The sequence below is a fragment of the Ranitomeya imitator genome, chromosome 8, assembly GCF_032444005.1.
Source record: "Ranitomeya imitator isolate aRanImi1 chromosome 8, aRanImi1.pri, whole genome shotgun sequence".
Taxonomy (NCBI): domain Eukaryota; kingdom Metazoa; phylum Chordata; class Amphibia; order Anura; family Dendrobatidae; genus Ranitomeya; species Ranitomeya imitator.
This window is the reverse complement of record NC_091289.1, coordinates 146,347,364-146,491,542: the sequence shown is the minus strand read 5'-3', so window position 1 is coordinate 146,491,542 and position 144,179 is coordinate 146,347,364.

Here is a 144,179-nt window from a genome sequence, read left to right as displayed (position 1 = left end):
CTAAGTCATAAAATGGCTAGATAGTATAATTTCTTATATTATAGACACAGGGCATTTTACGCTGGAAAATTACTTGAAAAGTACAGTTACAATATATCGCTAAACTTTACTAAATACAACAGTAAATATAGTTGCACTTACAGACCATCCCAGTGATTTTTTTTCTCCTCTTAGGGTATCATATGTGTGTTATGAAGGTAGTAACAAACTCCCTTATCGCCATCTTCTTCTGGTTCCCTGGCGCTCTGGTTCATTGTGGCACCACAAAACTGTCTTTGTGACCGGTTGCATCACACCGTGGTTGCTGTGTAGAGCAGAGCTTACACAGACTGTGTATAGTGCTGTGCAAATCTCAAGATGGGCTGACAAGTTCAGTTGGATTTGTGTGACGTACAGTAATAAAGATATAAGGTTACACCTTCCGTGAATGCCGGTGACCACTCTGATTTTGCACCATTTACCCTTCTTGGGCAATACCACTGGTGGAACGCTCATAGTTTTGGAATCCTAGAAGCACAAAAAGGAACCCATATACTATTCTTGCACAGTGGCCCACTTCCGTCTGTGTCTGCCACTGCAACAGACCAGGCATGATGAGGCGTTGGTGATTTAATTAATCTCACTAAATTAATTAAAATCTCTTGCAAATGGCAGCACGGTCAAAGATATATAAACATAGGGCGCTATATGATCATCAGCATGACAATTAGAATTTTGACAGTTTTTTCTTCCTCATTATTACACTCCCTTTTAGGGCTCTCTCACACGAGTGATAACATGGCTGAATGCTATGTTTTATTGGATTGCATTCGGCCCAATGTTATACTATGGGGAGTGCAGATATGCTATTACTTTTTCATGCCAATTCAGTATGAGAAAACAATCGTAACATGCTGCAAGTGCAACCAATAACCGGATCGCACTCACAAAGCAATGGAATAAAACTGAAAGGGAGAAAATATAGATTAGATATTACAAAAAACGTTTTGACAGTGAGGGAAATCAATGAGTGGAACAGGCTGCCACGAGAGGTTTTGAGTAGGGCGAAACGGGTCGGCAATTTTCAGAAGTCGCCGACTTTTGGCAAAGTCGGGTTTCATGAAACCCGACCCGACCCCTGTGTGGGGTCGGCCATGAAGTCGGCGATCTTCTGAATCTGGAATCGGATATGTTTATATCGGGAATTGGTATCGGAATTCAGATTTAAGTGTAAAATAAAGAATTAAAATAAAAAATATCGCTATACTTACCCTCTGACGTGCCCTGGTACTAACCGGGAACCTTCCTTCCTTCGAATCAGCCCTTCCAGGACCTTGCGGTGACGTCGCGGTGACGTCGCGGCTTGTGATTGGTCGCGCGGCCGCCCATGTGACCGCTCGCGCGACCAATCACAAGCCGCGACGTCACCGCGACGTCACCGAAGGTCCTGGAAGGGCTGATTCTTAGGAAGGAAGGCTGCCGGAAAGAAGCAGGGCGCGTCCGAGGGTGAGTATATTCCTATTAGGAATAGTGACGTCGCGGCTTGTGATTGGTCGCGCGAGCTGTATAGCAATATTTTTTATTTTAATTCTCTATTTTACACTTAAATATGGATCCCAGGGCCTGAAGGAGAGTTTCCGCTCCTTCAGACCCTGGGAACCATTGGAAACCAAATGCACTGCATTGGGTTTCGAGTTTCGGCCGACCCCGACTTTTTTATAGGATCGGCCGATTTCACTCGACCCGACTTTTGAAAAAGTCGGGTTTCGTGAAACCCGACCCGATCCTATAAAAGTAAAGGTCGCTCAATCCTAGTTTTGAGTTATCCTTCAATGGAGGTCTTCAAATAGAGGCTGGACAGATATCTGTCTGAGATAGTTTAGTGAATCCTGCATTGAGCAGGGGATTGGACACGATGACCCCAGAGGTCCCTTCCAACTAATATTCTATAATTCTGTGGGTGCGTGTGAAACATCGGACTGCACTCGGATGTTATCCGCCGTCAAAGCCAATGGAGAAGATAGAGAAATTAAGTTATCTGACAGAGTTTGAGCCGAATGTCATTTTCGACCCGATTCTTTCGCATGAGAGATTTAACAGCCATGTGCCCAGGCCTTAATTATGAAAAATGTCTTGAGTAGAGTTGAGCAACATTTACTTTTTTCGGATCGAGTTGGGCTTCGCGAAACCCAACTTTGTCAAAAGTCGGGTCTGGTGAAATCAGCCGATTATTGCGAAAAGTCGGGGCCCGACTGAAACACGAAACCCAATGCAAGTCAATGGGGAATCAAAGTCGGCAGTGAGTGGATAACGGGAAAACAGCTACAGTGCCCATTTTAATGCCAAAAACATCAATTCTTATTACTTAGGCTTGTCAATCTTAATTTACTTTATAATAATAGTTAGGCATTAAAAACTGGGGGTCATTTGGCTCAAGTTGTGGGGGGGTAGGGCTGGCTCAAGATTTTTGTGGGCCCAGGAAGCGCGGAATACGTCATGGCGGTGAAGCAGGGACAGGTAAGTATTTCAACTTTGCAAGTGCTGTGATCCTGAGCAAGCAGGGGGGCCCACTCGTTGGCAGTGGCACAGGGTCCCTCATAGTACGGCGGTGTGTTTGATGGCGGGTGGCGCCTCCCACTGGCAGAGACACTTTTGCGTACTATGTGACGTCGCCAACGAGTATGCCCCCCCAACCTGATGAAGGAACCTGCACTTTCATCTGCACCTTCCTCTTTGTCCCCGTGTAAGGTGGTATAGTATGCGGGAAGGGGAACCTGACTTTCAGCAGGGTCAGATTCTGACTGTGTAGAGTGCAAGGGGAATGTAGAGGTCTGGGTCAATGTACTAGCAGACTCATCTAGCAGTGGTTGGGCAATGGGCAGGATGAGGAGGAAACACAGATATAGGCCCAAATAATAAAGTAGGCTAAATGCAGTTCAAAATTGGTAACAGGACTAAACAGGCAGCATTGCTTTGTTCAGTGGAGGAAAACTGTAATGAGTGGCAGACACAGTTAGTAGGCCCAAACAATAAAGTGGGCTAAATGTCTGCCAAAAAATTGTTCACAAATAAACAGGAGACATTGCTTTGCTCAGTGTCGGAAAATTGTAATGAGTAGCAGACTAAGTTAGTAGGCCCAAATAATAAAGTGGGCTAAATGTCTGCCAAAAAATTGTTCATAAATAAATAGGTGGCATACAGGGGTGGGCTCCTCTGCTGAGTAGCAGACAGTGGTAGTAGGCGCTAACTATTAACTGGTCTAAATGGAGGCCAGGGCCCCTGTATAATTTAACTATCATCTATCATTTCAACAAATTTGAATTGGCAGTGCCATTGAAGGACTTAACAGCACAGACTACACAGTGGAGCAGGGAGAGGTAAGTATTGCAAGTGGTAGAGCACTGTTTGAGCTTGGGAGGAACACTCTCTCGTGGGCGGCGGTACTGGCACAGGGCCCCTCATATTACGATGGTGTGTCTGACGTTGGTTGAGCACCACCACCGTCAGAGACACTTCATTGTACTATGAGGGACCCTGTGCCAGTGCTGTCGCCCAAGAGTAGGCGCACCCACCTGTCCAGGCAAACAGCACTCGCACGGGTGCTTGCGCCAGGTGGTGACCACAGCCCTGTGGGGGGAGTCAGCCCATTTAGGGAGGTGTAATAATGGCCTATGGTGGACATTCAGCAGCTGCAAATGGAGGAATTGGAGAAGTCAGTAAGAGGAGGCCAAAAGCAAGACATTTTTCAGGCAAGCTACATGTCAGCAGGGGAAGGTGGGGCAAAATAATTTGACCTCCAGCCTTAGGTGCTATTGTGCTTTTGCCACTACCACCAGATACACCACCCCCACCACCATTAGTACCAGCTGGCAACCACCACCCACAGGCTCTTCCACCAGACTTCCTCATTTTTTGGAAAATCTAACCAAAATAACAACCATTATATGGTACTGTAAAACAAGGTAGAAGGTGTATATAAACTTGTTGAGAATTTAAATCTCCCTTTTTTGGGGGAGACTGAACCAAAACTCAGGCCCAGTGCATAAAACAACACAATGTAAGCGCAGAAAGTGGCTGGCTGACATACGACAAACTAACAGGACTGAAGTATATCCACTTTGTGAGAATTTGGATCTCACTTTTTTGCGCTCAGTCAGTGCTGGAAGCTGAAGGCGAGGGACATGACCAGACACCGGGAATTGCAGCATGTAGTGGTTCTTTTTTACATTTACAACGGTAACCAGGGTAAACATCGGGTTACTAAGCGCGGCCCTGCGCTTAGTAGCCCGATGTTTACCCTGGTTACCCAGGGACTTCAGGATCGTTGGTCGCTGGAGAGCTGTCTGTGTGACAGCTCTCCAGCGACCAAACAGCGACACTGCAGCGATCGACATCGTTGTCGGTATCGCTGCAGCGTCGCTTAGTGTGACGGTACCTTTACCCTTGACATTGTGCCACAGGCACTAAGTATATATACATTTGTGTTAATAAAATAGTTTGAACTGTTGCATCTGCGTACCTCTTAACAAAAGCACCATGATTTCAAAGATAAAACTTCTAGCACCTTAGATTCTGAGCGTTTCAGTCAGTAGAATCATTCCTACTAAAGCCTCATTCACATGTCTGATTTTTTTGCATACAAGAAAATAGGAAAAAATGTTCTGATCAGATTATCGGAGTTTGATCAGAGTGTGGTTCGATTGTGATCCGATTTTCTTGTAAAAGATTTTTTTTTAAATTCTACTCTCAAGTCTGACAGTCCATTTCATCCAAGTGCAGTCCAATTTTTTCACGGACCTGTTGACTTGCATTGCCGATTTTTATCTGACCCTTGGATCAAAATCAGACATGTCTCCGATATTTGCAGCTGACCACTCTGTCACGGGGTTTCCACAATAGAGAGGAGCCAGAAGACTTTGACATCTGGTTGCTCCTACTCCTGCACTGAGAAGAAGCACTTCTTCATTTTAATGCTGTTTATTCCTTTTGAAAGAACAGGAGTTAAGTGGCCATCTTGGAAAACCCTGAGCACTCAGCTGAGCTCAGTTAGCCACTCATGTTCCCTTTATAATCTGGCTCCTGATTCAAATCCATGTCAGAGCTAGCATTTTCTGCATGGCTTAGGAGGATAGGAATTCATATGAGAAGGAGTTCTGAAGGAGTTATCTGTGACTGTTGCATGGTTTGTAAGTGTGGTAATTCCCTTCCCTCCTCTACTTTGGTTAATTCCCCTACCTCCACTCCCCGGTGCATACCTCTGTTATATGTGAGTGGATATTTTGTATGCCTGGTGTTTTCAGTTTACCCTTGTTTGTGTGGCCTTGTTTGTTGGGTTGGTGTACTACGGTGCACAGTAGCGCCCCTCTACCCTGAGTGATGGAAGAGAAAAGATGGAGGGCTAACTCAGGAGATAAGGCAAGGGTGGCAACCCTAGCATCTTAACCTTCAGAAGTATCCTTGGGAATAGGGCGAAGTAGGGCCCCCCTAGTGTCAGGGACAGGAAAGGAGCCCCTGGTCTGAGGACTCCCAACAGCTGTGTCGTGACACACTCAGTCCAAGGAAAAAATCAGGCATGTGTATGGTCCCATAGAATATGATAGGTATGAGTGCTATCCATTAAAAACACGGATTGCACACGTATGCAAAAATCCGACATCTGAATGACGCCTTACTCTGTGATGGCTGTCAAGGAGGCACCTGATTTTGGATCATATTTTTGTAATTATTTCCCATTCCCACAGTAAACCTTGCAGAAGCTCATCTTTTCGGGATCTTTTATGGAACTCTGGAAATTTGCCAACCCTTATGGGGTTTTGATAGGTCTCCCTGTTTTCTTGGAGCCATCTGGAAGGTTCCGTAGAGATAAGTATCGTAGAATTGTCATGTGTTTGTCTTTTGGAACTGGAATATGGATTCTGAAATCTGTCTATAATTCACTTATCTGAATAACAGTTTAGATGTATCAGGCAAAGTTTTATTGCAAAAGATAATTTTTGATTGTAAGACACTAATTGTCTAACTTTATTTTGATCTGCGAAGTCTGTAGATGAATGAGGGTTATTAATTTTTCATTATTCTGTCTCATTAACAGTATTTTAATAATCCCTTAAATGAATGTAATTTCTTTCTATTCATATTACTTTTCTACAGGAGTTTGCTTTGGTACTGCTGCGACCAATACAGCAAAGCCAGGATCTCCTCTTATTCCATCAAGCCCAGATCTGTGGAGGAACGTGGGAGGGTCAGGCACCAGAGTCCAGTTGCTCCCAATTCATCTATGCCTGTGGTGAACAGAACCGAGTTGGAAAGGCAGACGGCAGCCATACCAAAAGACGCACTAAGCCTTAAGCTCTCGTTATGACTGGAGGAAAGTCAGGACAGAACCCAAAGAAAACCCAGAGGCAGAGGGGAAAACAGATTGATTTTCAGTGAGTCATTTAGCTTCTGGACTGGATGCAGCTCTCCCCTGCTGGCAGTTTGGCTTCGTATTAATAGGACACACACACTAGGCTGAGTAGCTTAAAATAATTATATGTAGAAATCCCCAAAACTGCTCACCATCCAAATATTTCCTTTTGTGTCAATATAGACTGAACAAATTACATTTACATTATTAAAAATGAAATCATTGGATTTACCTCAATTTCATGTTAAGCAGTAAACTGGACCACATTCAAATCTACCGTGGCTAATGGGTTTGTGCTCGCCATGTACGTTGTGAGTGGGTGTTAGCACAATATCCATTTGTCTACACTGAAATGCAATGTGATTGTGTTTTTGAACTCCTGTAGATTGCTATTTGGTGGTTTTAGTATACAAACATGTATTTACCCTCCATATGCTATAGTACAGGCGGACGGGAAAATGTATGAAGGGAACAATACAAATACGGGCTAATCCGAGGGACCCTGCACTCATGTATTATTGTAATTACATTCACGTGATATGCTATTTCTGTGCAGGTATAGGCAGTTTTGCATTAATATTTTATAAACAGTATTTACACGATTCAATGTTTGTGTCGAATTGCAAAACTTTGTAATGTAAGCCATTACCAGACGTAATAACACCCCAACAGTCATGGCCACCATTGGGCATCATGCACACAGCAGTATCACAGTTCCCATAAAACCTCCAAATTTTACCAAGCCATCATACAACACTCTATTACATAATTATTTGTCATATCAAGCACCATTCACATTCCTTTTAAGGTGGATTTCCTCTGGAAATAGCTTAAAGGGGTTGTCCAGCCTTAGGCTACAAGTCTGTAGTCACTGTGACTGCAGACTTGTGAATCCTCGCTTAATGTGCTTTCAGGATTATTCGGTACCAGAATCGGGAGCAGCAGGCACGTGAGCGAAAATATGTGATTTCCGTACATACGGTCACCTGCCGACTAGTTGGTCATTGCCTCACTCAATACAAGTGTACTAAGCACGGCTAGACACAGTCTAGTCGGAATGTGGCTGGAAGTATGCAAATCACACACTTGTGGTCACATGACGTACCACTCTTGGCGCCAGCACCGGAGAATACTCACATTGTGCAATGTGAGGATTCACAAGTCTGCAGTCACATAAAGTGACTGTAGACTTGTAGCCTAAGGCCAGACAATCCCTTTAATATTAATTTAAAGATAATCAATTGCATTGAAAATTATACATATAGATACATAGATATTTATTTAAGATCTTCTGCTTTTGTCTGGGTTTAGGAGTTCAGTGGGCTGTCTTACACAGTCACACTTACATAATGAAGGCGGTCAATCACCATGTAGGACCACCCCCTGGACTCCTAGGTCCAGAATAAGCAGCGCATTACGTGTACAAATTACTAGTTTTCCTGACTCTTTTCCCTTTAAAAAAAAATATCTGCTCTATAACAAGCTACCTTCAGGTTGGCCCTAAAAACAAGTCAATCGGGCGGCACTGCCTTCAATCCGGGGAGTCAAGCCGTATGATTTAAACACTCAATGATTTCAGGAGTTAACCTCAGCTGCAACTGCAACTGACTTCGGGTGCTCCTCATGGAATGAAAAACAAATCCAAATGTGTAGTCCTCATACAAGAAGTGAAAAACGAGGGCACTCACCAGTCTTCTTAAGTGCAAACCACCTTTATTAACAAGACATCTTTAAAAAGTCCATGGTCAGGCAACGGCGGAGCCGAAGCTCAAGTGAGCAGGGGGAAGTGGAGACGACAGCCGTTTCGCGCTGTGCTTGCGCTTCTACGGGTCAGTCTACGGGTCAGTCTGACCCGTACAAGCGCAAGCACAGCGCGAAACGGCCGTCGTCTCCACTCCCCCCTGCTCACTTGAGCTTCGGCTCCGTCGTTGCCTGACCATGGACTTTTTAAAGATGTCTTGTTAATAAAGGTGGTTTGCACTTAAGAAGACTGGTGAGTGCCCTCGTTTTTCACTTCTTGTATGAGGACTACCTACAGGTTGGACTGCATTTTTTGTATTTGATTTATTTAACAAAAGAGTTCTTCTTTACGCACAAATGCAAATCTGTTTTCTAGTTTGTTCTCAGATCTGACATTGGATCGCCTTGTAGGCAAGGTTGCCGAACTGAAAATCTATATAAAAAATCCAGACTTTGTGTTCTCTATTCCAGCAGTATTTGCCTCACGTGCTACACGTGACCTGCAAGCTATGGCATGATATCAAAAGCCAAAACTATGCACATACTAATCATCTCTACAAAATGTGAAAACATTATTCATTAGTAATGCAACTGAACCTAACACAAAAGGAATATCTTTGGGCAAATTTAGCTTTTAGAGTTTTAGCTAATTGATCCACCTACCAGTTTTTCCCTATCCCTCCAACCAATTAGTAAACTGCCTAGTCACAGTGACCCATCTAGTCTTACCGCTCGGTAAATGGATAACGTTTCCTTACAACGTGTTGAATTCTCGTCTTTTTGTGGTATGTAGTTAGACATGATTTCCATTGCAAGTCATTAATTTTAACAAGGAATATTAAATACAGCACACAGTAACATTTTAAGCAACACAGTTACTGGTTTGAAACTATAATTATCGGAGATGGCATATTTTTGCATATATTTATGCATATGTAAATGTAATACATCTCAAATAAGCATTTAATAAAAGGTTTGTTTTTTAGGGAACTACTTTTTAATTAGTATTTTTTTGACATTTTGCTGAAAGTTTGCACATACAGATAAAAGGTGTGTATTTGTGAACCTTTCTTAATGGTAATTAAAATATGACTTGTAAATGTATTTATTTTTTGGGGTGGGGATGCATTGCTGGGAAATGGATTATACTGTACATTTTTAACTGATATCCTTTGCAATATATGTCTATGTTTAAGGCATTTAAACATTAAAGTTATGTATTTCTGGAAAGATATCTGCCTTATATTAATAATAATCTTCATTTTTATATAGCGCTAACATATTCCGCAGCGCTTTACAGTTTTGCACACATTATCACCACTGTCCCCAATGGGGCTCACAATCTAAATTCCCTATCCGTATGTCTTTGGAATATTAATTGGTTCAAACTGATCATCATTTTTCTTTAAAGGGAATCTGTCAGCAGATTTTTGTATGTAATCTGAGAAACGCATTAGGTAGAGACAGAGACTCTGATTCCAGTGATGTGTCACTTACTTTACTGGGTGCAGCAGTTATTATGCAATCACAGTTTTCTCTGCTGCAGATCCAGCAGAGCTCAGTTGTTTAGCCCTGTACACCCCCGCCCACACCCCTGATTGGGAGCTTTAGGTGCACATTGTATAGTGACAGAGCAGCTAATCAGTGCAGGGGGCGTCGTTGGACTAGGATGCATGAGGAAAGTTGTCCTGTAGTGATAATCTCCTGCTGATAAAACACTGATTGTATTAAAACAGCAAAACCCAGCCCAGTAAGTGACACATCCCTGTAATCAGGGTCTCTGCCCCTACATTATGGTTCTCTCAGATTACATAGCAAAATCCTTGTACAGATTTCCCTTTAAATATGTTTCTAATTTGTACTTCTTGCTGCCTTCATTATTCATCTGATGGGCAACATATCATGGTGTTTGTATGTTCACCCCGTACTATATATGATGTTCTTTGGGGCTCATAATTTTTTTCTATAATTCCCCAGAAATATACTGGTCAGTTGCATGACTTCCTATGAAATGGACTATGGTGTACACGGTAGAGATGCTGTGCCTCTAATGGGTCTCCATCCAGTGTTTCTCAACTCCAGTCTTCAAGGCTCCACGACAGGATATATGGCATCTGGATATCCTCTAGAGAAAACTTGTGGCTATTTTTGATGCTTTGCTAATAATTCCATCCCCTGTGCAATACTAAGGAAATCCTGAGAACATGACTTGTTTTGGGGGCTTCATGATTGTGGTCCAGACTATAGAAATAGATGAAGTACTGTGTAAGAAGTGGGAGAGCTAGCAATATTTGCTGTCTCTTGTGTTGGCCGTTTCTCTGAAATTTTTGAGACAAATATAGTAAAATGATCAGATACATTAATTTACTTATAGATTGTGTTTAGGGGTAAAATGTTCTACTCCATAAAGAGTACCAAGAGATTTTGTACTGGAGACCTTTATGTGGAATATTGTGCTTTTTCATGCTCCCTATCTTTTGACCTACATGCTGTTTCTGCAGTTTTACTTAAGGTACCGTCACACTAGACGATATCGCTAGCGATCCGTGACGTTGCAGCGTCCTCGCTAGCGATATCGTCCAGTGTGACAGGCAGCAGCGATCAGGCCCCTGCTGGGAGATCGCTGGTCGGGGAAGAAAGTCCAGAACTTTATTTCGTCGCTGGACTCCCCGTAGACATCGCTGAATCGGCGTGTGTGACACCGATTCAGCGATGTCTTTGCTGGTAACCAGGGTAAACATCGGGTAACTAAGCGCAGGGCCGCGCTTAGTAACCCGATGTTTACCCTGGTTACCATCCTAAAAGTAAAAAAACAAACACTACATACTTACCTACAGCCGTCTGTCCTCCAGCGCTGTGCTCTGCTCTCCTCCTGCTCTGGCTGTGAGCGTCGGTCAGCCGGAAAGCAGAGCGGTGACGTCACCGCTCTGCTTTCTGGCTGCCCGGCGCTCACAGCCAGACCAGAGAAGCAGAGCGCCGAGGACAGACAGCAGAAGGTAAGTATGTAGCGTTTTTTTTTTACTTTTTAGGATGGTAACCAGGGTAAACATCGGGTTACTAAGCGCGGCCCTGCGCTTAGTTACCCGATGTTTACCCTGGTTACCGGGGACCTCGGGATCGTTGGTCGCTGGAGAGCTGTCTGTGTGACAGCTCTCCAGCGACCAAACAGCGACGCTGCAGCGATCCGGATCGTTGTCGGTATCGCTGCAGCGTCGCTATGTGTGACGGTACCTTTAAGCAAAAGTAATAGCCCCCATGGTTTTATTTATTACATAGGATAAGGGCAGGTGCGGTCGGCCTTAGACTCTCTCACTCAAGAGAATTGGGATGATTAGGAAAATGAAACTCAGATCAAACTTTGATCAGTTTGGTCAGCATAGTACAATCCGATTCTCTTGGGTGAGAAGAAGATGCAGAAAAAAATGTCATCCGAGTGAGGTCGCATGTTTCCCGCGCACTCATTCATTTGCATGGCCTATTGCGATCAGAATATCGGATCAAACTCGGAAAGACTTGATCTGAGGAAAAAATCGGACATGTGCACAGGATAGAATGGCACTGTTCCAAATGCGTTCTGATGTTTTGTCGGATCGCACTCGGATCGAAAATACGGTTGTCTGCCTGCATCGGCTGTAAGTTAGGTTCAATGGAATAGAATCTAAGATGACGTTCTTGGCAACATCCACTAAACAGTTTGTAGAGTTGTACTGTTCGGGGGCAGGCAGTCTGCCGTATTTCTTGTGCGAGGATTACAACACATTGCATGGCCTGACCCAGCACCTCTCCTGACCCGAGCTTGACAGCGTGATGTATTTCTATAAAACATATAAAACCTACAAGAGAAAAAATGAGCAAAAACCCTGCTGTAACTAAATAAAAAGAAAAAAGTGCATCAAAATAACACAGAGTTTTTAGTAATACTGTTTTTGATCAAAAATAGCATAAAAGCCATCCCATCACGACAAGGTGACTCTGATCGGGACAGTCCTACGCTGTCAAATATTAAAAACCTTACCATGTGTCAATGTTGACCTCAGTGTGAATAAGGGCAGACAAAAGGACTGGGACCAACCAGTGGAACACCAGTCTGGGGGAGCCTTATATACTATCTCCAGCTCAGAAAAGGGAGGCCACACACCGGCTTGCACCTCTCCTGACCTGAACTTGACCGCGTGATGTATTTCTATGCAGCTGTCAGGTCAATAGAGCCGATGGTCAGTCCGAGGATTGGTCAGTCCGAGTGCAATGGGATCTTGCCCCCTTCCACTCAAAGTCCAAGTCTGAGTTGATCAGTGGTATAGCAGTGTTGCTCAGCTATATAAGCACAGCTGGGTTTGTCACAGAAGCAAAGGAAGAGCTGGCAAGCAGTACAGCAGAGATGATCAGCAATATAGTAGGGCTGGCTTTGTCAGTAGGTTAGAGTAAGAATCTACATATATAATTGTCTAATGGGTACTTCCGTCTTTCTGTCCTCAACTTCTGTAACGGAAATCCCGCGTAGCTGATTGGTCGCACTAGCTGCCTGTCATGGCTGCCGCGACCAATCAGTGACGGGCACAGTCCGATTAGTCCCTCCCTACTCCCCGCAGTCAGTGCCCGGTGTCCGCATGCTCCCCTCCAGTCACCGCAGTCAGTGCCCGGCGCCTGCATGCTCCCTCCAGTCACTTCAGTTAGTGCCCGACGCCCGCATGCTCCCCTCCAGTCACCGCAGTCAGTGCCCGGCGCCCGCATACTTCCCTCCAGTCACCATTCACACAGGGTTAATGCCAGCGTTAACAGACCGGTTATGCCGCGGTAACGCACTCCTTTATCGCTGCTATTAACCCTGTGTGTCCCTAACTTTTTACTATTGATGCTGCCTATGCAGCATCAATAGTAAAATAATGTAATGTTAAAAATAATAAAAAACCAAAAAACCTGCTATTCTCACCCTCTGTAGTTCGCCGAGCCGCACACGGCTGCCGCCATCTTCCGTTCCCAGAGATGCATTGCAAAATTACCCTGAAGACTTAGCGGTCTCGCGAGACCACTAAGTCATGTGGGTAATTTCGCAATGCATCCTGGGAACGGAAGATGGCGGCAGCCGCGCGCTCATCGCTTGAGCCAGAGCCTCTCTGGATTGGATCCCGGCAGGTGAGTATATAAATATTTTTTATTTTAATTTTTTTTTTTAACAGGGATATGGTGCCCACACTGCTATATACTACGTGGGCTGTGTAATATACCGTGTGGCTGCTATATACTACCTGGACAGTGTCAGATGCTATGTGGGCTGTGTTATATACTGCGTGGGCTGTGCTATATATTACGTGGCCAGTGTTATATACTGCGTGGGCTGTGCTATATATTACGTGGCCAGTGTTATATACTGCGTGGGCTGTGTTATATATTATGTGGCCAGTGTTATATACTGCGTGGGCTGTGTAATATACCGCGTGGCTGCTATATACTACCTGGCCAGTGTTGTATACTGCGTGTGCTATGCTATATATTATGTGGCTGTGCTATATACTGCGTGGGCTGTGATATATATTACGTGGCCAGTGTTATATACTGCGTGGGCTGTGTTATATATTACGTGGCCAGTGTTATATACTGCGTGGGCTGTGTAATATGCCGCGTCGCTGCTATATATTACGTGGCCAGTGTTATATACTGCGTGTGCTTTACTATATATTACATGGCCAGTGTTATATACTGTGTGGCCTGTTATATACTACGTCACCTGTGTTATATACTGCGTGGCTGCTATATACTGCGTGGGCTGTGTTATATAGTACGTGGGCTGTGTTATATACTGTTTGGGCTATGTTATATACTGCGTGGCCACTGTTATATGTTGCGTGGCCTGTATTAATGCATCGGGTATTCTACAATATGTATATGTTTGTATATAGAAGCCACATAGTATATAGCACAGGCCACGTCATATTTGTCTGCTATATACTACATGGCTCCTACATACTACGTGGCCTGTGCTATATACTATGTGGCTGATATATACATACCTACATACATATTCGCTAGAATACCAGATGCATTAGAATCGGGCCACCATCTAGTTAATCAATAATAGCAAAGTGGATACCAAGTACCTGAATACTAAAGGTACCTTCACACTCAGCAACTTTACAACGAGAACGACAACGATCCGTGACGTTGCAGCATCCTGGATAGCGATCTCGTTGTGTTTGACACGCAGCTGCGATCTGGATCCCGCTGTGCCATCGCTGGTCGGAGCTAGAAGTCCAGAACTTTATTTCGTCGTCAGGTCGGCGTGTATCGTCATGTTTGACAGCAAAAGCAACGATGCCAGCAATGTTTTACATGGAGCTAACAACCAGCAAGAACGATAAGTGAGTCGCCGTTACGTCACTGGATCGCTCCTGCATCGTTCTGGAGTTGCTGTGTTTGACGTCTCTACAGCGACCTAAACAGCGACGATCCAGTGATCGGCTCGTTGTCCATATCGCTGCAGCATCGCTGAGTGTGACGGTACCTTAAAGGTACCGTCACACTCAGCGACACTGCAGCGATACCGACAACAATCCGGATCGCTGCAGCGTCGCTGTTTGGTCGCTGGAGAGCTGTCACACAGACAGCTCTCCAGCGACCAACGATCCCGAGGTCCCCGGTAACCAGGGTAAACATCGGGTTACTAAGCGCAGGGCCGCGCTTAGTAACCCGATGTTTACCCTGGTTACCATCCTAAAAGTAAAAAAACAAACGCTACATACTTACCTACCGCTGTCTGTCCACGGCGCTCTGCTTCTCTGGTCTGGCTGTGAGTGCCGGACAGCCGGAAAGCAGAGCGGTGATGTCACCGCTCTGCTTTCCGGCCGCTGTGCTCACAGCCAGACCAGAGAAGCAGAGCGCCGAGGACAGACAGCGGTAGGTAAGTATGTAGCGGTTGTTTTTTTTACTTTAACAATGGTAACCAGGGTAAACATTGGGTTACTAAGCGCGGCCCTGCGCTTAGTAACCCGATGTTTACCCTGGTTACCAGTGAAGACATCGCTGAATCGGTGTCACACACGCCGATTCAGCGATGTCTGCGGGGAGTCCAGCGACGAAACAAAGTTCTGGACTTTCTTCCCCGACCAGCGACAGCACAGCAGGGGCCTGATCGCTGCTGCCTGTCACACTGGACGATATCGCTAGCGAGGATGCTGCAACGTCACGGATCGCTAGCGATATCGTCTAGTGTGACGGTACCTTAAGCCTATAATGCCTGGGAGAGTTGCATCAAAGGAGCGCAGATACCTTGTGCAGACAGTAGCCAGGACAAATGAGTAACACAAAATCCTACTGTATGTAACTCTTAGGCCGGCGTCACACTGGCTTTTAAACGGCCGAGTGCAATGCGATAAAAAAATCGCATTGCACTCGGACCAATGTTAAACTATGGGGCAGCTCCCAGCAGTCGACTTTTTGTTGGCCGTTTTCCTCAGTCCGAGACAATCGCAGCATGCTGTGATTGTCTCGGACCAGGAAAACTCTTGGTTCACTCTCACCCATATAAGCCTACGGGTGCGAGTGAGACAGCGCACACCACTCGGATATTATCAGAGTGATGTGCGCTATAAGCGGACCCCAGCAATGGAGGAGATGGAGAAATTAATTTCTCCGCCTCCTCCGCAGCTGTGCTCCGATCCTCCCTGTGCGAGAGAATTGGAGCACAGACGCATGACACTCGGCTCCTGCTCTGCTGCGATCAGGAGCCGAGGGTCATTAGCATATCGCATCCGATGTTCTCGCATCGGATGCAATACGCCAGTGTGACGCCGGCCTTACTGTTAAAGTATGTAAATTGATAGATGGATGTTTATGTATTTTCCAAACCTGGCAAATAATGACCTTTTACCTGATGGCAAACATCAGGGAAGAGAATGATCAGGCTGTTGAATTTAAATGCCCAATTTTTTCGTTCTCAGAGGAGAAAAACCTTCAACCGTAGCTGTCTGGCCATGGTTTGGAACATGTATGTATGTATAAGGGTACTTGGTAGGAAAAGCTCTCAGCCAAACTAGATTGCTCATTTCTTATCCTAGAGGTGTTTGTTTCTCTTTTCACTTTTTTTCTTTAATATTACTATGAGACGGTTTTCAATGCAAATTATAACATGTCGTCTCTTACTAATAGTCGAATTATTGGACATTCCACTTTTCCTAAAAGGTAAAGAAGCAGGGTAACGATTGCAGTGGAATTAATCCAGTAATCCTTATATATTCAAACTAGACACCTAATATCCACTCTGGAGACTCTTGGTGGTCCTGCTTTGGCCTTTTAGGGTGTTCTCTCAAAAGAGGCTATTACTACTGTAACAGCATGTTCACAAGTAAATTTCAAAATCCAATAATTGCCATTCTTCAAACATGAGCTATTTCAATGCCTCTCTGTCCTATTGAGCTATACCAAAAATGGATGATAACCCAAGTTTAATTTTCTCAATCACTAGCCCAGCTCCTTTTCCCCCCTTGAAGCTTGATTTTTATGCACCCTAGAAGCATTTCTAATTTACAAAGTATGAGACCATCGCTATATAATAAATCTAAAGCTTGTCATCTGAATCCCTATATCTATTACTTTACATGTCTGACCACTTACTGCTGCTTTTAATGCAGTCAGAAAAAGGCAAATCCTTTTTTATTGTAATCTCTGTTCTAGATTAATGCTGTTTGAAACCTTGAAATTGCTTCAATAATGTTCATGGTTTCTTGAATTAAACTTGTATTAGGCTTTTGGCTGATGAGTCCATCCCCTGCCACCCACGGAATCCTCCGACTGACTCAGGTGACCTAGGCTTGGCCCTTCCACACCCACTGAACAGATTTTTCAATAATGGCTGTTAAAATAGTCACCCAGAGCAATGTTCTGCCCTGGCTAGTAAAATGTTGTAAGGAAATAGTAATGCTTTTTAATAAAGTTGCTCTTTATTGCCTGTTCACCAGTATAAAAGAAATGCTCAGTTTATTTTCCTCTTTTTTTTTTCCCCTCATTTATTGCACAACCTCCAGGGTGAATTACTAGGAAATCTCGTTGGTTTCACCCTGCATGACAACATTAAAATCAAGGCAAGGAGAAAAAGTGGTATTAAATGCTTACAACCAATTTCAGTTGGTTAAACAAACGCATGGTGTGAGAAAATGACTTCCCGGAGTTCGCCAGACAAATAATTCTCAAAGTTTTAACTAGAGAGAACATGCCCTATATTTTGTCTTTATCTTGACGTTTTAACACCTATTAAAGGGATTCTGTCATCCCATTTTAGGCCTATAAGCTGCGGCCACCACCATCAGGGGCTTATATACAGCATTCTGTAATGCTATAGATAAGCCCCCGATGTAATCTGAAAGATAAGAAAAACGAGTTAGAGTATACTCACCCAGGTTTGGTCCCAGTGCGGTCCGGTCCGATGGGTGCCGCAGTGCGGGTCCAGCGCCTCCCATCTTCATACGATGACATCCTTTTCTTTGCTTCCTGTCGCGGCTCCTGCACAGGCGTACTGTGTCTGTCCTGTTGAGGGCAGAGCAAAGTACTGCAGTGCGCAGGCGCTGGGAAAGGTTAGAGAGGCCCGGTACCAGCGCACTGCAGTACTTTGCTCTGCCCTCAACAGGGTAGACAAAGTATGCCTGTGCAGGAGCCGCGACAGGAAGCAAAGAAAAGGATGTCATCGTATGAAGATGGGAGGCGCTGGGCCAGCAACGTGACGCCCATCGGACCAGACCGCACCGGGACCGCCCCTGGGTGAGTACAAACTAACTTATTTTTCTTATCTTTCAGGTTACATCGGGGGATGTAATTATTATTGGATGAATTGGCCAAATTTTTTTACTGGTTAGATTGGCCAATTGATTTGCTGATCACAAGAGTGATGTTGGATCTGCAGAGGTCCAGTTACAAAAGAGGTCTACTTATGAAACACATAGGGAGATACAAAAATTATGTACACGTGACGTCTTTTTCAGGTGGATTCTGCCTGGAACCCACCTGAAAAAGCAACAAAAAAACACCGCATAAAAAGAACATAATGCACATGACTGTCAAAATGGCGTGGAGCAGCTGAATCGCCATCAGGAGCAGTCAGTGACCGCTCTGAGCTGGCACTGGGTAGAACAGGCAGGTAGCTATCCCGGTTAGCATCCACCTGCCTGTTAGTTTTTAGGCCCATAGTAAAAAAAAAAATAGTCCTGGACATCCCCTTTAAAGAGCCTATTAATTAGTGCAACTCAGCTGCTCCATGCGAGCCCCGCATTAATCTGAGCTTCAGGAAGTAGTGGGGAGGATTTTTCAAAACTTGTGCAAGAGTAAAGTAGAGAAGGGGCCTTTAGCAACAAATCAAGAAGACTTGCCATAAATATTTTTTTATTTGGAGTAAAAGCCACTGTTCTACTGAAATTGGCAGTTTTTCTTTTTGCTTTTGCACCTCTCCATTCTTGAGATATGGTCCCCTTTTTTCTGTTTTCAAATCTAGTCTTTTCAGCCAATTGCACATGGTCATCAAGAACACACCCATTAAGAATAGTTGAAGTTCACACCGAGTTTGTTTAAAATATTAAAGGTACATGCAAAAAAAGTGGGGGACAATATCTTTAGAATGGAGAGATTACGGTAACAAAATAAACCACTCCAGATTCAAAAACTCAGCCATATTTACACCATGTAAAAAACTAGACGTATTTATGGAAAGTGATAGGTCCTTTTTAATCCCCACTAGTTATTACTGCTATAATAGTCCTAAAATATAAAACATTGTGGCCCATATAACAGTGAAAAACACTTGGACTAGGGGCAATTTTTATTTCTGCAGTGGTATAATCTTTTTCGACTTTTGCTGTTTTGCACCAGTTTATAGCAGCTCCGACCTAAGTGGGTTGTGTTAGGGATGAGCTGGGGCCGCATGGGGAGTTGACTACTGCCTCCTGTCAATTTCAGCAAATTTGTTGTCATTTTTTACACCAGAAATGTTAATCAAGTCCCTAACTGGAGTAACATTTCTGGCAAGGTGCACAAAGGGGCCTGCCTCTGAAAAGATCTACTTAATCAATTCATGGGTGTGCGCCTCTTAATGACTTTGGCCCATCTAATTCCTGCAAGCCATTCACTAAAACTGGTGTTTAAAAAAAAAAAACAATCTTACAGAATCATGGCCATGGATTGGAATGACTTGATCTAAAATTTGAACAAAGCCCATAGCAAATGGTTTTGCAATTTCACAGTTGAATTTGAGGAAACGCCTTGGAAGTGCGTTGCTTTATGTTTGTTGAAACCTCCGTTTCTAATACTGTTAACTCATGTTAACTCATATCTTCGAAAGGTAGTTTGGATTTGCTAGTAACAGTGGTTGCAGCCAAAAATATGTTCACATCCAATTCTAGGAGCCCGAGAGCCTTACCACTGTGTACAGATGCCCATAGATTTTCTCACTTTCATACATTACTGCTGGCAGAATGCAGGACTGAAATCTGATGAACCATCATAATAGATGGTGCCATGTTGAAAGAATGGACCCATATTTTTCTCCATTGATTTATTGTTCTTTTTATGTATTTATGAATTCTTTATGCAGTTCAATAAATTCTGCAGAGTTGTACACAAAAAAATTATTCACTGAGATCAGTTACCGGTCCCAATGGGACTTATTTGTCTCTGGCAGATACACCTACACTGTGGCCAGTAGTATGTAGGACATCCATTAACCTAAGACAGTTAGTTTGCATGTGGGCAGAAATAGGAACATTTATAAAAAATGCAACTAATCACAGGGGAATATGCAGATTCCATCCAGATGTCGTTCTGATTGAAATTGAATCATTGATGCAATTGAGTGGGACTGCACCAATCATGGCACTTTCATCTTGCTCATAGTCAATAGTGTTGTGTTTCTTAACATGGCTTGTCGGAGATATTTAGGTTCTGTCGAAAATGCCAAATTCATGTCTGGTGACCACATCAGTGCTTAACATTGCTGCCTCATAGTACTGGGATTATTGGTTACTATCTGACCAAGTTATTTGTCCACCCCCCAATCACATGGCCACAGCAAAAAAGGAGTTGAAGTAGAGCGGATAAGTGATCGTTATTTAAAGCCAATAAATCCCATTAATTTGTGTTGCAGTTTTGCTCCTGCAGGAATCCCTATCTAGTTGTTCTATGTCTCAACCATATCCTTTCCTACTGTATCTGGGATATGTTGGATAGAGGCAAAGTCCATGCTGTGGACGGGTAAATCACAAGAATTTTGGTGCAGTGCCGGCTTTTAAGAGTTATTATCCAGATGTATTGAGGTTTCCTTCTGATGCCTTGCATAACGGCCATAAAAGCTAAATATGCTCACAAATATAATGCTTAATTGCCTCTAAATATTGTGTAGCCTCTAGTGCCAGAATCGCTTTGCGGAGTACAATTGAAGCTACCTGATGTTTTATCTTGCTTAGATGAATATGTAGGGGTCATTGTGAACCTTTTTTATAAGCCTTAATTGAAGCAGTTTATTAAAAGAACAGTGTTGCATAAAAAAAAAGTCGTATTTATATCCTGTGTGTAATAAGGCGAAAGAATACAACCCAGATGGGCAGAATTATGGGGAATATTGCAGCTAAACAGGGGACTAATTACTAACGGCAGGATCCCATAACAAGCCACTGTCCAGGCCTGCTTCATTACGAAACTCTCATCCATCCTCTGAGATTAACCCTGCACAAAAATAGTTCCCAGCACTCGTCTAACAATCCATCATGCCCAGTGACTTGTAAACTAGGTTAAAAATAAATTAACACCACTCACTTTCGTTCTTTCTGCAGTTTAAAAGGGGTTGCACAGAATTAAAAAAAAAATGGTGTGTCTTGACTTCCTATCAGAAAAAGTTCAACTTTCAACAGAGATATCGCCGGCTCACGCCTGTGCACTATGCTCTGCTCTATTGAGGGCAGTACCAGAAAACATAAGTGCTTATGCGCTGTTATGATTTATATACATTATAGTTGGGGATATTCAACTTCTCATTTGAATGACAGGCATTGATTATTAACTTTTTTTTTTTCAATGGCTGACAGGCAGTAGCTTAACTAGAGTCCAATAGGCCCCGATGCAAAATTTGGACCTGTCCCCTCCCTGCATGTTGGACAATTGTGTGGGCCATTGTAGCATTCCAAATCCTATAGGGAATACGTGTAGCCCCATCCCCCATTTATGTAGTAATGTCCCCCAATCTGTACTGATGCATCCCGTCCTGGGCAGCTTCCAGGTATATATGCCCCCCATACTGTTACGCGTCTCCCACCCTGGGCACACCCTGATAGATATTTCCATTATCATGAGACCATTTTTGGTATATATGTCCCCCATGCTACTAGGCCCATTCTGGTATATGGAAACAGGAACACATGGGCTACTTGCACAGTGAACAAGTCTGTATGATCATGTTCACACACCACCAAGAAACCTGAAGACACAAAAGAGAATAGTAAAACCAAAAACACTCAGTTTGAAAAAATGTTGCAGTAATCCGCAAGTGCTAGTAAAAGATGTAAAAAACAGGGTATTTGGTTGATACGTTTTTTGCAAAAAATGTATACTAAGCTGCTCTACCAAACTTCACGGTATACCCTTATCAGAGCAGTCCTAACTAATGTATGCAATCCCTATCTGATGTATTTAAAAACCTGATCATCTGTATATTACCTGTGTGAACAGGGTTCAGAGAGGAAAAACCCATGTGTGCATACAGGGTAGAACAGCTTTTGTGCAGTTTTGCAAAAAACGTATCAACCAAATACCCTGTTTTTTACATCTTTTACTAGCACTTGCGGATTACTGCAACATTTTTTCAAACTGTGTGTTTTTGGTTTTACCATTCTGGTATATATATAAAGTAAACTTTGGCACTCAACTTTCAATGATTAATGTATTTTATTAATAAAATACATTAATCATTGAAAGTTGAGTGCCAAAGTTTACTTTATATAATCTCTGGTTTGGGAACCCTCTTTGTGCACCTTCACAGCTGTGCCACGCTACACCTTACCATTCTGGTATATATAGCTGCCATCCTGGTATATATGTTTCTTATGCTGTGCCTCTTCCTGGTATACATGTCCCCCATCCTGAGCCCATCCTGGTATATATGTCCCTTATTCTGTGCCTCTTCCTGGTATACATGTCCCCCATCCTGGTATATATGACTGCCATCCTGGTATACATGTATAACATCCTGGGCCCATCCTGATAAATTTCGCTCTCATCCTAGGCCCAAACTGGTACATATGTCCCCCATCCTGGTGTAGACTGTATGTCTTCCTTCTGGCCCATCTTGGTATATATATATATGTCCCATCTGGGCCCATCCTGGTTTATATGTCCCCTGTCCTTGTATACATGTCCCAAATCTGAGCCCATCCTGGTATAAATGATCCCCATTGTAACGCTCACGCCGAGACTGGTTGGCGCTGGCGTCTGGGGGTGTGGCCCCACTGGACCACAGACCAAACTTCCCTGGAAGGGGTGTAACTAAGTAGCTTCCTAGATGTTCGCTGGAGCCTCTGATGGTGAGGTCAGACTTGTGCATTAGGAAGCTACCAGGTACCACTCCAGGGTGGAGTCTGACTGTGGATGCTGATCCCACCGGGGACGAGACACAGGCAGGCAGGCACAGCTGTGACACTGGCTGATGGATGGGTATGGCAGAGGCCCTGACGGGCAGACTGGCTTGACGGAGATACAGGCAGGCAGACGGCACGGCTGGCACTCAGGCAGATGGGCGGGCACGGCTGGCACTCAGGCAGATTGGGTTGATACTCTGGTAGGAACTGGTATACAGGTGGGTTTATGGAAACCGGTAAGAACCTGTTCAGACTGGAGAGTATATGGAAACAGGTAGGAACCTGTACGGCAAGTTGCTGAACAGAGGTAGAGCAAGAGCGGATGCAAAGCAGAACCACGGGAGGCGGAGTAAGAGCAGGAAGGAGAAAGCGGATCTAAGAGCTGAGAAGGAGAAGGTAGACCTAAGAGCAGAGAAGGAGAAGGCAGAGCTAAGAGCAGAGAAGAAGGCAGAGCTAAAAGCAGAGAAGGAGAAGGCAGAGCTAAGAGCTGGAGACGGAGCCACATGCAGAAACGCAGGAGCCAAGAGCAAGAGATGTAGAACCGCAAGGAGCGGAGCCAGGTAGAACCGTAAGGAGCGGAGCCGCTGAGCGAGAGCTGAGTAGAACCACAGAGCAAAGCCACAGAGTGCAGAGCAAGGTCAGAGTGCAGAGCAAAGTTACAGAGAGCAGAGCTGAGAGCAAAGCCACTGAGTCTAGAGCAAGGTCAGAGTTCAGAGCAAAGTTACAGAGAGCAGAGCTGAGAGCAAAGCCACAGAGTGCAGAGCTGAGGGAAAAGCTGAGACACAGAACCACAGGTTGTGGAAGAACTGAGCAGAGAGAAGCAGAGCCACAGACAGTGGCGAACAGAGCAGAAAGATAAGGCGGAGGTACACACAGCAGAGTGGGAAATGATTAATGACAAAGGAGGAGCAGGGACGGACATAGACCAGAGTACAGACAGGAACAGACATAGACCAGAGTTCAGACAAGAACGGACACACAAACAGAACACAGATTAAGGCCTGCTAATTGCAGCCCTCTGAGACAGGAAACAGACACGACCTGGCAGCTCAGAAGCAAGTGCTAACTGAGGGAAATAGTTTGCTCAGGCATCTTCCAATGGGTGAGGATGCCTTAAGTATCAGAGGCCTCAAGGCTATTGGCCAGGGGCACCTTATGGAGGTGCACACAGTCTCAATAAGAATCCGGAGTTGCTGGTGCCGCCCCCCTATGCACACAGCCAGGAAGTGTACACAGAGCAAGCGGCCATGGAGCAAATGGCATGGAGCCGGCAGCAGACAGATCTCACAGCATCCAATCCAGGTGAAAGTGTTCAAAAATGGATTCCTTTATTTGCCAAAGTGCAACGTTTCAACCCACATGGGTCTTTGTTAAGCATGCTTGACAAAGACCCAAGTGGGTTGAAACGTTGCACTTTGGCAAATAAAGGAATCCATTTTTGAACACTTTCACCTGGATTGGATGCTGTCCATCATTGTTTACTTGGTATGTACACTCTCCATGGGGGTCCAGTGGAACTAGGACGTGCATCCACTTATCCCATGTGCTGTCGGCCATTTTGCTATTCTGTTAGATCTCACAGCATGGCACAGGGTGAGTGAGTAGATGTAATAGGCAGGTGGGGAATGGAAGGCCATGCAGTGATGCCGGCAGGGTTGTTACACCCATACTGGTAACATGACTCCCAGCCTGGGCCCATCCTTATAAATATGTCCCACACCTGAGCCCATCCTGGTAGACATGTCCAACACGAACAACAAAGGAGCAAAAAACCCTAAAAAACTTATCTTTAATCATATAATTGTAAAAAATGTACCATTTTGACCACATATGAGGTATCTTCGCATTCAGGAGAAATTGCGTAACAAATTATGGTCAATGTTTTCACCTATTATCTATTAAGAAAATTATAAATTTGGGGCTAAAACATTTTTGTGAATTTTTTTTTTTAATTTGATGACCTAATGTTATCAAATTTTGTGTAGTACCTGTGGATTCAAAATGCTCATTACTCCCCTGGATAAAAACCTTGGGGGGTGTAGTTTCCAAAATGGGTTTCCACTGTTTAAGCACATCAGCGGCTCTACGAACACGACATAACACCCGCAGACCATCCTGCCAAAGTCTGTGTTGCAAAACGTCACATCGAGCCCTGCCATGCACCCAAACAGTAGTTTTCCCCCACATATGGGTATCTGTATTCACAGGAGAAATTGCACAACAAATTATATGGTGCATTTTTTGCTGTTATCCTTGTGAATATAAAAAATTTGAGGCCTTTCAAGCCCTGCTATGTACCCAAAAAGTAGTTTTCCCCCACATATTGGGCATCTGTGTACTTAGTAAAACATGGGCCACAACATTTGTAGTGCAATTCCTTCTGTTACCCTTGTGAAAATAAAAAAAATTCGGGATATAGTGACATTTTTGTAAAAAAAATGTGTGTTCTTTTTTCCTTCCACATTACTTTAGCTGCTGTGAAGCACCTGACAGGTTAATAAACTTTTTGAATGTGGTTTTGAGGACTTTTAGGGTATATGCACAGGTTGCAGATTTGCCTGCGTATTTTTCCTCACTGAATCCGCATCTCTTGGCAGAAAACGCAGGTGCGTTTTTTATGTGTTTTTTTGCGCATTTTTGATGCGTTTTTATGCGGATTTGTATGCGTTTTTGAAAGTTAATTAAAGATCTAATGTTGAACAAAAAAATAAAATTTGTGATGTCATTTCTTGTCCAACCTCCTCTTTTACATTTTTCCAACCCACACTCCATTACAGATAGATAGATAGATAGATAGATAGATAGATAGATAGATAGATAGATAGATAGAAATATAGATTGATAATAGATAGATAGCTAGATAGAAGGAATTAGATAGATAGATAGATAGATAGATAGATAGATAGATAGATTGATAATAGATAGATAGCTAGATAGATAGATAGATAGATAGATAGATAGATAGATCTATAGATAGATAGAAGGAATGAGATGGATAGATACATCTATAGATAGATAGATCTATACATAGATCAATAGATATTATCTATCTATAAATCTATCTATCATATCTATTCTAATCTATCTATCTCATTCCTTCTATCTATCTATCTATCTACCTCATTCTATATGTATCTATCTATCTATTCTATCTATCATCTATCTATCTTTTTATCTATCTCATTCCTTCTGTCTAATCTATCTATCTATCTATCTCATTCCTTTTATCTATCATCTATCTATCTATCTATCTATCTATTTATCTATCTCATTCCTTCTATCTATTCTATCTATCTATATATCTATCTATCTATCTATATCATTCCTTCTATCTATCTATCTAGCTATCTATCTATCTCATTCCTTTTATCGATTGTATCTATCTCTCACTCCTTCTATCTATCTATTCTATATATCTATCTATCTCATTCCTTATATCTATGTATCCATCTATCTATCATCTATCTATCTCTCAATCTATATATAGATAGATATGGGATAGATGGGATAGCCCCTCTCTTCCCACTCCTGTGTAGCGGTGGGATAAGGGGTAATAAGGGGTTAATGTCACCTTTGTATTGTAAGGTGACATGTGAATAAAATTATTATTATTATTATTATTATTATGCCAGGTTAGTAATGGAGAGGCGTCAATATGACAGCTATCCATTACTAATTCTATAGTAGTGAAAGAGTTAAAAAAAAGACACAGCCAGAAAAAAAGTATTTTAATATTCTTGTATGTACTGTATGTTGTATGTACTGAATGTTGTATGTACTGTATGTACTGTATGTTGTATGTACTGTATGTTGTATGTTGCATGTACTGTATGTCTATATGTATGTACTGTATATGTGCGGGTTTTTTTTACATTCAACACATTAGCCGGATGATGGGACTACTACTGTCCCATCATTGGCTAATGTGTCAAATACTGTCATTGTAGCAGGCAAAGCTCCTATCTTGATTGAAAATATATATTTATTATTACTCTTTGTGGTTATTGACTATTCTAACCCTTTCAGGCACCTGATATATTTAAGCCCCTTTGATGCCATACCGACCTTTTCCTTTCCTGTACTTGTTTTCTTTTCCCATTTAATAATATTTTTATGTATTTTTTATGTGTATTTATTGATATGTTGAAATAAAAATCATATGTTTAACCAATTTAAAAGGCATCAGTTTTGGTGAGACTTATACGTAAAAAATTACAATGCAAATTTCATCCCTACACAAAGGGCATGCGTCTCTGATGTTGGACAGTGAGCACATTGATAGTATGAATCAGCTCAAATAGAGCCATTATGGCTTGAATAAATAAGTACTTAGATTGAGAAACAGCTGATAAGTGTATATAAATCACACTTAGATGTGGCGAGACACAAACTTGTTCCATGTATGGTCTGGGGAGTGGTAAAACCACTGTAGCACTGCTCCCTATCTTCTTCTCCCCCAAGGTAGGATTCTCCTGATGAACCCTTGGATTACCAGTAGAGGTGGGGAATCATGTCAAGAACATGGGGACTCTGCTAGAATGTGTCCATCACCTAGAAGCTCCTCAAGCTAAGTACTTCTTTAATTGGGCCATACTGGCTCTATTTGAGCTTATTCATACTATCTATTGTGACTTTAGGGTGCCAACCTCCGAAGCCAGGAAGGGAAAGGGATCTGTATAGGGCTAATTAGTCCCCAAATTCCCGATCCCGCCATATGACCTTTTGTGTGTTTATACACAGTATATATAGATATTATTAAAAGTTTAGTTACATCCAGGTACTATTGTACCTTTTTAGACATATATGATCAGATATATGGTTTTTAGGCCGTCCAGATGGGAAAGAGGAAATATAGTCCTATCTGCTAGTTTGCAGGATATGTTTGACAGTAGCAGACCCTGTTACCTTGGAATTTGTACCCAGAACATCTTGGCATGCAAGCATGCACACTGGGACAATACAATATATATACATAGGACTGGTTTGGGTATGGAGACAAAAAGTGTATACCTAAATACAATGCTATTTTGTAACATAAGTGTGTCTCTCCAACTTGGAGAGCCATGCTTGTGGCGTTCTCATATTAAAATGGCTAAGAAATTGGTAGAGCATATGTACAGTATCTGCGAAGACCGTCTTAGTGAATGAGATGTACAGCGCTATGAAGGTTTATAAGAATCCAACCCAAAAATCACTACGTCTGAAAAGACAAGAGTATGTCCACCAAAAGAACTCCATTAAAGAGCTGAGCAAGAAGCTGTAGGCTGACCCAAAAGTGATACTAAGCATGTTCTATAATGTTCATTTTACATCATTACAAACTGAATTATTCATATCAAGCATCCGTGGAGAAGGCGTGAGTCTATAAATATAATTGTTACTATTTCATACCCCTATTTCTTCTGATTCCTTATAAGGCTATATCTACACATAGCGTTAGCGATACAACACCAAGACATCACTCCTTCACTGCTGCACCAAAAATACATAAACACGTTGCTTTTAGGTCCACAATTTATTATAAACTTTGCAAGATGATTCTAATAATGTTTTTACTCCGTCATGCTGTACATGTTCTCCAAGGACAATAATTGCCAACTAAGAAATAACTGTAAACACTAAACTGTAGTCAAAATATTCTCATGTCTTAAAAGTCATTTTTATAAGAGTTCTTAAGTTTCACCATAAATGCCATTTATAAATAAGCTTTACAGCTTGATATAATTGATTTTCTGTAACACTTTTCATTGTGAGTAGGGCATAAATCTGCAAACAAGTCCTTTAGGAGTTACACTGTCATACAAACACATAATCACGTCCAATGTCTTCACATCACCAGGTTGTTAAACGTTAGATGTTGGTGATCTATTTAGCTTTGTGATCAATGTACTATGTTGTTGTTGCTTTTTTTATTACTTTATGTTCTCTCAGAAGGTGAAGATGTCTAGAAGTGCCGAGAAGTATTCTAAGTGTTGGTGTTGCTCGAAGACTAGATACAACACAAGGAGCTCTTTGTTTGTTTTGCTCCTGGGAAAAGAATTAAATAAAAGTTGTCAACCCCTTGCCTGCCAAATTACTCAGTATGGGTGGTATTTCTAGCCATCAAGGGATTAATAGAATTAACGTCTAGATGGGTATCTCTCCTTTCCATTTCCTATATAGGCTATTTCTCTCATGGACGCAGAGACGGAAGTTGAAGACTGTTCCTATCTAAATGTGCCGAGACTGTAACTCAACCACAACTAATTAACCTTGGGTGATGACCCTGAAATGCACTTAACGTAGCCATAGTGAACTAATAACAAGCATATTAAAAACATGCAGAAGAGACAAATATCTTTAGTTGGGTAAAATGGATAGGATGGAAAGACAGAGTGATCTAATTACTTTTAACCTAATCCAGCCCTATCTGTTGTTCCAAGCATTGTATGATTCCATTCACAGTCACTCAATGTCTTTAAGGTCTTGACATACCGACTGCTAAAATGTCTGTTTATGAAACTCCATGACAAATGTGAGGTTCTATTTGTGTTCTTTTAATGCCTGCTGTTTCTAAATGCCAGATGGGTATTTTCATGAGTGTATGAGCTCGGATTAGTTAATTTCCTACATCTGGGACTCCAAATGGCTATATTGTATGGGAGATGAACAGATTTCAGCTGCGGAGTCCTCTCTACACCTTTGCCTAACAGAGGGGATGGAGCCTAATCTGAGCACTGTGCCACTAAGCAACATATGGGATGTTACGTTATTATGTTCTCTTACTAATGCAACTTACAGTCTGTTTTTAAATCGTAATGTAGCGTTATTATTTCATTTGGGAAAATTCATTTGTCCCCAAAGCTTTGGGATTTATAATTTCTTTCTGTAAATGCTTAGGCATCAATCATCCATGCCTGAGCGCCACACAATGTTCATCTCACTGACCCAGGCAGCAATTAGGCTAGAGATGATCATACTCTCAATTGATGATCTTTGTGCATGGTTCCTTCTTCACCAACCATCACATGTTCATAAAAAGCAAATGAATAGTCCAACTGCAACTTAAACTTGCGCCCTTGAAGTGTATCATTGCACACCTTTTTGCAATCATGTCAAAGTGGCCAATGCGATCCAAGATTATACAAGTTGTTAACAATCTATTTCTAGCTAAAAGTATATATTGGTCCTTGCCATACACATACACATCACAAGCGATGCATAGGAGAAGTAAAAAGTATGAACTTCAGAGTTGGAATAATCATCGTGTATAAGTTTCAATGATGAAGTTCAAAAAATGACCACAGTGCCATGTTTCTTTCATGTCTCATTGTTCTGTTGGCTGCAGCATTTATAGGCTAAATGTAAGAAGCAGACTCACCCAATGGTGGTTTAGGACAATCCATGGCCAAAAAATAATTAAAAACTGGACTCATGAGTGAAGGGACATTTAGTGCTTGTTTTTTGATTTGTCTATGACAGAAGAATTGGTTTTGATAATGGTCATCATGAACAAACGATTAAAGTTTGTAATTTATTAAATATGGAAGAAAGGTAATCCAAACTGGATATCAATGAGATTAGAGTACTGTTCTACGAGCATCCATTGCTAATAACAATTAAAAACTAGACTAATGACTGATGGGACATTTTGTGGCCGTTTTCACTTTGACTATGATGTGGAAGAATTGGTTTTGATAATGTCATCATGAATGAAAGATTCAAGTTCGAAATTTATTGAATATGTAAGATTAATCATCCAAACTGGATAACAATGAGATTAGCCAATTGTTCACTAACAGAAACATTTCAGGGAAAAAGGAGATTTGAAAATGTTGGGCCTCTGTCATCTCCAACAATTTGGGAATTATCCATTATTGTATTGTTGCTGGTAATTGGCTATGCAATAAGGTTAACCTTTTAGAAGTTTGTCCTCTGTCTGCCTCCTTAGCTCTGATGTCAGTAAGTCCTACCTTCTTCTTCCTCATACTCTGAATGTTTGGCATCTTAAGAATCTTATGTCTTCAACTCTGGTTCCTAATAGTTTTTTTACCTAATACAATTGTGAATACTACAATAATTCAGCTTGAAAATAATCCTTTTTCCGGAATCTTTATATGGGTCTTTACAGTCGAGTCAAGCGATCGGAAGAAATCTCTTCATGTGAGTAATGGCACATAGATACAGCATAGAAATTGTAACTCAAGAGTCTGTATACTCATTGCCTAGTTTTGGAGTCAGAATACCTTCACTATGTCCAATCCATTGCTTCCATTGAAAATTGACTGGGGGTGTGTGATTTTTAATGGGGAGAAGTAAACGGTTTAATGAGCCAAGCGTGCATGTTGGACTTGAGTCACATCGAGATGAAAACGCTGATCCAGTGACGCAGCATGTAGCACTAAAATATTCTAATTAATGTCACCCATCACTGAAGATTCCACAGGTCATTGTATGTTTTCATATCCTGGCTAAATAATTCCTGATGTTCAGAGGTCTTGGCCAGTTTGGACAACTGGAAATCCACATCATACAAGTTTATTGCAGTAAGTATTTCCGTTTGATCTCCTACTGTTCCAACAGTTTCCAATGGTAAACAGTAACATTTATGTTGATTTATTCACCCTTTGTTTCCATTGCATATCCCTACAGTCCTCCAGATACTTTAGACTAGTCTCTTGACTTTGGCTAAGGAGAGTCACCACTTTGTAACCTAGACATCCCCTAAAAGGTCAAATCCAAATGGTTTGAAAGGAGAAACCCTTTTCAGTCAATGCTAATGTTTATTCATTTGTTTGACATACCTGTAATGTAACGCAAATACAAAAGGTGCTATTTTCCTAAAACCCGCTTGGACACGATGCATTTGCCTGCAAGATAATGTTAAGTTGTTTTCTCCCCATACAACTCGTTTGCTGCCACCAGCTATTTAAAAGCCATCATGTTTTCTCACTTACTGTTCAGTCTACAGCAGTAATTCCTTGCAAACATCACCCCTCCCATCCCCACACATACTTTGTACTGCTGATATTAATTACATATTTTCATTACCATCAGGTTTTGTTGTTGATGTGTTTTTTTTCATACAGGCTGGGGTATTATTACCACAAAATGCAATGAAACAGAAAAGAGGAAAAGAATGGGCTTCTGGGAAATTTTCCAATTTCTAAAATGCAATGTTAATTACAAGGTATTTTTAATATTGTGGACAAACAACCTTTTTAATCATTTAAAGGTTTTTGAAGCAAACTGATAATTCAGCAGCAGATGTGTATGTATATTATGGAAGGCTTCCCAACTATAGTGAGTGCTCGAGACTCCATTCCTGTTGCTGATCTAACAAAACAGATCATGAATATATGATGAAATGAAGTTTAATGCACAAATAATAGTTTTATGCTCATTTAACCTATTATCTTTTGCATTAATTACTGTCATATGTACTACTGGAAGCAGAACATTATCTGAATATTGCTAGGAAGGTGAAGAATATCATTTATAGCCACGGTATAGCCCGAATTCAAACAAATCTACAGTACAATGTATTACCACATGGTCTGAGTAATGTTTTATACTATATCAGCCACCAATGCATGTGGAAAGCTAATAAAGTACCATATAGATAATTAAACAGTTATATAGGCCATGTCCCCAGGTGCAAAAAAAAGTCATGTTTCCTCCTGAGAACAAGTATAGTGAGGTTTAGGCCGGGGTCACACTTGCGAGTGTGTTGCGAGAAACTCGCATCAATAACAGGCACTGCCGCCAGCATTCGGACCGGAGCATGCAGCTGCATAGAAATACGGCCTTAGAAAGACTCTATATGCTTTAGACTAGTGAGCAATTTTTTTTATTTTGGGGGGGCCCTGCTCAAGTTCCAAGCACAAAAATAAGATTATGGTACTCACCTAATATCAAAATTTCTCACTTAAATATATCCAGCAAAACAGGAATGAAAATAGCAGTTTTGCTCAGGTGAGCCATGATAATGTGCCCGTAGACGCAAAACTGCCATAGGTTGTATGCTGTCTGTGCTCCCTGTTTTTATTCCTGTTTTTCATTGCTGGATATAATAAAGCAAGAATTTTTCATAATTGTTGAGTGCCGAAACCTTATCTATATGCGTGGAATTCTGTGGACATTGTTTTAGGCTACAGTGCCACACTGTGTGATACAATGGCTTCACTTCAAACTTTTAATTCATGGCTGACACCAGTGAGTAGTGTATGTAGGGAGGAGAGCCAGGCTAATGGTCCCTCTTGCGTGTCTGGGCTGGAACTGTCGGGGCTGTCACCATTATTCTGGGGGGAAGAGATTTCTGACCGAAGCAGTTCAGGACACCTGACCGAGGGGGGTGGATCCGTCTTAAATAGCAGTGTGCGCGGGAAGATGGGACACTTGGCGGGGAACGAACTTGTGAGCAGAGAGACAGTTGACTCCCTCTCGATGGACCCACACCAGCTAGCTGTGCCTTCACGCCCGGCTAGCAAAACTGCTAAGACGTGCTACCCACAGCCCAGAGAGACATTTGCACCGTGTAGTGACCAGTACAGAGTGCATACCTTTACTCCACTCACCACTGCAGAGGCACCACTTAGTCATATCCCTGTGGTGTCCATTGAGAACCTGACCAAGCCTGGAGCTGTGGTCGCTGGACTGTGCGCTTCTACTGCGGCCTTGTCTACTGACCACTTTCTCTACTCCACCAAGTGCCTGGACGAGGAGACCATGTGCCGAAGGACCCGGAGGATTCATCACCACAAGGAGCATCGCCTTTATGTGGGACCGGATCGGAGACATCTCGCACTGCCTACGGTGCCACAGAGGGATCTTCCAGCCACCTTCCTCCAGTGCACATAGACTGATAAGTTAACCTTTTATTACCAGCTTTATTTGACTTTCCCCATCTGCAAATTCATATCCTTTACCCCCCTGGTTATTCCATCGCTGTTTTTTATAAAGAACCTGTTAACCCTTGCCCTGTCTCCTGTGTGTCACTGCATCCTATGCACCTTCTAGCATCCTACATGTATGCCACACTCCTAACTCTGGTTTCACCCTACTCAAGTTCCTTACCTGATTTGTAGTGCTTACATCAATGCTTTTGTTCAGAGTAAAGGTGCCGTCACATTAAGCGACGCTGCAGCGATCTAGACAACGATCCCGATCGCTGCAGCGTCGCTGTGTGGTCGCTGGAGAGCTGTCACACAGACAGCTCTCCAGCGACCAACGATGCCGGCCCCCGGGTAACCAGGGTAAACATCGGGTTACTAAGCGCAGGGCCGCGCTTAGTAACCCGATGTTTACCTTAGTTACCAGCGTAAACGTAAAAAAAAAAAAAACACTACATACTTACATTCCGGTGTCTGTCCCCCGGCGTTCTGCTTCTCTGCACTGACTGTGAGCGCCAGCTGGAAAGCACAGCGGTGACGTCACCGCTCTGCTCTGCTTTCCGGCTGGCCGGCGCTCACAGTGCAGAGAAGCACAGCGCTGGAGGACAGACACCGGAATGTAAGTATGTAGTGTTTGGTTTTTTTTACGTTTACTCTGGTAACCAGGGTAAACATCGGGTTACTAAGCACGGCCCTGCGCTTAGTAACCCGATGTTTACCCTGGTTACCAGTGAAGACATCGCTGAATTGGCGTCACACACGCCGATTCAGCGATGTCTGCGAGAGATCCAGCGACGAAATAAAGTTCTGGACTTTCTGCTCCGACCAACGATGTCACAGCAGGATCCTGATCGCTGCTGCGTGTCAAACTGAACGATATCGCTAGCCAGGACGCTGCAACGTCACGGATCGCTAGCGATATTGTTCAGTGTGACGGTACCTTTACTTTCTACTGTAGAGCTTCCAGTCTAATCAGAGTGGTCTGAGATTTGAGTTCTGAAGTTCACAGTACTTTCTTTGAGATATATATGAGTGGGTACGGAAAGTATTCAGACCCCTTTAAATTTTTCACTTTTTGCTTCATTGCAGCAATTTGGTACATTAAAAAAGTTCATTTTTTTCTCATTAATGCACACTCTGCACCCCATCTTGACTTAAAAAAACAGAAATGTAGACATTTTTGCAAATTTATTAGAAAAGAAAAACTGAAATATCACATTTTCATAAGTAAGTGTTGAGGGCAGCATGGTGGCTTAGTGGTTAGCACTGCAGCGTTGCAGCGCTGGAATCCTGGGTTCAAATCCCACTCAGGACAACTTCTGCAAGGAGTTTATATCTTCTCCCAGTGTTTGCGTAGGTTTCCTCCGGGTACTCCGGTCTGCCTGGACATCAGGGCACCTGCATCTATGACCTCGGGTGTATTATCATTCTGGCCCCCTGAGGAACCGTACAACGGGGAAACGCGTCGGGGCGTTCTGATGGACAGCTAAGTGACAAATGTTGGGTCAATACCCCCTTCACGTATTGCTGCAGACATTATCTATTCTTTGTGTCGTTTTTGACTATGCATTTATATGGATACCCACTATCGGTTGCGTAAGCACACTATATGGTATATGTTGCATCCAATGTGTAGCCTATCATATTCTTTTTTGATCTCCTTCACCGATATAGTATTATGCTATAGGGTCTACTGAGTTGAAGTGTATTGCTTTATACTCTGAGAATACACCGATAGTTCTATCAAGGGGTTACCATTGTGCATTATGTCAATTTAGACTGAACCGGGTCTTTTTTGATAGGTGTATATCTGTCCTCCCACTATTGACCCACTGTACATGCATAGAACCGTGTCCTGTGTGTATATACGGATGGACTGTGGTACTGAGACGCTGTGAGCATATCACCGGCTTTATATGTTTTTTGTCTCAGTTCTTCGCTGTACAATATGGGACATCATTGAGGGATGACGTTATACATATATCTATCTGTAGTGCACCTTTGTTTTTTCTTTGCCTTATACCTTCCTTCATCCCTTTTGATTGCTCATTGTTTTCCCTCCTTTAGCTGACCAGTTTTATTAATAGGGATAGCAGGTGTCAGCCGTCGCGGAGTGGGGGCGCCAAAACATCTATCAGGGTGCCAACCTCCACTGTTTAGGAAGGGATAGCAGGTCAGTGTAGGGTATTTGTGAGGTGAGGTGCACTATTGGATTCGATATTGTATTCCTTTTTTTTGTACTCACTGGGAAGTGGTTTTTTAGACTATTTCTAAAATAAATCGTTTTTTTTAAGGGAGTATATATGTTTCACAACTCCGGTTTCCCCCCACATTCCAAAGACATTCTGATAGGGAATTTAGATTGTGAGCCCCATTGGGGACAGCGATGATAATGTGTGTAAACTGTAAAGCACTGCAGAATATGTTAGCGCTGTATAAAAATGTAGATTACTATTCAGCATTCAGACCAGTTGCTCAGACATTCATATTTAAGTCACATGCTGTCCATTTCCTTGTGATCTTCCTTGAGATGGTTCTACTCCTTCATTGGAGTCCAGCTGTGTTAAATTAAACTGATAGGACTTGATTTGGAAAGGCACACACCTGTCTATATAAGACCTCACAGCTTACAGTACAAGTCAGACCAAATGAGAATCATGAGGTCAAAGGAAATAGCCAAGATGCTCAGAAACAGAATTGTGGCAAGCCACAGATCTGGCCAAGGTTACAAAAGAATTTCTGCACCACTCAAGGTTCATAAGAGCACAGTGGCCTCCATAATCCTTAAAAAGAAGAAGTTTAGGACCACCAGAAGTCTACGTAGACCTGACCATCCAGCCAAACTGAGCAATCGTGGGAGAAGAGCCTTGGTGAGAGAGGTAAAGAAGAACTCCAAAATCACTGTGGCTGAGCTCCAGAGATGCAGTAGGGAGATGGGAGAAAGTTCCACAAAGACAACTATCACTGCAGCCCTCCACCAGTCGGGCCTTTATGGCAGAGTGGTCCGACAGAAGCCTCTCCTCAGTGCAAGACATTTGAAAACCTGCATAGAATTTACTGAAAAACACATGAAGGACTGAGAAATAAGATTCTCTCGTCTGATGAGACAAAGACAGAATGTCTTGGTGATAATTCTAAGAGGTATGTGTGGAGAAAACCAGGCACTGCTCTTCACCCGCCCAATACAATCCCAACACTAAAACATGGTGGTGGCAGCATCATGCTATGGGGGTATTTTTCAGCTGTAGAGACAGGACGACTGGTTGCAATTGAAGAAAAAATGAATGTGGCCAAGTACAGAGATATCCTGAATGAAAACCTCTTCCAAAGTGCTCTGGACCTCAGATCTGGCCAAAGGTTCACCTTCCAACAAGACAATGACCCTAAACACACAGCTAAAATAACAAATGAATGGCTTCAGAACAACTCTGTGACCGTTCTTAACTGGCCCAGCCAGAGCCCTGACCTAAACCCAATTGAGCATCTCTGGAGAGACCTGAAAATGGCGTCCACCAATGTTCACCATGCAACCTGACGGAATTGGAGAGGATCTGCAAGGAAGAATGGCAGAGGATCCTCAAATCCAGGTGTGAAAAACTTGTTGCATCATTCCCGAGAAGACTCATGGTTGTACTAGCTCAAAAGGGTGCTTCTACTCAATACTGAGCAAAGGGTCTGAATACTTATGACCATGTGATATTTCAGTTTTTCTTTTTTAATAATTTTGTAAAAATTTCTACATATCTAATTTTTTTCAGTCAAGATGGGGTGCAGAGTGTACATTAATGAGAAAAAATGAACTTTTTTGAATTTACCAAATGGCTAAATGAAAAACAGTGCAATGGAACAGAGTGAAAAATTAATTGGGTCTGAATACTTTCTGCACCCACTATATATATGCATATATATATATATATATATATATATATATATATATATATATATACTGTATATATATATATATATATATATATATATATATATACAGTTAGGTCCATATATATTTGGACAGAGACAACATTTTTCTAATTTTGGTTATAGACATCACCACAATGAATTTTAAACAAAACAATTCAGATGCAGTTGAAGTTCAGACTTTCAGCTTTCATTTGAGGGTATCCACATTAAAATTGAATGAAGGGTTTAGGAGTTTCAGCTCCTTAACATGTGCCACCCTGTTTTTAACGGGACCAAAAGTAATTGGACAGATTCAATAATTTTAAATAAAATGTTCATTTCTAGTACTTGGTTGAAAACCCTTTGTTGGCAATGACTGCCTGAAATCTTGAACACAAGGACATCACCAGACGCTGTGTTTCCTCATTTTTGACGCTCTGCCAGGCCTTCACTGCGGTGGTTTTCAGTTGCTGTTTGTTTGTGGGCCTTTCTGTCTGAAGTTTAGTCTTTAACAAGTGAGATGCATGCTCAATTCTGTGGAGATCAGGTGACTGACTTGGCCAATCAAGAATATTGCACTTCTTTGCTTTAATAAACTCCTGGGTTGCTTTGGCTTTATGTTTTGGGTCATTGTCCATCTGTAGTATGAAACGACGACCAATCAGTTTGGCTGCATTTGGCTGGATCTGAGCACACAGTATGTCTCTGAATACCTCAGAATTCATTTGGCTGCTTCTGTCCTGTGTCATGCCATCAATAAACACTAGTGACCCAGTGCCACCGGCAGCCATGCATGCCCAAGCCATCACACTGCCTCCACCGTGTTTTACAGATGATGTGGTTTCCTTTGGATCATGAGCTGTACCACGCCTTCACCATACTTTTCTCTTTCCATCATTCTGGTAGAGGTTGATCTTGGTTTCATCTGTCCAAAGAATGTTCTTCCAGAACTGTGCTGGCTTTTTTAGATGTTTTTTAGCAAAGTCCAGTCTAGCCTTTTTATTGTTGATGCTTATGAGTGGCTCGCACCGTGCAGTGAACCCTCTGTATTTACTTTCATGCAGTCTTCTCTTTATGATAGATTTGGATATTGATACGCCGACCCCCTGGAGAGTGTTGTTCACTTGGTTGGCTGTTGTGAAGGGGTTTCTCTTCACCATGGAGATTATTCTGCGATCATCCACCACTGTTGCCTTCCGTGGGCGCCCAGGTCTTTTTGCATTGATGAGTTCCCCAGTGCTTTCTTTCTTTCTCAGTATGTATCAAACTGTAGATTTTGCCATTCCTAATATTGTAGCAAATTCTCGGATGGGTTTTTTCTGTTTTCGCAGCTTAAGGATGGCTTGTTTCACCTGCATGGAGAGCTCCTTTGACCTCATGTTTACTTCACAGCAAAACCTTCCAAATGCAAGCACCACACCTCAAATCAACTCCAAACCTTTTATCTGCTTAATTGAGAATGAAATAACGAAGGGATTGCCCACACGTGTCCATGAAATAGCCTTGGAGTCAATTGTCCAATTACTTTTGGTCCCTTTAAAAACAGGATGGCACGTGTTAAGGAGCTGATACTCCTAAACCCTTCATCCAATTTTAATGTGGATACCCTCAAATGAAAGCTGAAAGTCTGAACTTCAACTGCATCTGAATTGTTTTGATTAAAATTCATTGTGGTAATGTCTATAACCAAAATTAGAAAAATGTTGTCTCTGTCCAAATATATATGGACCTAACTGTATATGTATATATATATATGTATATATATATATATACATATACATATATATATATATTTACTGTAAATATAGATAATATTCAGACCCCATTCAACTTTTCACTCTGGTTCATTGCAGCCATTTAGTAAATTCAAAAAAGTTCATTTTTTTCGCACCCCATCTTGACTGAAAAAAAACAGAATTGTTGAAATTTTTGCAAATTTATTAAAAAAGAAAAACTGAAATTTTTGTATCCCACATAGTTTGGTGTATTAATGACCTTGAGGATGGGACTGAGAGTAAAGAGATTAAAGGGAATCTGTCACTCCATTTTTGGCCTATAAGCTGCGGCCACCACCATCAGTGGCTTATCTACAGCATTCTGCAATGCTGTAGTTAAGCCCCCAATGTAACCTGAAAGATAAGAAAAAAAATAGATTATACACACCCAGGGGCAGTCTCGGTGCGGTCCGATCCGATGGGTGTCGCAGGTCCGGCCCCTCCCATCTTCATATGATGACGTCCTCTTCTTTGCTTCCTGTCGTGGCTCCTGCACAGGTGTACTTTATCAGCTGTTGAGGGCAGTGTGCAGGCGCTGGGCCTCTCAGAGAAATCACATCAGTCACTTTACCAATATCCAGATTTGCACTTACCTCCTCATAGAAACCCAAGATGTTAGTTAGACAGGATCCATCTTTCATGAATCCATACTGGTTATCAGTTATTATATTGTTCTCTGCAATATATTTCTGTAGGTCATCTCTTATAATGCCCTCAAAAATTTTGCACACCACTGATGTCAGGCTTACCGGATGGTTGTTGCCTGGCTCCACCTTCTTACCTTTCTTAAATATCGGTACCACATCAGCCATCCTCCAATCCGGTGGCACCAGTCCTGTTACAAGAGAGTCTAACAATATGAGATACAGCGATTTGTCAATTACTGAGCTCAGTTCCCTCAGTATACGTGGGTGAATAAGATCTGGGGCAGGGGAATTGTCAATGTTAAATTTGAGAAATTCTGGATAGGATATTAAAGATGCCGACAATTCTGCGCTCCTCCGAAATCACGTAAGGGAATCACAGAGTTCAGAAGAGTTGCATACTTTAATCAGAGCTATAAAACTATGCGTTTCGTGGACGTCCTGTCCATTTCCTCAGGTACTTAGATTGGTTATAACCCTTACTATACCTATACCTACTATATGTGTTGTGTATATACGCAACGTGTAAAAGTGAGAATTTTACCTTACAGTAAACTATTATTTTGGTAACTGCGCTATTGCGCCCCTCTCTTTACCATTTCTAATGTTAAATTTACTCAGATGCAAGCGTGCTTCTCTTGTGTTAAACTAATTATATCAGGTGATGAACTTTGATTTTTTTCCTTGTTGAATGATCTCATTGGTGAACACAGATGAAAAGTGCCTGTTTCATATCTCAGCCTTTTCTTTGCCTCCCTTATCTTGTTATTATCGTCTTTTAAGGGGCCTATACTAGCTTTTTTTCCTGTAGTTATAAAAAAAATATTGGGATTTATTTTAATGTAACTGGCCATTTGTTTATCTGTGGATAACTTTGCCAGCTTGATTTCTTTTTTTACACATTCTGTGTTCTCGGCCATCAGGATTTTGAATTCCCTTTGTTTTAGTCCCATTAAACTTTTTAGTGTCTTATTTATCCATAATGGGTTTTTTTTATTCCTGGACATTTTATTACCGGAGGGTATACGTTTTCTACAAGATTCTAGTATTATATCTTTAAACATGCCCCATTTATGGTCAGTATCCCCAGTTACCATGAGATGGTCGTGGTCTACATGATTTAGCTCTTCCCTTAATTTGTTGAAATCAGCTTTCTTAAAGATTCAGGTTTTTGCATTTCCCCATTTGAATGTTTGATTGAAAATTACTTTGAAACTTACCATATTATGGCCACTGCATCCCAAATGCTCCCTGACCTGTAGAACTGAATTGTATCTGGTTTATTTGACAGAACCAGGTCCAGCAGATTACTTTCCCTGGTCGCTTCATCTACCAGTTGACAGAGGTAATTGTCCTGAATTGTGGATAAAAACTTGCAGCTTTTAGCACAACTAGAAGATTCTATATACCATTGAATGTCTGGATAGTTAAAATCCCCCATAATAAGGACCCTATTATTATTTGCGTTTTTTTATTTCGCTCCACCATCATTCCTCATATGGGGCACAGGCTCACAGTACCTGTATTTACCTTAGCTACACAGCAGGTAACATATATAAGCAATTTCCTTTACTTTATCAAATCTGACTATGCCCTCTCCATCCCCTTTGTTTTAACGGCTGTATCTAATAGTGTCTTGATCACTCCTCAGCATAGGTAGCAATATAATTTGCAATTGCTCATAAAATATTTTACTGACCTTATTTTTAGGGGCCTTAGGAAATTGTGGCATTAAGATAAGATTTGTGTCTATTGGCTTATCTGGAGAACGCCGCACTGTGCACTTTATTCATTCATTTAGTTACATATATATATTTATTTATTATTGCTGGTCACCCTCCCCCATTACTTGGAGGTCCCTCTTTTTCTGTCTTTTTTATTATTATTATTATTATTATTATTATTATTATTATTTATTTTTAATTGTTTAAACAATTAAAATATCTTTTTAACTATATTTCTACTTCACTTTCTGTCTTTTATGGCACTGCACCATAACAGACTATGTTGTTAATATATCGGAGGGATCATGCAGCATGGTCTCTGCAATTGCACCAATGTGATGTTCTGCATCCCCTGGGAACTCACAAGGTCAGCTTGACATAGTTTTTACACAGACACCCCCTGTTCACACGAGTCCAGTGGGCACGGGAAGTGGGAGAAGATGGCCCAAGCAGCCGCTGGCATGGCACCACACTCACTCACAACCCTGAAAGGCCCTTTTCCCTAGCACAAGTGAAACCGAGTGCTGTTCAGCCGGTAGAACTGTCATCCGTTCCTCGTGAGATATAAGCCTGGTCCGCTAACGGGATTATATCAGGCCAGAAACCAAACCCAGTAGCATTGAAAGTTAAAACCGAAAACACGGACTTGTGGATTCGTAGATCAAGATAAAAGAGCAGCGCAAGGTTAAATTATATATATATATAAAGTATATATTTATTCACTTTAAGGGCACACTAGACAATACACTATATACACAATGGAAATGCATATACAATGGTCAGATATGCAAATACATGTGAAATACAAAAGATATAAGCAGATGAATCATGTCTATTACCATTTTGATGTTCAACCATGTGTGCTAGGCCGCATGGGGGCATAGGGAGCCCAGTTATTCCTGTTTCTCCAAGCACGTTACATGACATGGCCCCCCTTTAAAAGTGAGCAGCAATCATGACAAAGACAGAGCACATGACCAGATAGTGCACATCACCTTACATAAGCCTTTATTCCCTTGATTGGGCACTCCTTTCTGCCCCTGGGAGGGGCCTTATCTTTCTCCCTTGGGTGTTTGTAGCTAAAACTCCCAAAACCTATGAAGGATTATAACCTCCCAACGGATGGTCATAGGGCAGTGGTTCTGGTGTCATCAGATCTGGACTGGCCCCGTTATGCTTGGAGACCAAACACAGCTTTGCTACCTGGCTTCTACTAGCTGTGCTACATATCACCCTACCCTGGGGTGCTAGAATAGATTGAGACCATGGAAGATGTTCAGCCTGTTCCAGAGATCTCGAAAATGTAACCAGTGTGTGGCTAGCACGTATGATAACTCCATATTCCCCTTAAATCTCCTTATGAAATCCTATCTGATATTGACAAAGCAGTTACACAGCGTGGGCTCCACAGGAGGTCATCCTGTATGAGTTTGGATACTAGCGTGTGTGACTGCACCACCTGCTGAGCCAGGTGGTCTGTTACAGCTAAACATGCTGAAGGAGGATTGTGAGCTGCCATTAAATCTCCCCATATTCTTCAAACATGGCCTGTATACAGAGAGAGAATGGCCAGCAGAATATTACACTGCCTGCTTTCATACTATCCCCCAAAAATGAATAAAATAAAAAAACACAACTGTGTTGGCTACCTCCTCCTCCTATGCCTCTTCAACCTACATCGCCACCTATACCTGCTTTTCAACCTTCTCCTCCGTTTGGACCTCGGCCTCCTGGTTTAAGATAATCTTCTTTTATTATTTTGTTATTTTAAGTCATTTCCCTATCCAAATTTGTTTACAACGCTATTATCCTCCTTTTACCCCCATTTAGATTCCTTTTGGAGCCTCCTATCCCTTACTATGACCATTTTACAGCCATTTAAAAGCACTGGAGTTTGGATTCCCATAGACTTCTATTGGGTATCGGATTCAAGGTCAAGTACGTTTACCGAACCAAACTTTTAACTCTAGTTTGGCTGAATCCATCGAACCAGAACATCCACGGTGTTAGGGACTGGCAGAACGCACCAAGAATCAGATGTTATGGTATTAGGTGCGTTCGCAGTCCGAGGTCCACCGTGCAGGTAAAAGACCCTGCTGCTAGTAAGACGGACTATATGGCGGTACTAAGTATACACACATGGGTTAACTTCACCCTGCGTGAAGGAAGCGATCCTGTTGCGTCACAGGACCGCAGTACCGCACATAAAGCGCGAGCAAGAAGTCAGCGGACTCAACCCCTACACAGGATTGAAGTCCGATTAGACACTTGCTGGCACAACACCGCAACTGGGTGTGTCAGAGGAACATAAATAATAATATTAAGGCACAAGAGTGCGTGCGGTGACGGACGCCACTAACCACCCAGGCTTGGGTCAGGAAAGCGCAGAGCAAGCGCACAGCGCTGTACTGGCGGACACAGCAACTGGTAGCTGTAATGTGTGTCTCGTGCTGTTGGATAAGTCGGGCGCTAGATAGCAAACATACACCTTCCGCGAACAGACATTCAATAGGGAGGGTTATTTAAAGAGCGACTTTCACTCACAACACACACACATATTTACAAGACAATACTAGCGCATGGCCGTGCGGTCATGCGCAGTTTATATAGCTGCAGCACAGGAAACAGCTACAGAAGTTTTGCCCTTTCAGGACCTGCCAAAAGGACCAATGGGATGTGCTGCAGTACCTGAGCATGTGACCCTCGATCTCCAACGGGAGATCCTGCCCTGGGCATGCTCAGACAGAGAAAAGCAGGACTTAGATCCAGAAACGTCCACTCGCCGCTGCCCAGCACTGGCTTCAATGGCAGAAGCAGGAAAAGCAGCAGTAACTCTTCGCACAGAGTCAGACTGAGCGAGACGCTGGGATCGACGTCCCTGCTGAGCAGACTCCACTGCGGCTGGAGAAGAATGGGAGACCGCAGCGGAGATGGATCGAGATTCCCCCTGTGCAGCAGAGGAAACTCAACTCCTAACACACGGGTCCACTCATCCCTACTGGAGACATAAGGATATAACAAAAAATATGTGAACTTTGAAAATTTTTCTTATTCCTCTTGGGAGAATAAACCCACTATGGAAAACTATTGTTAAGTACTTTTCAATTAGATGTATTGTAATATTTAATTCGATGATATACACTATGCAAATGTTCTTTATTCATTACCATTTTGTAACTGTACACAGAGTAGGACTGATAAGAAATCATTAGACCTATCTCAGATGCATTTTCCATGGTGCAGTCCGTAGAAATGCCTATACTGAATGTGCCTTTTGTAATGTTATTATGATAAATTTCATTACAAATGATAAAAATGGCTACAAAAACATGAATTTATTTTACATGTTAATAAATGCAAGCTGAGCAACTGATTGTGGACGAGTAATTAGCGCCTTATACAATGGAATTATATTTTTATTTGACTGATGTTGGTGTCATATTTTTTCAAGTGTCTCATCTCAGGAGGGATATCCTTATAGACTAGGCATGAGCTCTGACCTTTTATGCCTGTGCACTCATTTTGCAATGCAAATTTTTATCTCAATTTGGAAAAGAGTATAAAATGTGTCTAAAAAATCCGCTATAATATGTAATAGTAATCACTTAAACATGAATCATAAATTGGTCAAGTAAACAGTGATCTAATGCAGTTTATAAAATTATTGTAGAACTACTTCTAGCACTACCTGACAGTTGGAGATTTTTATAAGATTGTAAGCCTTTCGATGATGCCCTAACAACCACAATGGTTCAAATGTCTTTGAATGATCATATAGTTTAAAAGGCCATCATAGCGATCTACAGTCAACCACAAAATAATCAATCTTGTGCTAAACTGTCTTGTCCAAATTCAGCACAAGACATTGATAAATATGTTTCACAGCTCGGATCCATGGGTCATGTCCCAGTGGAGAACCTTTTGAAAGACAACACTCAAAAGGGGTTTTAGGATAAATTTAGGACATAAGAAAATGGGAGAAAAAATATGGAAGACTTCTATCTTGTCTTTTGTTTTCTTGACTTTATGTTCTGCCTAAGTATGAGAAACTGTGTTGTGAGAACAAGATGTTAGTTACACTTTAATTCCTTTTTTGAAAAGCCGCATTATTTGGCCAAAACTGGGAAAAGATCCCTAAAAATAGAAGGATAAGGAAGTCACATATTACAGTACATATATACATATTAGATAAAACTCAAATGGCTGGCCAACAAACCAACATGAACGATGACTGCAAATTTGGAGAAACAACCAACTGTTCATTTCAACTGATGGCCAATCAATGACTATTGATAATTGTCACCATTTGGCCTGTTGGATTTTTTTTTAGATGATGATAAATAAGGGTCAAAATGGTTGACAAAATCCAATATTGGCCAATGTTGTCTGTGATATGTTTGGGGCCATTGATGATTTGTCAGTCCATGCTCAACTATTATGTCTTAAATGTTTCCATTAATATTTTACCTTAACTTTTTTGTCATGTCTTGATCAAGCTAGTCCATGCGTTTATTATCACTATCAAATCAATAAAAGTTGTGGACAACTACAAATCAGAAATTTTCAAATAGAAATGAAGGTTTGACCATGTCTACCGAAAAACCAAATTTGGACATGCCCATTCAAGACAATAACAGGTATTAATTTCAAGACTGCTATAAATTTGTCCTTCTAACATGTCCGATTGACATCTCTGTAAAGTATATTGAAGGAATACTTCTTTAAGGCTAGTTTTTGTTTTATGCATTTTCAAATGCAGACAAAAACTCATTATCCATCAATGTTTTAGTTTGGTTGTAACCAAATAACCTTTAGAAAGATGAGAGAACACAGAAAACTATCACCTATAGATTCCCATCTGAAAATATAATATCTATTTTGTCAAGATGATTGGAGCAACAGGGAGAAACTACTTCATTCTCTCAGGGCAATCAGAATTTTCATTGGCGTACTTGCAAGATTTTTGCAGGATGACACTGATGATATTACAATTCTATTTCAAGGATCTGGAGGCTTGTTGCTGCGAAAGCTGAAGAATACAAACCTGTTTTTCATCAGCTAGGCTGGCCTGACAAATTAAGTCTGCAGAGTCATTAGATTAAGATAAGAGCTTATCTCCTAGCTTGACATTTATTCATAGTTTTTACACTGCTCAGCTGGTAATTAGAGCTGTTGAGATTTTAACACTGCTTTGTCCGGTCATTCAACAAGTTCAACTCTGTCTATCTTATTAGTTTTTCTTTAATGAAAACAAATGAAGGGGGATAGAAAATAATTAGCCTGAAGGGATTCTTGGTAATTCCTGGCAAAGCTTTCATTGATTATGAATTGTCCGTAAACTTCATGTTTTAAATCACGTTCCTCCAAATGACACCCAAATTCTACAGATAACGCTCAATTACAAGTCTGTAGTATATACTGTATCCTTTACAGGCGGTTATCTGGATTTCTAAAATTTATTTTCAAAAGCACTATTAAGAAATTCTGAGTAATAAGAACCTATTCTACTACTCATAACTCTCATCCATCAACCAATGTGGTGAGAGGCTACAAACAAAATGGATCTAACACATCCATGAACATGAAAAGTTCATTCAATACAATGAGAAGTTAGCAATGTCCAAAGGCCCATTTACATGGGTCAATGTCCAGCCAAAAGAGTATTTGTATGAATATTCATTCCTGTATCATAGCCTGATGTAAACATGCTTGCTGATAAGAGATGAGCGAACCTTTTAAGTTTTCGTTCAACTCGGCCCACATTGCTATATACTATATGGGCTGTGCAATATATTACGTGGGCTGTGCAATATACTACGTGGGCTGTGCAATATACTACGCGGGCTGGGCAATATACTACGCGGGCTGGGCAATATGCTGCGCGGGCTGTGCAATATACTGCGCGGGCTGTGCAATATACTGCGTGGGCTGTGCAATGTACTGCGCGGGCTTTGCAATGTACTGCGTGGGCTGTGCAATGTACTGCGTGGACTGTGCAATGTACCACGCGGGCTGTGCAAGGTACTACGCGGGCAGTGCAATATACTACGTGGCTTTGCTATATACTACGTGGGCTGTGCTATATACTACATGGCCTGTCTTATACACAATGTGGCCTGTGTTATACACTACGTGGCCTGTGTTATACACTACGTGGCCAGTGTTATACACTATGTGGCCTGTGTTATACACTGCGTGCGTGGTACTGCACGGGCTGTGCAATATACTATGTGGGCTGTGCAATATACTACGTGGGCTGTGCTATATACTACGTGGGCTGTGCTATATACTCCGTGGGCTGTGCTATATACTCTGTGGGCTGTGCTATATACTCCATGGCTGTGCTATATACTACGTGGCCAGCCGCAAACAATCAGCGACAGGCACAGTCCTGTGTATTCAATGTATTATTCTAAAATCTTCATAAATAAACTACATACATATTCTAGAATACCTGGTGCGTTTGAATCAGGCTACCATCTAGTATATATACATTTTATATATGTTTTCTGGGTGCCTCTTATTCCTACTTAGGTTTCAATATATTAGTGATTTTATGCATATTTGCTTTTATTATTCCTTGTCCTAAAACATGTGCACACAATGTATATTGTATTTTAACTGTTGCACATAAAGCTTATTTAATTCTGTATCCTTGCTAGTGTTTCTTTAGGTTTTGCTCCATAGTTCTGGTGACTGGTTTTACACTAAGGCCGGCGTCACACTTAGCGTAAAACAATACGGTCCGTATATTACGGCCGTAATACGCTGAAAAGTCCCGAAAAAAGTGGTCCGTAGCTCCTCCGTAGGCAGGGTGTGTCAGCGTTTTTTGCGCATGGCATCCTCCGTATGTAATCCGTATGGCATCCGTACTGCGTGGTTTTCTCGCAGGCTAGCAAAACCAACATACCGCTATAGAAGTGATCCATGTGTCCCAAAAAGAAAAGAAAATATATATATACTGTCTATATATATATATATATATGTCAGTAGACACATATCAATGATCTATATTTAGCTTTATTTGCGGTGAGGCGCCCTCTGCTGGCTGTTCATAGATCGTGGGAAATTACCTAGAAAGCTCCCTGGCTTTCTAGGTAATTTCCCACGATCTATGAACAGCCAGCAGAGGGCGCCTCACCGCAAATAAAGCTAAATATAGATCATTGATCTATTTTTAGACTCATTCCCCGGGGTTTTGCAGCGAGGAGCAGCCTGCATTAGCACAGCTCCTTGCTGCAAAATGTTTTAACCCCTTCAGAAGGATTTACATCGTTGGACGTTACAGATCTGCGGAGGGTAAGTATATTGTTGGTTTATTATGTTTTTTTACTCACAGAACGAGGGTCTTCAGTGACTGGATTGGGCGTTGAATAAAATACTGCAACAACCATTGTTTTTATTTCATTAAAATAATTTTAAATAATGTGTTTGTGTTTTATTTAACCCTTCACTACAATTGGATTAATAATGGATAGGTGTCATAATTGACGCCTCTCCATTATTAATTAGGCTTAATGTCACCTTACAATAGCAAGGTGGCATTAACCCTTCATTACCCCATATCCCACCGCTACACGGGAATGGGAAGAGAGTGGCCAAGTGCCAGAATAGGCGCATCTTCCAGATGTGCCTTTTCTGGGGTGGCTGGGGGCAGATATTTTTAGCCAGGGGGGGGCCAATAACCGTGGACCCTCTCCAGGCTATTAATATCTGCCCTCAGTCACTGGCTTTACTACTCTGGCGGAGAAAATTGCGCGGGAGCCCACGCCAATTTTTTCCGCCATTTAACCCTTTATTTTAAGAGCTAGAACGGCCAAATTTTGCAGATACACACTACTGACATTAGTAGTGTGGAATCTGCAAAAAAAATGGAGAGAAGACATGGTTTACTGTATGTAAACCATGTCTCAAATCATGTCGGGTTTTAGGAAGGAGAAAGAAAAAGCCGGTATTGGAATTACCGGCTTTCAAGCTGTATAGCGCTGGAATAAATATTAATATATATACATATATGTGTCTCACTGACATATATATATATATATATACCTATTCTATGTGTACACATTTATTCTACCTATTGGACTGTAAGCTGTCAGTGTGATTTTACTGTACACCGCACTGAATTGCCGGCTTTTCTCTCTAACAGCGCTGCGTATTTCTCGCAAGTCACACTGCTTGTCCGTGTGTAATCCGTATTTTTCACGCTTCCATAGACTTTCATTGGCGTATTTCTTGCGCAGTACGGTGACAAACGCAGCATGCTGCGATTTTGTACGGCCGTAGAAAGCCGTATAATACTGATCAGTAAAATACGGCAAATAGGAGCAGAGGCATAGAGAATTATTGTGCCGTATTTTTTGCGAGTTTTACGGACGTAGATTCTGCGCTCTTACGTCCGTAAAACTCGCAAGTGTGACGCCGGCCTAATAGTTGAGTGATTTCCGCTTCCTTTTCTGTTGCACTGGGGAGGAACATATAATTTCACTTTTATATCCTCATGTATGGATTGCATTGACTATTTCTGAAAGTTTTTAGTCCTCTGAGGTGTATACATTATTGCTTCCCCTAACACTAAACTGACCCAGGGCACTTACTTTCCCTAACCAACAGAGGTGCAGTAACAATGGCATTACATTCAAACATATACAGTGCCTTGCGAAAGTATTCGGCCCCCTGGAACTTTTCAACCTTTTCCCTCATATCATGCTTCAAACATAAAAATACCAAATGTAAATTTTTGATGAAGAATCAACAACAAGTGGAACACAATTGTGAAGATGAATGAAATTTATTAGTTATTTTAAATTTTTGTGGAAATTCAAAAACTGAAAAGTGGGGCGTGCAATATTATTCGGCCCCTTTACTTTCAGTGCAGAAAACTTACTCCAGCAGTTCATTGCGGATCTCTGAATGATCCAATGTTGTCCTAAATGCCTAATGATGATAAATATAATCCACCTGTGTGTAATCAAGTCTCCTTATAAATGCACCTGCTCTGTGATAGTCTCAGGGTTCTGTTTGAAGCACAGAGGTCATGAAGACCAAGGAACACAACAGGCAGGTCCGTGATACTGTTGTGGAGAAGTTTAAAGTCGGATTTGGATACAAAATGATTTCCAAAACTTTAAACATCCCAAGGAGCACTGTGCAAGTGATCATATTGAAATGGAAGGAGCATCATACCACTACAAATCTACCAAGACCCGTCCGTCCCTCTAAACTTTCATCTCAAACAAGGAGAAGACTGATCAGAGATGCAGCCAAAAGGCCCATGATCACTTTGAATGAACTGCAGAGATCTACAGCTGAGGTGGGACAGTCTGTCCATAGGTAAACTGTAACAAATGGAAACGGAGGCACATAAGCTGAAGTTCACATTCATTTTTATTAAGATTTAACGTGGAACCTTGGGACCACGGTCCGGGGGGCTCTGTAGGGGGCGTGACTACGTCAGTCCCAGACACCCATGGCAAGTCCCCTCGAACAGGGTCAGAATGGAATGCCTGGGGAACATGGGTGCTACCTCCAGTTAGACCCCAAACTCATGGCAGCTGTCCCAGCAGGACAAACAGGGTTAGCGGGAGATGTGGAGCTAACCAGGTGATACCGGGTGTACGGGTAGAAGCTGGTTCCAGCGGTACTGGCGTTGTCCGGAGATGAGGATGACAGACTGGCAGGATGAGAAGGATCTGGTGTAGACAGAGCGAACGTCATCCAAGATAGCCGGGTAACCGGTAACAGATGATCTGTGGAGACAGAGACTATAAGCAGAGCACTGGCAGAGAACTTCAGAAACAGAAGCACCTGCTGACAGGAACCGGAAGAAGCAACAGTGGATACTTGTTGCTCTGGCGCCCTCCCTATGGTGGAGGAGCTAGAAATAGCAATGAACAACACACTATCGGTCAGAAGCTTTTAAAAAATGCCCGCTGTCTCTTTAAGAGACCGGGAGCGAGCACGCGCGTGACCTAAGCACTCTGCCTGAGAATCTGCTGTCTATTATACTCTGCAGGCCTCCTTCTTCAGAAGTCGCCTCACACAACCCATAAGACACCAAGTTCATTTTGACAAGCAGAATTTTACTGGACAGTTCAAGTTCATCAGGTTGCAGCACCTAGAATAGAGCACAACACATCTTCATCCCTACCATCCGTACCTCCTGGGCTATCCCACTGACCACATCAGTCTCAGGGATTTCATGTCCAGTGCACCCAGGATCTCCTACCTTCCATTTACACGGTTCTGCATCCATCTTCCTCTGTGTGCCAAAGGACATGATGCGCCCTTGAGCCCCTATGCTGAAGCCTTGAGCTCTTGATGTTGCTGGAATGTCTGTGTGGGATTTTGGTATGGCCTCCCACTGCTTTGAATAATAGGGCCCACATGTACCTATTAGCCCACTGCACTTGAACTTAACCTTGTTACTCTATTTCCCTATTAGAGTTACTACCAGGAAGTGCTTGCTTTTCACTAGTTCCTTTTCCCTGTTGGGTGCAACGAGCACTGTTGAGCTTACCAGACAAACTCCCCTTCTCCCATTTCTGGTTCAAGCATTCACATTTTCTCCTCCTCCCCTTCAGGAGGCCCTGGGGATGTCCTTCATCTGCTTCCTGGAGCCCAGTTCTGAGGTGCCTGGGCTGCAAGTGAACCATCTTTGGTTAGTATTGAAGCTCCTGACAAATAGAAGTGGGCTGCAGCCCCTGCATCACCTGCACCATTGCCTGCTCTTGTGTGGGAGGTGGGGACCCCCAGGCACCATCTGATGTCCCAGAGCTGGTAGGCCCAACTTGAGCCACTTCTATGACTCTCTCCCAGATCTTTTTGATCAACAAGAAGGGCTTATCTGTCTCTTTGCCATCCCGCATCATGCCTACAACATACCACCACTAACCATCTTCAAGAAGGTGACCCTGATACTGTCCGTCAATTCTTTTGGCCTTCGGGGTAAATGCTGCATCTCAACTGCTCTTTCCTTGAAAAGAAAATGGTGGCAGGTCCCATTTTACGTCATGGGTCATAGGTAAAGACTTTTCCACTAGAGGCCATCTCCCAATACCTTATAGCTAGCGGACCTATTAGCATGTCCACGACTCTGGTTCGGACCCATCTCCTCTCCTCTGCTCAGCCCAAAACCCCGTAAGTCCCTCACCAGCTGTCCAATCCTGGCTCTCCTATTAACAGTCCTTAGGAAACCCCAGTGAAGGCCACATCCTTGCTTTTGGACCTTACCTGCCCAGCAACATCGCTCAGTTCCGGACCTCAAAGTTCCTGCTCCCTCTTCTGCTGCATCAGACTGCTCCAGTTCCTGCGTTCATCCTTGGAAGCATCGCTCGACACCACCATTGTCTCACCCTGCTGTGCCTTCGCTGACTCATTACCCACAATTGGATCATCTCTTCCATGTTCTGAGGCCAGTCTTGATTACACATCCTCTTGGGCATAGCTACTTCCAGCTCACTGTTAAGGACTGGCGGAACGCACCAAGTACAACATGAAATGGAACCAGGTGCGCTCGCAGTCCGAGGTCCACCGTGCAGGAAAAACCCTGCTGCTAGTAAGACGGACTATATGGCGGTACTACAAGTATACACGCACGGGTTAACTACACCCTGCGTGAAGGAAGCAATCCTGTTGCGTCACAGGACCGCGGTACCGCACATAGAGCGCGAGCAAGGAGTCAGCGAACTCAAGCCCAACTAGGATTGAAGTCCGATTAGACACTTGCTGGCACAACACCGCAACGGGGTGTGTAAGGGAACTAAATAATAATATTAAGGCACAAGAGTGCGTGCGGTGCCGCACAGACGAACGCCACTAACCACCCAGGCTTGGGACAGGAAAGCACAGAGCAAGCGCACGGCGCCATACAGGCGGACACAGCAACTGGTAGCTGTAATGTGTGTTACGTGCTGTTGGATAAGTCGGGCGCTAGATAGCAAACATACACCTTCCGCGAACAGACATTCAATAGGGAGGGTTATTTAAAGAGCGACTTTCACTCACAACACACACACATATTTACAAGACAATACTAGCGCATGGCCGTGCGGTCATGCGCAGTTTATATAGCTGCAGCACAGGAAACAGCTACAGAAGTTTTGCCCTTTCAGGACCTGCCAAAAGGACCAATGGGATGTGCTGCAGTATCTGAGCATGTGACCCTCGATCTCCAACAGGAGATCTTGCCCTGGGCATGCTCAGTGTGTGCAAATAAGGACTTAGATCCAGAAACGTCCACTCGCCGCTGCCCAGCACTGGCTTCAATGGCAGAAGCAGGAAAAGCAGCAGTAACTCTTCGCACAGAGTCAGACTGAGCGAGACGCTGGGATTGACGTCCCTGCTGAGCAGACTCCACTGCGGCTGGAGGAGAATGGGAGACCGCAGCGGAGACAGATCGAGATTCCCCCTGTGCAGCAGAGGAAACTCGACTCCTAACACTCACCTACCCATTTCCTGTTTATTGGTTTACTGCAGCAGGTGTGGTTTCTTTTTCTTCCGTCATATCTTATGTTGTACCTTCAGCTAACTATAGTTACTTTCCGATAACAGTCTGTACTAAGCCTATTGTTCTTATCCTTATACTATATACACACACTATGCATATTATACTTTACATTGCTATATTGACCTTACTTATGCTACCCTATATCACATTACATACTAGGTACACAGAAACGCATGACACTGTTTACATTACACAATATTAGCGTGATTGATGTCTTCAGGGGTAGGATCACAGCAGAATATTCCACCACTTTTCCACATGATCAACACATATCCCTTCCCTATTAAAGGTATTACTTTTTATCTACCAGTGTTTATGTGTTAATCCAATTCCTTAACAGGCCAAAACTGTTTGGGCATGCATGTATCCTATTTGCACGAATGGCAACAATAATTCAGCTTGCATAGCTTTTGCATTATTTTCCAAAATATAGCCTTATCTTTATAATTCTAGGAAAATGACCCATAGCAATAGGGGTCATTTAAGCTTATACACACTCAATTGTCAATACAATCACAATGTCGATTAAGGTTCTTCAGAGTGTTGATGTGAAAAATTCTTGGCATCTAAGTGAAGTCCTAGTCTAGCACCCTTATAGTATGGTCTGCATCTTTTATAGGAACTTGGCTTGAGAACACTGTAATGTGTGCAAGTTTGGCTTTAGGCCAGAGAGAAGCTTGAGTAGGAAAGATATGAAGTGTTTATGATGTTACTACATACAGTATATAAAGAGGCATGATGAAACAAGCAAAATGAATAAAACATATTTATTAGGCACTGTCCTAGTATTTTTTTTGTCACCCCTTTTTCTACACTTTATGTGCATACCAGGATAAACAAACGTTGTCGTATCTGTATCGGGGGCCAGGGTGGTAGCCGTACAGAGGGATTGCTGCTGCTTCCTCATCACAACCTGACGCTCCGCTACAGAAATATCATGTCCATTTTGTGGTGTGCTGTGTGTGTCAAGTAGTTCACCCACCTGTGAGTCAGAATCCTTCACAGCATACAGGGCTCCAATCCGTCGCAGACACACACAAATGTTATCAAAGTACCAATTCATTTTCAATAAAACTTTACTTAACTCGTGCATCTTCATAACTGTTACAGTCCATCCATTTTCCCAATACATGAGTAATCCATCACCTGCGTTTTCCCTGGTCTGCTCCCTCAGCTTTTCTTCCTGCACCATGGCTCCCAGGCCCGCAGCTTCCTGAACCATCCAGCTAGCTGATACTGAGTGCTCCCCGTCCACTTTCCCCATCTTGGGTGAAAATTCAGTTTGCCTCTGCAATTCCTGTTCGGACAGTAAGTCCCGGACGTCACGGGAGGTAACCCACAGACTAGCCACTGATTCTTCCAGGCTGCCTCGCTCTCTTAACGCTACACTGTTGCTCTGTTCAGCTTTCTGTCACAACTCCTTCTAGAACAATTCTCCTCACACAGCTTTAGCTCCTCCCACTAACTAAAAAATTACCTCAGGAAGGCGCTCTCCCTGCCACTACACTGGCTCCGCACCCTTTCTCAACTGTCACTGCTCTGACTGAAACCAGTAATCAACACAATCTAATCTCTTACTCTACAGTGCCCCCTTAACACTAACCCACAACTACACTACCATAACCCTTACCAATGCTGACCTACCACTGCCACTACTACCGTCCCACTTTGTTGGGATCCTGGAACAAACAGTTCAGTTCTTTTCTCACCAGCTCACCATCACATGAGCACAATCCTGGCATAACCCGACACGACCCTTGGGTTGTCCAGACTCCAATATGGATCCATTTGACCCCGGTCTTCTCTTCCTGAGACTCGAACAGACAGACAGTTCTCCATAGGACTCTCCAGGTCCACTGACCAGTCCTAAACTGACTTGAATGTCCACACTCTTCTTCATGGCCCACATGGCCAAATTACTATAGTTCCAACCATTCAGGAGCATGCAGTCCATTCTCTTCTGACCCGGCTCACTCATCAGGTCATCCTGCATATGTTTCCCCCTCTCCCTCCTATTTACAGACTACGGTCCCTTGAAAACATGTGTGCTGCTCAGTTTACTTCCTGCAAACAAAATTCAGGTTAAACAATGACATTTCACAGATCTTATCACAGTCTCCAGAGCAGCTACACACAGTTCAGCAACAGTCCATAGGGCACCGTCTCTTCATAAGGTCTGTGTCCTGCAATCCAGCAGAAGGGGCGCAACAGGCGTAACAAAACTTGGAGTGGGGAAAACAGTTCAAAATAATTCTTTAACTGTGGTCATTCTCACTGCACTGACTTCTGGGCTCCTGCCCACAGGACCCAGAACAGTCCCTCATAGCATTTCAGGGCTCTTGCCCCCAGGGATGCTGAACAGTCCCACTTTTTCACATCTGGTGCAACTAGCACAACTTTCTGATCTGGGGTGCAGTTACAGTCACTGTCCCCACTTATCATCAAAGGAAGTACCGGAGGAGCGTCCACTAGCCTCTGCTCCACTTCCCCTCCAGTCCCGTACACCATCTAAAGGGCTCCATGCCCGTGCTCCAGCAGTCACCAGTGACCCCAGAGCTGCTGCTGATGGATCATCCTTCCATTCTCCAGGAATCTGCTGCTGAAGATGAGGTTTCTTTTACTTTCGCGGCGCCCACCGCGGGTGGGCACCGCTCACAGGGCGATCTACCCTGGCCTCAGGCCACAGTCTCTGCACAACAGATTTTCGCGCCATTGTCAGTTTAGAACGCTCACGAAGGACAGAGCTATTTCTTGCTTCTGCACCATCATTCGCCATTTTAAAGTCTTTAACAGCCGCCATCTTTGCCGTTTCAGGGGTTTCTCCATTTTCCAAATGCAAGGCATCAGGATCCTGCCGACTACGCCACTTTGTATCGGGGGCCAGGGTGGTAGCCGTACCGAGGGATTGCTGCTGCTTCCTCATCACACCCTGACGCTCCACTACAGAAATATCATGTCCATTTTGTGGTGTGCTGTGTGTGTCAAGTAGTTCACGCACCTGTGAGTCAGAATCCTTCACAGCATACAGGGCTCCAATCCATCGCAGACAAACACAAATGTTATCAAAGTCCTGATTCATTTTCAATAAAACTTTACTTAACTCGTGCATCTTCATAACTGTTACAGTCCATCCATTTTCCCAATACATGAGTAATCCATCTCATGCGTTTTCCCTGGTTTGCTCCCTCAGCTTTTCTTCCTGCACCATGGCTCCCAGGCCCGCAGCTTCCTGAACCATCCAGCTAGCTGATACTGAGTGCTCCCCATCCATTTTCCCTGTCTTGGGTGAAAATTCAGTTTGCCTCCGCAATTCCTGTTCGGACCGTAAGTCCCGGACGTCACGGGAGGGAACCCACAGACTAGCCACGGATTCTTCCAGGCCGCCTCGCTCTCTTAACTCTACAATGTTGCTCTGTTCAGCTTTCTGTCAAAACTCCTTCTAGAACAATTCTCCTCACACAGCTTTAGCTCCTCCCACTAACTGAAAATTACCTCAGGAAGGCGCTCTCCCTGCCACTACACTGGCTCCGCACCATTCTCAACTGTCACTGCTCTGACTGAAACCAGTTCTCAACACAATCTAATCTCCTACTCTACAGTGCCCCCTTAACACTAACCCACAACTACACTACCATAACCCTTACCAATGCTGACCTACCACTGCCACTGACTGTCCCTATTCCTGTCCCCAACACACAGATATCAGAACAGTGTCAGCCATTATCATATTAAACAGTGTCAACTATCATAAACTACACCGGGCACACAGCAAACACAAAATATTCCCAGTTTCATTAGGTAGGCATGCACAGGAATGCAGGGCTCAAACCAGCCGCTTGCACACCCCCTTACATATCCTTAATGCTTTTCATCTTATTTTTTATTTGCTTATACATTTTTTGCTTGCTATTTATGTAAAGCTACTGTAACGAAGTTGAGTTTATTATCTCAATTTGGAGCTATAACATTGTTCATATTGTATATCATACTTGAGTAAAGTGCAACTCGCTAGCCAAATGACGCCCTTTGGCTGTTTCGGTGCCGCCCTCCGCATGGCCTGACATGTTCACTGATATCTGCATCCTCGGGATGCAGATACTGATGAATATAATGGTGGAGGAGGTAGTTGTCAGCTCCCTGTTCCATCATTAAGCATGAGCATTGGAGAACGCACGATGAAGTCACTGCATCATGCTAGCTGTACCTCAGTACACAGCACAGACCTCGGAGCTGCAGGAGGACAGGGTTAGATGAGTAGCTTTTTTTTTTACTTCAAACTTCATTCTGTGTGGACTGTGGGAACAAAATTCTGTTTAGGTGTGCTGTGTGGAGCCATAATACAGTGTAGGTGGCTATCTGGGGTCATCATTCTGCATGGGGAGCTGTATGGTGAGATAATACTTTGTACAGAGTAGTGATGAGCGAGTGTGCTAGTTACTCGAGTTTTCCAAGCATGCTCAGGAGTAGAGTTGAGCGACCTTGACCTTTTTAGAGTCGAGCCGGGTTTTGCGAAACCCGACTATGTCCAAAGTCGGGTCGAGTGAAATCGGCCGATTATGACGTAAAGTCGGGATCGACCGAAACACGAAACCCAATGCAAGTCAATGGGGCAGCATAGTCGGCAGTGAGTGGGGGCCAGGAAAACACCTAGAGTGCCCATTTTAATGTCAAAACCATCCATTCTTCTTAATGAAGCTTGTCAAGCGTAATTTACCTTATAATAATTGGAAGGCATTTGAAATTGGGGGTCATTTGGCTAAAGTTGTGGGGGGTAGGGCTGGTTCAAGTAATTAGTGGGCCCAGGAAATCTGGACCACGTCACGGCAGTGGAGCAGGGAGAGGTAAGTATTTCAACTTTGCAAGTGCTGTGAACCTGAGCAAGCAGGGGGGGCCCACTCGTTGGCATTGGCACTGGCACAGGGCCCCTCAAAGTACAGCGGTGTGTTTGCACGGCGGGGGCGCCTCCCACCGGCAGCAACACTTTTGCGTACTATGAGAGGCCCTGTGCCAGTGACGTCGCCAACTAGTATTCCTCCCCCCACCTGATGAAGGAACCTGCACTTTCATCTGCACCTTCCTCTTTGTCCCCGTGTAAGGTGGTATGGTATGCGGGAAGAGCAACCTGACTTTCAGCAGGGTCACAATGTTGTTGTGTAGCGTGCACGGGGAATGTTGCGTTATGGGTCAATGTACCAGCAGACTCATCTATCACTGGCTGGGCAATGGGCACGATGAAGTGGAAACACAGATATAGGCCCAAAGAAGAAAGTGGGCTAAATGCAGTTCAAAATTGGTAACACAGGAATAACCAGGGGGCATTGCAGTGGAGGACAACTGGAATGAGAGGCTGACACAGAGAGTAGGGCCAAATCAGTAAGTAGTCGAAATGCAGTTCAAAATTGACAACCGTAGTAAACAGGCGGCACAGCTTTGTTCAGTGGAGGAGAACAGCAAGGAGTGGCAGACACCGATAGTAGGCCCCAACCCAACTAGTAGGCCAAATGCAGTCTAACATTAACAACTACTTAACAAGAGGCTGAAAATGGAATTTCAGGACAGGAAACCAGGAGAACAGCAAGGAGTGGCAGACACCGATAGTAGGCCCCAAACCAACTAGTACGCCAAATGCAGTTGTTCCATTTAACCACAATTTAATGAGAGCCTGAAGATAGAAGCTCAGGAAAGGCAACCTGGTGAAAACCTTGGAGTGTAACACAACCTGTCTCTACACCCCATACCAAATTTGTAGGCCTAATGCAGCGTAGTTTCCACCAACTACTAAACGAGAGCCGGAAGATCGAAGCTCATGAAAGGCAACCCGGGGAACACCTTGGAGTGTAACACAACCTCTCTCTACACCACGAAAGGGCTGATTCTTAGGAAGGAAGGCTGTTGTAAATAAGCATTGCGCGTCCGAGGGTGATTATATTCTTATTCGGTATCTACTCACCCTCGGACGCGCCATGCTTCTTGATTTGTAATTAATGTTTATTTGCAATGTGCTTTTGACTTACTCAATTATTTTTTTAATTATTGATTTTATTAAATTAATAGTTTAACATCTTATTGGAAATAATTTAAAGGAGACGCGACAGGACAACACTCGGTGGATGCCATATCTGTGTTAACAACTCCAAAAAACTTTCAGTTAACTTCTTGCAGGAGAAAGAAATTGTAGCTGTTGGACCTTTGTAGTACAGTTCCAGATATTTGTTGTGTGTTTGTTTTGATTGTTAAAATGTCTGCATTTGAGATCTCAACACGATCTTATTTTTTATAATCAAATTAATTTTTTAAATATTTTATTAGGTTGGTTCAAGGGGTACACGGGCCGCAGTAGACAGGTCAGTGGAGGCCTAGTGGAAGGAGGGACCGCAGATGCGCCACTGTTTCACCCATACACAATTAGTAGGCCTAATGCAGCGTAGTTTCCAACAGCTACTAAACGAGAGCCGGAAGATCGAAGCTCAGGAAAGGCAACCTGGGGAACACCTTGGAGTGTAACACACCATCTCTCTCCACCCCATACCCATTTTGTAGGCCTAATTCAGCGTACTTTTCTACAACTACTAAACGAGAGCATGAAGATCGAAGCTCAGGAAAGGCAACCTGGTGAAAACCTTGGAGTGTAACACAACCTGTCTCTACACCCCATACCAAATTTGTAGGCCTAATGCAGCGTAGTTTCCACCAACTACTAAACGAGAGCCGGAAGATCGAAGCTCATGAAAGGCAACCCGGGGAACACCTTGGAGTGTAACACAACCTCTCTCTACACCACGAAAGGGCTGATTCTTAGGAAGGAAGGCTGTTGTAAATAAGCATTGCGCGTCCGAGGGTGATTATATTCTTATTCGGTATCTACTCACCCTCGGACTCGCCATGCTTCTTGATTTGTAATTAATGTTTATTTGCAATGTGCTTTTGACTTACTCAATTATTTTTTTAATTATTGATTTTATTAAATTAATAGTTTAACATCTTATTGGAAATAATTTAAAGGAGACGCGACAGGACAACACTCGGTGGATGCCATATCTGTGTTAACAACTCCAAAAAACTTTCAGTTAACTTCTTGCAGGAGAAAGAAATTGTAGCTGTTGGACCTTTGTAGTACAGTTCCAGATATTTGTTGTGTGTTTGTTTTGATTGTTAAAATGTCTGCATTTGAGATCTCAACACGATCTTATTTTTTATAATCAAATTAATTTTTTAAATAATTTATTAGGTTGGTTCAAGGGGTACACGGGCCGCAGTAGACAGGTCAGTGGAGGCCTAGTGGAAGGAGGGACCGCAGATGCGCCACTGTTTCACCCATACACAATTAGTAGGCCTAATGCAGCGTAGTTTCCAACAGCTACTAAACGAGAGCCGGAAGATCGAAGCTCAGGAAAGGCAACCTGGGGAACACCTTGGAGTGTAACACACCATCTCTCTCCACCCCATACCCATTTTGTAGGCCTAATTCAGCGTACTTTTCTACAACTACTAAACGAGAGCATGAAGATCGAAGCTCAGGAAAGGCAACCTGGTGAAAACCTTGGAGTGTAACACAACCTGTCTCTACACCCCATACCAAATTTGTAGGCCTAATGCAGCGTAGTTTCCACCAACTACTAAACGAGAGCCGGAAGATCGAAGCTCATGAAAGGCAACCCGGGGAACACCTTGGAGTGTAACACAACCTCTCTCTACACCACGAAAGGGCTGATTCTTAGGAAGGAAGGCTGTTGTAAATAAGCATTGCGCGTCCGAGGGTGATTATATTCTTATTCGGTATCTACTCACCCTCGGACGCGCCATGCTTCTTGATTTGTAATTAATGTTTATTTGCAATGTGCTTTTGACTTACTCAATTATTTTTTTAATTATTGATTTTATTAAATTAATAGTTTAACATCTTATTGGAAATAATTTAAAGGAGACGCGACAGGACAACACTCGGTGGATGCCATATCTGTGTTAACAACTCCAAAAAACTTTCAGTTAACTTCTTGCAGGAGAAAGAAATTGTAGCTGTTGGACCTTTGTAGTACAGTTCCAGATATTTGTTGTGTGTTTGTTTTGATTGTTAAAATGTCTGCATTTGAGATCTCAACACGATCTTATTTTTTATAATCAAATTAATTTTTTTTATATTTAATGATGTTGGTTCAAGGGGTACACGGGCAGCAATAGACAGGTCAGTGGAGGCCTAGTGGAAGGAGTGACGGCAGACAGGCATCAAAGGCCTAACATTGGGCTGGCTGTAGGCAAGTTAAAATTGGTTCCAGGGGAACACGGCCATCAGTGGCCTGGTCAGTGTAGTTGTAGTTGAAAGAACGGGACGCAGACAGGCTTCGAAGGCCTAACATAATAACATAGGGCTGGCTGTAGGCAAGTTAAAATTGGTTCCAGGGGAACACGGCCATCAGTGGCCTGGTCAGTGTAGTTGTAGTTGAAAGAACGGGACGCAGACAGGCTTCGAAGGCCTAACATAACAAACTTGGGCTGGCTGTTGGCACTTTTAAATTTGTTCCAGGGGTACATGGGCAGCAGTGTATGGTCAGTGGAAGTCTAGTGGAAGGAGTGACCGCAGACAGGCTTCGAAGGCCTAACATAACAAACTTGGGCTGGCTGTAGGCACTTTTAAATTGGTTCCAGGGGTACACGGGCAGCAGTGGTCTGGTCAGTGGAAGTCTAGTGGAAGGAGTGACCGCAGACAGGCTTCCAAGGCCTAACATAACAAACTTGGGCTGGCTGTAGGCACTTTTAAATTGGTTCCAGGGGTACACGGGCAGCAGTGGTCTGGTCTGTGGAAGTCTAGTGGAAGGAGTGACCGCAGACAGGCTTCGAAGGCCTAACATAACAAACTTGGGCTGGCTGTAGGCACTTTTAAATTGGTTCCAGGGGTACACGGGCAGCAGTGGTCTGGTCAGTGGAAGTCTAGTGGAAGGAGTGACCGCAGACAGGCTTCCAAGGCCTAACATAACAAACTTGGGCTGGCTGTAGGCACTTTTAAATTGGTTCCAGGGGTACACGGGCAGCAGTGGTCTGGTCTGTGGAAGTCTAGTGGAAGGAGTGACCGCAGACAGGCTTCGAAGGCCTAACATAACAAACTTGGGCTGGCTGTAGGCACTTTTAAATTGGTTCCAGGGGTACACGGGCAGCAGTGGTCTGGTCAGTGGAAGTCTAGTGGAAGGAGTGACCGCAGACAGGCTTCCAAGGCCTAACATAACAAACTTGGGCTGGCTGTAGGCACTTTTAAATTGGTTCCAGGGGTACACGGGCAGCAGTGGTCTGGTCTGTGGAAGTCTAGTGGAAGGAGTGACCGCAGACAGGCTTCGAAGGCCTAACATAACAAACTTGGGCTGGCTGTAGGCACTTTTAAATTGGTTCCAGGGGTACACGGGCAGCAGTGGTCTGGTCAGTGGAAGTCTAGTGGAAGGAGTGACCGCAGACAGGCTTCCAAGGCCTAACATAACAAACTTGGGCTGGCTGTAGGCACTTTTAAATTGGTTCCAGGGGTACACGGGCAGCAGTGGTCTGGTCTGTGGAAGTCTAGTGGAAGGAGTGACCGCAGACAGGCTTCGAAGGCCTAACATAACAAACTTGGGCTGGCTGTAGGCACTTTTAAATTGGTTCCAGGGGTACACGGGCAGCAGTGGTCTGGTCAGTGGAAGTCTAGTGGAAGGAGTGACCGCAGACAGGCTTCCAAGGCCTAACATAACAAAATTGGGCTGGCTGTAGGCACTTTTAAATTGGTTCCAGGGGTACATGGGCAGCAGTGTATGGTCAGTGGAAGTCTAGTGGAAGGAGTGACGGCAGACAGTCTTCGAAGGCCTAACATAACAAAATTGGGCTGACTGTAGGCACTTTTAAATTGGTTCCAGGGTAACACGGCCAGCAGTGGCCTGGTCAGTGTAGTAGTTGTAGAAAGAAGGGACCGCAGACAGGCTTCGAAGGCCTAACATAACAAAAATATCAAAACAATGGTATTGTCAGTGCCAGGCATTGAAGGATGTCAGCGCCTAGACTACACATTGGTGAAGCTGTGAGAGATAATTTTGCTAGTGGTAGAGCACTGTTTGAGCTGGGGGGGGGAACTGTCTTGTGGCCGGCGGTACAGGCACAGGGCCCCTCATATTACAACGGTGTGTCTGACGTTGGGTGCGCACCACCACCGCCAGAGACACTTTATTGTACTATGAGGGACCCAGTGGCAGTGCCGTCGACCAAAAGCGGCCACACCCACCTCTTCAGACAAACAGCACTCTCAAGGGTCCAAGCGCAAAGTGGCGATAGCACGGCCCCGTGTGGGGAGTTTGGCCATTTCGTGAGGTGGAAACATGTCGTATGCTGGACAATCAGGTGAAGAAAATTACGAGATTGGAAAAGTCATTCAGAATAGTCCACAGGCAAGACCTTTTCATAGGAAAGCTAGGTGTCAGCCGGGCAGGGTGGGGCAAAAGATTTTGAAATCCAGTTGTGGTTCATTTTAATGAAGGTTAGATCATCTACATTTTGGGTAGCCAGACGAGTCCTTTTTTCTGTTAGTATTGAACCTGCAGCACTGAATACTCTTTCTGATAGGACACTAGCTGCCGGGCAAGCAAGCTCCTGCAATGCATATTCTGCCAATTCTGGCCAGGTGTCTAATTTGGATGCCCAGTAATCAAATGGGAATGACGGTTGAGGGAGAACGTCGATAAGGGATGAAAAATAGTTTGTAACCATACTGGACAAATGTTGTCTCCTGTCACTTTGAATTGATGCTGCAGTACCTGTCCTGTCTGCGGTCATAGAAAAATCACTCCACAACCTGGTCAGAAAACCCCTCTGGCCAACGCCACTTCTGATTTCTGCCCCTCTAACACCTCTGGTCTGCTGGCCCCTGGAGCTCGTGTGAGAATGATCACGGGCGCTGTGTGCAGGGAATGCCAGAAGCAAACGGTCAACAAGAGTTGATTGTTTTGTTGCTAATATTAGTTCCAAGTTCTCATGTGGCATAATATTTTGCAATTTGCCTTTATAGCGAGGATCAAGGAGGCAGGCCAACCAGTAATCGTCATCGTTCATCATTTTTGTAATGCGTGTGTCCCTTTTGAGGATACGCAAGGCATAATCCGCCATGTGGGCCAAAGTTCCCGTTGTCAAATCTGCGGTTGTGCTTGGTTGAGGGGCAGTTGCAGGCAAATCTACGTCACTTGTGTCCCTCAAAAAACCAGAACCCGGCCTTGCCACGCCACCAATTTCCCGTGCCCCCGGGAAAGCTTCCTCATTAAAAATATACTCATCCCCATCATCCTCCTCATCCTCCACCTCCTCTTCGCCCGGTACCTCGTCATGTACACTGCCCTGATCAGACAATCGCTGACTGTCATCAAGGCTTTCCTCTTCCTCTGGTGCAGACGCCTGATCCTTTATGTGCGTCAAACTTTGCATCAGCAGACGCATTAGGGGGATGCTCATGCTTATTATGGCGTTGTCTGCACTAACCAGCCGTGTGCATTCCTCAAAACACTGAAGGACTTGACACATGTCTTGAATCTTCGACCACTGCACACCTGACAACTCCATGTCTGCCATCCTACTGCCTGCCCGTGTATGTGTATCCTCCCACAAAAACATAACAGCCCGCCTCTGTTCGCACAGTCTCTGAAGCATGTGCAGTGTTGAGTTCCACCTTGTTGCAACGTCTATGATTAGGCGATGCTGGGGAAGGTTCAAAGAACGCTGATAGGTCTGCATACGGCTGGAGTGTACAGGCGAACGGCGGATATGTGCGCAAAGTCCACGCACTTTGAGGAGCAGGTCGGATAACCCCGGATAACTTTTCAGGAAGCACTGCACCACCAGGTTTAAGGTGTGAGCCAGGCAAGGAATGTGTTTCAGTTGGGAAAGGGAGATGGCAGCCATGAAATTCCTTCCGTTATCACTCACTACCTTGCCTGCCTCAAGATCTACAGTGCCCAGCCACGACTGCGTTTCTTGCTGCAAGAACTCGGACAGAACTTCCGCGGTGTGTCTATTGTCGCCCAAACACTTCATAGCCAATACAGCCTGCTGACGTTTGCCAGTAGCTGCCCCATAATGGGAGACCTGGTGTGCAACAGTGGCAGGTGCGGATGGAGTGTTTGTGCGACTGCGGTCTGTGGACGAGCTCTTGCTTCTGCAGGAGGACGAGGAGGAGGAGGAGGAGGAGGGGGTGCGAACGGCTACAGACAACTGTTTACTAGACCGTGGCCTAGGCAGAACTGTCCCAAACTTGCTGTCCCCTGTGGACCCTGAATCCACCACATTTACCCAGTGTGCCGTGATGGACACGTAACGTCCCTGGCCATGCCTACTGGTCCATGCATCTGTTGTCAGGTGCACCTTTGTGCTCACAGATTGCCTGAGTGCATGGACGATGCGCTCTTTAACATGCTGGTGGAGGGCTGGGATGGCTTTTCTGGAAAAAAAGTGTCGACTGGGTAGCTCGTAGCGTGGTACAGCGTAGTCCATCAGGGCTTTGAAAGCTTCGCTTTCAACTAACCGGTAGGGCATCATCTCTAACGAGATTAGTCTAGCTATGTGGGCGTTCAAACCCTGTGTACGCGGATGCGAGGCTAAGTATTTCCTTTTTCTAACCATAGTCTTATGTAGGGTGAGCTGGACTGGAGAGCTGGAGATCGTGGAACTAGCGGGGGTGCCGGTGGACATGGCAGACTGAGAGACGGTGGGAGATGGTATTGTTGCCGCCGGTGCCCTAGATGCAGTGTTTCCTACTACGAAACTGGTGATTCCCTGACCCTGACTGCTTTGGCCTGGCAAAGATACCTGCACAGATACAGCAGGTGGTGCGCTAAATGGTGGTCCTACACTGCCGGAAGGGATGTTGCGTTGATGACTAGCTTCATTGGTCGAGGGTGCAACAACCTTAAGGGACGTTTGGTAGTTAGTCCAAGCTTTCAAATGCATGGTGGTTAAATGTCTATGCATGCAACTAGTATTGAGACTTTTCAGATTCTGACCTCTGCTTAAGGAAGTAGAACATTTTTGACAGATGACTTTGCGCTGATCAATTGGATGTTGTTTAAAAAAATGCCAGACTGCACTCTTTCTAGCATCGGATACCTTTTCAGGCATTGCAGACTGAGCTTTAACCGGATGGCCACGCTGTCCTCCACCAGGTTTTGGCTTTGCCACGCGTTTTGGGCAAGATACGGGCCCGGCAGATGGAACCTGTGGCGATGTTGATGCCTGCTGCGGCCCCTCCTCCTCCTCTGCTTCAGAACTGCTGCCGCCTGCACCCTGTTCCCCCAATGGCTGCCAATCGGGGTCAAGAACTGGGTCATCTAATAACTCTTCTTGTACCTCCTGCGCAACTTCGTCTGTGTCACCGTGTCGTTCGGTGGTATAGCGTTCGTGATGGGGCAACATAGTCTCATCAGGGTCTGATTCTTGATCAGCACCCTGCGAGGGCAATGTTGTGGTCTGAGTCAAAGGACCAGCATAGTAGTCTGGCTGTGGCTGTGCATCAGTGCACTCCATGTCAGATTCAACTTGTAATGGGCATGGACTGTTAACTGCTTCACTTTCTAAGCCAGGGACGGTATGTGTAAAGAGCTCCATGGAGTAACCCATTGTGTCGCCTGCTGCATTCTTCTCTGTTGTTGTTTTTGCTGAAGAGGACAAGGAAGTGACTTGTCCCTGACCGTGAACATCCACTAACGACGCGCTGCTTTTACTTTTACCAGTTTCACGAGAGGAGGCAAAAGAGCTAGAGGCTGAGTCAGCAAGATAAGCCAAAACTTGCTCTTGCTGCTCCGGCTTTAAAAGCGGTTTTCCTAATCCCAGAAAAGGGAGCGTTCGAGGCCTTGTGTAGCCGGACGACGAACCTGGCTCCACAGCTCCAGACTTAGGTGCAATATTTTTTTCCCCACGACCACCTGATGCTCCACCACTACCACTACCCTCATTACCAGCTGACAATGAACGCCCCCGGCCACGACCTCTTCCACTAGACTTCCTCATTGTTTTAAAAACGTAACCAAACTAACGTTATTTGTTGCAGTCACACAACTTACACGGTGAGCTATAACTTCAGTATGATTTAGCTACCCCTTTACAGGTTGGTGAGACCACAGCGAAAATCAAAAGTTTTTGGTGGCTGCAAATTAGAGAGATGCCCCACACGCAGGACTGTCACTGAAGCACAAATGTTAATATTAATGTCACACTATTATTTTTTTTTTATTTTTTTTTTTTTCAGGAACACTTTAGAAACCCCCCCCCCAAAAAAAAATAGATTTTTGCAGGGAGAATTTAGAAAACAAATGTAACAAACTATATGCTTTCTATGGGCCACTGAGTGAGAGATGACGCACACAGGAATCAGGAGTGGCACACAAGCCCAGAGGCCAATATTTTTCTACCAATGATTGATGGAGTTATTTTCTCTGGTAGATTTTGGAACCCAAATCAAGGAAAAAAAATATAGGCTTTCTATGGACCACAATTGGAGAGAGAGAGAGAGAGAGAGAGAGAGAGAGAGAGAGAGATGGCACACCCAGGAGTCAAGACTGGCACACAAGCAGAAAGGCCAATATTAATCTCCCATTTTTTTGGGGTTTTTTTTTTTTTTTTTTTTTTTTTTTTTTTTTTTTTTCAGGGAGACTTTAGAAAAAAAAATAATAAAAAAAATATGATTTTATCAGGAAGAATTTAGAAACCAAATAAAATAAAATGATTTTTTCAGGGAGAATTTATAAAACAAATAAAAACAAAAATAGGCGTTCTATGGCCCACTGACTGAGAGATGACGCACACAGGAGTCAGGAGTGGCACACAAGCCCAGAGGCCAATATTTTTCTACCAATGATTGATGTAGTTATTTTCTCTGGTAGATTTTGGAACCCAAATCAAGGAAAAAAAATATAGGCTTTCTATGGACCACAATTGGAGAGAGAGAGAGAGAGAGAGAGAGAGAGATGGCACACCCAGGAGTCAAGACTGGCACACAAGCAGAAAGGCCAATATTAATCTCCCACTGTTTTTTTTGGTTGTTTTTTTTTTTTTTTTTTCAGGGAGACTTTAGAAAAAAAAATAATAAAAAAAATATGATTTTATCAGGAAGAATTTAGAAACCAAATAAAATAAAATGATTTTTTCAGGGAGAATTTATAAAACAAATAAAACCAAAAATAGGCGTTCTATGGCCCACTGACTGAGAGATGACGCACACAGGAGTCAAGACTGGCACACAAGCAGAAAGGCCAATATTAATCTCCCACTGTTTTTTTTTTTTTTTTTTTTTTTTCAGGGAGACTTTAGAAAAAAAAATAATAAAAAAAATATGATTTTATCAGGAAGAATTTAGAAACCAAATAAAATAAAATGATTTTTTCAGGGAGAATTTATAAAACTAATAAAACAAAAAATAGGCGTTCTATGGCCCACTGAGTGAGAGATGACGCACACAGGAGTCAAGACTGGCACACAAGCAGAAAGGCCAATATTAATCTCCCACTGTTTTTTTTTTTTTTTTTTTTTTTTTCAGGGAGACTTTAGAAAAAAAAATAATAAAAAAAATAAGATTTTATCAGGAAGAATTTAGATACCAAATAAAATAAAATGATTTTTTCAGGGAGAATTTATAAAACTAATAAAACAAAAAATAGGCGTTCTATGGCCCACTGAGTGAGAGATGACGCACACAGGAGTCAAGACTGGCACACAAGCAGAAAGGCCAATATTAATCCCCCACTGTTTTTTTTGTTTGTTTTTTTTTTTGTTTTGTTTTTTTTCAGGGAGACTTTAGAAAAAAAAATAATAAAAAAAATATGATTTTATCAGGAAGAATTTAGAAACCAAATAAAATAAAATGATTTTTTCAGGGAGAATTTAGAAAACAAATAAAACCAAAAATAGGCGTTCTATGGCCCACTGACTGAGAGAGAGAGAGAGATGGCACGCTTAGTACTGGCACACAAGCCCAAAGGGCAATATTAATCTCCCTTTTTTTTTCAGGGAGAATTTCTAAAACCCAAAAAAAAAAAAAAATAGGCTTTCTATGGCCCACTATTTGTGAGAGAGATGGGACGCTCAGGACTGGCACAGATGGCACGCTCAGGACTGGCACAGAAGCCCAGAGGCCAATATTAATCTCCCTTTTCTTCTGGGAGAATTTATAAAACCAAAAAAATATTTAAATTGGCTTTCTATGGCCCACTATTTGTGAGAGAGATGGCACGCTCAGGACTGGCACAGATGGCACGCTCACAACTGGCACACAAGCCCAGAGGCCAATATTAATCTCCCTTTTTTTCAGGGAGAATTTATAAAACCAAAAAAAAAATTAAATAGGCTTTCTATGGCCCACTATTTGTGAGAGAGATGGCACGCTCAGGACTGGCACAGATGGCACGCTCACAACTGGCACACAAGCCCAGAGGCCAATATTAATCTCCCTTTTTTCAGGGAAAATTTATAAAACCAAAAAAAAAATTAAATAGGCTTTCTATGGCCCACTATTTGAGAGAGAGATGGCACGCTCAGGACTGGCACAGATGGCACGCTCACAACTGGCACACAAGCCCAGAGGCCAATATTAATCTCCCTTTTTTTCAGGGAGAATTTATAAAACCCAAAAAAAAATAAAATAGGCTTTCTATGGCCCACTATTTGTGAGAGAGATGGCACACTCAGGACTGGCACACAAGCCCAAAGGCCAATATTAATCTCCCACTGTATTTTTATCAGGGAGAATTTATACACCCCACAAAAAAAAATACAGAAAAATGAAAAGGCTTTCTATGGCCCACTATGTGAGAGAGATGGCACACACAGGGATGGCACTCTAGCAGAAATGCCAAATTGCCAATCTTAATCTCCCACCAAAAAAAAAAAAAAAACAGGGAATGTCCTACAATTACTATCTCCCTGCCTGCAGTAATCTCAGCCAGGTATGGCAGGCAGCTACTATCTCCCTGCCTGCAGTAATCTCAGCCAGGTATGGCAGGCAGCAATAAGGAGTGGACTGATGCACAAATCAAATAAAAAGTGTGGACAAACAAAAAAGATAGCTGTGCAGAAAGGAAGGAACAAGAGGATTTGTGCTTTGAAAAAAGCAGTTGGTTTGCACAGCGGCGTACACACAACAATGCAGCTATCAGGGAGCCTTCTAGGGCAGCCCAATGAGCTACAGCGCTGAGGGGGAAAAAAAAAAAAAAAAACTTCCACTGTCCCTGCACATCGAGGGTGGTGTTGGACAGTGCAAATCGCTGCAGCACAAGCGGTTTTGTGGTTAATGGACCCTGCCTAACGCTATCCCTGCTTCTGACAAAGCGGCAGCAACCTCTCCCTAAGCTCAGATCAGCAGCAGTAAGATGGCGGTCGGCGGGAACGCCTCTTTATAGCCCCTGTGACGTCGCAGACAGCAAGCCAATCACTGCAATGCCCTTCTCTAAGATGGTGGGGACCAGGACCTATGTCATCACGCTGCCCACACTCTGCGTTTACCTTCATTGGCTGAGAAATGGCGCTTTTCGCGTCATTGAAACGCGACTTTGGCGCGAAAGTCGCGTACCGCATGGCCGACCCCGCACAGGGGTCGGATCGGGTTTCATGAAACCCCGACTTAGCCAAAAGTCGGCGACTTTTGAAAATGTTCGACCCGTTTCGCTCAACCCTACTCAGGAGTTCTCAGAGTATTTTGGGCGTGCTCGCAGATTATGTTTTTGTCCCCGCAGCTGCATGATTTGCGGCTGCCAGACAGCCTGAATACATGTGGGGATTCCCTAACGAGCAGGCAATCCCTGCATGTATTCAGACAAAAACACAATCTAACACGGAACATGCTTGGAAAACTCGAGCAACGAGTACACTCGCTCATCACTAGTAGAAAGGCTTTTTTGGGGACTTCATACTGTATAGGAAGGCTGTGTGGAGACATCATACAGTGAGGGAACTGTTGGGCATCATGTTGTGTTGGGAGCTATTGATCAAAATATAAGGGCAGAATAACAGGAGCAGTATGATTTACTGTTTTTTATAAACTTTATAAAAAAACAGTAAATTACATGGTTTTGATTAGCTGTTATAATTATTAGTGATGAATGATCAAATAGTGAAATATTCTGATTCGGGACAATCGGCACAAATAATTTCTTATATCCGTGTATTCATACCGAATAACAAATCCAATGCAAGTCAATGGGAAAGCCGAAACATTATAGCACAGTGGCTCAGTGGTTAGCACTGCAGCCTTGCAGCACTGGAGTCCTGGGCTCTAATCTCACCTTGGACAACATCTGCAAAGAGTTTGTATGTTCTCCCCGTATTTGCGTGGGTTTACTCTGGGTATTCTGGTTTCATCCCACATTCCAAAGACATAATGATAGGGGATATAGATTATGAGCCCCATTGGAGACAGCAATGATAATGTGTGCAAAACTATAAAGTGCTGCGGAATATGTTAGCGCTATATAAAAATAAATATTATTATTATTATTATTTACTTCATAATTACATGTATATAAAGCAACATACAAAAAAATAAATAAATGATACCTCCCCTTTAGCATATGTTCACACGAGCGGTTTGGCTTTATTTTTTACTTTAACATTTGTGAGGACTCACTCCTACATTTGGGAGGACCCTACCCCAAGCCAAATAGTGAGCCAGATAATGGAATACATATTCTCCTTCACTTTACATCACTTTACAATGTCAGATAAAACATGTCCATTTGAATTTTGGGCTTTGCACGCCACCACCACTATGTTCAGCTCCATGTCATTATGCGGCCCTCGCTTACAATTAGCAGAGTGCTAGCAGGTGCTGTAAAACCTGAGTTAGGTAAGGGCCCTCAGGTGGCCCTGTATACATACATTTGGGAGAGCACTCACTCCTGCATTCGGGAGGCCCCTCCCTCATGCCAAATAGTTAGCCAGATAGTGGAATACACATTCCATATCACTTTACAATGGCAGATAAAAGATGCCCATTCGAATTATGGGCTTTGCCCGCCATCACCACCATGTCATAATGCGGTCCTCACTGACAATTAGCAGAGGGCCAGAAGGTGATGAGAAACCTGTGTTTTCTAAGCTACACATTTCATTTATGCCACCGGATCCCAATGGAACCGCTGTCATAGTGCTTGAAGCCGCTGTAAGAAGAATGTAATGCAGGAGTTGGGGAAGCTGTATGATCAATGTCAATAAATTGAATTCTACCAGACAAAAGCATTAGAATTAAATTCTGAATACAGTATATGCAAGTGAAGGCCTGTATTGTGGTCAGTCTGTCATGCCTGAAACCCATGTCAGGAACATGTACAAGCCTCATTTAACTTGGAAGCAGCCTCCTCAAGGGAAAGAGACAGGCGTTGCATTGACCAATCTGCACAAGCCTACGCATTTTGTATAGGCTTAATAAACAGCATATTTTTATCTAGCAGTTGTGCGACTGGCGCAAAGCCTGTAGAGATACACAAACTTGGCTACTTATCTCTAAACTAGATGGTGGTAGTATATTGCACAGCCCGTGTAGTATATTGCACAGCCGCGTAGAATATTGCACAGCCACGTAGTATGTTGCCCAGTCACATAGTATATTGCCCAGCCACGTAGTATATTGCCCAGCCACGTAGTATATTGCCCAGCCACATAGTATATTGGTGGCTATTTTGAAGAACCTAGAATATAAGACATAATTTCAGTTGTTTCACACTTTTTTTGTCAAGTATATAATTCCATATGTATCAATTTATAGTTTTGATGCCTTCAGTGTGAATGTACAATTTTCATTCATGAAAATACAGAAAAATCTTTAAATGAGAAGATGTGTCCAAACTTTTGGTCTGTACTGTAGATATATATATATATATATATATATATATATACTAGCTATTTAACCCATTCTACGCCCGGGTGGCGAGTATTTATATTGGTATATGGTCTTCATCCTGGTATGTGCTGCTCCATCCTGCGTCCCCATCCTGTCATGTGCTGCACCCATCCTGCGCCCCCATCCTGTCATGTGCTACACCCATCCTGCGTCCCCATCCTGTCATGTGCTGCACCCATCCTGCGTCCCCATCCTGGTATGTGCTGCACCCATCCTGCGTCCCCATTCTGTCATGTGCTGCACCCATCCTGCGTCCCCATCCTGGTATGTGCTGCACCCATCCTGCGTCCCCATTCTGTCATGTGCTACACCCATCCTGCGTCCCCATCCTGTCATGTGCTGCACCCATCCTGCGTCCCCATCCTGTCATGTGCTGCACCCATCCTGCGCCCCCATCCTGTCATGTGCTGCACCCATCCTGCGTCCCCATCCTAGTATGTGCTGCACCCATCCTGTGTCCCCATCCTGCGTCCCCATCCTGTCATGTGCTGCACCCATCCTGCATCCCCATCCTGTCATGTGCTGCACCCATCCTGCGTCCCCATCCTGTCATGTGCTGCACCCATCCTGCGTCCCCATCCTGTCATGTGCTGCACCCATCCTGCGCCCCCATCCTGTCATGTGCTGCACCCATCCTGCGTCCCCATCCTGGTATATGCTGCACTCATCCTGTGTCCCCATCCTGCGTCCCCATCCTGTCATGTGCTGCACCCATCCTGCGTCCCCATCCTGGTATGTGCTGCACCCATCCTGCATCCCCATCCTGTCATGTGCTGCACCCATCCTGCGTCCCCATCCTGTCATGTGCTGCACCCATCCTGCGTCCCCATCCTGTCATGTGCTGCACCCATCCTGCACCCCCATCCTGTCATGTGCTGCACCCATCCTGCGTCCCCATCCTGGTATGTGCTGCACCCATCCTGCGTCCCCATCCTGTCATGTGCTGCACCCATCCTGCGTCCCCATCCTGGTATGTGCTGCACCCATCCTGCGTCCCCATCCTGGTATGTGCTGCACCCATCCTGCGTCCCCATCCTGGTATGTGCTGCACCCATCCTGCGTCCCCATCCTGGTATGTGCTGCATCCATCCAGCGTCCCCATCCTGGTATGTGCTGCACCCATCCTGCGTCCCCATCCTGGTATGTGCTGCACCCATCCTGCGTCCCCCATCCTGCGTCCCCATCCTGTCATGTGCTGCACCCATCCTGCGTCCCCATCCTGTGTCCCAATCCTGTCATGTGCTGCACCCATCCTGCGTCCCCATCCTGCGTCCCCATCCTGTCATGTGCTGCACCCATCCTGCACCCCCATCCTGTCATGTGCTGCACCCATCCTGCGTCCCCATCCTGGTATGTGCTGCACCCATCCTGCGTCCCCATCCTGTCATGTGCTGCACCCATCCTGCGTCCCCATCCTGTCATGTGCTGCACCCATCCTGCGTCCCCATCCTGTCATGTGCTGCACCCATCCGGGGGCCTGAGCAGGTGGGGACACCGGCGCGCTGTGGGGGTCAGGTGCCGGTATCGCCGCCAGCTCAGGCCCCCCAGCACTTACTATATTCACCTGTCCTCCGTTCCACCGCTGGGCGCCGCCATCTTCCCGGTCTCCTGGCTGTGACTGTTCAGTCAGAGGGCAGAGCCGGCATGCATTAAGCGCGTCATCGCGCCCTCTGAGCTGAAGGTCACAGGCCGAAGACCGGGAAGATGGCGGCGCTCAGCGGTGGAACGGAGGACAGGTGAATATGGCCGATACTCACCCTCCTGGCGGTCCCTGCTTCTCTGTTGGATATCGCGGTGTGCGTTCAGTGTGAACGCATACCGCGATCTCCCGGGAGCGTCACTCTGTGAGGCCCAGACTGCGCCGGCGCTTGCGCCTGCGCAGTCTATAAAGGCTTCGGACAGAGTGACGCTCCCAGCGTTATATTATAGATATGTTTATATATATATATATATATATTTTTTTATATATATATATATATATATATATATATATATAAATGAATTCCAGGCTTTATTTTTGACAAGTACCCTCACAGAGGTGTTATGTACAAAATCAATATATCTAGCATTGTGTGGCAATTTTTTTTTGAAGACATCAGCTTTATTACACACAGCAACAGAAGACTCACAAAATCTACTATATAATTGTCTAAGGGTCACTTCCGTCTTTCTGTCTGTCATGGATATTCATTGGTCGCGGCCTCTGTCTGTCATGGAATCCAAGTCGCTGATTGGTTGTGGCAAAACGCCCACGACCATTGCCACGACCAATCAGCGATGGGCGCAGTCCGGCGGCAACATGACCGCTCCTTCCTCCCCGCAGTCAGTGCCCGCTCCGTACTCCCCTCCAGTCAACCCTCACACAGGGTTAATGGCAGCGCTAATGGACCACGTTATGCCGCGGTGCAACGCACTCCATTAACGTTGCAATTAACCCTGTGTGACCAACTTTTTTACTATTGATGCTGCCTATGCAGCCTCAATAGTAAAAAGATCTAAAGTTAAAAATAATAAAAAAAAAAAAAAAAACTCATCATATACTCACATTCTGGCGCCTTTCCCGCTCCTCGCGACGCTCCGGTGACCGCTCCATGCAAGCGGCAGGTTCCAGTGGCAAGAATGGTATGCGACAAGGACCTGCCATGATGTCACGGTCATGTGACCGCGACGTCATCACAGGTTCTGCGAGAAAGACCTGCCATGACATCACGGTCATGTGACCGCAACATCATCACAGGTCCTGCACCCATACCAACCCTGGGACCGGAAGCTGCCCCATGCACCGCACACAGGGCCAGGACTTCAACGGAGGGTGAGTATATGTTTATTTTTTATTTTAAGTCTGTTTACTGCATGGCTCTGTGCTGTATACTCCATCGCTGTGCAATATACTACGTGACTGGGCAATATACTACATGGCTCTGTGCTGTATACTCCATCACTGTGCAATACACTACGTGGCTGGGCAATATACTACGTGACTGCGCAATATACTACGTGGCTGGGCAATATACTACATGGCTGGGCAATATACTATGTGGATGGACAATATACTACGTAACTGGGCAATATACTACGTGGCTGGGCAATATACTACGTGGCTGGGCAATATACTATGTAGCTCGGCAATATACTACGTGACTGCGCAATATACTACGTCGCTGGGCAATATAATACGTGACTGCGCAATATACTACGTAGCTCGGCAATATACTATGTAACTGGGCAATATACTACGTGGCTGCACAATATTCTACGTCACTAGGCAATATACTACGTAACTGGCCAATATACTACGTGGCTGGGCAATATATTACATCACTGGGCAATATACTACGTGGCTGGGCAATATACTATGTGGCTGGGCAATATGCTACGTGACTGCGCAATATACTACGTGGCTGGGCAATATACTACATGGCTGGGCAATATACTACATGGATGGACAATATACTACGTAACTGGGCAATATACTACGTGGCTGGGCAATATACTATGTGGCTGGGCAATATACTACGTGGCTGGGCAATATACTCTGTAGCTTGGCAATATACTACGTGACTGCGCAATATACTATGTCGTTGGGTAATATAATACGTGACTGCGCAATATACTACGTAGCTCGGCAATATACTACGTAACTGGGCAATATACTACGTGGCTGGGCAATATATTACATCACTGGGCAATATACTACGTGGCTGAGCAATATATTACGTGGCTGGGCCATATACTATGTGGCTGGGCAATATACTACATCGCTGGTCAATATACTATGTGGCTGGGCAATATACTATGTGGCTGGGCAATATATTACATCACTGGGCAATGTACTACGTGGCTGAGCAATATATTACGTGGCTGGGCCATATACTATGTGGCTGGGCAATATACTACATCGCTGGTCAATATACTATGTGGCTGGGCAATATACTATGTGGCTGGGCAATATACTACGTGGCTGGGCAATATACTACGTGGCTGGGCAATATATTACGTGGCTGGGCAATATACTACATGGCTGGGCAATATACTACGTGGCTGGGCAATACACTACGTGGGCTGTGCAATATACTACGTGGACATGCATATTCTAGAATACCTGATGCGTTAGAATCGGGCCACCATCTAGTATATATATATATGTATATAAGTGTGGTAAAGAGATTTTGTTTATATATATTGGTTTCAGATGAAATCCATGTAGTGGCCACTAAATATATTAAATGAAATACTGGGAAATGATAAGTGGATATACATCAATTTCAAAGTGCATAGTGCTGGGAAAATCAATAATAAAGATATGGCTTGAGAATAAGCATTTATACACTGAAACCATATGAGAGCCAAAAGGAGGAGAAAAATGAATCAATTAAAATTAAATAAATAAACCAGTCATGTGTACCAACCAAAATGACGTGCCACAGCCCCCGCACACAAAACTCCAATGCACGTTTCGCAACTGCTTCGTCAGGGAGTGAACCCAGACAATTGCCAGGATGTTGTGGGTTGGATGGCAGACAAAGGCTCCAGTGTGTTGACAAGCAGCACCACAAAGTCTTCCTCAAGGTCAGTCTCAGTAGCCAAGAGGCTGGGCCTCAACCTGGTCCTCCTTCCTCCCATCATCAAAAGTCCCTCGAGACATATGACCCCAATGCTGGCTACTGAGGAATTGTTTACGACCCCTTGTAATTGGTCAGGCCTCTAAATGTGCACCATTAGAGAGGGTCATGAGGTGGAGTGCAGTGATGCCCAAACATTTGAGCACCCACAGCCAAGCGAAAGCCTCATTGGGGAAGGATTATTATTATTTATTTATATAGCACTATTAATTCCATGGTGCTGTACATGAGAAGGGTTACATCAAAATACAAATATCACTTACAGTAAACAAACTAACAATGACAGACTGGTACAGAGGGAAGAGGACTCTGCACTTGTGGGCTTACATTCTACAGGATTATGGGGAAGGAGACAGTAGGTCGGGGGTTGCAGTAGCTCTGATGGTGTTGAGGTGGCTGTGCGGTCATTACAGGTTGTAAGCTTTCTTGAAGAGATGGGTTTTCAGGTTTCTTTTGAAGGATCCAAATGCGGTGTATAACCAGACTTGTTGGGGCACAGAATTCCAGAGGATGGGGGATATTCGGGAGAAGTCTTGGAGGCGATTGGGTGAGGAGAGAATAAGCGTGGAGGAGAGAAGGAGGTCTTGGGAGGACCGGAGATTACGTGAGGGAAGATATTGAGAGATTAGTTTGGAAATATACGGAGGAGAATGGTTATGGATAGCTTTGTTGGTCATTGTTAGTAGTTTAAACTGGAAACGCTGGGAAATTGGGAGCCAGTGAAGGGATTTACAAAGAGGGGAAGCAGTATTAATTCATGTTTGAAGCAGTGGAGGATAATCACCATGCACAGTTGCCATGAAGTCAGCTTAAGATCACAACTCAGAAGGAGGATCAAATTGAGGAATTGGAAGATGAAGTGATCAATGATGAGGCCACTGATCCAACCTGGCATGGTGACACGGCTAGCAAGCACAGCAGTGCCGACAGGGATTGGTCTATAGCACAAAAACAGGCAAGAAGAGGTAGTGATTTGACCAGAGGGAGAACTCTGTCAACTGTTCCACAGAGTCCCCCGCACTCAGCTAGATAACATGCCAAGGGTGCGATGTTCCTCTGCATGGCTATTTTTTTCTGAAGTTCCTTCAGACAAAACAACTGTAATTTACATCATCTGCCAAATCAAGGTAAGAAGAGGCAAGAACACTGCCAACCTGAGCACCACCAGCATGCAAAATCTCATGGCAGCCAAGCACCCCAGTAGGTGGGTGGAATGCTTGGGTAAAAAATCTTAGTCTGAGGATGAAACCACTGCCCCTTCCCCTGTGTTACGGCCATCTCAATCTGCTGTCCATGAAGCAGGTGCTGGTGCCTCCTGCCCACAACCTGGAGTTGCACAGACAAAACAGTCAGCAACCACGTCCAGTTGATTGTCCCAGTGCAGCGTTCACTTTTCCCTGCCCCAGACGTTTAACAGAAAGCAGAAATATTGACCAACCCACAGGCCAAAATGCTAAACAACCACATAGCCAGATTGGTAGCCCTGGTAATGTTGCCATTTAGACTTGTGGGAACGGAGTTTTTCCGCGACCTCTTGGCAGTGGCAGCCCCACGGTACTCGATTACCATCTGACACTATTTTTCCCGGTGTGCTGTCAACGCGTTACATAAGCACATGTTACACAATATCAGCCGTGCTCTGGCCAACGCAGTCATAGAGAAGGTCTGCTTTACCACAGACACGTGGACAAGTTCTTGTGGATGGGAACAGTACATTTCCCTTATGGCACACTGGCTGAACCTGATGGAGTCTGGGACAGAGTCAGAGCTGGGACTTCACTCATCTTACCCACACCAAGAATAGCGGTCCCAACTTCCTTCAGGGTTTCAGATTCCTCGTATTACAGTTCCGGTTCTCCTCCTCCTCCTATTCCTCACCGAAAGCAACCTCCGTATCACTCCTCAGCTGGGAGGTCTGCAACACTACCTTTGCCAAGTGGCAGCACTCTCTGCTGAAGCTCATCTGTTTATGTGATAATGCTCATAACGCAACCAAGTTGTTGAAAGGGATAAAAGAACTAACTGATCAGTAGCTCTCCCCGCTGAACCTCCAATCAGGTCTGGTTGTGTGCGATAATGGGTGTAAGTTGGTGGCAACTGGTAAACACGTGCTGAACTTGGTTGTACAGCATTTTATAAAAACATACTCTGACTTGCCGGACCTACTTGACAAGGTCTGCACACATTTCTGAAAGTTATTTCAGGCTTTTGGTGTGCTTGCTTTGCAACAGCAGTGCTTTAATTTGCCTCGTCACCAACTGATTTGTGACCTGCCCACACGCTATAATGCGACCTTTATTAATAATAATAATAATAATTAATGAAAAATAATGATAATTTTATTTTTATGGCGCCAACATATTCCACAGCACTTTACATTTCAGAGGGGACTGTTACAGGCAATAAAAGACATTACAGAATAACAATAATCACATAAATAACAGATACCACGAGGAGTGAGGGCCCTGCTCGCAAGCTTACATTCTATGAGGAAATAGGGGAGACATGACAGGTGGATGGTAACTATTGCTTTCATTGTTCTGAGCAGCAATAATGTAAGAAATTGGGTGTTCATGTAATGCTGCATGAACCAGTTACCAACCAGTATGTGGAAAAGTACAGACACAGAGGGCTATTTAATACATAAAGCATGTGAGAACAAAATACAAGGATCCTAGTTATGAAGAAAGTTTTGAATGGGCAGCACAGGGATAGTTAGATAAATGTGTTGAGGCAGTAGGCGGTTCATATGTTGGCAAGGCTTAGTGGGCAGCAGAAAGCAGTGTCTGAATTCCAGCTTTTTAATGCCCATCAGTGTAACACTTAGCCACCACCCATAACAACTGCCGAGCGGGTGTGGATTGATTACATTTCTGAGGTTCTGCAAAACTTTGATTCCTGCACCAAGATGTGAGCACTGATGATGCTATTGTCAGTGCAACCATCTCGCTGTTCTGTATATTAAAATGTTTGCTGCAGACTCTGAAAGAGGAAGCTTTGAATGCCAAGCAGGTGGCTATGGAGCAAGATTTTACAGTGGCCAAAATCACACATCCCAGCCTCACGCAATATTCTCAGGCCACATTGGGTGATGACAAGGAACAGGAGGAGGAAGTGAAACAGAAGTTTTTGGTCTGGGCTACAGAGGGGACTCCCAATCCAAGCTTCATGTCTGTCCAGCATGGATGGCCTGAAGAGAAGGAGAAGGTGGAGGAGGCTATGCATCGTGAGTAGGAGAGGATGGTTAGTGCTTTTCCTGGTGAGAACACTGAAAGTTTGACTGTTTGCAGTCTGCCCCAAATGGCAGAGTTCATGTCCAGATGCCTTTCCCAAGACCCTTGCATGAAACACATTTTGTCCAGCAAGAAATACTGGCTGTGCACCTTTCTTGACCCATGTTACAAGAAGAAATTTGCTTGTCTCATGTCGGAGGGAGACGTTCCATTTTTAATGCATACATGCCAAAGGGCCGTTGTGGAAGACGTGCTAAATTGATTACCCTCAGACAACACTGCTGGCAGAGGTACTGCTTCTTTTAACCAACAAGGATTATAGAGGAGGGCCACGAACACCAGGTGCAACTCGGGAGGGGAAAGAATGTCCACCTACTGTTAGGGCTAGCAGAATGCACCAAATACCTTAATTAGAAGGATAGTATAAGATGCGTTCGCAGCCCGGGGTCCACTGTGCAGAGATGGAACCTGCTGCTGAGTAATGACAGACTATATGGGGGTATAATGTGGATACACACATGGGTTAGCTTCACCTGGTATGAAGGAAGCGAACCCTGTTGCATCACAGCGCCGCGGTACCGCACAAAGAGCGCAAAGAGTCACAGATCTCTGTCCCTAGACTCAGGGAAAGAGTTGCCTTAGACCTCTTGCACTCGACACTGCTACTGGGGTGTCAGAGATTAACAGAAATAATAATTTAAAGCACAAGAGTGCATGCAGTGCCGCTCAGGTGGACACCACTAACAACCCAGACTTGGGCCAGGAAAGCGCTCTATTAGCGCATGGCGCCGCACTGGCAGTCAATGCTATCAGATGCTGTATCATGTGCTTGCTGTGTGGAATAGCACTTTCAGGCGTTAGGTAGCTTCCACCATTCGCGAACAGTCAAAAATACTAGGGATGGGAATGATTCGGAGCTTTCATCCATCGACAGGCATACATCCACACACACACTAACAAGTTTATACTAGCACATGGCCGTGCGGCCATGTGAACCTTTTATAGCGGAAGCTCTCCAGGACCTTCCTAGTTGTCCAATAGGAGCTGCTACAGGACCTGAGCATGTGACCCCCGACCTCCAATGAGAGGTCGTCCCTTGGGCATGCTCAGAAGAAGAAAAGCAGGACTTAGTCCCAGGGACGCCTGCTCGCCGCTGATCAGTACTGGTTACAATGGCTGAGCCTGTAAGGACAGCAGTAACCAGCCTGAGCCAGAAGCTGGGATTGATGTCTTTGCTGAGCAGGCTCCACTGTGGCTGGAGGAGAATGGGAGACCGCAGTGGAGATGGTTTGAGATTTCCCCTGTGAAGCGGCAGGAACATGACATCTAACATTACCACCCTCCTTGGGCCTCGCTACACTCAAAGGCAGCAATGAGCTGCAGAGCCCGAATGTGCTCAACAGACTCCCAGTACCTTCCTCTGGGCCATGACCCTTCCAATCCACCAAATAGAATTTTTTGCCATGTACCACCTTACACTCCATGATGGCGTTCACCTCCTATTCGTCCGTGGACGAACCCGATGTCCCGGCAGATAACTCGGAAAAGTGGGACATGTGTACGGTCATTAGGAGGGACACATGAAAGGTGTCAATGATGCCTAGGCATGGAGGAAGGGCCAGAGGGTGGACCACGGGATTAACCTGTTCCAGGACCTTGAAGGGACCTAGGTAGCGAGGCGCAAACTTAGTGGACTCAACCTGAACGCAGCCTTATGTTAAGGGCGGAGAGCCACACTAAATCGCCAGGAGCAAAGGTCGGAGTGGGGCGCCGATGTGCATCGGCGGAGACCCTCATTCTCTCCTTGGAGGCCCAGAAAGCATCCTGTGTGTGGTCCCAAATGTCACGTGCCTCCACAGCCCAGTCTGCTGAGCAGGCTTCAGAATGCTGTAGATAAGCCCCTGATGCTGGTTCTCCTTCGATTTTGGGGGTGACAGGTTGCCTTTAAGTTCTCCATCTCCTCCACACCTGTGCTGTGATTTTTGCATGCAAGAGAATCGTCTCACCCTCCGATAACACTCTGATCAGCATTTGAGCCGAGTGCCATTAGCATAATAAATCTGATTCTCTTGCTTGAGAGAATCTATGATTGTGTAAGCGAGCCCATAGGTATTAAATGGAGTGCTGGTGCATGTGTGGCCACCAATTCCATTATGATGGGTCATTTCATAGCCATTTCCTTGGCATTAGTTGGGGTCCCAGCAGATAGGTGGATAGGTGTTAGCATGCCAAATTGGAGCAACCTCTTTAAGGTTCCATTAGTTAGTTTGTTTTTGTTTTTTTAGGAGTTAGTTGTGAGTTAATATTTTTATGCGACACCATAGCAGAAATTTCCACTTGTAATAGTTCACATCATAGGTCACTACTAATTAGACGTAAAGTTTTAGAGTTTTAAAATAATAATAGTGAAAAAAATTCAGATGAGATTCCATATGAAGTGTTTATAGAAACAATGTATACTTAATATATATTCTTCTATATCTTGATAAAACATTGAGGAACTCTCAGCAACTGCAGAAAACATGTTAACAGACCATCTGGCATCAACATGTTAATCTTTAATGAATAAATAATGTTATTAATAGAAAAACATGCCTTCAGCTTTGCCCCGGAGCACAGTGACTCTTTCCCTCATTATCCACATTTTAAATAGCCGCACCCTACATACTTAATGTTTAATTATTTCAACCAACAAATGGACATTCCTCAGCAGATGAACAGATAAGATGGAAATTAGTTTGGATTGAGCATACTCCTACTGAAACCCCTGACTGGTACCAAGAACGCTTTCCATGTGTAACCAAAGGCAACAAATTAAAAGAAAATCTGTTTGATGTTAAAACCCTTAATAATTCATTCTTGTAACGCACACGACCTAAATGAGGAGGTTTAGATAACTTCACTAATACAATTGATCTTTTTTAATAGGTTGTTAATGTCTTCTTGGATTTATGAAGACAATGTTTTCTACCACAGTTTTGGAGATGGACAAAAATAAATGACTTGGTTGGTTTTCAACAGCTACAACAACTACATTATGAGCAATCAGTCATACTCCCAACAAACCCACACACAACATGTAAGCGAAGAATAACCTCCAATACTATAAAGAAAAAGGAACTTTATGTTGCATTATAATATACTAAGTGATTGGAAAAGATCCAATCTATAAGTTTTGGTCAAAGGCTTTCCCACCACAGATCTAATGATCATAAAGGCCAAGAAAGCTCAATCAATGGGGCTCTAACTGTTAAGGTACCGTTACAATGATTTACCAACGATCACGACCAGCGATACTACCTGGCCGTGATCGTTGGTAAGTCGTTGTGTGGTCGCTGGAGAGCTGTCACACAGACAGCTCTCCAGTGACCAAGATACCGAAGTCCCCGGGTAACCAGGGTAAACATCGGGTTACTAAGCGCAGGGCCGCGCTTAGTAACCCGATGTTTACCCTGGTTACCATTGTAAAAGTAAAAAAAAAACACTACATACTTACATTCCTGTCGCGTCCCCCAGCGTCAGCTTCCCTGCACTGTGTAAGCGCTGGCCGGAAAGCAGAGCGGTGACGTCACTGCTGTGATCTGCTTTACGACTGGCCGGCCCTGACACTGGGGGATGCAGGGAAGCTGACGCTGAAGGACGCGACAGGAATGTAAGTATGTAGTCCTGATCATTCCCCAGCGACCAACGATCTCCCAGCAGGGGCCCGATCGTTGGTCGCTGTCACGCATAACGATTTCGTTAACGATATCGTTGCTATGTCACAAAAAGCAACGATATCATTAATGATATCGTTATGTGTGAAGATACCTTTAGTCCCCCCAAAGGCCTCAAGAACAAGGACTTCTTATTGAAGCTTCTCGCTACAAAGTGGCCAAGTGTGAGTAGTCATTCTCCAGTCTAGAGATATGGAAAGATCCATACTCATTGATTTGATATACCGTATATACTCGAGTATAAGCCGAGATTTTCAGCCCAAATTTTTGGGCTGAAAGTGCCCCTCTCGGCTTATACTCGAGTCACGGTGGGTGTCAGGGTCGGCGGGTGAGGGGGAGAGGGCGCTGAGACATACTTACCTATTCCCGGCGATCCTGGCGCTCCCCCTGCCGTCCCACGGTCTTCGGGTGCTGCAGTTCTTCCCCTGTTCAGCGGTCACGTGGGACCGCTCATTAGAAAAATGAATATGGACTCCACTCCCATAGGGGTGGAGCCACATATTCATTTCTCTAATCAGCGGAAACGGTGACCGCTGATAGAGGAAGAGGCTGCAGCACAGAAGACCAGCTGTGCGGGGGAAGGAGCCGGACGCCGGGACCAAAGTATGTCATATTTACCTATCCCCGTTCCACACGCCGGGCGTCGCTCCATCTTCCCAGCGCCGCTCCATCTTCCCGGCGTCTCTCCACTCTGACTGTTCAGGTCAGAGGGCGCGATGACGCATATAGTGTGCGCGGCGCCCTCTGCCTGATTAGTCAGTGTGGAGAGACGCCGGGACGAGACGCCGGGACGGGACGCTGGGAGCTGCAAGCAAGAGAGGTGAGTATGGCATTTTTTTTTTTTTATTGCAGCAGCAGCAGCAATGGCACAGCTTTCTATGGTACAGCTATGGGGCAAGAATGAACGGTGCAGAGCACTATATGGCACAGTTATGGGGCAATAATGAACGGTGCAGAGCTTTCTATGGAGCATCTATGGGGCAACAATGAACGGTGCTGAGCACTATATGGCACAGCTATGGGACAATAATGAACGGTGCAGAGCACTATATGGCACAGCTATGGGGCAATAATAAACGGTGCAGAGCACTATATGGCACAGCTATGGGACAATAATGAACGGTGCAGAGCACTATATGGCACAGCTATGGGGCAAGAAAGAACGGTGCAGAGCTGTTATGATCTGGTGGCCTTGGAGCAGCATGAGACGTACTCTGGAGAAGGTGGTCCCTGTACTGACTGCAAACCCTGAACCTAGCAGCACAACTAAAAGTAGCCGTGGGGGGTACCTAACACTCCCTAGACCCCTCGACACAGCCTAAGATCTAACTACCCCTAAAGACAGAAACAGGAAACCTATCTTGCCTCAGAGAAAATCCCCAAAGGATAGATAGCCCCCCACAAATATTGACTGTGAGAGGAGAGGGGAAAAACATACACAGATATGAAATCAGATTTTAGCATAGGAGGCCATACTAGCTAAAAAGAAAGAATAGAACAGAGTACTATGCGGTTAATATAAAAACACTAGAAAATATTCACCACAGAAAATACAGATCACCACATCTGACTAAAGACATGGGGGGGAATATCTGCATCTCCAGAGAAATAGCTAGGCTGCAAAAAATCCTTCACAGACCAAGCTGGACAAGACAAAAACATGAAAATGCACAGAACTATAAGGTCCACTGCAGGTGGACAGCAAAAACAAAGCCAGGACTTATCTTTATAGAAAAACACAGCAAACTGGAGAGACCAGCAGGGAAGTGAATCCTTCAAGAACAATGGACAACTGGCACTGACTAAAGGATCCAGCAAAGCTATATACCCCAGTCAGTTTTGCAATTAGTAGATACACCTGTCCACTCCTGCAGTCCAGACACAACTGCATTACCCTCTACAACCACCGGAGGGAGCCCAAAAGCTGAATTCACAACAGTACCCCCCCCCTTGAGGAGGGGTCACCGAACCCTCACCCGAGCCCCCAGGCCGATCAGGATGAGCCCGATGAAAGGCACGAATCAAATCAACAGCATGGACATCAGGGGCAGAAACCCAAGAATTATCCTCCTGGCCATAACCCTTCCACTTGACAAGGTACTGAAGCTTCCGCCTTGAAAAACGGGAATCCAAAATCTTCTCAACAACATATTCCAACTCCCCATCGACCAATACAGGGGCCGGAGGATCAACAGAGGGGACAACGGGCTCCACATATTTCCGCAACAAAGATCTATGGAAGACATTATGAATAGCAAAAGAGGCCGGAAGCGCCAGGCGTAAGGACACCGGATTAATAATCTCAGAAATCCTATAAGGACCAATAAATCGAGGCTTAAACTTAGGGGAAGAAACCTTCATAGGAACATGACGGGAAGATAACCAAACCAGATCACCAACCCGAAACCGGGAACCAACACACCGACGACGGTTAGCAAAACGCTGAGCCTCCTCCTGAGACAGCACCAAATTGTCCACAACACAAGCCCAAATCTGCTGCAACCTGTCGACCACAGAATCCATACCAGGAAGGTCAGAAGGCTCAACCTGCCCAGAAGAAAAACGAGGATGAAAAACAAAATTACAAAAAAAAGGCGAAACCAAAGTAGCCGAACTAGCCCGATTATTAAGGGCAAACTCGGCCAATGGCAAAAAAGCCACCCAATCATCCTGATCAGCAGACACAAAGCATCTCAAATTGGTCTCCAAGGTCTGATTAGTTCGCTCAGTCTGGCCATTTGTCTGAGGATGAAATGCAGAGGAAAAAGACAAATCAATGCCCAGCTTGGCACATAAGGCCCGCCAAAACCTAGAAACAAACTGGGAACCTCTGTCGGACACAATATTCTCCGGAATACCATGCAAACGTACCACATGCTGAAAAAACAACAGAACCAAATCAGAAGAAGAAGGAAATTTAGCCAAAGGCACCAAATGAACCATCTTAGAAAATCGGTCACAGACAACCCAGATAACCGACATTCTTTGGAAAACAGGAAGATCGGAAATAAAATCCATAGAAATATGCGTCCAAGGTCTCTCAGGGACCGGCAATGGCAAAAGCAACCCACTAGCGCGGGAACAGCACGGCTTAGCCTGCGCACAAATCCCACAGGACTGCACAAAAGAACGCACATCCCGTGACAAAGAATGCCACCAAAAGGACCTACTAACCAAATCTCTGGTACCAAAAATCCCAGGATGGCCAGCCAACACAGAACAATGAACCTCAGAAATCACTTTACTAGTCCATCTATCAGGAACTAACAGTTTGATAACAGGACAACGGTCAGGCTTATCAGCCTGAAATTCCTGAAGAACCCGTCGCAAATCAGGGGAAATGGCAGAAAGAATCACCGCTTCCTTCAAAATGCCGACCGGCTCAAGAACCCCAGGGGAATCAGGAAAAAAACTCCTAGAGAGGGCATCCGCCTTAACATTCTTAGTACCAGGAATGTGCGAGACCACAAAATCAAAACGGGAGAAAAACAGGGACCATCGAGCCTGTCTAGGATTCAGCCGTTTGGCAGACTCGAGGTAAATCAGATTCTTATGATCGGTCAGGACCACAATACGGTGCTTGGCCCCCTCAAGCCAATGTCGCCACTCCTAAAATGCCCACTTCATAGCCAACAACTCCCGATTGCCGACATCATAATTGCGTTCCGCAGGCGAAAACTTCCGAGAAAAGAAGGCACACGGTTTCATCAAGGAAACATCAGAATTCCTCTGAGGCAAAACGGCCCCTGCCCGAATCTCAGACGCGTCAACCTCAACCTGAAATGGAAGAGAAACATCTGGCTGACGCAACACAGGGGCAGAAGTAAATCGGCGTTTTAGCTCCTGAAAGGCAGAAACAGCCGCAGAGGACCAATTCGTCATATCAGCGCCTTTCTTGGTCAAATCGGTTAGAGGTTTAACCATACTGGAGAAGTTGGCAATGAAACGACGATAAAAATTAGCAAAGCCCAAGTATTTCTGAAGGCTCTTCACAGATGTGGGGTGAATCCAATCATGAATGGCCTGAACCTTAACCGGATCCATTTCTATAGCTGAGGGAGAAAAAATGAAACCCAAAAAAGAAACCTTCTGCACTCCAAAGAGGCACTTTGACCCCTTCACAAACAAAGCATTATTATGGAGGATCTGAAATACCATCCTGACATGTTTCACATGAGACTCCCAATCATTAGAAAAAATCAAAATATCATCCAAATATACAACCATGAATTTATCAAGATACCTCCGAAAGATATCATGCATGAAGGATTGGAACACAGATGGGGCATTAGAGAGTCCGAATGGCATCACAAGGTATTCAAAATGGCCTTTGGGCGTATTAAATGCAGTTTTCCATTCGTCACCCTGCTTGATACGAATAAGATTATATGCCCCTCGATGGTCAATCTTAGTAAACCAGCTAGACCCCTTAATCCTAGAAAACAAATCAGTAAGCAAAGGCAAGGGGTAATGAAATTTAACCGTGATCTTATTCAAGAGGCAATAATCAATACAGGGTCTCAAGGAGCCATCCTTCTTGGCAACAAAAAAGAACCCCGCTCCCGACGGTGAAGAAGATGGCCGAATATGCCCTTTCTCCAAAGACTCCTTAATATAGCTCCGCATGGCGGTATGTTCAGGCACAGACAGGTTGAAAAGTCGGCCCTTAGGGAACTTACAACCTGAAATCAAATCAATAGCACAATCACAGTCCCTATGCGGCGGAAGGGAACTGGATTTGGGCTCATCGAATAGATCCTGGAAGTCAGACAAAAACTCAGGAACTTCAGAAGAGGGGGGAGTGGAGATTGACATCAAAGGAACCTGATCATGAACCCCCTGACAACCCCAACTAGTCACAGACATGGATTTCCAATCTAACACCGGATTATGTAGCTGCAACCATGGAAAACCCAGCACAATATCATCATGCAAATTATGCAACACCAGAAAACGACAATCTTCCTGATCGGCTGGCGCCATGCGCATGGTCAGCTGTGTCCAAAACTGAGGTTTATTTTTAGCCAACGGTGTAGCATCAATGCCCCTCAAAGGAATAGGGTTCTGCAAAGGCTGCAAGGGAAAACCAAAACGTCTGGCAAATTCTAAGTCCATTAAGTTCAGAGCGGCGCCTGAATCCACAAATGCCAGGACAGAAAACGACGACAATGAGCAGATCAAAGTCACAGATAACAGAAATTTAGGTTGTATAGTACTGATGGCAACAGAACTAGCGATTCTCTTAGTACGCTTAGGGCAATCAGAAATAACGAGCAGAATCGCCGCAGTAAAAACACAACCTATTCTGACGCCTGAATGTTTGACATTCAGCTCTAGACAAAATCCTATCACACTGCATAGGCTCAGGGCTCCGCTCAGAGGACAACGCCACAGTGTGCACAATTCTGCGCTCACGCAAGCGCCGATCAATCTGAATGGCCAGAGACATAGAATCACTCAGACCAGCAGGCGTGGGGAACCCCACCATAACATCTTTAACGGATTCAGAAAGACCCTTTCTGAAAATTGCCGCCAAGGCATTTAGTCAGTACAGACCATTTTCTAAATTTCTGGCAATACAATTCTGCCGCTTCTTGACCTTGACACAGGGCTAACAAGATTTTCTCAGCCTGATTCACAGAATTAGGCTCATCATACAACAACCCCAATGCCTGAAAGAACGAATCAACATTAAGCAAAGCAGGATTGCCAGATTCCAGGGAAAATGCCTAATACTGTGGGTCACCACGCAGCAGAGATATGATGATTTTAACCTGCTGAATAGGATCACCAGAAGACCGGGGTCTTAATGCAAAAAACAGTTTACAGTTATTTTTGAAACTCAAAAATTTGGATCTGTCACCAAAGAATAAATCAGGAGTGGGAATCTTAGGCTCTAAGGCAGGAGTCTGAACAATGAAATCTGAAATATCCTGTACCCTAGCAGCAAGCTGATCCCCCCGAGAAACTAACTCCTGAACATTCATGTTAATACTAGACTCCGTAGCCACCCAGAGGTAAAGAGGGAGGAACAGACCAAACAGGCTAAGGAAAAAAAATGGCTCAAAATCTTTCCACCCTTCTTCTGAGATGCAATTAACTCATTGTTGGCCAGTTGTACTGTTATGATCTGGTGGCCTTGGAGCAGCATGAGACGTACTCTGGAGAAGGTGGTCCCTGTACTGACCGCAAACCCTGAACCTAGCAGCGCAACTAAAAGTAGCCGTGGGGGGTACCTAACACTCCCTAGACCCCTCGACACAGCCTAAGATCTAACTACCCCTAAAGACAGAAACAGGAAACCTATCTTGCCTCAGAGAAAATCCCCAAAGGATAGATAGCCCCCCACAAATATTGACTGTGAGAGGAGAGGGAAAAAACATACACAGATATGAAATCAGATTTTAGCATAGGAGGCCATACTAGCTAAAAAGAAAGAATAGAACAGAGTACTATGCGGTCAGTATAAAAACACTAGAAAATATCCACCGCAGAAAATACGGATCACCACATCTGACTAAAGACATGGGGGGTATATCTGCATCTCCAGAGAAATAGCTAGGCTGCAAAAAATCCTTCACAGACCAAGCTGGACAAGACAAAAACATGAAAATGCACAGAACTATAAGGTCCACTGCAGGTGGGCAGCAAAAACAAAGCCAGGACTTATCTTTGTAGAAAAACACAGCAAACTGGAGAGACCAGCAGGGAAGTGAATCCTTCAAGAACAATGGACAACTGGCACTGACTAAAGGATCCAGCAAAGCTATATACCCCAGTCAGTTTTGCAATTAGTAGATACACCTGTCCACTCCTGCAGTCCAGGCACAACTGCATTACCCTCTACAACCACCGGAGGGAGCCCAAAAGCTGAATTCACAACACAGAGCACTATATGGCACAGCTATGGGGCAATAATGAACGGTGCAGAGCACTATATGGCACAGCTATGGGGCAATAATGAACGGTGCAGAGCACTATATGGCACAGCTATGGGGCAATAATGAACGGTGCAGAGCACTATATGGCACCGCTATGGGGCAATAATGAACGGTGCAGAGCATTGTATATGGGGCACAGCTTTATATGGAGCATCTATGGGGCAATAATGAACTGTATGGAGCATTATATGTGGCACATTTTTATATAGAGCATCTTTTGGGCCCATCATGAACTGTATGGAGCATTATATGGGGCTCCTGATTCAATATGGATATTCAAAAACACTTAACCTACTGATGTCTCAATTATTTTTACTTTTATTGGTATCTATTTTTATTTTTGACAGTAACCGGTAGCTGCTGCATTTTCCACCCTAGGCTTATACTCGAGTCAATACGTTTTCCCAGTTTTTTGTGAGAAAATTAGGGGGGTCGGCTTATACTTGGGTCGGCTTATACTCGAGTATATGCGGTAGTATTAAAGACTTTGGTGGGAAACTTCTTAAATACGATCATAATAGAGAAAGTGACATAAAACTCAGACTGGTAAGCAGCAAAAAATAACTAGTGATTCCAACTACTTACTGTAGTAAGGTAGTCAATATGATTATCGAGCATGCTTGCCACTGCTTGATACTCAATCGAGCATTGGAGTGCTTGGGTATGCTCATTACTCAATTGAGTATGGCGGGTGCTCAACCGCCATGCTTGAGTACCCACTCCACATGTTTTGTGGTTGTTAGAAAGCCAATAAGGTTTTGCATGCCATACTCAGTAATGCCTTAACCATTATGAGATAGAGCTCACTAATGGGTTGGGGAATACTCCCTTGGCAGCGATAAAACACACAGCAGGACTGTATTTTCTTCAAAAGTTCAGCTGGGTTTATTACTCCATAAGCCCCAGCGGAACAGACACAAAATAACAGCCTTCAGATCTGGCAAAACAAAGTAACAGTGTTCATAACATGGTTTACTCCATCAGGACTGTGACCATACTCAGTAGAGTCCAGTATTCAGACTGGAGCCAAACACACACAGTCTAGGTGAACTGCTTGACAGCGTTGCAGGTTTTCACCTGCTGACATCACATGGGTCCCATCCTCTGGAGAAGCTGCCTTATGAGGATCACCAACTTGCCTGGCAGGCACACATCAGTCAGTTCCAGACCCACCGAAGGATGGTAGCTTCCCCAACACAGTAGCCATCACCTGCTCTGCAGATCCATGGCCTTACCTCGTGCTCTTCAGGGATCCAGTCCACACTCTGGACCTCCCAACACAGAGGCCACTCAGGATCACGGCCTCACCTTGTGCTCTTCAGGGATCCAATCCACACTCTTGACCTCCCAACACAGAAGCCTTTCCTCTCACAGGACCTTACAGCCAAGAACCATTCAGGTCCATACACTCAGAAACATGTGACCCACACCCTAGTCACATGATGAAGCTGTAACACCCCCATAGGTGGGTGGTGTATGTGTGGTTAGTTAGACCCACCCAGCTCTCCATCTAACCCTGCAAGCCTCCCTTAGAAACTAAGCAAATACTTGTGGGACTACAGGTCCCAGAACAACATTTTTATTTTGGGCTTACGGCACAGAATATCTTCTCCACGACACATACCAGCCATTTACAATAATGCCGGACGTTGTCTCAACATCACAGCTGCATTCCCATGGCCTCAATACGCCTCTGTGCATATTTCGAGGAGACCATGCAGCGCCTGCTACCTGTAGCAGAGGTCACTGCATCACACCATGTAGGTTAGTGGCATTACTGTGCTTGGCTGGCCGCATCGCATCATGGGATTTTTGGCTGCATGCCCACAATCAGGATTAATAGCATTCAGGACGCAGCTTAATTTTGTCTGAGTGTCCGGCCTGCTCAATTTGAGTACAGAGCACTCAATCATCAATAGTAGCTAATAGTCTGCATCCATCCAGAATAAAGATGATAGTCAACAACTTGCTTCAACACACTGAAAGGATCTCAGGCCTTCCTAGCTGTAATGTCAGCAGTAGGAAAGATGATAAAATAACAATATACTAATTAATATTTTCTTCTAGAGAATCAAAATCCAGAAGTTATTATGTTGTGTAAGGTGCCCAAGATGGTAGCCATGGGCAAGCTACTGCTCCATAACGCCATGGCACTTTACAAAGAAATCATGTCCCAGTCCATAACTGTTGTGCTGTGTACATTGCATTGTACTCACTTTTAGGCAGGAGGCCTTCGCTGTCTCCTCGTCCTCAGTTCCAGGAGAAGTTGCACACACATCAGAGGACACCTGGTTCATTTTAACAAGTTCAACTTTACTGGACAGTTCATGTACATCAGTCTTTAACATGCAGTATCTGGCATAGCACCCTCCTGTTCTTATTCGATCAACAAAGTGCACTTCAATCATTTTCTTACTTTCAGCTCGAGCTATCCTTAATTTAACAAGTCCTGTTAGCCCTAGGGGTTCCTCATCTGGCACCACAGTATTTCCGAGATCCACTACATTTCCCTCATGCGGTTCAATGCCCATCGTCCTCTGTACAGAATGGTTATTGAGTTTGAGTCTTAAGCTCCGGATGTTTTTGGAATCTCCACTGGGAGTTTTTTACGACCTCATACCTCCAGAACAATTTGCCACCACCGTACTTTCAGCCCACTGTCACTTTAAATTCACGTTGCTTCCAACAAAAACTTTCATTAATTCTTACTAACTCACTAAACCAGGAAGTAGCTTCCTTTTCTACTTGTCATAACCCCTCCCAATCTGGGCTATTCCCCAAATATTAACTGTATCTTGCCTTACTGTACCTACAGTGTATATCTATCTCTATCCTAAGCACTAAACTATATCTTATACTTTCACTATACCTGAGCTGAGTGTACCAAAGTTGTCTTAGACATTACCTTTGCAGTACCCACACAGTAGCGTCAGTACCTATCACACTTTACATTGTTTACATTGTACACTATGCATTTTACATTTCACGTCACCTTAAAAAGCAGCAAAAACCCATGACAGTATTCACATTGCGCAATTGTTGTCTTCAGGGGCAAGAACACGACAATCTCTGTCACACCATTACATTTAAATGGAAGGGAAAGTGATGTGGTAATAAGGTATTTACACTATATCCTCCCGATCCATTCCATTTTAGGCTGACAAATATCTCATGTGTTGGGGTTTGCCAGTTTGGTGGCATTTTATGTCTCTAGTCTTTCCTGACAGAGCAGATGGTTAAAATTCACTATTCACTTTTAGTACTTGTTAACGGAATGCTCATTTAGTTATTACTCCTTACCTAACCATAGTATGCATGCTCAGTTCATGGAAGCATGCTTGCATTTCTTATTGGCATAGGGAAATAAACCTTTGGCGGTAGTTGTTATACCATGCAAACCAATGATCGGGCATGTTTAGATTTAAAGTGAACCTGTCAGCAGTTTTGGCCGAAATGAGTTACGGCCATCACCTTTCAAGGCTGATATACTGCATTCTGTAATGCTGTATAACTACCCCCAACCTGACCTGCAAGAGAAGAAAAATAACTTTTATTATACTCACCTGCGGGGCGGTCTGGTCTCTGAGATGTGTCGCTCTTCTTGGTCAGGCGCGTCCCATCTTCTTACGATGTCACCGTTCTGCTTGCTTCATGTGGATGACTTATCGTTGCATCATCCACAGTCTCTTCGGCACCACGCTCCTGCGCAGGCATACATATCTGCTCTTTTGAGGGCAGAGCAAAGTACTGCAGTGCGCAAGTGCTGGGAAAGGTCAAAGGGCACCGGCACCTGAGCACTGCGGTACTTTTCTCTGCCCTCAACAGGACAGATAAAGTACTCCTGCACAGGAGCGCGGTACAGAAGAGACTGTGTGGATGATGCAGCAATGCATCATCCACATGAAGCAAGCAGGAGGGCGGCATCGCAAGCAGATGGGAGGCGCCGGACCAAGAGTGACTCCCATCAGACCGGACCACCCCGCAGGTGAGTATAATAAAAGTTATTTTTCTTCTCTTACTGGTCGGGTTTGGGGCAGTTATAAAGCATTATAGAATGCTGTATATTAGCCCTGAAAGGTGATGGTTGTATCTTATATCAGCCAAAACTGGTGACAGATTCCCTTTAACAGGCCAAATCATCTTTCCCACTGAAAGTCAGCCAAAAAGATAATAAAGATTAGATGTATGGCCAATCACACTGGACTGAATTTGGCCAACTTTAATATATTGTGTAGGGTCTTTTTATAGTCAGGTGCTTTACATTCATGTACAGGATTGTGAAAAGGAGAACGCATTTTATCAATCAGAAACGGCTGTTCTCCTGACATTTAAAATGATTTATATACTGTATGTCTCAGTTTTGATTTTCAATAAAAAAACCAAAATGAGTTTCTAGGAGAAGAGGAGAATATGTGCACAATTGCTATAATACCGTATATTCTCGATTATAAGCCGACTCGAGTATAAGCCGACCCCCCTTATTTTGCCACAAAAAACTGGGAAAACTTAATGACTCGAATATAAGCCTAGGGTGGAAAATGCAGCAGCTACCGGTAAATGTCAAAAGTAAAAATAGATACCAATAAAAGTAAAATTAATTGAGACATCAGTAGGTTAAGTGTATTAGAATATCCATATTGAATCAGGAGCCTCATATAATGCTCCACACAGTTCATGATGGGCCCCATAAGATGCTCCATATTAAAATATGCCCCATATAATGCTGCACAAAGGTTAATAATGGCCCCATAAAATGCTCCATAGACACATTTGCCCCATACAGTACTACATAAAGCTTTATAAGGGCCACATAAGATGCTCTATAGAGACATTTGCCCAATATAATGCTGCACAAATGTTGATTATGGCCCCATAAGATGCTCCATAGAGATATTTGCCCCATATAATGCTGCACAAATGTTGATTATGGCCCCATAAGATGCTCCAGAGATATTTTTCCCCATATAATGCTGCACAAATGTTGATTATGGCCCCATATAATGCTGCAGAGATATTTGTCCCCATATAATGCTGCACAAATGTTGAATATGGCCCCATAAGATGCTCCAGAGAGATATTTGCCCCATATAATGCTGCACAAATGTTGATTATGGCCCCATAAGATGCTCCATAGACACATTTGCCCCATACAGTACTACATAAAGCTTTATAAGGGCCACATAAGATGCTCCATAGAGACATTTGCCCAATATAATGCTGCACAAATGTTGATTATGGCCCCATAAGATGCTCCATAGAGATATTTGCCCCATATAATGCTGCACAAATGTTGATTATGGCCCCATAAGATGCTCCAGAGATATTTGTCCCCATATAATGCTGCACAAATGTTGAATATGGCCCCATAAGATGCTCCAGAGAGATATTTGCCCCATATAATGCTGCACAAATGTTGATTATGGCCCCATAAGATGCTCCATAGACACATTTGCCCCATACAGTACTACATAAAGTTTTATAAGGGCCACATAAGATGCTCCATAGAGACATTTTCCCAATATAATGCTGCACAAATGTTGATTATGGCCCCATAAGATGCTCCATAGAGATATTTGCCCCATATAATGCTGCACAAATGTTGATTATGGCCCCATAAGATGCTCCAGAGATATTTTTCCCCATATAATGCTGCACAAATGTTGATTATGGCCCCATAAGATGCTCCAGAGATATTTGTCCCCATATAATGCTGCACAAATGTTGAATATGGCCCCATAAGATGCTCCAGAGAGATATTTGCCCCATATAATGCTGCACAAATGTTGATTATGTCCCCATAAGATGCTCCATAGAGATATTTGCCCTATGTAATGCTGCACAAATGTTGAGTATGGCCCCATAAGATGATCCATGCAGATATTTGCCCCATATAGTGCTGCACAAATGTTGATTATGGCCCCATAAGATGCTCCATAAAGATTTTTGCCCCATATAGTGCTGTACAAACATTGATTATGGCCCCATAAGATGCTCCATAAAGATATTTCCCCATATAGTGCTGCACAAACGTTGAATATTGTCCCATAAGATGCTCTATAGAGAAATTTGCCCCATATTGTGCTGCAGAAATGTTGAATATGGCCCCATAAGATGTTCCATAGAGATATATACCCCATATAATGCTGCACAAACGTTGAATATGGCCCCATAAGATGCTCCATAGAGATATTTGCCCCCATATGCTGTTGCTGCAATTAGAAAAAAAATACACATGGGGAGAACCCTGCTGACGATAAGAGCTTGCACTTTATAGTAGAGAGAGAAAGAGAGAACACCGCTGACCATAAGAATTTACCTACTACAGGTGAGAGAGAAAGAGGAAAAAACCCTGCTGACTGTAATAACATCCACTCAGGGCCGGTTTCAGGCAAAGTGGGGCCCTAGGCAAAAGTTTAAAATGGGGCCCCAAATGCTAATATATTGCATACTACACAGAAGCATTTCTGTTGTATTTACGCTGTGCGCTGAGTTCAGGCCTCTAAATGTGATCGACAATATTGAAGTCGTTCGCTTGTTTCCCAGCATCTTTACACCAACTGAGAAAGAATGATGGGAACAGAACAATCACTATTAGATCAATCTGTCCCCATGCAGTATCATGTTATCAGCAGCACATCTACAGTTTACACCGGCGATATGCTGCTGAGAACAATGATTTTTGTTCCCGCATAAATAATCACTCGATGAATATACAACATTTTACTTGTTTAGTATAATACACCCCATAGTCCTCCACATAGTATAATGTGCACCACAGTCCTACATATTGTAAAATGCAAACCCCATAGTCTACCATACAATAAAATTTGCTCCGTAGTGCTCCATATAGTATAATACACTCCCCATAGTCATCCATATAGTATAATACACTCTTCATAGTCCTCAATATAGTATAATACACTCCCTATAGTCCTCCATATATTAAAATACACTCCTCAGTCCTCCATATAGTATTATACACTTCCCACAGTCCTCCATATAGTATAATACACGCCTCAGTCCTCCATATAGTATTATAGACTACCCATAATTCTCCATATAGAATACACTCCATATAATGCACTGCTCAGTCCTCCATATAGTATAATACTCACCTCATAGTGCTCCATATAGTATTATACACTTCTCATAGTCCTCCATATAGTTAAATACACTCCTCAGTCCTCTATATAGTATAATACACTCCTCAGTCCTCCATACAGTATAATATTTGCCTCATAGTGTTTCATATAGTATAACACACTCCTCATAGTCCTCCACATAGTATAATACACTCCTCATAGTCCTCCATATTGTATAATACACTCCTCATAGTCCTCCATATATTAAACTACACTCAGTCCTCCATATAGTATAATACACTTCTCAGTCCTCCATATAGTATAATACACTCCGAATAGTCCTTCATATAATAAAATACACTCAGTCCTCCATATAGTGTAATACACTTCTCAGTCCTCCATATAGTATAATACATTCCTCAAGGTCCTCCATATAACATAATACACTCCTCATTGTCCTCCATATATTAAAATACTCTCCTCAGTCCTCCATATAGTATTATACACTACCCATAATTCTCCATATAGTATAATACACTGCTCAGTCCTCCATATAGTATAATACTCACCTCATAGTGCTCCATATAGTATAATACACTCCTCATAGTCCTCCATATAGTATAATACACTCCTCATAGTCCTCCATATTGTATAATACACTCCTCATAGGCCTCCATATATTATAATACACTCAGTCCTCCATATAGTATAATACACTCCTCAGTCCTCCATATAGTATAATACACTCCAAATAGTCCTCCATATATTATAATACACTGTTCAGTCCTCCATATATTAAAATACACTGCTCAGTCCTCCATATAGTATAATACACTCCTCAGTTCTCCATATAGCATAATACACTACTCAGTCCTCCTTATAGTATAATACACTCCTCATAGTCCTCCATATATTAAAATACACTGCTCAGTCCTCCATATAGTATAATAAACTCCTCATAGTGCTCCATATAGTATAATGCATCGCCATAGTCATCCATGTAATACATTTCACTTCCCATAGTATAATGCACCCCATAGTTCTTCATATAGTATAATGTATTCCCCATAGTCCTCGATACAGTATAATGCATTCCACATATAGTATAATTCTGCCACCCCACAGAGTATAATGCAGCCACCTCACAGAATATAATGTAGCCCCCGAGTATAATGCAGCCCCGCCATGCAATATAATGTAACCCCCACATAATATAATGCAGCCCATTCATATAGTATAATGCAGCCCCTCCATAGAATATATGGTAGCCCCCTTATCTATAATATAACGCTGGGAGTGTCACTCTGTCCGAAGCCTTAATAGACTGCGCAGGCGCGACGCTCCTAGCGTTACATTATAGAAAAAATGCCGCCGAGAGCAGGGGGTCGGAAGCACGGGGACGCCGTCTACATATTTGCGCCCTGATTATGCAAATAATCCGCCGCCATAGTAAGTTTTTACTTACGCTATTCGCTTCGGGCGCCATTGTCTTGCTCCTCCTGGTGCCGGAATCGGCGCCTGCGCAGTCCGCGCTTTCCGGCGCCATTTTCTTGAAGACACACTGCTGTGTGTCTTCAAGAAAATGGCGCCGGAAAGCGCGGACTGCGCTGGTGCCGATTCCCGCACCAGGAGCAAGACAATGGCGCCTGAAACGAATAGCGTAAGTAAAAACTTGCTGTGCCATGAGGCTGTGGCACTTCATGCCACAGCAATTTGATACTTACGCCATTCCTTTCCGGCGCCATTGTCTTGCTCCTCCTGGTGCCGGAATCGGCGCCTGCGCAGTCCGCGCTTACCGGCGCCATTTTCTTGAAGACACAAGGTCTTCAAGAAAATGGCGCCGGAGAGCGCGGACTGCGCAGGCGCCGATTCCGGCACCAGGAGGAGCAAGACAATGGCGCCGGAAAAGAATCAGGTAGCGTAAGTAACAAATTGCTGTGCCATGAGGCTGTGGCACTTCATGCCACAGCTATTTGTTACTTACGCTACCTGATGGGGGTCATAAACCTTTATGGAGCAGCGTATGGGGCATATGGATGGGAGCAGCACATGACAGAACGGGGGCGCAGGATGGGAGCAGCACATGACAGAATAGGGCAGCACATGACAGAACGGGGGTGCAGGATGGCAGCAGCACATGACAGAACGGGGGCGCAGGATGGGAGCAGCACATGACAGAATAGGGCAGCACATGACAGAACGGGGATGCAGGATGGCAGCAGCACATGACAGAACGGGGGCGCAGGATGGAAGCAGCACATGACAGAACGGGGGCACAGGATGGGAGCAACACATGTCAGAACGGGGGCGCAGGATGGCAGCAGCACATGACAACAGGGGGCGCAGGATGGGAGCAGCACATGGCAGAACGGGGGTGCAGGATGGCAGCAGCACATGACAGAACGGGGGCGCAGGATGGCAGCAGCACATGATAGAACGGGGGTGCAGGATGGAAGCAGCACATGACAGAACGGGGGCGCAGGATGGGAGCAGCACATGACAGAATAGGGCAGCACATGACAGAACGGGGGTGCAGGATGGCAGCAGCACATGACAGAACGGGGGCGCAGGATGGAAGCAGCACATGACAGAATGGGGGCGCAGGATGGGAGCAGCACATGTCAGAACGGGGGCGCAGGATGGCAGCAGCACATGACAACATGGGGTGCAGGATGGGAGCAGCACATGGCAGAACGGGGGTGCAGGATGGCAGCAGCACATGACAGAACGGGGGCACATGATGGCAGCAGCACATGATAGAACGGGGGTGCAGGATGGAAGCAGCACATGACAGAACGGGGGCGCAGGATGGGAGCAGCCCATGACAGAACGGGGGTGCAGAATGGCAGTAGCACACGACAGAACGGGGGTGCAGGATGGAAGCAGCACATGACAGAACGGGGGCGCAGGATAGAAGCAGCACATGACAGAACGGGGGCGCAGGATGGCAGCAGCACATGACAGAACGGGGGTGCAGGATGGCAGCAGCACATGACAGAATGGGGGTGCAGGATGGGAGCAGCACATGACAGAACGGGGGTGCAGAATGGCAGTAGCACATGACAGAACGGGGGTGCAGGATGGAAGCAGCACATGACAGAACGGGGGGCGCAGGATGAGAGCAGCACATGACAGAACGGGGGTGCAGGATGGAAGCAGCACATGACAGAACAGGGGCGCAGGATGGGAGCAGCACATGACAGGATGGGGACGCAGGATGGCAGCAGCACATGACAGAACGGGGGTGCAGGATGGCAGCAGCACATGACAGAATGGGGGTGCAGGATGGAAGCAGCACATGACAGAACGGGGGTGCAGGATGGGGGCAGCACATGACAGAACGGGGGTGCAGAATGGCAGTAGCACATGACAGAACGGGGGTGCAGGATGGAAGCAGCACATGACAGAACGGGGGGCGCAGGATGAGAGCAGCACATGACAGAACGGGGGTGCAGGATGGAAGCAGCACATGACAGAACAGGGGCGCAGGATGGGAGCAGCACATGACAGGATGGGGACGCAGGATGGGAGCAGCCAGTGACAGAATGGAGGCGCAGGATGGGTGCAGCACATGTCAGAATGGAGGCGCAGGATGAGTGCAGCACATGTCAGAATGGAGGCACAGGATGGGTGCAGCACATGTCAGAATGGAGGCGCAGGATGGGTGCAGCACATGTCAGAATGGGGGCGCAGGATGGGAGCAGCACATGACAGGATGGGGACGCAGGATGGCAGCAGCACATGACAGAACGGGGGTGCAGGATGGCAGCAGCACATGACAGAATGGGGGTGCAGGATGGAAGCAGCACATGACAGAACGGGGGTGCAGGATGGGAGCAGCACATGACAGAACGGGGGTGCAGAATGGCAGTAGCACATGACAGAACGGGGGTGCAGGATGGAAGCAGCACATGACAGAACGGGGGGCGCAGGATGAGAGCAGCACATGACAGAACGGGGGTGCAGGATGGAAGCAGCACATGACAGAACAGGGGCGCAGGATGGGAGCAGCACATGACAGGATGGGGACGCAGGATGGCAGCAGCAGATGACAGAACGGGGGTGCAGGATGGCAGCAGCACATGACAGAATGGGGGTGCAGGATGGAAGCAGCACATGACAGAACGGGGGTGCAGGATGGGAGCAGCACATGACAGAACGGGGGTGCAGAATGGCAGTAGCACATGACAGAACGGGGGTGCAGGATGGAAGCAGCACATGACAGAACGGGGGGCGCAGGATGAGAGCAGCACATGACAGAACGGGGGTGCAGGATGGAAGCAGCACATGACAGAACAGGGGAGCAGGATGGGAGCAGCACATGACAGGATGGGGACGCAGGATGGGAGCAGCCAGTGACAGAATGGAGGCGCAGGATGGGTGCAGCACATGTCAGAATGGAGGCGCAGGATGAGTGCAGCACATGTCAGAATGGAGGCGCAGGATGGGTGCAGCACATGTCAGAATGGAGGCGCAGGATGGGTGCAGCACATGTCAGAATGGGGGCGCAGGATGGGAGCAGCACATGACAGGATGGGGACGCAGGATGGCAGCAGCACATGACAGAACGGGGGTGCAGGATGGCAGCAGCACATGACAGAATGGGGGTGCAGGATGGAAGCAGCACATGACAGAACGGGGGTGCAGGATGGGAGCAGCACATGACAGAACGGGGGTGCAGAATGGCAGTAGCACATGACAGAACGGGGGTGCAGGATGGAAGCAGCACATGACAGAACGGGGGGCGCAGGATGAGAGCAGCACATGACAGAACGGGGGTGCAGGATGGAAGCAGCACATGACAGAACAGGGGCGCAGGATGGGAGCAGCACATGACAGGATGGGGACGCAGGATGGGAGCAGCCAGTGACAGAATGGAGGCGCAGGATGGGTGCAGCACATGTCAGAATGGAGGCGCAGGATGAGTGCAGCACATGTCAGAATGGAGGCGCAGGATGGGTGCAGCACATGTCAGAATGGAGGCGCAGGATGGGTGCAGCACATGTCAGAATGGGGGCGCAGGATGGGAGCAGCACATGACAGAACGGGGGTGCAGAATGGCAGTAGCACATGACAGAACGGGGGCGCAGGATGGAAGCAGCACATGACAGAACGGGGGCGCAGGATGGCAGCAGCACATGACAGAACGGGGGTGCAGGATGGCAGCAGCACATGACAGAATGGTGGTGCAGGATGGAAGCAGTACATGACAGAACGGGGGTGCAGGATGGGAGCAGCACATGACAGAACGGGGGTGCAGAATGGCAGTAGCACATGACAGAACGGGGGTGCAGGATGGAAGCAGCACATGACAGAACGGGGGGCGCAGGATGGGAGCAGCACATGACAGAACGGGGGTGCAGGATGGAAGCAGCACATGACAGAACAAGGGCGCAGGATGGGAGCAGCACATGACAGGATGGTGACGCAGGATGGGAGCAGCCAGTGACAGAATGGAGGCGCAGGAAGGGTGCAGCACATGTCAGAATGGAGGCGCAGGATGGGTGCAGCACATGTCAGAATGGAGGCGCAGGATGGGAGCAGCACATGTCAGAATGGGGGCGCAGGATGGGAGCAGCACATGTCAAAATGGGGGCACCGGATGGGAGCAGCACATGACAGAATGGGGGCGCAGGATGGGTGCAGCACATGACAGGATGGGGACGCAGGATGGAGCAGCACATGAGAGGATGGGGGTGCAGGATGGAGCAGCTCATGACAGGATGGGGACGCAGGATGGAGCAGCACATGACAGGATGGGGACGCAGGATGGAGCAGCACATACCAGGATGGAGACCATATACCAATATAAATGCTCGCCACCCGGGCGTAGAACGGGTTCAATAGCTAGTAGAATATAATGCAGCCCATTCATATGATATAATGCAGCCCCTCCCTAGAATTTATGGTAGCCCCCTCATAGAGTATAATGCAGCCCCCCATAGAAAATAATTCAGCCCCCATAGAATATAATACAGCCCCCATAGAATATAATTTAGGCCCCCATAGAATATAATACAACCCCCCATAGAATATAATACAGCCCCCTATAGAATATAATATAGGCCCCCATAGAATATAATACAGCTCCCCATAGAATCTAATGCAACCTCCATAGAATATAATACAGCCCCCCTATAGAATATAAAGAGCCAACCCCCTCCCCTCACTCATTCATATATTTAACCCCTTCCCGACCTGTGACACAGCGTATGCGTCATGAAAGTCGGTGCCAATCCGACCTGTGACGCATATGCTGTGTCACAGAAAGATCGCGTCCCTGCAGATCGGGTGAAAGGGTTAACTCCCATTTCACCCGATCTGCAGGGACAGGGGGAGTGGTAGTTTAGCCCAGGGGGGTGGCTTCACCCCCTCGTGGCTACGATCGCTCTGATTGGCTGTTGAAAGTGAAACTGCCAATCAGAGCGATTTGTAATATTTCACCTAAAAAAATGGTGAAATATTACAATCCAGCCATGGCCGATGCTGCAATATCATCGGCCATGGCTGGAAATACTAATGTGCCCCCACCCCACCCCTCCGATCGCCCCCCCAGCCCCCCGATCTGTGGCCCGCTCCCCTCCGTCCTGTGCTCCGCTCCCCCGTCCTCCTGTCCGCTCCCCCGTGCTCCAATCACACCCCCCCGTGCTCCAATCAAACCCCCCCGCACTCCGATCCCCCCCCGTGCTCCGAACCACCCCCCCTGCACACCGATCCCCCCCCCTGCACACCGATCCACCCGCCCGCACACCGATCACTCTCCCCCTTGCTCCGATCCCTCCCCCCCCGTGCTCCGACGCCCCCCCGTGCCCTGATCTCCCCCCCCTGTGCCCTGATCTCCCCCCCTTATACTTACCGATCCTGGCGGGGTCCGTCAGTCTTCTTCCCCGAGCGCCGCCATGTTCCAAAATGGCGGGCGCATGCGCAGTGCGCCCGCCGAATCTGCCGGCCGGCAGATTCGTTCCAATGTGAATTTTGATCACTGTGATATAATCTATCACAGTGGTCAAAATAAAAAAACAGTAAATGACCCCCCCCATTTGTCCCCCATAGATAGGGACAATAATAAAATAAAGAATTTTTTTTTTTTTCACTAAGGTTGGAGTTAGAACTAGGGTTAGGGTTAGGGGTAGGGTTAGGGGTAGGGTTAGGGTTAGGGTTAGGGTTAGGGGTAGGGTTAGGGGTAGGGGTAGGGGTAGGGTTAGGGGTAGGGTTAGGGGTAGGGGTAGGGTTAGGGGTAGGGGTAGGGTTAGGGTTAGGGTTAGGGTTTCGGTATGTGCACACGTATTCTGGTCCTCTGCGGATTTTTCTGCAGCGGATTTGATAAATCCGCAGTGCTAAACCGCTGCGGATTTATGGCAGATTTACCGCGGTTTTTCTGCGCATTTCACTGCGGTTTTACAACTGCGATTTTCTATTGGAGCAGTTGTAAAACCGCTGTGGAATCCGCAGAAAGAAGTGACATGCTGCAGAATGTAAACCGCTGCGTTTCCGTGCAGTTTTTCGGCAGCATGTGTACAGCGATTTTTGTTTCCCATAGGTTTACATTGAAATGTAAACTCATGGGAAACTGCTGCGGATCCGCAGCGTTTTCCAAAGCGTGTGCACATACCTTTAGAATTAGGCTATGTGCACACGGTGCGGATTTGGCTGCGGATCCGCAGCGGATTGGCCGCTGCGGATCCGCAGCAGTGTTCCATCAGGTTTACAGTACCATGTAAACCTATGGAAAACCAAATCCGCTGTGCCCATGGTGCGGAAAATACCGCACGGAAACGCTGCGTTGTATTTTCCGCAGCATGTCAATTCTTTGTGCGGATTCCGCAGCGTTTTACACCTATTCCTCAATAGGAATCCGCAGGTGAAATCCGCAGGTAAAACGCAGTGCCTTTTACCCGCGGATTTTTCAAAAATGGTGCGGAAAAATCTCACACGAATCCGCAACGTGGGTACATAGCCTTAGGGTTAGGGTTGGGTTGGAATTAGGGTTGTGGTTAGGGTTAGGGGTGTGTTGGGGTTAGGGTTGTGGTTAGGGGTGTGTTGCGGTTAGGGTTGTGGTTAGGGTTACGGCTACAGTTGGGATAAGGGTTAGGGGTGTGTTGGCGTAAGAATTGAGGGGTTTCCACTGTTTAGGCACATCAGGGGGTCTCCAAACGCAACATGGCGCCACCATTGATTCCAGCCAATCTTTTATTCAAAAAGTCAAATGGTGCTCCTTCCCTTCCGAGCCCCGACGTGTGCCCAAACAGTGGTTTACCCCCACATATGGGGTATCAGTGTACTCAGGACAAACTGGGCAACAATTACTGGGGTCCAATTTCTCCTGTTACCCTTGAGAAAATAAAAAATTGCTTGCTAAAACATCATTTTTGAGGAAAGTAAAATGATTTTTTATTTTCACGGCTCTGCGTTGTAAACGTCTGTGAAGCACTTGGGGGTTCAAAGTGCTCACCACATATCTAGATAAGTTCCTTGGGGGGTCTAGTTTCCAAAATGGGGTCACTTGTGGGGGGTTTCTACTGTTTAGGCACACCAGGGGCTCTGCAAACGCAACGTGACGCCCGCAGACCATTCCATCAAAGTCTGCATTTCAAAACGTCACTACTTGACTTCCGAGCCCCGACATGTGCCCAAACAGTGGTTTACCCCCACATATGGGGTATCAGCGTACTCAGGACAAACTGGGCAACAATTACTGGGGTCCAATTTCTCCTGTTACCCTTGAGAAAATAAAAAATTGCTTGCTAAAACATCATTTTTGAGGAAAGTAAAATGATTTTTTATTTTCACGGCTCTGCGTTGTAAACGTCTGTGAAGCACTTGGGGGTTCAAAGTGCTCACCACATATCTAGATAAGTTCCTTGGGGGGTCTAGTTTCCAAAATGGGGTCACTTGTGGGGGGTTTCTACTGTTTAGGCACACCAGGGGCTCTGCAAACGCAACGTGACGCCCGCAGACCATTCCATCAAAGTCTGCATTTCAAAACGTCACTACTTGACTTCCGAGCCCCGACATGTGCCCAAACAGTGGTTTACCCCCACATATGGGGTATCAGCGTACTCAGGACAAACTGGGCAACAATTACTGGGGTCCAATTTCTCCTGTTACCCTTGAGAAAATAAAAAATTGCTTGCTAAAACATCATTTTTGAGGAAAGAAAAATGATTTTTTATTTTCACGGCTCTGCGTTGTAAACGTCTGTGAAGCACTTGGGGGTTCAAAGTGCTCACCACATATCTAGATAAGTTCCTTGGGGGGTCTAGTTTCCAAAATGGGGTCACTTGTGGGGGGTTTCTACTGTTTAGGCACACCAGGGGCTCTGCAAACGCAACGTGACGCCCGCAGACCATTCCATCAAAGTCTGCATTTCAAAAGTCACTACTTCCCTTCTGAGCCCCGACGTGTGCCCAAACAGTGGTTTACCCCCACATATGGGGTATCAGCGTACTCAGGAGAAACTGGACAACAACTTTTGGGGTCCAATTTCTCCTGTAACCCTTGGGAAAATAAAAAATTCTGGGCTAAAAAATTATTTTTGAGGAAAGAAAACGTATTTATTATTTTCACTGCTCTGTGTTATAAACTTCTGTGAAGCACTTGGGGGTTCAAAGTGCTCACCTCACATCTAGATAAGTTCCTTTCGGGGTCTAGTTTCTAAAATGGGGTCACTTGTGGGGGGTTTCTACTGTTTAGCCACATCAGGGGCTCTGCAAACGCAACGTAACGCCCGCAGAGCATTCCATCAAAGTCTGCATTTCAAAATGTCACTACTTGACTTTCGAGCCCCGACATGTGCCCAAACTGTGGTTTACCCCCACATATGGGGTATCAGCGTACTCAGGAGAAACTGTACAACAACTTTTGGGGTCAAATTTCTCCTGTTACCCTTGGGAAAATAATAAATTGCAGGCTAAAAGATCATTTTAGAGAAAATAAAATTTTTATTTTATTTTCATGGCTCTGCGTTATAAACTTCTGTGAAGCACTTGGAAGTTCAAAGTCCTCACCACACATCTAGATTAGTTCCTTTGGGGGTCTAGTTTCCAAAATGGGGTCATATGTGGGGGATCTCCAATGTTTAGGCACACAGGGGCTCTCCAAACGTGACATGGTGTCCGCTAATGATTGGAGCTAATTTTCCATTTAAAAAGCCAATTGGCGTGCCTTCCCTTCCGAGCCCTGCCGTGCGCCCAAACAGTGGTTTACCCCCACATATGGGGTATCAGCGTACTCAGGACAAACTGGACAACAACATTTGCGGTCCAATTTCTCCTATTACCCTTGGCAAAATAGGAAATTCCAGGCTAAAAATCATTTTTGAGGAAAGAAAAATTATTTTTTATTTTCATGGCTCTGCATTATAAACTTCTGTGAAGCACCTGGGGGTTTAAAGTGCTCAATATGCATCTAGATAAGTTCCTTGGGGGGTCTAGTTTCCAAAATGGGGTCACTTGTGGGGGAGCTCCAATGCATAGGCACACAGGGGCTCTCTAAACGCGACATGGTGTCCGCTAACAATTGGAGCTAATTTTCCATTCAAAAAGTCAAATGGCGCGCCTTCCCTTCCGAGCCCTGCCGTGTGCCCAAACAGTGGTTTACCCCCACATATGAGGTATCGGCGTACTCGGGAGAAATTGCCCAACAAATTTTAGGATTCATTTTATCCTATTGCCCATGTGAAAATGAAAAACTGAGGCGAAAAGAATTTTTTTGTGAAAAAAAAAAGTACTTTTTCATTTTTACAGATCAATTTGTGAAGCACCTGAGGGTTTAAAGTGCTCAATATGCATCTAGATAAGTTCCTTGGGGGGTCTAGTTTCCAAAATGGGGTCATTTGTGGGGGAGCTCCAATGTTTAGGCACACGGGGGCTCTCCAAACACGACATGGTGTCCGCTAACGATGGAGATAATTTTTCATTCAAAGAGTCAAATGGCGCTCCTTCCCTTCCGAACCTTACCATGTGCCCAAACAGTGGTTTACCTCCACATGTGAGGTATCGGTGTACTCATGAGAAATTGCCCAACAAATTTTAGGATCCATTTTATCCTGTTGCCCATGTGAAAATGAAAAAAATTGAGGCTAAAAGAATTTTTTTGTGAAAAAAAAGTACTTTTTCATTTTTACGGATCAATTTGTGAAGCCCCCGGGGGTTCAAAGTTCTCACTATGCATCTAGATAAGTTCCTTGGGGCGTCTAGTTTCCAAAATGGGGTCACGTGTGGGGGAGCTCCAATTTTTAGGCACACGGGGGCTCTCCAAACGTGACATGGTGTCCGCTAAAGAGTGGAGCCAATTTTTCATTCAAAAAGTCAAATGGCGCTCCTTCCCTTCCAAGCCCTGCCGTGCGCCCAAACATTGGTTTACCCCCACATATGAGGTATCAGCGTACTCAGGACAAATTGGACAACAACTTTCGTGGTTCAGTTTCTCCTTGTACCATTGGGAAAATAAAAAAAATGTTGCTAAAAGATAATTTTTGTGACTAAAAAGTTAAATGTTCATTTTTTCCTTCCATGTTGCTTCTGCTGCTGTGAAGCACCTGAAGGGTTAAAAAACTTCTGGAATGTGGGTTTGAGTACCTTGAGGGGTGCATTTTTTAGAATGGTGTCACTTTTGGGTATTTTCATCCATATAGACCCCTCAAACTGACTTCAAATGTGAGGTGGTCCCTAAAAAAAATGGTTTTGTAAATTTCGTTGTAAAAATGAGAAATCGCTGGTCAAATTTTAACTCTTATAACTTCCTAGCAAAAAAAAATGTTGTTTCCAAAATTGTGCTGGTGTAAAGTATACATGTGGGAAATGTTATTTATTAACTATTTTGTGTCACATAACTCTCTGGTTTAACAGAATAAAAATTCAAAATGTGAAAATTGCGAAATTTTCAAAATTTTCGCCAAATTTCCGTTTTTATCACAAATAAACGCAGAATTTATTGACCTAAATTTACCACTAACATGAAGCCCAATATGTCACGAAAAAACAATCTCAGAACCGCTAGGATCCGTTGAAGCGTTCCTGAGTTATTACCTCATAAAGGGACACTGGTCAGAATTGCAAAAAACGGCCAGGTCATTAAGGTCAAAATAGGCTGGGTCATGAAGGGGTTAAAAAAACACACAATCTTCACCTCTCCTCGTGCCCCGCGCTGCTCCAGGCTCAGCTCTGCTCTCAGCAGTTGCAGTCTGCACGGCACACAGCAGGTACGTGATGATGTGACATCATCGTGCACCCGCAGTGTCAGAGGAAGAGGGGAATGATGGGAGAGGGAGCATCAGCTGACGCTCTCCCCTCCATCATTGCATTGAACTATACCAGCATCTTAGATGCCACTACAGGTCCTTCTCAAAAAATTAGCATATAGTGTTAAATTTCATTATTTACCATAATGTAATGATTACAATTAAACTTTCATATATTATAGATTCATTATCCACCAACTGAAATTTGTCAGGTCTTTTATTGTTTTAATACTGATGATTTTGGCATACAACTCCTGATAACCCAAAAAACCTGTCTCAATAAATTAGCATATTTCACCCATTCAATCAAATAAAAGTGTTTTTTAATAACAAACAAAAAAACCATCAAATAATAATGTTCAGTTATGCACTCAATACTTGGTCGGGAATCCTTTGGCAGAAATGACTGCTTCAATGCGGCGTGGCATGGAGGCAATCAGCCTGTGACACTGCTGAGATGTTATGGAGGCCCAGGATGCTTCAATAGCGGCCTTAAGCTCATCCAGAGTGTTGGGTCTTGCGTCTCTCAACTTTCTCTTCACAATATCCCACAGATTCTCTATGGGGTTCAGGTCAGGAGAGTTGGCAGGCCAATTGAGCACAGTAATACCATGGTCAGTAAACCATTTACCAGTGGTTTTGGCACTGTGAGCAGGTGCCAGGTCGTGCTGAAAAATGAAATTTTCATCTCCATAAAGCATTTCAGCCGATGGAAGCATGAAGTGCTCCAAAATCTCCTGATAGCTAGCTGCATTGACCCTGCCCTTGATGAAACACAGTGGACCAACACCAGCAGCTGACATGGCACCCCACACCATCACTGACTGTGGGTACTTGACACTGGACTTCAGGCATTTTGGCATTTCCTTCTCCCCAGTCTTCCTCCAGACTCTGGCACCTTGATTTCCGAATGACATGCAAAATTTGCTTTCATCAGAAAAAAGTACTTGGGACCACTTAGCAACAGTCCAGTGCTGCTTCTCTGTAGCCCAGGTCAGGCGCCTCTGCCGCTGTTTATGGTTCAAAAGTGGCTTTACCTGGGGAATGCGGCACCTGTAGCCCATTTCCTGCACTCGCCTGTGCACGGTGGCTCTGGATGTTTCCGCACCAGACTCAGTCCACTGCTTCCTCAGGTTCCCCAAGGTCTGGAATCGGTCCTTCTCCACAATCTTCCTCAGGGTCCGGTCTCCTCTTCTCGTTGTACAGTGTTTTCTGCCACATTGTTTCCTTACCATTGAGGTGCCTTGATACAGCACTCTGGGAACAGCCTATTTGTTGAGAAATTTCTTTCTGGGTCTTACCCTCTTGCTTGAGGGTGTCAATGATGGCCTTCTTGACATCTGTCAGGTCACTAGTCTTACCCATGATGGGGGTTTTGAGTAATGAACCAGGCAGGGAGTTTATAAAAGCCTTAGGTATCTTTTGCATGTGTTTAGAGTTAATTAGTTGATTCAGAAGATTAGGGTAATAGGTCGTTTAGAGAACCTTTTCTTGATATGCTAATTTATTGAGACAGGTTTTTTGGGTCATCAGGAGTTGTATGCCAAAATCATCAGTATTAAAACAATAAAAGACCTGACAAATTTCAGTTGGTGGATAATGAATCTATAATATATGAAAGTTTAATTGTAATCATTACATTATGGTAAATAATGAAATTTAACACTATATGCTAATTTTTTGAGAAGGACCTGTATAGTTGAATGAGTTGGCACCGGCGGGTAGGAGTTGGCGCTGGTGGCAGGTGACTGGCTAGGGTGCCCCTGGGGGAGGAGGGGGCCCTAGGCAGCTGCCTGATCTGCCTGCCACTAACGCCGACCCTGCTTCCACTGTAGGAAGAGAAACTTACCCAGTTACTCTGGAGATGGAAACCGCCTCTGCAGGGCAAACTCTGTTCCACTGGGGACTGCTGATCTGTGATGTCCGAGGTACTCACCACCACTGTACAAGGTATGATAAGAAGCTATACTGTATGTCATAGCTGCAGAATGTTATAGGGAGCCCAGTGCAGCAATGCGAAATGATGTTATCCTGCTTTCTGACACTTCGGTAGTGTGGGTTATAGTGCTGGACGAGAGGTTTTATTTTGTGAACCGCAAATCAAATCTGAAAATGTTCAAATTTGTGTAAAACCACGAATTTCAGGAAATTTGACTCAAACTTGGTCTTCCAAAATTCGATCCACTCATCTCTAGTCCTGAGATCTCCCCTCCTCCTGACCCATTCAACTTCATTGGCAGAACACATCCCCACTATTCACTAACTGCAATGTCAATGAAGGTCAATGTAAAATGATCAGGTTACAACAGCCATTATCTGCCATGCAGTGCATCCTATAGTATCTATGAAAAAAGAATCTACTGCATTTGGAGACTCTTAAAACAACCCACCGCCTTCAATAGTATATGTAGAGGTAACTGGAACATCGTGTAAAGTCTGAACCACGCCTCCCTGACTTTTTTCTGCTCTGGAATGGACACAGCAACGTCACCATCAGTCCCACATCAGCTGAAAAGCAGGAGGGACAGGGTTCAGCCATCATTTACCATGATAGTGGTGGATAACTTTACATTTCCTGCAATTCTGAAATTTATGTTTTAAATGTTTCTGCTCTTATAACAATTGGTATACTATTATATTAGGGAGTTGTTACCACTGCAATTCCCTGTGTGCTACATAAAGTAGCATTAAACTGAGGCTGTGTGTGATGTGTGCAAATATCTGCCTACAAAGCTTTAATTTAGGTGCAGTGGTCCTTTAAAGCTTTGCTTCCTCCCACCTTTGTTCTGTGAGCAAGTTATTAGTTTCACTCATCTTTACAAACAGATCATGAAATGTCAGTAATAACGTCTCCTATATATTGCGTCTTTGATTTTCATTTTCTAATGACATGCTTTCTCTAACTTAACAGCAGGGTACACAAGCTAAGAAATATGAAACTAATCACCTGTTTTTATATTTCACAGATGGTATCTCATGGGATTGTCATGTAAGGTAGCACAACTAGTTAGTCCAGTATGTAACAATAATATAAAATAGCATAGAAGAAATTCAAAATCCCAGCAATGCTTTTAAGGTATACTTCCATTATGCTATGTTATGCTGCCTCTCTTAGCTTTGTCATTGACACAAAGCCACAATGACAAATGGCTCCAAATAGTTTTAATTGTCACCTGTGTTCACAGGGAAATTACACAGGCCTGTGATTTGTCACCATGAGAGTCTAATGTTCTACTGAAAACCAGCGATCTTTCCATGACGCCGCATAGGCGTCATGGGTCGGATTGGCACCGACTTTCATGACGCCTACGTGGCGTCAAAGGTCGGGAAGGGGTTAACTATCGGATTCATTTATTTTATATTTTGATTGATCGGACCATTGTGCATGCAGTAGTACCAAATATGTATATTTATTTTAAGTGTTTAATTTTTTAATGGGACAAAATGTGGGTGATTTTAACTCTTGTTTTTTTTTATTTTTTTCATATTTTGAAAAACTTTGTTTTACTATATCTAATAATCCATTTAGGAGACTGGAAGTTGTGATCACCCGATCGCCAGTGCTATACTTAGCGGTGCTTCAACACTGCTGTGTATAGCAGAAATCAAGATTTCCTATGAACAACGGCCGTGAACCGGCATTCACAGGAATATCGTAATAAAAGGCACAGGGGTCTTCAGCAAACCTCCGGCTGTCCTGACAACCCACTGGTGCCACGCGATCATATGACAGGGGTGCTGATAGGTAGGATGAATGATGCGCTTCTGTCTGGCGTGTATTAAATCCCACTGTTAGTAATTAACAGCGGGATTTAGCTGGTTGATGGGTGTTCCCTGCCATGGCTGTTAAAGTCACATGATGACTGATTAAGCCTACATCAAAGGCAGGGACACAACTTTTGACATAAATGTACGTCAAAGGTCATAAAGGGGTTAAGTGAACATACAATGTGACTACAGGATGTAGCACCGAATTGTGACATATCTCTGCCTGCAATGATGAATTGGGACATATCTGCTTATAGAAACTATTTAGAAAGTTATATGAATGGCTGCTGGGGACCACTTGAATGGGAAAACTTATTTTCTGGAGGTCTGGATACACATGATGAGAGCATTATACTGCCTCTGTACAAATCCCTAGTTAGACCGCACATGGAGTACTGTGTCCAGTTTTGGGCACCGGTGTTCAGGAAGGATATAATGGAACTAGAGAGAGTACAAAGGAGGGCAACAAAATTAATAAAGGGGATGGGAGAACTACAATACCCAGATAGATTAGCGAAATTAGGATTATTTAGTCTAGAAAAAAGATGACTGAGGGGCGATCTAATAACCATGTATAAGTATATAAGGGGACAATACAAATATCTCGCTGAGGATCTGTTTATACCAAGGAAGGTGACAGGCACAAGGGGGCATTCTTTGCGTCTGGAGGAGAGAAGGTTTTTCCACCAACATAGAAGAGGATTCTTTACTGTTAGGGCAGTGAGAATCTGGAATTGCTTGCCTGAGGAGGTGGTGATGGCGAACTCAGTCGAGGGGTTCAAGAGAGGCCTGGATGTCTTCCTGGAGCAGAACAATATTGTATCATACAATTATTAGGTTCTGTAGAAGGACGTAGATCTGGGGATTTATTATGATGGAATATAGGCTGAACTGGATGGACAAATGTCTTTTTTCGGCCTTACTAACTATGTTACTATGTTACTATGTAATAAGACTAAAATGAGAAAGCAAATATTTGAATATCTATTTCCTTTTGTACTTTTTTTATCACTGCTTGTATGTTTCTGGATAGGATTTAGGGAAAGTTGTCTTAAAAGGGGTTGTCTAAGACTTAACATTGATGGCCTATCCTTAGGAAAGGTAATCAATGCCTGTTCGGTGGGGGTGCGACACCTGGCATCCCCCACTAATCAGCTGTTGATGGTGTCAGTGGTGTTGGGAGCTGCTCTTTTGCGGAGGTGCACAACAGAGCTTAGCTGACTGTATAGTGGCTGCAGCCGAGTACTTCACATCCATCATCTATTCAATAAAGGGTGTCACCTGTGTGTCATCCTGGATCCTGGATCCAACTGTAGAATGTCTTCGCATTTAGCTCAAGCACCTCCTTGATTTTTGCATTTCTGTTATGGGTCATTATCCTTTTCCTTCTAGGACCCAATAGTTACCTCCACCTTCTGCTTCTAATCACACACCTGTGCTGAAGGTTTAAATACATTCAATTACAGCAGCATAGTGCGGGTGGTAGCTCATACTTGCTTCAGTCTTGTTGGAAGTTCTAGCAGTCGGTTAGCGTCTTCGTTGAGGACCCTTGTAGGATTGCTGGGGTGACATCTCAGTGTTTCCCTCCCATCCGTCTACCCTCTCTGTCTTTAGTTTTAGTGGGTACTGACTAGTGCCAACTTCATCCCCTCCCTATGTAGAGCCTATTGCTAGGGTCAAGCATGGATTAGGTTCCTGCTCGGCGATAGGTGCAGAACCTATGTATGGACCTTTATGGCAGACAGGGCGATTTTAGATCTGCTTAAGGGTTTCCACTCCTCTCTTCTCTAGTGTTTCAGCTTCCCCTCCCTCTTACCATTGTTGTGCACTTACTTATCCTTCACCCAGCATGACAAAGGGTAGATGTGCAGTACCCAATCATGGCCACTATTCCATCTAAAGAGCTGTGTGATGAAGCTCCCTAACTAAACCATTCCAGCTGATGATGACATCGGAAACAGGTGATTGGCAGGGATGACAGGTGTCACACTCACACTGATCACATATTGATGACCTATCCTAAGGATAGGACATCAATGTTAAAGTCCTGAACAACCCCTTTAAAAAAAACAGTAGACCTAAAAATTAATAATTTATTTAAACATGAAATTTAAATGTTTTTTATGGTTGTTAGTCTGCAGGACTTTCTGCATGATACTGAAGTCAGTCTTGTTGAAAACCTGTACAGAACAAGGCGGTAAACTCCCGTTGATTAGTTCTATATTCTGCTGACGGCTGCGGAAAGTTTAGAAATCTTTTGCTCTAATGCAGACAGGGCACAGCAGGGAGTTTTACAGCCACAGGACACTGAGGATGGGACATAGATAGTGAGAGTGACACCAAAAGTATTCCTTTATATATTTCTCATCTGATACTCTCTCCTCCATCAATGCATTCAACTGTATTGGCATCTATTATGCCAATAAGTTGAAAATGGGGGAAGGGGGAGAGGATGGCATGACGTCGGGCCCCATAGCGGCAGTATGGTGTGCCGTAATTAGCACACACCACTGGCTGGGGCCCCCTGGGAGACTGGGGTCCCTAGGCAGCTGCCTGGTCTGCCTGGCCCTAACTCCGACACTGTCTGCGGGTCGCATGCGGCCCACAGGCCACATGTTTGAGACCCCTGCTCTAGAATATAGTAGTGCCTGTGCAAGTGCCCTTGAAAACAGGGCCCACATGTCACAATAACCTGAGTTCCCCTATAACAATAAGTTTGTTCAACTCACACTGGTGACATCTTCAGAAGGCCTCTTTGACTACTCTCCCAGTTGGGGCCAATGCACCAGCCGTTGCAATCACTGAAAGGTCTTCCCCACACAAAAGTGAGCACATCTGTTGTGAGCTGCTTTTTTAGCAAACTGCACCACCAATGCCTCTGGAGCCATCATTTGCCAGGTGTCATCAAACTGTAGAGGAAGCTAGATTCTTTGATGCAACAAACCATTCTTCATAATGAGCCTTTCCCACTGACCATATATTGATATGCAATGTTCTCGCGGGTAAATAAGTCCTGGCCTCCTGGTAGGGCCTTTGTCTTAGGACAACGCACTTCCTCAGCTTTGCTAGGTTGGGATTGGACTGCTGCAGGTGTTTCCACTTCTCCCTGGAACAACCCAAAACCGGGGTGGTCTGGACTCTTCTCTAGAATCTTGGGTGGATTTTACAACCGTGGAAAACTGTTTTAATTACGTAATCTCATCATCTTCAAGTTCTTCATACACATCTCTCTTTGGGCCTGCGTGAGTGACTCAGGACAAAGCATCCACATGTGTGCTCTGAAATTTAGACCAGTAGGAAATTTTGGACAGGCATGTGGATATTTTCATGGCCCATTTCTATTCCAATGCACCCAGCTTCACATTCCCCAGGAGAGCCAAGGGATTGTTGTCCGTCCACACATGTATTTCTGACCCCGACAAGTACTCTGCTAATTTTTTCGGTCATAATCCACACCAGCACCAGCAACTCTAGCTTAAACAAACTAAAGCTGCCTGGATTTTTTTTTCAGTCTCTCTCAGCGACTAGCTGGATTAAGCGATCACCCTTCTCTTCCTTCCTACACCTGGACCAGCACTGCTTCTAGCCTGTAAAGTTGTCCATCAGTATAAAGCACGAAGGGCTGAGAGAAGTCAGCATAAGCCAAGATAGGAGAGTCCATCTTCAATGCCTGAAAAGCTTCCTCTTGCCTTGAACCCCTTTGGATTGGCTGCCGCTTGGCTCTCCTTGATGTTGCAGAAATGGCTCTTATCGTTACGGAGGGAAGCACTCTGATTAGAAAAAAATGGAACACTCTCATAGAGAACTGTGTCTTCCAGAAAAGAACAATGGCAGAAACTGAAACCTTGATTTTTATTAGATCACATACAGTACCTCCCTTTGGTGATCTCATAACGGGGCTGGTTTTGGGATGTGCTAGATCTTTTAGCAGATTATGAGATCCCCAACTTTAAGGATATCTTCACCCATGAAGGATCCAGGTGGAAGATATCGTTGTCGTGTTTCTATTATGATTTCACCTTTCTATAGAGCGGAAACATAGCATGGATAGCATCATTCATCTTAGCGATATTACGTTGGAGACGTTCTGCTGGATGTTCGGTAATGTGATTGAATTTGTTATGTTTCTCTCTTCACTATGATGGTGAAAATATATCTCCCATAAATATCAGATTGATGCAAACCCCAATATTCATCACTGACCACTGGCTGATCACTGGCTCCCGAAAGTCAGAGATCAGTGCTTTGAACAAAGGAAGCTTTTGTCTCAGAAGTATGCTTCTCTGCCTCTGAATATTTTAATCTGGTTCACAGAACAGATCTCCTGTTGTAATTACCTGGTTACTGCAGGAGGTCCCTACTTCACTGGAGGCTGAAGTGTCATCTTTCTCTCACTTCCCCAAATTATAATTAGTTTCTCACTTCTCCAGTTATAATTAATTTAATATGTTCAAGTGAGGGTGATATGCCTTCTCTCTGAAGATGTCTTTATGGATTTTAATTTTTCTCCATGACACATGCCAAATGCGTCAACAAAACTTCAGGAGTGGCTACATTTCTGCCTAGAATAAACATGATACAGGACCTACAGGTTCTATATCAGACGCTTTACTCATTTTACAGTGCTATGGTGTGAGGGAAATAAAAAAGTATGTTAACAGTCCTCAGAATACAACATTTAATATGCTAATAATAATCTTATATATCACATAGATAACCCTCATTCTTTGGTATCCCACCGAAACATTCAATCTGATATTTCACAATCCTTCCTGCCAATTATGTGGTCAAACATTTCAATGTGCTTTTAGTTAGATTTAACTTAATGAACACAGATTAAAAATCATTGTCTCCAGCATTCTTGACTCCTTGTTTCTATTTTGTAGTTCTGTAACAGAGAAGATATTTCTTCCTAAGATCTCACTGATTTTCGTGGCATCTCACTGCATTCACATGTATATCGAGAGATTATGGCTGTCCAGAGAAACACAGAATGAAGATGCTGGACATTTATTTGTTTTATTCTTTGTTTCCCCTTGACAAACCAGTACGGGGTATCCTGGTAGTCACTTATTTAGATATTTTCTTAGAAAGTAAAAAATGTATTTTAAAGAGAATCTGTGAGGATGATTTCACCCCCCAAATTAATTATATACGCATGTTGCTTTTTCAAACACATGTCCAGCAATACCTTTACATGGGCAGTCTGTTCTTAATGAGAAATCAGCATTTGAATTTATATATAAAAGAGTCTGAAAAGCTATTTGTAGATCTGAAGCCTACGTCACTCCAGCTCTATTTGCCACCAAGCATCACCTCCTCCAACTTAATTGACAACTTCTATGTTGTGTGACATCAGGAAAAGGAACCTTCACTCGAGGAGGAGGCAGCGCTGAGCGGGGAATAGAGCTGGAGAGACAGAGGCTGCATATCTACAAATAGTTCTTCAGCCTGATTTGCAAGTCAATTGAAGCACTGATTCCTCAGTGCGAATGGAGACAGCCAGGCCATTTAATGGTATTACTAGACTATTTTAAGAGCTACATGGACATAAAAATAGCTTTGGAGATGTAAAATCCTCCTGACAGATTCCCTTTAAGGCCGGCTTCACACTTGCGAGTTTTACGGACGTAAGAGCGCAGAAACTACGTCCGTAAAACTCGCAAAAAATACGGCACAATTATTCTCTACGCCCCTGCTCCTATCTGCCGTATTTTACTGATCAGTATTATACGGCTTTCTACGGCCGTAGAAAATCGCAGCATGCTGCGTTTGTCACCGTACTGCGCAAGAAATACGCCAATGAAAGTCTATGGAAGCGTGAAAAATACGGATTACACACGGACCAGCAGTGTGACTTGCGAGAAATACGCAGCGGTGTTAGAGAGAAAAGCCGGTAATTCAGTGCAGTGTACAGTAAAATCACACTGACAGCTTACAGTCCAATAGGTAGAATAAATGTGTACACATAGAATAGGTATATATATATATATATATATATATATATATGTCAGTAGACACATATATGTATATATATTAATATTTTTTCCAGCGCTATACAGCTTGAAAGCCGGTAATTCAATTACCGGCTTTTTCTTTCTCCTTCCTAAACCCGACATGATTTGAGACATGGTTTACATACAGTAAACCATGTCTTCTCTCCATTTTTTTTGCAGATTCCACACTACTAATGTCAGTAGTGTGTATCTGCAAAATTTGGCCGTTCTAGCTCTTAAAATAAAGGGTTAAATGGCGGAAAAAATTGGCGTGGGCTCCCGCGCAATTTTCTCCGCCAGAGTAGTAAAGCCAGTGACTGAGGGCAGATATTAGTAGCCTGGAGAGGGTCCACGGTTATTGGCCCCCCCCCTGGCTAAAAATATCTGCCCCCAGCCACCCCAGAAAAGGCACATCTGGAAGATGCGCCTATTCTGGCACTTGGCCACTCTCTTCCCATTCCCGTGTAGCGGTGGGATATGGGGTAATGAAGGGTTAATGCCACCTTGCTATTGTAAGGTGACATTAAGCCTAATTAATAATGGAGAGGCGTCAATTATGACCCATTATTAATCCAATTGTAGTAAAGGGTTAAATAAAACACAAACACATTATTTAAAATTATTTTAATGAAATAAAAACAATGGTTGTTGGAGTATTTTATTCTACGCCCAATCCAGTCACTGAAGACCCTCGTTCTGTAAGTAAAAAAAACATAATAAACCAACAATATACTTACCCTCCGCAGATCTGTAACGTCCAACGATGTAAATCCTTCTGAAGGGGTTAAAACATTTTGCAGCAAGGAGTTCCGCTAATCCAGGCTGCTCCTTGCTGCAAAACCCCGGGGAATGAGGCTAAATATAGATCAATGATCTATATTTAGCTTCATTTGCGGTGAGGCGCCCTCTGCTGGATGTTCATAGATCGTGGGAACTTACCTAGAAAGCTCCCAGGCTTTCTAGGAAAGTTCCCACGATCTATGAACATCCAGCAGAGGGCGCCTCACCGCAAATGAAGCTAAATATAGATCATTGATCTATATTTAGCCTCATTCCCCGGGGTTTTGCAGCAAGGAGCAGCCTGCATTAGCGGAACTCCTTGCTGCAAAATGTTTTAACCCCTTCAGAAGGATTTACATCGTTGGACGTTACAGATCTGCGGAGGGTAAGTATATTGTTGGTTTATTATGTTTTTTTACTTACAGAACGAGGGTCTTCAGTGACTGGATTGGGCGTAGAATAAAATACTCCAACAACCATTGTTTTTATTTCATTAAAATAATTTTAAATAATGTGTTTGTGTATTATTTAACCCTTTACTACAATTGGATTAATAATGGATAGGTGTCATAATTGACGCCTCTCCATTATTAATTAGGCTTAATGTCACCTTACAATAGCAAGGTGGCATTAACCCTTCATTACCCCATATCCCACCGCTACACGGGAATGGGAAGAGAGTGGCCAAGTGCCAGAATAGGCGCATCTTACAGATGTGCCTTTTCTGGGGTGGCTGGGGGCAGATATTTTTAGCCAGGGGGGGGGCCAATAACCGTGGACCCTCTCCAGGCTATTAATATCTGCCCTCAGTCACTGGCTTTACTACTCTGGCGGAGAAAATTGCGCGGGAGCCCACGCCAATTTTTTCCGCCATTTAACCCTTTATTTTAAGAGCTAGAACGGCCAAATTTTGCAGATACACACTACTGACATTAGTAGTGTGGAATCTGCAAAAAAAATGGAGAGAAGACATGGTTTACTGTATGTAAACCATGTCTCAAATCATGTCGGGTTTTAGGAAGGAGAAAGAAAAAGCCGGTAATTGAATTACCGGCTTTCAAGCTGTATAGCGCTGGAAAAAATATTAATATATATACATATATGTGTCTACTGACATATATATATATATATATATATATATATATATATATATATATATATGTATATATATATATATATAGACAGTATATATATATTTTTTTTACTTTTTGGGACACATGGATCACTTCTATAGCGGTATGTTGGTTTTGCAAGCCTGCGAGAAAACCACGCAGTATGATGCCATACGGATTACATACGGAGGATGCCATGCGCAAAAAACGCTGACACACCCTGCCAACGGAGGAGCTACGGACCACTATTTTCGGGACTTTTCAGCGTATTACGGCCGTAATATACGGACCGTATTTTCATACGCTGAGTGTGAAGCCGGCCTAATAAGGAAAGCAGAGTAGATAGCTAACTTATGGCTTTGGCTAGCGTTAGCTCATTGTTTAATCCTCTCTATATGCCGTCTGATTTGCTGGACTTTGCATTCAACCATTCCCCAGGCATATCCATCCTTCAGCCCATAGTATATCTAGCGACATCCCTGTTACATACTTTAGTATGTAAACTTGGCTTGGTCTTTAAAGAGGTTATCTGGGATATGAAAAAAATCTTTGTATGAGCTCGCACTACACTTATTTTGTTAAATGTGCTATTCATATTAAACGCACGCTTATTAGTGATTTATCACAAATTCTAAATCTCATCTTTGCACCAAGGCTTCAGCTGGCCTGGTGTGAATACTGTCGACCCATATATAAGCGGTATATACCAGTCAGTCAATATCACATGCAAGGTTTACACAATGTGGTCTTAGCCAAAAACTGAAGTGCAGAAATTTGGGTCATATGACTCAAATAAGAATTTGGTGATCCATAGGGAATCAATGACAAATATTGTCTAAAATTACCTTTAGTTGGATTTAAAAAAATCCCAGACCAGACAACTCCTAGGGGATTGATTTCTAAAGACAACTCAAGCCACGTGTTACATGACTGTATATTTCAGTAGTCATCATATAATACTACATTTCCTCTACAGAGGATCGTCCAGACCTATGTCCAAAGTAAAACTTATCTTCTTTCCACTGGAAGGTGATAATTGCCCCCCTTACCTCTTAAGGTACCGTCACATTTAGCGACGCTGCAGCGATATAGACAACGATGCCGATCGCTGCAGCGTCGCTGTTTAGGTCATTGTGTGGTCGCTGGAGAGCTGTCACACAGACAGCTCTCCAGCGACCAACGATGCCGAAGTCCCCGAGTAACCAGGGCCGCGCTTAGCAACCCGATGTTTACCCTGGTTACCATTGTAAAAGTAAAAAAAAAAAAAAAAAAGTACATACTTACATTCCTGTGTCTGTCACGTCCCCCGGCGTCAGCTTCCCTGCACTGTGTCAGCGCCGGACGGCCGTAAAGCAGAGCGGTGACATCACCGCTGTGCTCTGCTTTACGGCTGGCTGGTGCTGACACAGTCAGTGCGGGAAGCTGAAGGCGGAGGACGTGACAGACACCGAAATGTGAGTATGTAGTGTTTGTTTTTTTTAACTTTTACAATGGTAACCAGGGTAAACATCGGGTTACTAAGCGCGGCCCTGCGCTTAGTAACCCGATGCTTACCCTGGTTACCAGTGAACACATCGCTGGATCGGCATCACACACGCCGATCCAGCGATGACAGGGGGTGATCAGCGACCAAAAAAAAGGTCCTGATCATTCCCAGCGACCAACGATCTCCCAGCAGGGGCCTGATCGTTGGTCGCTGTCACACATAATGATTTAGTTAACGATATCGTTGCTACGTCACAAAAAGCAACGATATCGTTAACGAAATCGTTATGTATGAAGGTACCTTTAGACCCCTATGCGACTGCGCAGGTTGCACCAATGATGTGTCCGCCCTTGCTTCTTTCCACATATCTATTCAGAAAAAGAAGCTACCTGCCTGGATATAAAATGTAAAAAGTCCTGTATACGGAGCAGGAGATCTGCTAATCGGTGCCCTTTCATTTTAAATAAGGAGTTATATTTCATTATAAAATGTACGAGATGGGACATGCATTTTTGGATTAAATAAATATAAATTACAGAAAATAAAGGCCAGAATAATCCTGTAGTAATGAAACCACCATTCAGCAAGGTAGGAGCTGTGCATTGTGGGTTCGAAGCATAAGGCTAGTAAGACAAGTTCATAAATAATGAAGTGTAAGTGTCATCACCAAGGTAATTAAGGTCACATATGAGTAAAGTGGTTGATTCAGTAGAGATGGTGACTAAAATGCATTAATAAGACAAAAAGGATAAGGCAGAAGAATATAGAGAGTTGCAGATGATAACTGCCATCGTGTTGTGCTAGCTATAGCAAAACAGTTTATGTGACTTTTACAATGGGATGCACAAATTTGTGTCTAATGCACAATATGCACCAATACACATGAACATATAGTCTCATAAATCAACAATAGGATCAGCAAATGTTGTGGTCCTAATAAACATGCTTATAATACACAAACACTTCCTAATATTTGGACAAAAACTCAATTAAATGGCACACACATTCCATTCAAAATACAATTCTTAAAGGAAATACGACCTAGTGACCTCAATTTCCTGCTACGCCTTCCTCTCATACTAAACTATTTCAATCCCACTGCAGATCCCAATCTAATCAGAGTGTAAAACAATTTGTCAATATTTACGTCTAGTAGCAAAAAAAAAAGATACTTTTGTCACTTGGGGTACGAGTGCGTGGATGTCAAGGATCTGTCATGAGATTTTATTGAAACAATCCCATCTTTAACGCATCAAAACTCACGAGTTCAAGCATTTCAGATCGTTTTCAATTTTTTTTTGATCCTTTTATCCCTTTTTTTCCAGTTTAGAATTTACGGTAGAAATGACAGCAAAAAATGTACCTCAAATACATGAGCATGGTATAATTGTCATACATGGAGCATTGTATTATATACTTTTTGAATAAATTGGGCAGGCATGAACCTCTATTCTTGTCTGGGCCACATGCCCAGTCTAAAAAGAATGGTCAAACAGTTTTACAACAATTTTCTGGCATTTAAAAGTCGAGTATTATTTTGGCTCTTTGTCCTTTTGCATCAGCATTCAGCATTGACCCTCTTCTAAAAGTACTGGACAGTAAAGGGATTCACTCAAATTTGGCACAAGAAAATGGGATAATTTAAGAAAAAATCGACTCCAGCTTTTTGCTAGCAAAGATTTCAGGTTGTGGTTCATGTGCAGCCCAAAGATGCAGCAAATTCATTAAGAACCATGCACCACTAAAAGGGGTTGTCCCACTGAAGACATTTATGGACCTCATTCTAAAAATAGAGAGGCGGAGCCAAACCTATCTTCAGAATGGCTGTCCCTTATCCACCATTTCTGGCATCTGACCACCAGTAAGTGGAGATGTGATGGTGCACGCACTGAATCTATCCATTCATTAATATGGAATTCTAAGTACAGCCTGGCAAATACTTGGACACCAGCCAGAACAAGGGATCAGGGTCCTAAAGATAGTCATGGGTTCTGTACATGGAGATGATGTCACATCCGACTGAAAGAATCTGTGGTCATATAATATGCAAATTGCCTCTTCAGAGAGAAAGAGGACTTGAACTCTATAGCGCCACCTGTTGAAAGTAGCGATCCTACAAGTCACAATCAACCCTTTACCGAGTCGTGCAAATAAGAATCTCAATTTGCAGACATGGTGTTCACGGTGTTTTTGATCATATAATGCAGTGTTCCCCAACTCCGGTCCTCGAGAGCCACCAACAGGTCATGTTTTCAGGATTTCCTTAGTATTGCACAGGTGATTGAATGCTTGCCTGGCCAGGTGATGCAATTATCACCTGTGCAATACAAAGGAGATCCTGAAACCATGACCTGTTGGTGGCTCTCGAGGACCGGAGTTGGGGAACACTGATATAATGCATTCTACTGTTTTGTCTAGTTGGTAATTTGCATTGCTATGTGTTGAAATACTGATGTAGTCATTTTCTGCCAAGCAACAGTTAGTCAGTATGTAAATGGTTAATCATTGGGACTAGCTCATATGGAAGGAGTTATATGGGCACTAGCTGAGGCAGATTTCCTGTTATGACTCAGAAAGGGCCTAGAATTCAGTAGTAAAAGACCTAAAGTCTAATAACATGGAAACTTTCATGCCAACGGGTGTTGTGTGCGCAGAGGGAGCATAGCTACACATCAGATAGTACGTCATAATAACTTAAGGAAATGTTAAAAGACATTTAGCAGTTTGGAGTCCAGGTCAGGAAGGTCTTGTTAAAGGAAAAGAACAGAGCTTGGTGGAGCAGAAGGACAAAAACCTTGGGTCAGGCCAGGAAGGCCATCTAAATGATACGGAACATTGCCCGGGGGCGAGCAAAAGGCCCACTAAAGGAATTGAATTGACGGGACTTTAGTTAACAGTTGTCTATACTGGAATGAAGCTAGGTCATCATATTGGGAAATTAATTCTTCTGCAGAGAGAAGCAAACTGTCAAGGTATTTTTGAACAATTGAAGAGTCATACCAGCATAGCTCAGGAAGTGGGGTCCTCATTAGTCAGTTCAAAACTAGGAGAAGTTGTGAGGAGGGGCTGTGGAGTTACACCTCAACCTGTGTGGCCTTCACAAGTGAAGATGGTGAGTTCCATTTTAAGGGGCTAGACTGTTGAGCGCTGTGAGGAAAGTGAACTGTGAATTGCTTTTTCTGCATATTACAAACAAAGCTATCAAAAAGTGTTGTGCCTAATGTACATAATCTTCATCAGGTTTATATTCTGTAAGCAAAAGTTTGTATTTGGACTTTGGTCTCCCTCCTTCATCTTCAAACTATCTGGTCCTGGCTTACTAGGCTCAAAGGCAGGATGCGATCTGAAGAGGCGTATTGACAAGGGAACAACCTCACATATAAATTACCAGGACCCCTATTTTCATGTAGCTTGGCGAGGCGTGGAAGACGAGTACCTCACCCACGGTTACCGCTCCCGGCCACTTGACACTTGGCATGGTCGGCGGGAAGGAGTCTTGCAAAGGTGAATAGAAAAATAATACTGGGAAGACACATGAAACAATGAAAATGATGGTTTAAGTGTATTTAAAAATGGAGCTAATAATAGATCTCGAGATGACGGATGTGTCGCTGTGAAGAAAAAAGTACCTTCCCATTGTGGGCGTGGAGGACACAAAAGGACGCAAAAAAATCATCCAGCCCTTCACAGGTTCCACCTAAGGAAAGGAGTACCCTGCAAACAGTAGCAGGCCCATTGAGGAAGGTGCATGCCAAAAGAAGATGAGATGGAAAAAGAAGGCCTGCCCACCAGGAGGTGAAGAGAGAAAATGGGAGGGGTCACCACAGAAACGTCATTACGCAGAAGAAGCCCAACCTATGGAAAAGTGGAGCCATGCCAGGAAGTGCGGAGCCACGAAAAGTTCGGTGCCATTAGTCTGCTGGGAGCTGGAAAGGAAGCAGCACTATTTGATCAGAGCAAGAAGATATCCAGTGACCATGGCATAATACCTACCCCGATTGCGTAACTCATGGAGGAGTTGCGGCCCTGTGTCAAGAATGGGAGCTGGACTCAGACACTGAGGCAGATGACGAAAAATTTGGGGTCTGGGACCAGAGTGATGACTTCAGTGAGTCAGAGAACAAAAGGATGCTAACCTGGGAGGATGACAATGAAGCTAGGGAGAGCTATAGTTGGAACACATCTATTTTCCCTTATATCCAGAAGTGTACCAAGAGGAGCTGGTACATGAAAAGCATGCTGAAGAGGGGGTCAGCATGAAAAAAAAAGGTAGACCTCATGGCCCATTCACACTTGGGTGTCGGAGGAGGACACAGTAACTTCCACCAATTCAAGGAGCAAGTGGAGCGGGAGTTGAAGAATGACACGATGGAGATGGGGAATGCTTACATAACAAGCATATTGCTGGTGCCGCTGGTGAAGAATACCCACCTGCAGTTTCCCTCCTCAGTTCAGTTTGTGGTAAGGATGGAAGGACCCAAAGCCTTCAGCCTGACAGTGAGGTCCAACCGGGTGGTCTAGCAGAGAATGTCACATTGTCCGTACGCACATGGAAAGCCATGAAACAGAACCAGAACCTTTTTTTCCCAGCCTAGTTTTCTGCCCAAGAAAGGTAAAAGAGACTTGCTAACCTATGGGTAGAAATACTAGTAGGTCCACTGCCTCCTCCTGTTAAGAAGGTGAGAGTTACAGCCATAGCCCGATAGATTGCTGAAGTAGTGGAAGAAAAGAAGAGAAGGGAAGAGTGGGTGGGCACCTGAGTGGATGGGCCTGCAGGAGACCAGTTGGACCAACAACTGACCGGGGAAAAGGTCCTGTCTTTTCGACAAGGTACAAGGGTATAGGTCCCTAGAAGAGGAGAACACAAGACACATCATTTACGTGAACCACTGCTTAGTAAAGTTGCTATCTACCCTACTACTTGCACAGCTTGCAGCCCAGAGAGTGGGTGAGGTTCCTGAAGGAAGATGGGCCACCTTGTGGTGGGGTATGCGGTGACCGCCTCACATTTGGTTGTGGAGACGGAGAAAGAGGAAAAGAGCTGGGAGGTGAAACCATTGGCACCACAAGTGGTGTCCCCTACTGCTGTTCCCCAGGACAACTGCCTCTGTACCATGGTCTATGCGAGGGGAAGTCCCCTGAAGAAAGAAGTTCAGATTGCTACTCCTCTATTAAGGAACCAGGAGCTACAGGAGGGGTTAGCCCGAGATTACCAGTGCTTTTAATCAACCCTGCAGTGATCTATATGGCCCACTGTGTGCATTCAGAAGTCTACTTCAGATAACCTCTGGATATGACGCTGAGTATGTGCACTTAAATTCTTTGGTCGACCATGGCGAAGCCTGTTTTGAATGGAACCTGTCTTAATAAACCACTGTATGCTCACCATGCTGCCGCTCAGTTTCAGGGTGTTAGTAATCTTCTTATAGCCTAGACCATTTTTATGTAGAGCAACAAATCTTTTTTATGATCCTCAGAGTTTTTTGCTATGAGGTGCCATGTTGAACTTCCAGTGTCTAGTGTTGTGAATTCTGTGGCTGAATTCACTCCTGTGGTCACAAGTGGTACTGCAGCTTCTGAGCTTCCTCCCTCAGGTGTTCTGGTGAGCTCGTTAACTGCTTCATTACTTAACTCCGCCTGATGCTGCTATCCTTGCTCCTTGTCAATGTTTCAGTGTTGGATCTGAGCTTCTCCTGATTGTTCCTGTGACCTGCTGCTCTGTATAGCTAAGTGCTTTTTGCTTTTTTGTTGCTTTTTTTCTGTCCAGCTTGTCTTTTGTTTTGCTGGATGCTCTGAGACGCAAAGGGTGTACTGCCGTGCCGTTAGTTCGGCACGGTGGGGTTTTTTTGCCCCCTTTGCGTGGTTTTGCTTTAGGGTTTTTTGTAGACTGCAAAGTTCGCTTTACTGTCCTCGCTCTGTCCTAGAATATCGGGCCCCACTTTGCTGAATCTATTTCATCCCTACGTTTTGTCTTTTCATCTTACTCATAGTCATTATATGTGGGGGGCTGCCTTTTCCTTTGGGGAATTTCTCTGGGGCAAGTCAGGCCTATTTTTCTATCTTCAGGCTAGCTAGTTTCTTAGGCTGTGCCGAGTTGCCTAGGTAGTTGTTAGGCGCAATCCACAGCCGCTTTTAGTTGTGTTTAGGATAGGATCAGGTGTGCAGTCTACAGAGTTTCCACGTCTCAGAGCTCATTCTTGTATTTTTGGGTATTTGTCAGATCACTGTGTGCGCTCTGATCGATAAGCACACTGTGTTTCTGGATTGCCTTCATAACACCTGTCATTAGCAAACATAACAGTCTAGTGTGAGAGAGTGTGAGAGCGATTATACCAAATTTACCACACCTTCTCCCATTCACTCCTGAGAGGTTGTGACACTAATGCGTCACAAGACACCAGGGAGAGAAAATGGCCATTTGGGCACAATTTAGCCATTTTGACTTAGGGGTGCTCTCACTTTTGTTGCCAACGGTTTTGACATTAATGGCTGTGTGTTGAGTTGTTTTAGAGTGCACACCAAATTTATACTGTTACACAAGCTGGACGCTGACTACTTTACATTGTATCAAAGTGTCATATCTTCAGTGTTGTCCCATGAAAGGATATAATAAAATATTTACCAATATGTGAGGCGTGTACTCACTTTTGTGACATACTGTACATTTAACACACTGTATTTTAAGAGCTTTTCCCAGCATATACACCAGATATAGGCCTCTGACACTTTTTGCAGTCTTACATGGTGCCCATCCAAGCTTAGTCGCATAAGGTCCTCCAATGGCTCTTTACCGTCCTACAACCCTTGGACAGGTTCTATCATGCATATATATGTCCTAGAGTTTATTGGTAAAGGTCTTCCACAAAACAATGATCCGACACATTATGTATGACAAACTTTAATCCAGCCTTCAAGGCTATAATTATTGCAATCAGTAGCTGGGAGGATATTGTTGTAGAGTGTAGCTGTGACCGCTTAAGTCTGCACTCAACTTTTGCTGTATTCTATGACTTCATGGCAATTAGAAGACCACTTATTCACTTACTTTATATTCTAGCTGTGTAGCGCATAATACTATTGCTGTTCTATGGTTATTACTTACAATGTCCTAAGGGAAAGGGAACGGCTTTTCCATTGTAGCAGAAGGGATGAAGTTCCTTGACCTTTTTCATTATTATAAGATGCTGTAAAGCAAAACTGGAAATATTCAGTTATTCTGCTTTCAGTGTGCGGCGTTGTTGTCCAACCTCGATCTCCATGTCTGTCTGGACTTTTGTGGGGAACTCCAAGGTGTGTAGAACATCAAGCCATCAGTGAAAGTAGGAGGTTAATTAGAATGAAACACATGCACAGGTTCATCATGGATATAGGTACAGCCTAAGGCCGGGTTCACATGAACGTATACAAAAGCATCCATTTTTTTATTGTCCAGCAAAAATTAAAGTCTTTGTTTTTTATACTTATGTACATTGTTGTGAATTCTGTGGCAGAGCTCCCTCCTGTGGTCACAAGTGGTACTTCGGCTGATTCTCTCTGGGAGCTTCCGTTTGTGGAGGAAACTGGTACTGCTGCTTCTGAGTTTCCTCCCTCAGGTGATCTGGTGAGGTCGTTAGGTGCTTCTCTACTTAACCCCACCTAATGCTTTGATTCATGCTTCCTGTCAATGTTCCAGTGTTGGACTTGTGTTTCTCTGGATCATTCCTGTGGCCTGCTGCTCTGCATAGCTAAGTGCTTCTTTGCTATTTGTTGCTATTTTTTCTGTCCAGCTTGTCTATTTGTTTTGCTGGAAGCTCTGGGACGCAAAGGGTGTACCTCCGTGCCGTTAGTTCGGTACGGAGGGTCTTTTTGCCCCTTTGCGTGGTTTTCTTTAGGGTTTTGTGTAGACCGCAAAGTTATCTTTCCTATCCTCGTTCTGTCTAGAATATCGGGCCTCACTTTGCTGAATCTATTTCATCCCTACGTTTGTCTTTTCATCTTACTCACAGTCATTATATGTGGGGGGCTGCCTTTTCCTTTGGGGTATTTCTCTGAGGCAAGGTAGGCTTATTTTTTCTATCTTCAGGCTAGTTAGTTTCTCAGGCTGTGCCGAGTTGCATAGGTAGCTTTAGGCGCAATCCACGGCTGCCTCTAGTTGTGTTTGGAGAGGATCAGGGATTGCGGTCTGCAGAGTTCCCACGTCTCAGAGCTCGTTCTATTATTTTGGGTTATTGTCAGATCACTGTATGTGCTCTGACCTCCATGTCCATGGTGATACTGAATTGCCTGTCATAACAGTACAGGAAGCCAAAAGTACTAATGATTCTCAATAGAGGGAAAAAAGAAGTTCTGAGACCATTTTTTTTTCTTGGCTTTGTGTTTTGTCTTTTTTTTCCCCTAGACATTTGGGTGGTTCAGTACACAGGTGTAGCGATGGACATTAGAAGTCTGTCTTCATTTGTGGATCAGCTCTCGGCAAGAGTACAAAAGATTCAAGACACTATTGATCAGAAATCTATGTTAGAACCAAGAATTCCTATTCCTGATTTGTTTTTTGGAGATAGAACTAAGTTTCTGAGTTTCAAAAATAATTGTAAGTTATTTCTGGCCTTGAAACCTCGTTCCTCTGGTGATCCAGTTCAACAGGTTTTGATTATTATTTCTTTTTTACGCGGCGACCCTCAGGACTGGGCATTTTCTCTTGCGCCAGGAGATCCTGCATTGAGTAATATCAATGCGTTTTTCCTGGCACTCGGATTGCTGTACGATGAGCCTAATTCAGTGGATCAGGCAGAAAAGAATTTGCTGGGTCTTTGTCAGGGTCAGGATGAGATAGAGGTATATTGCCAGAAATTTAGAAAATGGTCAGTGCTCACTCAATGGAATGAATCTGCGCTGGCAGCTATGTTCAGAAAGGGTCTCTCTGAAGCCCTTAAGGATGTCATGGTGGGATTTCCTATGCCTGCTGGTTTGAATGAGTCTATGTCTTTGGCTATTCAGATCGGTCGACGCTTGCGTGAGCGTAAATCTGTGCACCATTTGGCGGTATTACCTGAGCTTAAACCTGAGCCTATGCAGTGCGATAGGACTTTGACCAGAGTTGAACGGCAAGAACACAGATGTTTGAAGGGGCTGTGTTTCTACTGTGGTGATTCCACTCATGCCATCTCTGATTGTCCTAAGCGCACTAAGCGGTTCGCTAGGTCTGCCACCATTGGTACGGTACAGTCAAAATTTCTTCTGTCCGTTACCTTGATCTGCTCTTTGTCATCTTATTCTGTCATGGCGTTTGTGGATTCAGGCGCTGCTCTGAATTTGATGGACTTGGAATATGCTAAGCGTTGTGGGTTTTTCTTGGAGCCCTTGCAGTGTCCTATTCCATTGAGAGGTATTGATGCTACGCCTTTGGCCAAGAATAAGCCTCAATACTGGACCCAGCTGACCATGTGCATGGCTCCTGCACATCAGGAAGTTATTCGCTTTCTGGTGTTGCATAATCTGCATGATGTGGTCGTGTTGGGGTTGCCATGGCTACAAGCCCATAATCCAGTATTGGATTGGAAATCCATGTCGGTGTCCAGCTGGGGTTGTCAGGGGGTACATGGTGATGTTCCATTTTTGTCAATTTCGTCATCCACCCCTTCTGAGGTTCCAGAGTTCTTGTCTGATTACCGGGATGTATTTGATGAGCCCAAGTCCGATGCCCTACCTCCGCATAGGGATTGTGATTGTGCTATCAATTTGATTCCTGGTGGTAAATTCCCAAAAGGTCGACTGTTTAATTTATCCGTGCCTGAGCACACCGCTATGCGCAGTTATGTGAAGGAATCCCTGGAGAAGGGGCATATTCGCCCGTCATCGTCGCCATTAGGAGCAGGGTTCTTTTTTGTAGCCAAAAAGGATGGTTCGCTGAGACCTTGTATAGATTATCGCCTTCTTAATAAGATCACTGTTAAATTTCAGTACCCCTTGCCTTTGTTATCTGATTTGTTTGCTCGGATAAAGGGGGCTAGTTGGTTCACCAAGATTGATCTTCGTGGTGCGTATAATCTGGTGCGAATCAGGCGAGGCGATGAATGGAAAACTGCATTTAATACGCCCGAGGGTCATTTTGAGTATCTAGTGATGCCATTCGGACTTGCCAATGCCCCATCAGTGTTTCAGTCCTTTATGCATGACATCTTCCGAGAGTACCTGGATAAATTCCTGATTGTGTACTTGGATGACATTTTGATCTTCTCGGATGATTGGGAGTCTCATGTGAAACAGGTCAGAACGGTTTTTCAGGTCCTGCGTGCTAACTCTTTGTTTGTGATGGGATCAAAGTGTCTCTTTGGTGTGCAGAAGGTTTCATTTTTGGGGTTCATCTTTTCCCCTTCTACTATCGAGATGGATCCTGTTAAGGTCCAAGCCATCCATGATTGGACTCAGCCGACATCTCTGAAAAGTCTGCAAAAGTTCCTGGGCTTTGCTAATTTTTATCGTCGCTTCATCTGCAATTTTTCTAGTATTGCCAAACCATTGACCGATTTGACCAAGAAGGGTGCTGATTTGGTCAATTGGTCTTCTGCTGCTGTGGAAGCTTTTCAAGAGTTGAAGCGTCGTTTTTCTTCTGCCCCTGTGTTGTGTCAACCTGATGTTTCTCTTCCGTTCCAGGTCGAGGTTGATGCTTCTGAGATTGGAGCAGGGGCTGTTTTGTCGCAGAGAGGTTCTGATTGTTCAGTGATGAAACCATGCGCTTTTTTTTCCAGGAAGTTTTCGCCTGCTGAGCGGAATTATGATGTGGGCAACCGAGAGTTGCTGGCCATGAAGTGGGCATTCGAGGAGTGGCGTCATTGGCTTGAAGGAGCTAAGCATCGCGTGGTGGTATTGACTGATCATAAGAACCTGACTTATCTCGAGTCTGCTAAGCGTTTGAATCCTAGACAGGCTCGTTGGTCGCTGTTTTTCGCCCGTTTTGACTTTGTGATTTCGTACCTTCCGGGCTCTAAAAATGTGAAGGCGGATGCTCTGTCTAGGAGTTTTGTTCCCGACTCTCCGGGTTTATCTGAGCCGGCGGGTATCCTCAAGGAAGGAGTAATTGTGTCTGCCATCTCCCCTGATTTGCGGCGGGTGCTGCAAAAATTTCAGGCTAATAAACCTGATCGTTGTCCAGCGGAGAAACTGTTTGTCCCGGATAGGTGGACAAATAAAGTGATCTCTGAGGTTCATTGTTCGGTGTTGGCTGGTCATCCTGGAATCTTTGGTACCAGAGAGTTAGTGGCTAGATCCTTTTGGTGGCCATCTCTGTCGCGGGATGTGCGTTCTTTTGTGCAGTCCTGTGGGATTTGTGCTCGGGCTGTTCTCGTGCCAGTGGGTTGCTTTTGCCCTTGCCGGTCCCGAAGAGACCTTGGACACATATCTCTATGGATTTTATTTCAGATCTTCCCGTCTCTCAAAAGATGTCAGTCATTTGGGTGGTCTGTGATCGCTTTTCTAAGATGGTCCATCTGGCACCCTTGTCCAAGTTGCCTTCCTCCTCTGATTTGGTGCCATTGTTCTTCCAGCATGTGGTTCGTTTGCATGGCATTCCAGAGAATATCGTTTCTGACAGAGGTTCCCAGTTTGTTTCGAGGTTTTGGCGAGCCTTTTGTGGTAGGATGGGCATTGACTTGTCTTTTTCCTCGGCTTTTCATCCTCAGACTAATGGCCAGACCGAACGAACCAATCAGACCTTGGAAACCTATCTGAGATGCTTTGTTTCTGCCGATCAGGATGACTGGGTGTCCTTTTTGCCTTTGGCTGAGTTCGCCCTTAATAATCAGGCCAGCTCGGCTACCTTGGTTTCGCCGTTTTTCTGCAATTCTGGGATCCATCCTCGTTTCTCTTCAGGACAGGTTGAGTCTTCGGACTGTCCTGGTGTGGATACTGTGGTGGACAGGTTGCAGCAGATTTGGACTCATGTAGTGGACAATTTGACCTTGTCCCAGGAGAAGGCTCAACGTTTCGCTAATCGCAGACGCCGTGTGGGTCCCCGACTTCGTGTTGGGGATCTGGTTTGGTTATCTTCTCGTCATATTCCTATGAAGGTTTCCTCTCCGAAGTTTAAACCTCGTTTCATTGGTTCTTATAGGATTTCTGAGGTTATTAATCCTGTGTCTTTTCGTCTGACCCTCGCAGATTCTTTTTTCATACATAACGTCTTCCATAGGTCATTGTTGTGGAGATACGTGGCACCTATGGTCCCATCTGTTGACCCTCCTGCCCCGGTTTTGGTGGAGGGGGAATTGGAGTATATTGTGGAGAAGATTTTGGATTCTCGTGTTTCAAGACGGAAACTCCAGTATCTGGTTAAATGGAAGGGTTATGCTCAGGAGGATAATTCCTGGGTTTTTGCCTCTGATGTCCATGCTCCCGATCTTGTTCGTGCCTTTCATGTGGCTCATCCTGTTCGGCCTGGGGGCTCTGGTGAGGGTTCGGTGACCCCTCCTCAAGGGGGGGTACTGTTGTGAATTCTGTGGCAGAGCTCCCTCCTGTGGTCACAAGTGGTACTTCGGCTGATTCTCTCTGGGAGCTTCCGTTTGTGGAGGAAACTGGCACTGCTGCTTCTGAGTTTCCTCCCTCAGGTGATCTGGTGAGGTCGTTAGGTGCTTCTCTACTTAACCCCACCTAATGCTTTGATTCATGCTTCCTGTCAATGTTCCAGTGTTGGACTTGTGTTTCTCTGGATCATTCCTGTGGCCTGCTGCTCTGCATAGCTAAGTGCTTCTTTGCTATTTGTTGCTATTTTTTCTGTCCAGCTTGTCTATTTGTTTTGCTGGAAGCTCTGGGACGCAAAGGGTGTACCTCCGTGCCGTTAGTTCGGTACGGAGGGTCTTTTTGCCCCTTTGTGTGGTTTTCTTTAGGGTTTTGTGTAGACCGCAAAGTTATCTTTCCTATCCTCGTTCTGTCTAGAATATCGGGCCTCACTTTGCTGAATCTATTTCATCCCTACGTTTGTCTTTTCATCTTACTCACAGTCATTATATGTGGGGGGCTGCCTTTTCCTTTGGGGTATTTCTCTGAGGCAAGGTAGGCTTATTTTTTCTATCTTCAGGCTAGTTAGTTTCTCAGGCTGTGCCGAGTTGCATAGGTAGCTTTAGGCGCAATCCACGGCTGCCTCTAGTTGTGTTTGGAGAGGATCAGGGATTGCGGTCTGCAGAGTTCCCACGTCTCAGAGCTCGTTCTATTATTTTGGGTTATTGTCAGATCACTGTATGTGCTCTGACCTCCATGTCCATGGTGATACTGAATTGCCTGTCATAACAGTACATTTTTTTATACCCATATTGCATACACATGTCCGCTTTTTATATCTATATGTCATTCGTAATGAATGGATTTCTGTGTGTCTCACATACTTGATATTGAATGTCTATCCATCTCGTGATTTTCATAATTCCTTGACTTTTCCTTCCGGGAAGGAATTACAACTTCAATGTTTTCAGTCTTTTGAGAGTTTTTCTTTTGCTTCAGGCTTTGAAAACTACCTGTTGAGAGAAAACTTGCGTGTGAATTTTAAAGTGTCTGCTGATGGAAAATTCTCCAAAATTAGGCATTGTCCTATCAAAAGGCAGCAAAAATAAAATATTTCTGGAAAAAAAAACACTCCAAAGGTGAGTTTCCTTATGCGGTTTTCACTAGAAAACGTATTTTGTGCATCTACTACTAAGTTTCGTGTTATGTCTTGATTTTTTGTAAACCAGAGACAGATGGATTTATCTTTCGTCCAAACATTGCAATAATTCTTGCTGATAGTTTTCCGTAGTAAAAGAATGCTTTCCAAACTATCTGTACTTTAATGATTCAATTACTACAGAACAAAGAGTACTACAAATTGTATGTACTGTGTATGGTATACATTATGTGACATTAGGGGTTAGGGCCAGTTCTTAGACAGAAATCTATAACATTTCTATTTACATACATGCCCTTGATAGGTCGTGTAAAACACGGGCAGAAATTTTGCTAAACTAGGTGTCCATTGGGCATCTAAATGTCTGACTTTGTATGAATTGTGTACATGACATATAATGTCACCACCACTAATGGATAGCTCGCCCTATATGCATTTAGCTGGAATTTTCAGTGGGTAGACAGATGTAATCATATCACATCTTCCAGTGATTCTGAAAGCCAGGCAAAATGAAAAGTATAAAATCACTTTCATGGAAAAAACAATACTCATTTATTTCCCATGGGGCATAGGGATTGTTTTGTACTTATTGGCTCTTATAAGAAATCTTCCCTTGTGGATATTGCTGCATTTTGTCCAAATGCCCTCTGCTACTAGGAAGAGGGTCCTTGAATGTAAATGTCAAGCAACTTCAAGCAAATAAACCTGTTCTTCCTCGTCGTTGAATTCCAATTGAATGTGTAGTTCCTGCAGGGTTGTAATTAAAGGAAAAAAAAAAAAAAAACTTACTACAACTTTAAGAAAAGGATTTACCCAGAGAATCACCTGTTTCCTTTGACCTTCCAGCTGTTTCCCTTTTTCCTCTCCAAAGTCATTGCCATTTATTATTTTTCCTTTTAGACCATTGTGCTTAGCAGCTCCGGCATCCCTGATAATGCCATGTTCTCTGTGCAAAGAACCACAGTGAAAAACAAAATCAGATTTGTTTTATAGAACTTTCTTTATTTTTACAGGACGGCTATAATTCAAACACGCTTGCAATGAATAATTCTATATATTATTCTTACAGAAACACTGCTCTCACACGTAATGTAAAGCCTCTCTACGTTATTTTGTAGACAGCTCCACTTTTTAACTACTTTCTTCCACCGATGTTTGATCGAATTGAGATCTGGGGAACTTGGTGCACAAGTCCACACCTAGAACGCTTTATGAAGTCCTCAAACCGTTCCTAAACTTTTTTGCACTATGGCAAGACACATGATTCAGCTAAAATAGGGTGCTACCATTAGGGAAAAACGTTTGTGCTAAAGTAACAACCACATGAATGCCAGGATCCAAGGTTTCCTAGCAGAATATAGCCTAGAGCATTTTCCAAAGGGGCTACATAAGGGACCGTGACTGTTCTGGAGGGTGGAACCAACCTGTCGAACTTAATTCTGCTTATTATTATTTTATATTTTTATTACATAATATAGAGCAGAATTAAGTCTGTTGCACAGCAGCCACTGCTAATACATGCTACGATATGGCTTGTTATGGCATGTATTCTTGCCAGTTGCAGCTAATCAAAACCATACAATTTACCACTTTTTAAAAATATAAAAGTAGCAAACCATATTGCTCCTGTTATTCAGCCTTAAAGAGAATCTGCCAGCAGGTTTTTGCTACCTCATCTGAGAGCAGCATAATGTAGGCAAAGAGACCCTGAATCCAGTGATGTATCACTTAGTGTACTGGGTGCAGCCATTCTGACACAATCGGAGGTTTTAGATTCAGCTAAGCAGCAGAGCTGAGAAAGTTAATCCCGCCCACATCAGGTTCTTTCTACAGGCACTGAGGTGCTTATCATTGAAGGGGGCCGAGTCAGACCAGGGCTCACAACCAGCCAGTCACAGCAATGTTAATTACAAGGTGATTAAACCTTCAGTCTAAGTAAACATCATCACTCAGCTGGATATGTGACACATCGTTGAGTTCAGTGTTTTAACCCCTTCATGACCGGGGGATTTTTCGTTTTTCCGTGTTCGTTTTTCGCTCCCCTCCTTCCCAGAGCCATAACTTTTTTATTTTTCCGTCAATTTGGCCATGTGAGGGCTTATTTTTTGCGGGACGAGTTGTACTTTTGAACGACATCATAGGTTTTAGCATGTCGTGTACTAGAAAACGGGAAAAAAATTCCAAGTGCGGTGAAATTGCAAAAAAAGTGCAATCCCACATTGGTTTTTTGTTTGGCTTTTTTGCTAGGTTCACTAAATTCTAAAACTGACCTGCCATTATGATTCTCCAGGTCATTACGAGTTCATAGACACCAAACATGACTAGGTTATTTTTTATCTAAGTGGTGAAAAAAAATTCCAAACTTTGCTAAAAAAAAAAAAAAAAATTGTGCCATTTTCCGATACTCGTAGCGTCTCCATTTTTCATCATCTGGGGTCGGTTGAGGGCTTATTTTTTGCGTGCCGAGATGACGTTTTTAATGATAGCATTTCGGTGCAGATACGTTCTTTTGATCGCCCGTTATTGCATTTTAATGCAATGTCGCGGCGACCAAAAAAATGTAATTCTGGCATTTCGAATTTTTTTCCCGCTACGCTGTTTAGCGATCAGGTTAATACTTTTTTTTATTTGATAGATCGGGCGATTCTGAGCGCGGCGATACCAAATATGCGTAGATTTGATATTTTTTTTATTGATTTATTTTGATTGGGGCGAAAGGGGGGTGATTTAAACTTATGTTTTTTTTATTTTTTTCACATTTTTTTAAACTTTTTTTTTTAACTTTTGCCATGCTTCAATAGCCTCCATGAGAGGCTAGAAGCAGGCATAGCACGATCGGCTCTGCTACATAGCAGCGATCTGCTGATCGCTGCTATGTAGCAGAATTGCACGTGTGCTGTGAGCGCCGACCACAGGGTGGCGCTCACAGCGACGGGCAATCAGTAACCATAGAGGTCTCAAGGACCTCTATGGTTACCATTCACAAGCATCGCCGACCCCCGACCATGTGACGGGGGTCGGCGATGACGTCATTTCCGGCCGCCCGGCCGGAAGCGCTAGTTAAATGCCGCTGTCTGCATTTGACAGCGGCATTTAACTAGTTAATAGGTGCGGGCAGATCGCGATTCTGCCCGCGCCTATTACGGGCACATGTCAGCTGTTCAAAACAGCTGACATGTCCCGGCTTTGGTGCGGGCTCACCGCGGAGCCCTGCATCAAAGCAGGGGAGCCGGCATCGGACGGTATAGTACGTCCGATGCCGGTAAGGGGTTAACCCCTACCTCATGCTGTTCTCGGATTACACAGTAACAACCTGCTGACAGATTCTGTTTAAGCATACTTAATAAATATAGATGTACTGTGATCAGCAGCTCCTGCCACACAGTATAAAGTCCTCACAGCCTCACACACAGTATGATCTCTTCACAATTCCACAAACAGAGCACAATGCCACCACAGCTATCACAGTATAATGGCATCACATATAACATAGTAACATAGTTAGTAAGGCCGAAAAAATACATTTGTCCATCCAGTTCAGCCTATATTCCATCAAAATAAATCCCCAGATCTACGTCCTTCTACAGAACCTAATAATTGTATGATACAATATTGTTCTGCTCCAGGAAGACATCCAGGCCTCTCTTGAACCCCTCGACTGAGTTCGCCATCACCACCTCCTCAGGCAAGCAATTCCAGATTCTCACTGCCGTAACAGTAAAGCATCCTCTTCTATGTTGGTGGAAAAACCTTCTCTCCTCCAGACGCAAAGAATGCCCCCTTGTGCCCGTCACCTTCCTTGGTATAAACAGATCCTCAGCGAGATATTTGTATTGTCCCCTTATATACTTATACATGGTTATTAGATCGCCCCTCAGTCGTTTTTTTCTAGACTAAATAATCCTAATTTCGCTAATCTATCTGGGTATTGTAGTTCTCCCATCCCCTTTATTAATTTTGTTGCCCTCCTTTGTACTCTCTCTAGTTCCATCATATCCTTCCTGAGCACCGGTGCCCAAAACTGGACACAGTACTCCATGTGCGGTCTAACTAGGGATTTGTACAGAGGCAGTATAATGCTCTCATCATGTGTATCCAGACCTCTTTTAATGCACCCCATGATCCTGTTTGCCTTGGCAGCTGCTGCCTGGCACTGGCTGCTCCAGGTAAGTTTATCATTAACTAGGATCCCCAAGTCCTTCTCCCTGTCAGATTTACCCAGTGGTTTCCCGTTCAGTGTGTAATGGTGACATTGATTCCTTCTTCCCATGTGTATAACCTTACATTTATCATTGTTAAACCTCATCTGCCACCTTTCAGCCCAAGTTTCCAACTTATCCAGATCCATCTGTAGCAGAATACTATCTTCTCTTGTATTAACTGCTTTACATAGTTTTGTATCATCTGCAAATATCGATATTTTACTGTGTAAACCTTCTACCAGATCATTAATGAATATGTTGAAGAGAACAGGTCACAATACTGACCCCTGCGGTACCCCACTGGTCACAGCGACCCAGTTAGAGACTATACCATTTATAACCACCCTCTGCTTTCTATCACTAAGCCAGTTACTAACCCATTTACACACATTTTCCCCCAGACCAAGCATTCTCATTTTGTGTACCAACCTCTTGTGCGGCACGGTATCAAACGCTTTGGAAAAATCGAGATATACCACGTCCAATGACTCACCGTGGTCCAGCCTATAGCTTACCTCTTCATAAAAACTGATTAGATTGGTTTGACAGGAGCGATTTCTCATAAACCCATGCTGATATGGAGTTAAACAGTTATTCTCATTGAGATAATCCAGAATAACATCCCTCAGAAACCCTTCAAATATTTTACCAACAATAGAGGTTAGACTTACTGGCCTATAATTTCCAGGTTCACTTTTAGAGCCCTTTTTGAATATTGGCACCACATTTGCTATGCGCCAATCCTGCGGAACAGACCCTGTCGCTATAGAGTCCCTAAAAATAAGAAATAATGGTTTATCTATTACATTACTTAGTTCTCTTAGTACACGTGGGTGTATGCCATCCGGACCCGGAGATTTATCTATTTTAATCTTATTTAGCCGGTTTCGCACCTCTTCTTGGGTTAGATTGGTGACCCTTATATAAGTACTGTACGGTGTTCACACAGCCCCTCACATAGCATTGTGGCCTCCCACACAAGTATGATGTACCAACAGCCCCTAAAACAATATGATGTCCCAACACACAAGTATGATGTCCTCACATACCATCACACACAATGAGACCCCCACAGGCCCATCGCACACTACTTAGTCTCCACACAAGTCTGATGTCCCCACAGCCCCTCATATAGTATATATTATGTCTCCCCTCACAAGTATGATGTCCCCACAATACCTTACACAGTATATGCCCCCCAGACATGTATAATGTCCCCACTGTCTCTCAAAGAGTATTATATTCCCCCCACAGTATGATGTCCCCACAGCCCCTTACACAAGTATGATATTCCCATGGCCTCTAGCACAGGATTATGACCTGGCGATCACAATGTCGCCACAGCTTCCC